At 49.9% G+C, this 121,896-nt stretch overlaps 1 protein-coding gene across 1 annotated transcript; it reads right to left on the reverse strand.

Moving 5' to 3' along the window:
- Positions 1-43,795: 43,795 nt before the first annotated feature.
- SNRNP48 (small nuclear ribonucleoprotein U11/U12 subunit 48) lies at positions 43,796-115,806 on the reverse strand. Its single transcript, XM_075314782.1, has 9 exons — positions 115,638-115,806; positions 114,014-114,121; positions 113,815-113,875; positions 112,699-112,779; positions 92,946-93,125; positions 90,952-91,073; positions 66,843-66,949; positions 52,743-52,886; positions 43,796-44,565 (listed from the first exon to the last, which is right to left on the reverse strand). The coding sequence occupies exons 1-9, from the start codon at positions 115,770-115,772 to the stop codon at positions 44,517-44,519; spliced, it is 987 nt and encodes a 328-aa protein (XP_075170897.1). The 5' UTR covers positions 115,773-115,806; the 3' UTR covers positions 43,796-44,516.
- Positions 115,807-121,896: the final 6,090 nt, after the last annotated feature.

Raw genomic sequence — 121,896 nt, forward strand, 5'->3', positions numbered from 1 at the left:
GCTTGCAGCACATGTGCTGCAAGCCACCCTCCCCCCCCCACATGTGCTGCAAGCCACCCTCCCCCCCCCACATGTGCTGCAAGCCAGCCACCCTCCCCCCACATGTGCTGCAAGCCAGCCACCCTCCCCCCACATGTGCTGCAAGCCACCCTCCCCCCACATGTGCTGCAAGCCACCCTCCCCCCACGTGGGGGGGAGGGTGGCTTGCAGCACATGGAGGGATAGGAGGTGTGGCGATGGAGAAGGGGCAGCCGATGAAGGAGGCGGCGGCGGTTGCCGATCGGGAACAGTGGGGGCCGATTCGGGGGCAGCAGCGGCTGAAAAAGGTGGGTGCGACGGCGGCGGGGACAGTGGCGAGCATGGCGGCGGGGACAGCGGTGGATCGGGAGCGGCGGCGGGGACAGCGGCGGGGACAGCGGCGGGGCGATCGGAGACAGCGGCGGGGACAGCGGTGGAGCGGGAGCATGGCGGGGCGATCGGAGACAGCGGCGGGGACAGCGGTGGAGCGGGAGCATGGCGCCGGGGCGATCGGAGACAGCGGCGGGGACAGCGGTGGAGCGGGAGCATGGCGGGGCGATCGGAGACAGCGGCGGGGACAGCGTTGGAGCGGGAGAATGCGCCGGGGCGATCGGAGACAGCGGCGGGGACAGCGGTGGAGCGGGAGCATGGCGCCGGGGCGATCGGAGACAGCGGCGGGGACAGCGGTGTAGCGGGAGCATGGCGGGGCGATCGGAGACAGTGGCGGGGACAGCGGTGGAGCGGGAGCATGGCGCCGGGGCGATTGGAGACATCGGCGGAGCGGGAGCATGGCGGGGCGATCGGAGACAGCGGCGGGGACAGCGGTGGAGCGGGAGCATGGCGCTGGGGCGATCGGAGACAGCGGCGGGACAGCGGTGAAGCGGGAGCATGGCGGGGCGATCGGAGACAGCGGCGGGGACAGCGGTGGAGCGGGAGCATGGCGGGGCGATCGGAGACAGCGGCGGGGACAGCGGTGGATCGGGAGCAGCGGCGGGGCGATCGGAGACAGCGGCGGGGACAGCGGTGGAGTGGGAGCATGGCGGGGCGATCGGAGACAGCGGCGGGGACAGCGGTGGAGCGGGAGCATGGCGCCGGGGCGATCGGAGACAGTGGCGGGGACAGCGGTGGAGCGGGAGCATGGCACCGGGGCGATCGGAGACAGCCGCGGGGACAGCGGTGGAGCGGGAGCATGGCGGGGCGATCGGAGACAGCGGCGGGGACAGCGGTGGATCGGGAGCAGCGGCGGGTCGATCGGGGACAGGGGCGGGCGGCGGGGACAGGGGCGGGCGGGCGGCGGGGACAGCAACTTACCGCTCTCCTCGGCTTCCAGGGACGGTCACAGGCCGCAGATCCACATTGATTGGAGAGAGCGGTCACAAGACCGGTCTCTCCAATCAGAGCTGGGGGCGGGTGAAGCATCGATCACCCAGCTCCAGCCAATGGCCAGTGCTACAGCAGCACTGATCAGGGCTGGATTTCAATGTTCCAGCCATTTTCAATGGCTGGAACATTACAGTGGCTGTAATTGGCTGAGCGGCGTTCGTCAGCCAATCACAGCCTCTGTAGGTTCGGGGAGGAGGCACCACCCCTCCTGAGGTCAGGCAGAGGTCCCAGCCTTCCCGAATCTACCGTTTAAGTAAACAAATTTCACTCCCCGGGGCTCCGGGACCGCGATTTCGCCATGACGTACTGAGTACGTCATGGGTCGTTTAGCACCATGTCACCATGACGTACTCAGTACGTCCAAGGTCGTTAAGGGGTTAAGCAAGAAGTTAGCGGGGTAGACATGAAGTGTGGACATGTAGATCAAGATCATCAGGCAATTAGCTGAGTTAATGTAATTAGAGGGAGTGGAAAGGGGTTTCAGAAACAGAAGGCTGCTCAAGTTTCTATACTTTAAAACAAAATTGCCAAAGTGGGTTATTACACAAGGGTATCGGTATCACAAATGGCAACCCTAATGGATACTGCTCTCCCCAACAGTCGCGAGAAAAGCCATGCTTATAGCTGGAAGATGGTTATACAGGCAGAGTTTTCTAGTTGGTGGTTATAAGGAATTCTATAACTAGCAAGATGGATAGAATAATTAGGTTGCCAAGTCCGCCTCCGCTGAATGGTTTGCACTCTCTCTAGTGCCAGGATTAGGCATGTTGTGGATTGGTTTAATAACTTATTGTGGGGTACTGATGATAATCCAGCTGTCGTGGTCTAGGTGGGAACCAATAGTAAGTGCTCAGGTCAGCTGATCATCCTGCTGATGTTACTCGTCAGTGCCCGGTGCCGCAGAGGTGCACACAAGGTTGGTGGTAAGTACACCAGTGGATCTGAAGATACTGAAGATTTATTGCAAAGGGGTGGGGGAAATTTGAGGACATAGATTGGGGAAGAAGAAGGAATTGGCGTGGACACAATATGGTGTGCCGGAAAAATTTGAGGACATAGTAGGAGCAAAGGGGAGTGTATGGGGAGCAAATAGGGGGGAGGAATTTGAGGACACTGTATAAGGAGATTGGGGTTGGGATAGGTGAGGACACATTATAGGTAGTGAGGAGGTGGAATGGATGAGGACACAGAATGAGGAGTGAGGGAGTGAGATGGGTGCAGATACCCATGGGAAGTGGGGAGTGAGGGGGACGTAATGGGTGTGGACTAAGTATGAGGTGTGAGGGGGATGGGTGTGGACACAGTATGGGAAGCAAAAGGGGAATGCATGAGGACACAGTATAAGGAGTTGAGAGTGGGTGAGTGAGGAGATAGTAAAGAGACAGTATGGAATGAGAAAAATGTGAGGGGGTGTGGGGAAGCGGTATAAAGAAGGGGCAGCATGGGGGGACAGTGTGAGACCACAGTAAGGAGGAAACAGTATGCTGAGGAAGGGTGAGCGTGATAAGTGGGTACAGTATAGAGGCTGGGGAGTATATGGGGGACAGAGTGTGACAGGACAGTGTGAAGATGAGGCACCGTATGGAAAGGAGAGGGTAGTGTAGAGGGCATGTACCATAATATGGACATTGCATGGTCATATTTTGTGCAGGGAATACAGAGGGTCAACTTTTTTAATCAGGGACACAACGTAGGGTAGATATTTTTATTTAGGAGCATTATAATCATTCTGCTATTTTTAAGGGCACAGTGTTGGGATGTGCTGCAGAAGACCAGAGAAGATGGAAGTCTGCCAAGACAAGCTGTGGATATGGAAAGTCATCATGGCTAGAGATGAGCGGACCCGAACTTTAACCACTTCATGACCAAGGACGGACTTGTATGTCCTTGGTCGTGACTCGTGAACCTGACTTTGATGCGAGCTCAGACACTGAGCTCACATCTTTCCCAGCACATTAGCTGATCTTATCAGCTGACAAATGCAGGTGAACTTTTTAGCTTGCACTGTCAAACTGTGATCTAACACGCATCAGCTGGGAGCGCACAAGTCCCCACTCCCATAGGCAGTCTTGTCTTGTGACGTGACCACAGGATGCCGATGGGTTATCATGACAGTCGAGGGTCTGCTGATGACCCCTGTCACTGTCATGATAAAGTTCCTGTGAACGCTGGCTGTGTGTCGGTATTCACATTAGATTAGCATTTCTGAGGCTCAGAGGGATGCTGAAGCATCGCTCTGAAAAGCAAAAGCCACCAGACAGTGCGAGCTTCAAGTCTCCTAAGGGGACTAGTAAATTTATTAAAAAAAGTTTTTTAAAATATATAACTATATGTATAAAAAAAAAAACATTTAATTGCCCCATTGAAAATAAAACAATAAAAAATATATATATTTGGTATTGTCACGTTCAGAAATATCTGCTCTATCAAAATCTAAAATAAATTAATCCAATCAGTATACTGCGTCTCGGGAAAAATTCAAAATTTTTGAATTTTGAATTTTTTTTCCCGTTACGCAGTATACTGATTGGATTAATTTATTATGTTTTTTTGGTCACCGCATCATTGCAATGAAATGCAATAACACGGAATCAAAACATCACATCTGCACAAAAATGGTATAATTAAAAATAAGCCCTTAGTCACAGATACCGAAAAATGAGAACGCTACAGGTCTCTGAAAATGGTGATAAAAACGCAATTCTTTTTTTTTTATTTTTTGCAAATTTCAGATTTTTTTTGACCACTTAAACAAGAATAAAAATATACATGTTTGGCATCTACGAACTCGTACTGACCAGGGGAATCATATTTCATATAGTGCACATGGCAAATAAAAAATCCAAAAAACAATTGTGGAATTGCACTTTTTTAGCAATTTCACCGCACTTGGATTTATTTTCCTGTTATTCAGTACCCTATATGATAAAATCAAAAAAGGCAATCGAAAGTGCACCTCATCCTGCAAAAAACAATCCCTCATATGGCTATATTGATATAAAAATAAAAATGTTATGGCTCTTGGAAGACGGGGAATAAAACAAAAACAGTAAATCGCCCGGAGGTGAAAGAGTTACAGTTCGGTGTTCGTACTGAACACAGCCTTTACAAAAAAAATCAATCAGTGTTCGAGTATGGAGGTTTATTTGTGTGACACTGAAAAATTCTCATCTGAACTGTGGTTTATTGTATAAGCTGGCAGTCTGATGATGACTGATAGCAACAACTGCCAGTATCGCCTTACCATTGTTAAGGATGTATTGGAAGTTGTAGGTTTATGCAGTACAAATGTATATGGGTCTGACCTGACAATTATATGGGTCTGACCTGACATTATAATTGAGGTACCATATACTGATAGTGAATCTGTTGAAGTATTCCTGCACTGATGAGGATATAGGGATGAATTTCTGTATTGTTGGTGATTCTGATGATGAATTTCTGCACTGCTACTGGTTCTAGTGATGTATTTCTGTACTGTTGGTGGTTCTGGTGATTATTCCTACTCTGTTAGGCTATGTGCGCACGTGTGCGCTCTGCACTGCACCTAAAAGGTGCGCTTCAGAGTGCAGCTGAAAAGCTCCGTTCTGAAGCGCATGGTGCCGGTGAGAACGTGCGCTCTGCCTGCAGCTCCTGCCATAGACAGAGCAGGGGCTGCCGGCAAAGCGCACGGAAGAAGTGACATGTCACTTCTTAAAACGCAGCGATCCGGGCAGCAGCCGAATTGCTGCGTTCTAATATGCCACGTGCACACGGCCCCTGCACAATCTCCATAGATTGTGCAGGGGACGCAGGACGCATGCAGTTACGCTGCGCTACAAAGCGCAGAGTAACTGCATGAATTACGCACACGTGCGCACATAGCCTTATTGATTCTGATTCTGTACACATGTAGCAATTTATCATAACTTGTAAGACTGCATTATACATGGCTATGTTAATAAAGTATTGTGCTGTCTGACAAGTTAAGGGTTAATATTAGAGATGAGCGAACCTGTGGAAGTTCGGTTTGGCAAATGCAGCTGAACCAAACCTCCACAGGTCCAAACTTGACATGAACCCCAATGGAAGTCACTGATTGGCAGTTCGGGTCTCTGCCCACATACAGCCATGCATAAGCAGAACACTTCCGATCACGCGGTTGTTACCCCAATGCGCTTCGCTCCAACACTGCATGCGGATTGCACTGAGCTGAGCACACGAGCGTACCTGAGCACAACGATGCTCACGTGAGTGGTCACCATACGTAAAGCACCCAAACTTTGAACCTGAACTCTTTTTTGTTTTTTTGTAAAGTCAGTGTTCGGCCTGCAAACCGAACATCGAATTTGCTCATCTCTCATTACTAGGATTTTATTTATATTAGAAGCATTAAATGGGTTGTCCAAGCTTGTGATGTCGGCAGTCAGTCTATGTGACTACAGACTTCTGCATTCTCACAGTGCACGCTCTGCACTCTGTCAGCATTCTCGTGTGCCAGCGATGAGAGTGGGAGGTCATGAGATCACAAGTATACCATTTACATACAATTAGGTCCAGAAATATTTGGACAGTGACACAATTTTCGCGAGTTGGGCTCTGCATGCCACCACATTGGATTTGAAATGAAACCTCTACAACAGAATTCAAGTGCAGATTGTAACGTTTAATTTGAAGGTTTGAACAAAAATATCTGATAGAAATTGTAGGAATTGTACACATTTCTTTACAAACACTCCACATTTTAGGAGGTCAAAAGTAATTGGACAAATAAACCAAACCCAAATAAAATATTTTTATTTTCAATATTTTGTTGCGAATCCTTGGGAGGCAATCACTGCCTTAAGTCTGGAACCCATGGACATCACCAAACGCTGGGTTTCCTCCTTCTTAATGCTTTTCCAGGCCTTTACAGCCGCAGCCTTCAGGTCTTGCTTGTTTGTGGGTCTTTCCGTCTTAAGTCTGGATTTGAGCAAGTGAAATGCATGCTCAATTGGGTTAAGATCTGGTGATTGACTTGGCCATTGCAGAATGTTCCACTTTTTTGCACTCATGAACTCCTGGGTAGCTTTGGCTGTATGCTTGGAGACATTGTCCATCTGTACTATGAAGCGCCGTCCGATCAACTTTGCGGCATTTGGCTGAATCTGGGCTGAAAGTATATCCCGGTACACTTCAGAATTCATCCGGCTACTCTTGTCTGCTGTTTTGTCATCAATAAACACAAGTGACCCAGTGCCATTGAAAGCCATGCATGCCCATGCCATCACGTTGCCTCCACCATGTTTTACAGAGGATGTGGTGTGCCTTGGATCATGTGCCATTCCCTTTCTTCTCCAAACTTTTTTCTTCCCATCATTCTGGTACAGGTTGATCTTTGTCTCATCTGTCCATAGAATACTTTTCCAGAACTGAGCTGGCTTCATGAGGTGTTTTTCAGCAAATTTAACTCTGGCCTGTCTATTTTTGGAATTGATGAATGATTTGCATCTAGATGTGAACCCTTTGTATTTACTTTCATGGAGTCTTCTCTTTACTGTTGACTTAGAGACAGATACACCTACTTCACTGAGAGTGTTCTGGACTTCAGTTGATGTTGTGAACGGGTTCTTCTTCCCCAAAGAAAGTATGCGGCGATCATCCACCACTGTTGTCATCCGTGGACGGCCAGGCCTTTTTGAGTTCCCAAGCTCACCAGTCAATTCCTTTTTTCTCAGAATGTACCCGACTGTTGATTTTGCAACTGCAAGCATGTCTGCTATCTCTCTGATGGATTTTTTCTTTTTTTTCAGCCTCAGGATGTTCTGCTTCACCTCAATTGAGAGTTCCTTAGACCGCATGTTGTCTGGTCACAGCAACAGCTTCCAAATGCAAAACCACACACCTGTAATCAACCCCAGACCTTTTAACTACTTCATTGATTACAGGTTTACGAGGGAGACGCCTTCAGAGTTAATTGCAGCCCTTAGAGTCCCTTGTCCAATTACTTTTGGTCCCTTGAAAAAGAGGAAGCTATGCATTACAGAGCTATGATTCCTAAACCCTTTCTCCGATTTGGATGTGAAAACTCTCATATTGCAGCTGGGAGTGTGCACTTTCAGCCCATATTATATATATATAATTGTATTTCTGAACATGTTTTTGTAAACAGCTAAAATAACAAAACTTGTGTCACTGTCCAAATATTTCTGGACCTAACTGTACATGCAGTCATGTGCTGATTCGACATGTACTGCCTCGCTCAAAATGAATTTAGCAAGCCTGGACACGTCTGGCCAGAAGATTACAAATCACATTCTTGCTCTCGTATGACCATCCACTCTTGCCACTGGCGTGGGAGAATCTGAAAAGTGTGTAGTGTGCGCTCTGTGAGAATTCAGAAGCCGCTGTCACCTAACCTGACTGCAGACTTTCATCTCAAACCTGGACAAGCCCTTTAATAATAGAATTAAGCCCTGTAGCCCATGTCCTAATGTAGCACCCACAGGGCAAGGGGTTATCTTTACTCATCACCACGCCGGTGATGTCGGGTCAGGGGGATTTTACAGGTGGCCCTTGCCGGCTTTGTGGCCCCGAGGTGTACAATAAAGAGGGGTAGGATGATGGTGGAAGGTTGTCTCGTAATGCCACCTGCAGTACGCGGCCAGGGATTAGCCGCCACTGCTGTCGCTGTCCTCCAAGGCGTATGATTGTAGCAGCTAAGATGTTTCTACACCTCACAGGTGGAGCGGGTGCCGGGGAGAATGATGAGGAGAGATGGCGCCGATGCGTGGGGCGCCGGCAAGGACAGGCGGACAGTCTCTATGGGTTTCAGGTTTCTTTACTCACAGTTCCAGTTGGCCCGGGAGATACCAGTCACCACCCTGATGGGCCCCAGTCGATCCCTCTTCCGTTGTAGATCAGACCCGGTACAGTGGATGGTGGGCCCTTCCTCCTTACGCCGTTAGAGATGGGTCCCCGTGGCCTGAAGCTACTTGGGGACCCCGGTTCTTGAAAAGTGAACTCTTGTCCCATATGCAGGTGCCACCGGTCCGTAATGAGGCCAGACTAAGATCATGACTCCGGACTTATGTAGCACTGTGCTCCGGGGAACTGTGGTGGCCAGAGGGACATACATTCCCCTGGCCTGCAGATTTTGGTGAAACAACTTGAAGTCTGTTCCACCCAGGATTCTGCACCCTGCACTGTGCCAGTCCTGAGGGAGCAATGAAGCTCTCTCCTCGGCGACCGTATTGACTCCTGCGTCCCACCAGAGCCACTGGTAAAACCAGTCTCCTCTCTTCCTCGCCTGCTGGAGAACCCTTCATTGTTGTGTTGCTCCTAACTCCCCCTGATGGCTGCTCCTCCCCCGGTTCCCTGTCACTAGTGGGTTGCAGCCCCCCATGTTTGGTGACTGCCCTAAGACCCAACCATAGCCGGTCCCAGGTGGGGAGGCCAACCTGGTTGTGTGTATGAGTTGGTGTGTTGCGGAACCGGTACTGACTTCCTCTGGATCCAGGATGAGTACCGCACCTTAAGTGAGGTGCAGTACCCTGTGGTGACTGACGCTTCAGGGGCGCCACACTAACATCATGTAATAGTCTCACTGTCAGGATTGAGCTCTGCATGCTGATTCTAGCAGTCATCAAATGAACATTCCACTCATCTGCAATTTTTCATACTTTGACATGCGACAACAAGCTTGTCTTCCTGTTTCTCTCAATTTTTCAAAGAACATTGAAGAAATTAGGAAGAGCAGCTTGGCGGTATGTGACTAAGTGTGCGAACTGCATATGAATGAGCAGTCACATGACAACTATTCAAAACCACTTTGGGTGGGACACCAAATTTAATTATTGCCCCAGGTGCTGGAAAGCCTAGATACATCTCTGCATAGTCTGACCTTGTAGCCATGTAGATCCTAAAGGCAGTGGTTCTGGTTTCAATTCAGCTTCATCTCATCTGCAGGTCCACTGTAACAACCACAAAATCTCCAGAATGTGGGCCACTTACTTCCTGCAGTTTTCAGGGTTAACTCTTCATTGAAATAAGAAGCACTCTGGAATAATAAGGTCTAATCTGATATATTTTGCGTAAATTATATTAATGGTGTGCTCTCCTTGATAGTTGTGTTGTACACAACATTCAAAATGTTTAAAACATCCATGGCTGTTGTAGATCCATGTGTGTACATGAGGTACAAAGAAAATCAGAAAGGAGGAAAAAGTGCACAGTCTGCGCTTCTGTGAAAAGATTTTGCCATGAAGGTCCAGGACACATCAGAGGGTGCAATGCGGTTTTATTTATTTATAACATGTTTCCAAGTTGCCTCTCTTCTTCATCAGAGTCTCTTTTCCTGATAAAGAAGTGAGGAAGTGTAGATACGCGTTGAATAAAATCGCATTGCACCTGCTGATGTGGCCTGGACCTTGCTGACACAACTTCACGGCAGCGCAGACTAAGCACTTTTTCCTCCTTCCTGATTTTCTTTGTACCTCATGTATACACAGAACAAAATGATCATGAAAAACATGTTTCCTCATATAGAACATCACCTTAAACAAGTCATCCATGAATAGAAAAAAATTAAAATAAAAGGAAATGTCATTCTAATTTCTTCAATACCTAAATAATATTTGATATTCAAAGACTGTGGAGGGAGGAAAGACAGGTGCATAGGGTCTTAACCGATAAAAACAATTTTGAAAATTACAAGGTGCACTAACCTATAGATGTTGTGAAATAGTCACAACACCTAATGACGTATAATCACTGGTGGAGACAGATGTGGACCCGCAATAGTGGAAATGGATCTTTAGAGGAAACCGGGGATCACCGCCGCGCTTGTCACCAATGACACTTAGTAATTATTGTTCCAAGTAATTTATTTAAAAGAGCATATACAAGTCTACACGTTTCACGGGTCTCTGCCCCCTTCCTCAGGACAGTATAGATCTTCCGTGTCATTAATATACTGTCCTGAGGAAGGGGGCAGAGACCCCTGAAACGCATAGACTTGTATATGCTCTTTGAATAAATGACTTGGAATAATAACTACTAAGTGTCATTGGTGACAAGCGCGGCGGTGATCCCCGGTTTCCTCTAAAGATCCATTTCTAAATAATATTTGGACAGTGACACAAGCTTTGGCATTTTAGCTGTTTATTAAAACATATTGAAGATACAGTTATATAATCAATATATTCTTAAAGTGTAAATGCTAAACTTTAATTTGAGGGTATTTACATCCTAATTGCAGAAGCGTTAAGGAATTACAACTTTTTAACATGTATCTGCCTCTTTTTCAATGGACCAAAAGTAATTTGACAAATATCTTAAAAACTCTTGATTGGGCTCCATCGGTAGTCCATCATCATTTAAACAGGTAAAAGGTCTGGAGCTGATTCTATGTGTGGCATTTACATTTGGAAGCTGTTGCTGTGAACCCACAACATGCGGTCAAAGGAGCTCTCAATCGAAGAGAAACAGACTGTCAATAGGCTGATGAAGAAATCCATTCAAGAAACAGCAGAAATACTAGGATTGGCCAAATCAACAGTTTGGTACATTCTGCAAAAAAACATAGCGTACTGTTGAGCTCAGAAACTCAAAGACCTGGATGTCCACGGAAGATAACAATGGTGATTAACCACAGAATCCTTTCCATTGTGAAGAAAACCCCTACAGAACATCCACCCAAGTGAAGAAAACTCTCCAGAAAGTAGGTGTTTCAGTATCCAAGTCTCCCATAAAGATAAAACTTGATGAGAGCAAATACAGAGGGGTCACCACAAGGTGCAAACCATTAAAGCAGCCTTAAAAATAGAAAGGTCAGTTTAGATATTGCTAAAAAAAATGTAAGAAAGCAGCTCAGTTCTGGAAAAGCATTCTTTGAAGAAATGAAAATAAGATTAACCTGTTCCAGTATGGTTCATAACACAAAGCACACCACATCCTCTGTAAAACATGGTGGAGGCAGTGTGATGGCATGGGCATGCATGGCTTTCAATGGTCCTCAGTCGCAAGTATTTATTGATGATGTGACTGAAGACCGAAGCAGCCGGATGAACTCTGAAGTGTACAGGGCTATACTATCTGCTCAGATGCAATCAAAAACGGCAAGGTTGATTGGATGACACTTCACAGTATGACTGAACAATGACTCTAAACATACTACAAAAGCAAGGCATAAGTCTTTTAAGGCAAAAAAGCAGAATATTCTGAATGGACAAGTCAATCACCAGATCTCAACCCAATCAAGCATGCATTTTCACATACTTAAGACAATACTTAAAACAGAAACACCCATAAACAAGCAACAACTGAAGTCAGCGGCAGTAAAGGTCTGGCAAAGCATCACAAAAGGAGGAAACCCAGCATTTGGTGACGTCAATGGCTTCCAGACTTCAGGCAGTCATTGCCTGCAAAGAATTATTTACAAAGTATTAAAAATGAGCAATTTAATTATGGTAAAGTTATTTTTTCAATTTACTTTTTTAGCCCCTGGAATGAGGAAGCTTTGTTAAAAAATAGTTGCAATTCCTAAACATTTCACAGGATATTTTTGTTCAACCCTTTAATTAAGCCTGATTAAACCTGAAAGTCTCCACTTTAATTCCACCTCAGTTGTTTTATTTTAGATAAAAAATAGTGGCATGCAGAGGCCAAATCACAAAGATTCAGTCACTGGCCAAATATTTCTGGACTTAACTATACTGGAGATACCGGTGGTGCTATGGTGAAAAGGGGTCATACAGAGTAATGGCTACCCTGGCTTTCTAAATTCTGAGAAGCCACTGTGATCTGGAGAGAACATATGCCACTTGTGGAGCCATCTTCAGGTCATAGCAGTGGAGCTTCCTACTGCGCACACTCGCAGTTACCTGTCCCGTTAACATCGAAGTCAAGTTTCCATCAGTATAACAATACTATGAACATTTTAATATGCCACAGTGACTACCTCTGTAGAGAAAACAAGCATAATTTGCTAATTAAATGGTTTTTAATTTAATTAATTTACAATTACATTTTATATAGATCTTTATTTTGTTGCTATTCTTGGATAACCCCTTTAAAAGAGTCTAATAGTTTGTCTGCCTGCCACACCATGTCGTTTGTTAGGACAAAGCGAAGACGAGGAGTAGGCAGAGTAGAAACTCGCCTAGGGCACTACCTCCTGCCTCCCCTATGAGGTGCACTTTGGGGGGCTATAGGGGTCATTATACTGGGAGCTGGAGAGACATCATACTGTAAAAAGGGCTGTGGTGACCATACGGAATAGGGGGCTGTGTTGGATATACTAGTTGGGCTATTATAATGTACAGTATATAGGGGGCTGTGGGGTCATAGTGCATCGGTGATTGGGGGCAAAAATACTGTATGGAATAATGTGGGGGCCATTATTCTGTATATGGGAAGCTGAGGTGGACATTATTCTATACATGAGGGGCTGTGGTGGTGACCATACTATATAATGGGGGCTGTGGAGACATCATACTGCATGGGTGTCGGTGATGGACCTGGTGTATATCAGGGGCTGTTGTCGATATACTGTATGAACAGCTGTGTTGAACATCAGAGTGTATATTGGGGGGCTGTTGTGGATATACTATATGGTCGGTTGTGGTGTCAATCATACTATGTAGGAGGACAGAGTGAAGAGGGGGTAGTTTTGAGAGGACAACATGGTGGACAGTATGAGGGTATAGCATGAAGCGGATGCATAGAATGGAGAGGGGGCAGCGTAAAATGGGGGCACAACATGGAGAGGTTAGCATAGCGGGGAGAAGCTGTGGAGATGGGACAGCCAGGGTATAGGCTGTGGTTCATAAGGATGGATGATGTGGTACTTATTAGAAAAAGAACCTGGCACTCGAATATACAGTTTATGTTCAATCTATTCCTTTTATTCAATTCCGAACATTTCAGCTCTACCATGAGCTTTCGACAGCAGCCAGTGTGGTGGTTATAGCTGATAATAGCAGACAGTGGAGTGGTTATAGCTCATTAAGGTGGACAGTGTGCAGGGTATATAACAGAAGAGGATTATTTAGGTCACGGTATAGACAGATATGTTTAAGTAGAGGGCATGTTAATACTCTTATTTTTAAGTAAACCGTGTTAAGATGTGCTGCAGAAGACTGGAGAAGAGGGAGATCTGCAGAGATGAGCTGTGGATGTGAAAAGTCCTCAAGGTGTCTGGACCAGATGGAGAAGAAAATAAAGAAATGACTTAGAGACGATGCTAACTATTGGTATCTGGATACAAATGTTTTCTTTTTGATACTTGAATCTCATCAGTATTGTGGTTCCTCTATGGCCCACAGTCTGATAATGACCGATTCTTTATCTTACTTTGAAAATGAACTCCTTGTTGAACCTCCGCCATAAAATATACCACTTTTATTTATTACTTTTCCCGGTATTTTCTTGTAAAAAGGATATCAATTCCAATGTTGTTACCTAACCCTTTGGAGGATGGAGGTACGTTGGGGATCCTGTACCGTGTGCGAGTATCTTTACAGTTCATAAAGGCTTTTTTTTTTTTTTTTTTACAAATATCCACAGGCTACAATTGATTTCATATTTTCTATGTGAATAATATACAGAAATGTGTGTCATGTATAAAATAGAACATTACCACCTTAAAGTCAGTTGTGCATGCGATACGTTGCATCTGAACTGCAAGAACAAGGTGTTTTTTTTATTTTTAACACATATACGGTAGATCAGGTGTGGGCAATTAATTTTCTCAAGTAAAACTTGTGAAGGTTATGGCCAAACCAATAGGCTGTACACAATTCTGCTCATTATAATTATTAATTAATTTGTATCATTTAATAACGAGCAGAATTAAAGTATGTTGATTTTCACAATGCAGTAGGACGTCCACAGAAATCCCTCAGCGCAGTAAGAGATCCCCACAAAGCCACCCCCCAAAGTATGATGTCCCCATACAGTAAAATATAGCCACACAGCCTCCAACGCAGTATGATGTGCCTAGAAATCTCTGAACGCAGTACGATATCCTCACAAAGCAACCCCACAAAGTATGATGTAGCCACACAGCCCCCCCACAGAGTATGATGTCCCCATGCAGTATGATGTAGCCACACAGCCCCCCCACAGAGTATGATGTCCCCAGAAATCTCTCAGGGCAGTACGAGATCACTACACAGCCACCCCCTAAAGTATGATGTCCCCATACAGTATGATATAGCCACACAGCCCCCACTGCAGTATGATGTGCCCAGAAATCTCTCAACACAGCACGAGATCACCACACAGCCACCCCCAAGGTATGAGGTCCTCATGCAGTGTGATGTAGCCACACAAACCACCACGCACTATAATATCCACACACATCGCTTCACTCAGTATGGTGATCTAAATTTCTCACAACTATTGAACATTTAAAAAATTAAATAAAAAGCAAAACTACTCAACTAACCCTGTCCCCCCCAATTCTCTGGTCTATGCAGTGTACTTAGCTGCACACAGCTGGTGCAATGGAGTGACGTTATGTCTATTACACTTTTAGACACAATGGTGTAAGAGGGAACTGATGGCTCCCTGTTCCATCACTGTATTGACCAATAGTTCAATCTCAAGGATACAGATACCAGTTAAATTTATACACGGGCAGGTAGCAACCATGTGGTATGGAGCCAGACAGGGTATGTGGCCACACTTTGCCCAGGTCAGCTATAGATTATGAAATTTAAATAGGTTCCTAATATGGCACTAATATAAAAAATTATCATCACAGGGGCATTTACTCTGGTGTATTGGGAACAGAAGTGGCATGTTTGTAACAGCATCAATGAATAAGCCAGTTTTGAGATGAAAACACTATATAAGTAGCTGCTTCTATTATATGGAATGCTAGGACCTTTGATTTCAATGTGATGTGATATGATTTCAGCATAATTATGATGTATCATGGATATTAGGTGATGGGTACGAGTGGAGATAGATATGACTGCAGCTGATTTTAATATTTGTTTGTGTCAGAACAGATTAGCTTTTTCCTGTTTGTGTAGAATTTTTCACTTTCAATTATTAATTTTAAAATGGGGAGAAATGAGCTTGCAGACTTACACATAAAGTGAAAGAATCCATTTGTCAATGGCGAAGGATGAAGATGTGGCCATATAAAGACTCCCAGGCTACATGTGATATACGTACAGTAGCTACAGAGACAGGCAGGTCAGTCATTTTACTATGGGTTATACAAACACTGGCAGCTCAATGAAGGCATTTCAGTCTGCTATTGAGGTAGTTTGCTCACCAGAAGATGTGAAATAGACGCCTAGGTGTAAAAGGTATCCCAAATATTTTATCTGCTAGCTACCCATTCATATTGTTCTCAAGCTTAAGAGACAAACCCTTAACAATTTTTTGCTCATATTACATAAAATGCTATAGCAATTTATTAATTTTAAAAAGTGCAAAATATAAAAGTAAAAAAAGACATCCGTTTGATGTTCTGTAGACGTGTAACATGGTCATATGAAATTGCTTTATTGAATGCAGATAATTTAAAAGTCCCTGATTTCTACTGACCACACGCCTTACATCACTTACACTACGTGCACACTTGCAGTTTCTAAAAATTGTTATTGTTGAACTTCGTGGTAAATTCATACTTGGATTCTATTCATTTAAATATCTATAGAACAAGAAAAGCTCAGAATAAAGCATCAATTACAACTTTGGTCACTTTGACGTGGCAAAACCAGAAGTGGGTCAAGGACACAGAAGAGGTACAGATACTGACCGAAGTACTGCTGTACAATGGAGGCCTAAAAACATTTCTTCAATCACACAAAATATTCTAGTGATGCCAGAGAGTGGATCTTCTCAAATTAAGAAAATTCTACCCAATTTGTGGATGGTTGAGGATGGTTTCCATATGACAAAACTCTACACCAGCTTTAGAAATCCTACATTATACATTTTTCAGTTGAAGCCCATATCGGAATATTAAGGATTTAAATTTTACATATAAAGTGGTTATTTAGTAAATACCTATATTTAATCTATTGGCTAAAAGGTATGTTAAATACATGAAGCATTCAAACACCATGCATACAATACTAGCACTGGCCACATATTATAGATAATGCTTATAGGTCTAGAATTAAATTTAATCAATAAATAAGATGAAATATCATAACTAAGACCAAGTTCCATGGGGCAAAAAAGTGTCAAATCACTTACCTTCAAATTGGAAGGGATCATGATACTTGAATAAATGACAACTTCACGTTAAGTCTGATTTTTATAAAACACTTATTTCTAGAATAGGTGCATCACTATTAATATACTGGATCCTCTATATCCGTAGAATTGATTGGGGACAACGTGTCAGAGCTTCAGAGAGTGAGGTCTTTACTGCAGCATGTCAAAGGCCTTCTGCATTTTACAGAGTGTCTCGTCAGCTCAGACCATCATAGGTACCCAATCTGGTGAGAAATACCTGACTTAGCAAATATCTCTACAAATGGTAAATTCTCAATGTTTGCCGTTCACCCATATTCACAGACAGTATGATTTACGAGATGGCTCACTCATGTGAAATATCATGCATTTCTAAAAGTGGCACCTATGTGAGAAGAGCGTCTCAAGTTACAGGGCATATATTTATAGTCTAATGGAGCAAGATGAGCATTCCCAACGGATTTCTATATTAATTCACCCTGGTAAATTAATAAATTTTGTCAGCAGCTTGGTGAACGGCTTCTGTACCTCATACAGAATGAAGAGTTGTCCGAGCTGCCCACAGAACGAGCACATCTCACGATTTGTTCTCTGCTTGGCTGCCTTGTCAGGTGAAAATGGAATATTGGTGAGGGTCCCTTAGGTGGCACCTGAATCCATTAGAAATTTAGGTGATAGTGTGGAAATACCATTTTACATATAACGTATGAGTATATATTTGACCAAAAGCTACATCAGAATTTCTTACAAATCCTAAAAGCAGATAAATAGAACCAAATAAAATAATTGAGTCAAAATATTAGATTTTTATCCCCTGAATAAAAAAATAAAAAACAAATATCACATGTCTGTCAGTGGTGAAATTATATGACCCTTTGAAATTAACTGGTAATTCTTGAGACTTGATTTTTCCTTGATGTCCTGATGAAGAAGACAGTGTTCTCTGAAATGCATTGACTTGAATGAAGAATAAAGAGATTAAATAATCAACATGGTTTATTTCTGGTGATAACGCGGCATACACCAGATCACTCCCCTGTTACGTCAGGAAGGGAGAAAGAGGGAAAGCCTTTACCCCACCTAGGGACAGAGGTCACTTGGGGGATTTGTTTTTTTATCCTGAGAAGGACCTTTGAACATAAAGCCAGTATTCCTTTTCTTTTCATCGCTCCCGATCACTAGAGGGTGTTCTCTGACCAGCTCTTCTCCTTCAAAAGAACCTTTTGTAAGACGGAAAGGACAGATTCAGAAAGCCCTTTTTGTCTCCTGCCTTCTCCAAGATAGCATCCAACACCAAGCTGAAATGGAATTCACCCTCACACGAATAGCACACAATTGCACCTTAGCTTGCATATCCCTCTGGCCAACATTTTAACCAGAGCTCAACGGCTGCTTTAGATAATGAAGCCGATCTAGACGCCAGTCTAGGTGAATCAGTTGAAGCTTCAGACATAAAAAAAAATAAAAAAAATAATAGCTGCTGCCCCATGCATTAAGGGAATAGGTACCAATATATTATCTCTAGCCACCTTGTTTATCATTTGATCCTCCAGATGATAGGCAGCGCATGTTGCAGAAATGACTAAAGCTGGGTTTACACACTGAGACTTTCTAGCGATCCAACCTGCGATCTCAACCTAGCCGGGATCGCTACAAAGTCTCTGGTGAGCTGTCAAACAGGCAGACCTGGCCAACGACCTAACAGCGATCCGGACCTGCAGAGCGTCTAGCTGGTCGTTGGGGACGTGTCAAAAAAGCAGGTGAACTTCACCCGACTTCATTTAATGCCGCGCGGCTCTGTGTGCCGTGTAAAAAAATAAATAAATAATTAAAAAATCCGGCGTGCGGTTCCCCCCTATTTTAATACCAGCCAGATAAAGCCATACGGCTGCAGGCTGGTATTCTCAGGATGGGGAGCCCCACGTTATGGGGAGCCCCCCAGCCTAACAATATCAGCCAGCAGACGCCCAGAATTGCCGCATACATTAGATGCGACAGTTCTGGGACTGTACCCGGCTCTTCCCAATTTGCCCTGGTGCGTTGGCAAATCGGGGTAATAAGGAGTTATTGGCAGCCCATAGCTGCCAATAAGTCCTAGATTAATCATGTCAGGCGTCACCCCAAGCTACCTTCCATGATTAATCTGTAAATTACAGTTAAAAAAACACACACCCGAAAAATCCTTTATTAGAAATAGAAAACATTAACAAATTCCCTCATTACCAATTTATTACCCACAACAAAGCCCTCCTTGTCCGGCGTAATCCATGGTCCTCCAGCGTCGCATCCAGCTCTGCTGCATGCAGGTGACAGGAGCAGCAGAAGACACAGCCGCTCCTGTCACCTGCACGCAGCTAATGAAGAGAGCCGTGTGATCGGCTGAGCTGTCACTGAGGTTACCTGGATCCAGCGGTGGATGCAGCGGTGGCAGCGGGTAACCTCAGTGACAGTTCAGCTGATCGCGTTACTCACCTCATTTGCTGGTGATTTCCCCCCCTCTCTCATACTCACCGATCCCCGGCGCTGCACGGCGTTCACACTGCTTCGGCGGCTTTTCCTTTTTTGAAAAAGCCAGCCGCTCATTAAACAATCTCGTATTCCCTGCTTTCCCCGCCCACCGGCAAATGTGATTGGTTGCAGTGAGACACGCCCACACGCTGAGTGACAGCTGTGTCACTGCACCCAATCACAGCAGCCGGTGGGCATGTCTATACTGTGCAGTAAAATAAATAAATAAATAATTAAAAAATCCGGCGTGCAGTTCCCCCTATTTTAATACCAGCCAGATAAAGCCATACGGCTGCAGGCTGGTATTCTCAGGATGGGGAGCCCCACGTTATGGGGAGCCCCCCAGCCTAACAATATCAGTCAGCAGCCGCCCAGAATTGCCACATACATTAGATGCGACAGTTCTGGGACTGTACCCGGCTCTTCCCGATTTGCCCTGGTGCGTTGGCAAATCGGGGTAATAAGGAGTTATTGGCAGCTATGGGCTGCCAATAATAAGGAGTTATTGGCAGCCCATAGCTGCCAATAAGTCCTAGATTAATCATGTCAGGCGTCTCCCCGAGATTCCTTCCATGATTAATCTGTAAGTGACAGTAAATAAACACACACACACCCGAAAAAATCCTTTATTAGAAATTAAAAACACAAACACATTCCCTCATTACCAATTTATTACCCACAACAAAGCCCTCCTTGTCCGGCGTAATCCACGGTCCTCCAGCGTCGCATCCAGCTCTGCTGCATGCAGGTGACAGGAGCAGCAGAAGACACAGCCGCTCCTGTCACCTGCACGCAGCTAATGAAGAGAGCCGTGTGATCGGCTGAGCTGTCACTGAGGTTACCTGGATCCAGCGGTGGATCCAGCGGTGGCCGCGATTAACCTCAATGACAGCTCAGCTGATCGCGCTACTCACCTCATTTTCTGCGTGGAGCTGACCGGAGCGGCGGTGAGTAGCGCGATCAGCTGAGCTGTCACTGAGGTTACCCGCGGCCACCGCTGCATCCACCGCTGGATCCAGGTAACCTCAGTGACAGCTCAGCCGATCACACGGCTCTCTTCATTAGCTGCGTGCAGGTGACAGGAGCGGCTGTGTCTTCTGCTGCTCCTGTCACCTGCATGCAGCAGAGCTGGATGCGACGCTGGAGGACCGTGGATTACGCCGGACAAGGAGGGCTTTGTTGTGGGTAATAAATTGGTAATGAGGGAATGTGTTTGTATTTTTAATTTCTAATAAAGGATTTTTCGGGTGTGTGTTTTTTAACTGTAATTTACAGATTAATCATGGAAGGTATCTCGGGGTGACGCCTGACATGATTAATCTAGGACTTATTGGCAGCTATGGGCTGCCAATAACTCCTTATTACCCCGATTTGCCAACGCACCAGGGCAAATCGGGAAGAGCCGGGTACAGTCCCAGAACTGTCGCATCTAATGTATGCGGCAATTCTGGGCGTCTGCTGGCTGATATTGTTAGGCTGGGGGGCTCCCCATAACGTGGGGCTCCCCATCCTGAGAATACCAGCCTGCAGTCGTATGGCTTTATCTGGCTGGTATTAAAATAGGGGGGGACCGCACGCCGGATTTTTTAATTATTTATTTATTTGTTTATTTATTTACACGGCACACAGAGCCGCGCGGCCTTAAATGAAGTCGGGTGAAGTTCACCTGCTTTTTTGACACGTCCCCAACGACCAGCTAGTCGCTCTGCAGGTCCGGATCGCTGTTAGGTCGTTGGCCAGGTCTGCCTGTTTGACAGCTCACCAGAGACTTTGTAGCGATCCCGGCTAGGTTGAGATCGCAGGTTGGATCGCTAGAAAGTCTGAGTGTGTAAACCCAGCTTTACACACTGAAACTTGCTAGCGATGCATGGTGCACAGCGGGAAACAAAGGACCTAGGAATGGTCCTGAACGATTTGTAGCGATCACAACTTCACAGCAGGGGCCAGGTCGCTGATAGGTTTCACACACTGCAATGTCGCTGGGGAGGTCGCTGTAACGTCACAAAACCGGTGACGTTACAGCGATGTCGTTTGCGATGTTGCAGTGTGTAAACCCAGCTTAACTTCAGGGCACCTGAAGACTCACAAGTATCCCTAAGAAAGCTATCAGTCTTCCTATCTAGGGGATCTTTAAGCACCCCCCCATATCCTCAAAAAGCAGGGCAAACCTTTTGGATACTTTCAACATGTACACAGCTAACTTTGCTGCTTTATCCCAGGATGATGATTATTATGTGGCTTAATTAAAAGTGTACTTCTTTTAAAGAACGATGGCAGTGACCCCTTTTTTTCAGGCTTCTTCCATTCCCTTTAATCAGGAGCTGGACCTTTTCACGAACCATAAAGGACCAATGTTTTTCTGATCAAAGCTCCCACATATAATATCCTGGACCATCTTGTGGGCTTTCTCCTCAACTAACCTCACAGTAGAGCTGACCACTCTAATCAATCTGTATCTTTACTAGAGACAATAGCAGCCTCCAATGTCACTATCTGAAGATTACCTGGAAGAGTCCCAGGATACAAATTCACACTCCTGGTCTTGCTGGGTGTTTTTTTGTTTTGTTTTTTTTTTTTTTTAAATATCTACTTCCTCCTTAGCCTGTGAGAGGGATTGCAAGGAGTTTTTGTCTTCCGCCATGAAAAGTGATCTCAGTTCTGTTCAAAATTGGGCATTTTTTCACTCACAGTCTGTTAAGGGGGCTTTACACGCAATGACATGGCTAACGAGATGTAGTTGGGGTCACGGAATTCGTAACGCACATCCGGCCTCGTTAGCGACGTCGTTGCGTGTGAAACAAACGACCGTCAACGATCAAAATTACTCACCTAATCGTTGACACGTCGATCTTATCCCAAATGACGTTACTGTTGCAGGTTGTTCGTCGTTCCTGCGGCAGCACACATCGCTATGTGTGACACCGCAGGAATGAGGAACCTCACCGTACCTGCGCCGCCGGCAATGAGGAAGGAAGGAGGTGGGCAGAATGTTCCGCCCGCTCATCTCCGCCCCTCCGTTTCTATTGGGCGGCCGCTTAGTGACGCCGCTGTGACACCGAACAAACCTCCCCCTTAGAAAGGAGGCGGTTCGCCGGCCACAGCGACGTCGCTAGGCAGGTAAGTATGTGTGACGGGTCCTAGCGATGTTCTGCGCCACAGGCAGCGATTTGCCCGTGACGCACAACCGATGGGGGTGGGTGCTTTCACCAGCGACATCGGTAGCATTGTCGCTGTGTGTAAAGTGGCCTTTAGTCTTTTAGGTCAGGAATTGTCCAATCTTATTTACATAGGACATCCCCGTTTTGTCTCTTTCCTAGCAAAAAAGAATAAAGTCCTATTACAAAAGTGAACTTTCCCAAATATCACACCCTCAGACAAACCAAGGCACCGGATGAGGAGGATGAACCAGATCGCTTGAAGCGTTTCCTCTTGAGGTCGCAGATCCTTCTCTATCAGGATCCACGTTTCTGGAGCTGTGGCTTCATTGGCTGTTTCTGCCGACACTCCGGGCAGATCCACTGGCGAGCGTCTAAGGCTATGTGCGCACGTTGTATATTTTCATGCGTTTACGCTGCACTTTGCACTGCAGCGTAAACGCATGCGTTCTGCGTCCCCAGCAAAGTCTATGTGACTTGTGCAAATTCCATCCGCACGTTGCGTTTTAAAACGCAGAGATTTGCATGCTGAAATTTGTTGCCGAATCGCTGCGTTCTAAGAAGTCACTTATTTTGTGCGCTTTGGATGCTGCTCTCACTGTCTATGGGAAAGCATCCAGAGCGCATGAATTCTACATCCATTCTGCAGTCACAATACATGCGTTTTGAAACGCACATGCACTGCCAAAATCGCTGCAGAATTTTCTGCATGACAATACGCACCGTATGCACATAGCTTTACTACGCTGCTGATGCGGCTGCTCCCAGATGAGGGAGAAAGCGGTATGGTGGCTCAGTGGTTAGCACTGCAGCCTTGCAGCGCTGGGGTCCTGGGTTCTAGTCCCACTAAGGACAACATCTGCAAGGAGTTTGTATGTTCTCCCAGTGTTTGCGTGCGTTTCCTCCGGGTTTTCCGGTTTCCTCCCACATTCCAAAAACATATTGGTAGGGCATTTAGATTGTGAGCCCCAATGGGGACAGTGTTGCCAATGTATGTAAAGCGCTGTGGAATTAACAGCGCTATATAAATGAATAAAATTATTATTATTATAATAAACCAGAGTGGAAAAACTGATCTGCTGGCAGTCAGATTGAATTTTAGATGTATAACCCAACAGGGATAGCCTCATCCCCCCCCTTGCCGCCTCCTTCGGTCCTAGCCTGGAAGAGTAATATATATTTCCATGTCAATATCGTTAGCGCACACATCATCAGTGCGCAGCCGGGAAGCAAGGGCGTTTGACACCACCAGGAATGGCGCCACTACACGCACCTGGTCACCATTCGTGCCCCCCTGGGCCCACCACAACACCTAAAAAGGACCCTGTACCAGCTGCAGAAATAACAGAGCCATGGCCTGCATTGGTCTGGCCATGACTGGGACTGCTTCATCTTCAAAGAGGTTCCCCCATCAAGGACAGGAAACCAACCTAGGCGTGGGAGAGGCACTGCCCTTTTATTCAGTAGGTTTCCTGTCCTTGAAGGGTGGGTCCCCTTTCTCCATGGTGCGGTCATGGGTGGTTGAAGAAAAAAAAAAGTAATTCACATTTCTCTGATGCCTCACTGGGGGACACAGGACCATGGGTGTTATGCTGCCTATCCATAGGAGGACACTAAGTAGATGAAAAAGCATAGCCCCTCCTCTGCAGTATACACCCCCTGGCCGGGCAACCTCAGTTTTAGCTTAGTGTCTATAGGAGGCACATCTCTGCAGACTACTGCAGCAAGAATGTTTTGTTTTTAGAGGGCGACGGTTCCTTCGGGGACCGATTTCCCAAAACCATCAACAGGCGGGAACGCGGAGTGTTGCCTCCCCGTACCCCTCCTGCGACGCTGGATCCTGGGCTGTTACTCACTGGACGACAGGTCTCATGGCACTGATTTTCCAGAGCCCAGAGCAGATGAAAACTTCCTCAGCCCCTCTTGCAGGCTCTGAGTTGATATTCGCTCCGCACCAGCGTGACTAGACTGCCATCTCCACAGGAGCTGAGGTTAGATAATTCCGATTTTTCCAGAGCCCCAGAGCATTCCTCAGTCCCTCTGGCAGGCTCTGAGTTGATACACGTTCTGTGACCGGGCACAGCAGGCGTCAGAATCTGCACACTGGCTCCCTGACAGGAAACAGGAGCAAAGGTCACACTGACTGGATGCACATGGGCTGTGATTTGGCTCCCTGACAGGAAACTGGAGCAAAGGTCACACTGACTGGATGCACATGGGCTGTGATTTGGCTTCCTGACAGGAAAGGTCACACTGACTGGATACACATGGGCTGCGATTGCAGACACCTGCAGAGCATTCCACCTGTGGCGGGGGGAGGGGACAACTCCCTGGACTAAGTGCACCCGCAGCTGCGGTACACTTAGAGGTTTTTCTGTCCACCATTCTTGTACAGGGCTGGAGGGGGGGGGGGGAAGGGGAGTCCCTTCCCACCATTTTTTTGTTTATTATATTTTCTCATGCCTTCTTGTCAGAGCTAAGCCCTGCCCCCTACGACACTCAATAAGCCACGCTCCCTCACGAAAGCGCGCGTAACCCTCCTCACACAGGATCTGCAGAGCATTGCTCCCTCTTGTGATCAGAGCCTGTGGGCGTCTCTCAGAGCTGGCTCCTCCTTCCCACAGGGACTGTGACGCAGGAGGGGGAAAGGGTCATCAGGGTTCTGGATGAGTTATAGCCTCACTTACATATTAACTCTGCAGAGCATTGCTCCCTCATTATAATCAGAGTTTGTGGCTCATCAGTCAGGGGCTGCAGTCACATGTTTTATGCCCTGCACAACTACACCAACAACTATAAGACTATTAATGTATCCTGCCACGCTGAGCTACTAGGGGATGATAGCACCTCTTCCTTCTGTGAGTCCGGTGCCTTTGTAGCCCCCGCCCCCCCGGCCGGCCCCTCCACCGCAGCAGATGCTGCCAGCCCAGAGCCTACGGCTCCCAGTCCCCCAGAATGTGCACAGTTCCCAGAACTTGGTGCTGGCTATGCAACATCGTCCTACACCCCTCGGGGCCCCTGGACAGAACGCAGCCTGATGACACCCCTATAGAGGGTCCTTCTGATAAGAATAAGCCCTCTACTTCACCGGTTGCAGATCAGAAAAAGGGCATGACCCCCATGGGTCTCCCTCTGGGGTTCTCCCACATGTTCCGCGGTCTCTCAGGAGCCGGAGGAAGGGGAATGATGTTTGTACCGGGATGATTCCTTGGTTTCAACCTCCCCGAGCGATCAAGCGGTGATGGACTCCCTTATTGCAGCAATCTACCAAAACTCTGCATGTGGAAGATCTCCCATCCACTACTACTGACCCTGCGGTCTCCTTTAAAAGGGTGAAGAAACTTATAAAAAAAAAAAAAAAAAAAAAGAGCTTTTGACGCCGCTTCGGTATCCGTAAACTCATGGAGTCCCGGTACCCCTTTGGCTTAGCTGTCTCTAAGGGCTGGGCCGATCCGGCCTCGGTGGACCCTCACCCGGCTTCTGCCTGCCTGAAGGACCCTCCTGTCTTTTACTTGATGGATCCTCATTCAAGGACCTGACAGACAAGTGGAGCAGCTCAATCGCTCTGCCTCGAGGCCGCGGGTCCCTCTCCCCTTCCGTGTGGGTCGCACAGGCACCAGGACTACCAGTTTTCCTCACACCCTCACAGATGTAACTGTTCACATTGCTGCGGCGGCGGCGTACCTCATGCAGGCCTCCCTCGGCGCTGCTACCTGCGCAGTTATTGCCGTCTCAAATACCATAGCCATCCGTAAGGCCCTCTGGTTCCGATAATGGAGAGTGGACTCTGTCTCTAAGAAGCCTCTCACAGTACTCCTTTCCAGACCGATGGTTTGCAGATCGTCTGGACAGGCTCTTTTTTTTTTTGTCTGACGCCACGGGAGGAAAAGAGTACCTCTCTCCCCCAACTCTAGCCCAGGATGTTTTTTACTAGACACGCAGGGCCCGACCTTCTCAGCCCTCCCCGAGTCCACCTCATCCTGGCAGTCTAGACAAAGACCGAGAAGTCTCGTCCTTCTCCATCTGGGCCGCCCCCTCAGACCACAAATGGGTGTGATACCTTGTGTCTTCCGGTTACCACATTGAATTCTGGACCCGATCCCCTGGTCAGTCTTTTCTCTCAAATCCCCCCAAACGCTCCAAAACACCACGAGGCCTTCTCCTCAGCAATCCACTCCCTCCAAACGGCGGGGGTGATGGTACCTGTTCCGGACGGCGAGAGGTTCAAGGCTATACCTATCGTGGTCGCCAAAGAAAGACGGGTCAGTTCGTCTCATCCTGGACCTCTAACACCTGAGCAAACATGTGCTCGTAAGGAGATTCAGAATGGACTTCCTAGGGTCCATTATTACCTTTATGGTCGAAGGAGAATTCCTTGCTTCCCTAGCTATCAGGGACGCCTACCTGCACATACCCATCGCTCCAGCTCACCAAAGTTTCTCCGCTTCGCGGTTCAGGACTTCTGGTTTTTATTTGTGGCCCTACCCTCGGCTCTGCCACAGCACCAAGGGTCTTAACTAAGGTCATGGCGGCCGCCATGAGTGCCCTTCACGCCAGGAGAGTGGCTGTTCTGCCTTGCTTGGATGACCTCCTCATCAAGGGCTCAACCAGCGTGCAGATCTCTGTGGGCACCCTATCCCGCTTAGGGCGGCTTCTGACTCCAGTCAAATCATCCCCGGTCGCGTCAAAATCCGTCACCTCCCTGGGCATGTCCCTGGACACTCTTCGGGGCTTGATATTTCTCCCTCAAGTCAAGGCTACCGCTCTACAAGCGGTACACTTCTACGTACTCCTGTCACTTCATACGATTCAGTATGAGAGTGCTAGGTACGATAGCGGCGGCTATAGAGGCAGTGCTGCTCGCTTAGCCACACCACCGCCCACTGCAGCTTGCGCTTCTAGCTGCCTGGGACAAGAGCCCCTTTTCCTTGGACGAACTTTTCACCTGACACCTTCAGTCAGGTATGCGCTTTACTGGTGGCTTCAGTCCTCTTCCATATCGAGAAGGAGTTTTTCTCCCCCAAGTGGACTGGCTACTCCTGACCACGGACGCCAGCCTCTTAGTCTGGGGAGCAGCGTACTGGCTCCACACTGCTTCGGGACCTTGGACACCCCAGGAGTCTTCCCTTCCCAGAAATCATCCTGAAAATCAGCGCGATCTTCTCGCGCTCAGGTCATTCCCCTTTTCTGCTAGCAGGTCATTTGATTCTGGTCCAATTGGACAATGCAACAGCTGTGGCCTATGTCAATCAGCAGGGAGGTACCAGCAGCACGACAGCTTATCTCGAGGCCCTCAGGATCCTCACCTGGACCGAATCGACGGGGGTCTGTGTTTTCAACGTTACACATACCGGGAGTAGAAAACTGGGTGGCGGACCTTCTAAGTCGCCAAGGCCTGGCCGCCGGAGAGTGGTTTCTCCACCCAGAAGTGTTCCCACACATCTGCACTCACTGGAGTACACCAGACGTGGAATTAATGGTGCTCTACAAATAAATAATAATAATCTAATGGCCTCAAGGTTGAACGCAAAGGTACCCGCGTTCTTAGCCAGGTCACGTGACCCACAGTCCATTGGCGTAGATGCTCTAGTCTCCTGAAGTCGTTTCCGTCCAACTTACATGTTTTTCGCCTCTGCCCCTGCTGCCGCAAGTAATCAGGAAGATCAAGGCAGAAGGAGTCCCGGTGATACTAATAGCACCGGACTAGCCCAGGTGCGCCTGGTATGCTGAATTAGTACAATTGCTCATGGCGCCTCGTAAGCATCCCAGACTTGCTGACTCAAGGGCCCATTTCCCATTAGAACTCCAGAGCCCTGAAGCTGACGGCCTGGCCATTGAGACCTGGACTTTAAAAAGAGGGAGATTCTCTCCTGCGGTCATCTCCACCTTGTACAGTGCCCGAAAGCCGGCCTTCATCCCATATTTACCACCGTACGTGGAAAACTTTCCTTTTCCAGTGCAGGGAATCTAATATCCAATCTATGCCTCTGGCGATCCCCAGAATTCTTGATTTTTTTTTTGCAGTCAGGTTGCAAAAGGGGTTGGCCCTAAGCTCCCTTAAGGGGCAGGTTTCATCTCTCTCAATATTCTATCAATACCGCCTAGCTTGCAATCCGCAAGTCAAGACATTCCGCAAGGGTGTTTCCCATCTAGTTTCCCTGTATAAACGGTCGCTGGACCCATGGGACCTCAATCTCGTTTTGGACGGTATCCAGAGGTCCCCTTTTGAACCTCTTAAGGAATCTTCTCTTGCTCTTCTCTCCTGGAAGGTAACATTCTTAGTGGCAATTACGTCCATCAGACAAGTTTCGGAACTGGCATCACTCTCTTGCCGCGAACCCTTTCTGATCTTTCATCAGGACAAGGTGGTTCTACGCCCCCTTCCGGATTTTCTTCCGATGGTTATTTCCCAGTTTCATGTGAACGAGGACATTGTTCTGACTTCCTTTTTGTCCACACCCAGTTCATAGGGTGGAAAGGTTTCTACATTCGCTAGATCTTGTGAGGGCTCTCAGATATTAAGTACCCAGGACAGCCCCATTAGGAACATAGGATTGACGAACAAGGAGTCTGAGAGGCCTAAGAAAGGACAGGCAGCTTCATAGGCAACGCTGGCTCGCTGGATTCGCTCTGCGATCCAGGAAGTCTACCGCTTGCAACTTAAGCCCATTCCTAGTGGGCTGCGGACTTATTCCACGCAAGCAGTTGGCGCCCCTTGGGCCATTAGGCATCAGCCTTCAGTGGAACAGAGGTGTAAGGCTGCGACCTGGTCTTGCCTACATACAGTTTCAAAGCATTACTGAATCCATACCCAGGCTTCGGCTAAGGCGAACCTAGGTAGGAAAATTCTGCAAACGATAGCCAGGAGCGCCTACTGAGATAGGTACTCCACTATCTGGGACTGGTTCCTAGTCCTTGGGTTGCGTTGTTTGTTTACCCACCCATGGACTGCTTTAGGACGTCCCATGGTCCTGTGTCCCCCAATGAGGCGTCAGAGAAAAGAAGGATTTTTGTGTACTCACCGTAAAATCTCTTTCTCTGAGTCTTCATTGGGGGACACAGGACCATAGGTGTATGCTGCTGTGACTAGGAGGCTGACACTAAGTGAACATAAAAAGAGTTAGCTCCTCCCTGGCAGTGTACACCCCGAGCTGGAGGCGGAACTATGCCAGTTTAGTGCAAAAGCAGTAGTAGGAGAGACCTGAACAACCATAACTAAACAATGCAATACACGAGAAAAATGTGTGGTGAAAACCACACTATATTATATATATATATATATATATATATACATATACACATATATATACACATACACATATATATACATATACACATATATATACATATACACATATATATACACATATACACATATATATATACACATATATATATATACACATATATACACATATATATTATATACACACATATATATATACACATATATACACATATATATTATATACATATATATTATATACATATATATATATATATATATATATACACATACACACATACATACATACATACATACATACATATATATATATGTATATGTATATATATATATATATATATATATATATATATATATATATATATATATATATATATATATATATATATATATATATATATATATATTATACATATACATATACATATATATATATATATATGCCGGATGGAAACAAAGTTGACCTGCAAACATCGGGAAATATCCAGTAAATGAAGACCTCACAATCCAAACAGGGTGGGTGCTGTGTCCCCCAGTGAAGACTCAGAGAAAGATTTTACGGTGAGTACACAAAAATCCTTCTCTCTCTATCGCTTTCATTGGGGGACACAGGACCATGGGACGTCCAAAAGCAGTCCCTGGGTGGGTACATAAGCCGTCCTACAGATCGAAAACAAAAACGCACAAATTCTGTAGGAACGCTCTGTACAAATTGTTTACTTCCTTTTTAGAGGTGTGCGACGGCCGTCTGCAACACCTTTCTCCCAAGGCAGGCATCTGCTGATGCCTGGGTGTGGACCTTGTAAAACCTGGTGATGGTATGAAGACTGGACCACGTTGCGGCTTTGCAGACTTGCTCGGCTTAAGCCTGGTGCCTGATTGCCCAAGAGGCCCCAACTGCACGGGTGGAATGGGCTCTTACTCCCCTCGGAGGGGACTTGTCCTTGATTCGGTAGGACTCCGAAATGGCTGACCTGATCCATCTGGCAATGGTAGCCTTGGACGCAGGCATGCCCTTCTTGGAACCAGAAGGCAGGACGAACAGGTTGTCTGATTTGTGGAAAGGCGCAGTTCTCGAGACGTAAGTCCTGAGCGCTCGTACTAAGTCCAGAGTGTGTAGTGACCTTTCCAAGGAGCGAGTGGGTGCCGGACAAAAAGATGGAAGCACGATATCCTCATTCAGGTGAAAAGGAGACACCACCTTCGGCAGGATCTCCGGAGACGGACGCAGGACAACGTTGTCCTGGTGAAAAACAAGAAAAGGTGAACGGCACGAAAGAGCTGCCAGTTCAGACGTTCTCCTGATTGAAGTGACCGCCACCAAAAAAAATCCACTTTCCAGGATAAGTATGAGAATGAAGATTCTTTGAGCGCTTCAAATGGAGCCAGTTGGAGGGATCCTAAAACCAGATTAAGATCCCATGGTTCTAGCGGAGCCCGATAGGGCGGATTCAGATGAGCAACACCTTGGATGAACGTCTTGGCCTGCGGACGTGATGCTAGATTTCTTTGGAAAAGAACAGACATGGCCGACACCTGCCCCTTGATAGTTGCCAGCGAGAGACCCGCTTGCAACCCTGCCTAAAGGAACGCTAGAAGCGTCGGTATTGACAGAACTAGCGGGGAGAGATTTCCGTTGACCTCGCACCACTGAAAAAAGGCCCTCCAGGTGCAGTAGTAGATCTTTGAAGATGAAGGCTTTCGAGCCCTAATCATAGTCTGAATCACTCCTGGAGCAAATCCTGACTGGGCTAACAGCCAGGATTCAAGAGCCATGCCGTCAAATTGAGAACCCCTGAATTTTGATGGAAGAGCGGACCTTGAGACAGCAGGTCCGGCCGATCCAGAAGCCGCCATGGGGTGTCTGCGACGAGCTGTGCGAGTTCTGCGAACCATGCTCGCCTGGGCCATTCTGGGTCGATGAGAATCACCGGAATGCCCTCTGCCTTGATTTTCTTGAGGACTCTTGGGATCAGTGGCAGCGGCGGGAAGATGAACGGTAGTCTGAACTGATTCCACGGAAGAATGAGGGCGTCGACTCCTAGCGCCTGCTTGTCGTGGGAGCGGGATATGAACTGTGGGACTTGATTGTTGAACCGCGAGGCCATCAGGTCTACATCTGGAGTCCCCCACCTGTGGCAGATCTGCTCGAACACCTCTCTGTTGAGAGACCATTCGTCCGACGCCCGACCCTGTCTGCTGAGGTAGTCGGCCGCCCAGTTTTCCACGCCGGGGATATGTACCGCGGAGATCCTGGCGTGGTGAGACTCTGTCCACTGTATGATCCTCTTCACCTCTCTCATCGCCATGACGCTCCTCGTGCCGCCCTGATGATTGATGTATGCCACCGCCGTGGCGTTGTCAGATTGTATCCTGATTGGAGACCCCTGGAGAAGGTGCTGAAAAGCTTGCAGGGCTCGTAGGACCGCTCTGATCTCCAACACATTGATCGGGAGCCGGCTTTCCTGGTAGGACCACTGACCGTGAGCCGTGTGTTGATGGAAGACCGCTCCCCAGCCGAGAAGGCTGGCATCGGTGGTGACTGTCTTCCAGTGCACCGGTACGAACGACGTTCCTTTGACGAGATTCTGGCTGTTGGTCCACCAGCGCAGCGAGTGGCGGACTTCCGGGGACAAAAGTATCTTGCGATCCAAGGTGAATAGAGACTTGTCCCAATTGTGCAGCAGAGAAAGCTGAAGGGGGCGAAGGTGGAAGCGGGCAAACGGAACCGCCTCAATTGCCGCCACCATTCGACCGAGGGCCCTCATACCGAAGCGTATAGACACCGCTCTGGAGAGGTAGAGGGTCTGGACGTCCTTCCGGAGGGAGACAATCTTTTCCTGTGGAAGGAACACACGTCCTTGGATGGTATCGAACTCCATGCCTAGGAAGGTAATCCGGCGCGCCGGGGTCAACGAGGACTTCTTCCGATTGATGAGCCAACCGAGACGGGATAGAGTGTCGATGGTGACCTGGACATTTAGACGAGTCGTTGAAAGAGGAGCCCTTGATCAGTAAGTCGTCCAGGTATGGAATTACGAAAACACCTCTGGACTGCAGGATAGACATGGCAGCAGCAGACGCAAGACCAAACAGTAGGGCAGTGAACTGATAATGATCGTGTGCCACTGCAAAGCGCAGGAATTTTTGGTGCTGGTGTGCAATCGGGATATGCAGATATGCGTCCTGTATGTCCAGAGAGGCGAGGAATTCGCCTACCTCCATGGAGGCAATCACCGACCGGAGGAACTCCATGCGAAATCTTCGGGTTCTGACGTACCTGTTGAGGATCTTGAGGTCGAGAACAGGGCGCACAGTGCCATCCTTCTTGGGGACAACGAAGAGGTTGGAGTAGACTCCCCTGAACCGTTCCGAATCTGGGACCGGAATCACGACCCCTGAGCGGTGCAGAGATTCGATGGCGTGCAAGAAAGGGCGAGCTCGCGTGTCTGACTCGGGAGGATGGGAAAGGAAAAAGCGACTTTGAGGAATTGACGTAAATTCTATCTTGTAACCCGAGACTAGGATTTCTCTGACCCAAGCGTCTGATCAAGGGGAGCCAGACATGTTGGAAGAGAGAAAGGCGCCCCCCCACCTGGTCTGTGCTGACGCGCGAAGACCACGAGTCATTTGGAGGAGTATCGCTGAGATCTAGATGCTGGTTTGGCAGGCTGGCGTAGTCTGGAACGCCAGGAGGGATTTGTTTTGAAAGACGGGTTCATCCTGCTTCTCTGCGGGGATCTGTTCCTCCTAGGCTGCGTCGGGGAATTGAAGCTGCGAAAAGGGCGAAAACCTGAGGTCGGCTGGCGGCGCGGGATACGCCTTGGTCTCAGTTGGGGAAGGGAGGTGCTCTTTCCTCCCGTAGCCTCGGAGATAATCTGGTCGAGCCTGTCCCCAAACAGTCGGCCTCCTGCAAACGGGAGGGCGGTAAGGAATTTCTTTGAAGCCGCGTCTGTATTCCAGGCTCTGAGCCAGACCGCTCGGCGGATAGCCACCGTGTTGCTGGCCGCTTGTGCTGCGCAATTGGCTGTAGACAGATGCGTTAATGATGTACTCACCCGCCAGGGCAATCTGTGCCGCCATATTGACGAGCTCGGGATCGCTAGACTGCGAGCGAAGGCCTCTGCGGAGGGTGTCGGCCCATGTCACCATGGCCTTAGCTACCCAGACGGCGGCGAAGGCCGGTGACAGGGCCGCGCCTGCCGCCTCAAAAGCCGAACGGGTCAATCTCTCGATGTTCCAGTCCGTGGCATCACGTAGCGATGTTCCCTGCGGCAGAGATAGAACTGCATGCGAGGCCAGGCGGGAGACCGGAGGGTCGACCACCGGTGAGCCCGCCCATTCCTTCCTGAGATCCTTGGGGAAGGGATAGTGTAGATCAATCGACTTACCATTGTTGAACGTCCTGTCCGGTTGCTGTCTGTGCTTGCGCAAGATCTCGGCGAACTCCGGATGATCGCAGAAATACCTGTGAACACGTTGAAGTCGTTTGAAAGATACCTGTGAGCTCTGGGCGGTTGCAGAGTCCGGCTGTAGCTTTAGCGTCGTATTCACCGTGTCGACCAGGCTGTCCACCATACGCCTGACATCGGCTGCCTGATCAGAGTCCAGCAGGGAGGCTGCATCCGACTCTTCCCCTGAATCATCAGACGGTCTCGGAGACGAGTGGCACTCGGGCCTTGGAGGGGAGAGGGACCTCTGGGAGGAATTGGAAGACGAGACCGTGCGGGTTCGCTTCCGCGCTCCAGTAGCCATGTCGGGGTCAGCATGACTGTCGTCCTGCGGCAGCTGGACCTGTGTGGCATGGCTGAGCGTAGGGAGCGACTGCAAAGCTTGCGCGATGGTTAGGGACGCTCTTGACAGAGAATCCACTGACTGGGAGAGAGAAGTCAGCCACTCCGGGGGAGGGAGCGCATTGGGGCCCGGGGCGTCCTGTACTGCTGCAGTAGTGGCGTGGACGGGGGGGCTGGTGGCGTCTGGGGCAATCTGCGTGGGCTGCGGATCGGGAGCGCAAGCTGCGCAGAGGGAGGTAGCCTGGCCTTGGGAGAATTTTTCGTTGCAGGACGAGCACGCAAAATGCATTATAAAGGGGGCCTGTTTGGATCGGGACGACTTAGAGTTCGGCATGGCTGCTCAGGAGACTCCTACTAGGGACACTAGGGAGGAGACAGGAGATAGTTGGAAGAAATACCAAAAAAAGTACAAAGTGTCGCTGGTCCCAATGACGAGCAGCACTCACCCTGGCCTGTGTCCTTCCCGGGTCAGCAGGGGCCTCAGAGTAGCTGGGACAGCTGCAGAGAAAAAATGCTGTTGCTCACCGGCCTGCCTGTGCTGAGGTGAGCTGTTGGAAAGAAAAACGCGGGCTTTTGACTTTTTTTTTTTTTTTTTTACTGCTGGAGGGGGGCGTGCTGGCAGATGAGGTGGCTGTCTCCGGGCAGAATATGCGGAGGGCGGGCGAGAGGCGGCACCGGGGACTAAATTAGTGAGCGGCGGCCACCGGGAGCGCAGCGCTGCGCGCGGAGCAGCTCTTACCTGCGTCCATGCGCGTCGCTCGGATCCATATGTCCTCTCTATGATGCTGCAGCCCCTGGTAAGTGTTGAGGGATGCTGAGGGGCCGTGATGGAGACTGTGGAGCGCTCCTGCGCTGCAGTGCCAGCTCCTAAGCCTGGGCCCATGGTATCATGTGAACGCTGGGGGAGGCCTGGTGACAGAGGACCCCTTGATGTGAGCGCTCCTGCGCTGTCACAGTCTGACATCCTCAGGGATTCCTCTTCACCTCCACCAGAAACACCCCCTGGGACGGTACCATGGGGGTCGACGGGGAGTGTGTGCCCTTAAAACAATTAATAATATCGGTCCCCAATCAGCCCCTGGGGTGGTACCATGTGGTAGGAGGGGGATAGGGCCTGGCGTCTCGAGCCCTCAGGCAACCCTGGGGCGAGAGTTCTCTCTGAAGCAGGGTCTTTAACCCTGCAGAAGAGACAAAAAAAAATGTAGAATGATGAGAATGCTGAGCGGCGCCGTATGCCGAAAAAAACGCAATAGCCTAGGCTGAGGTTGGCCCACAGAGATATGGGCCCACTTCAGCCTTCTACGACACTAAGCAAAAAACTGGCATAGTTCCGCCTCCGGCTCGGGGTGTACACTGCCAGGGAGGAGCTAACTCTTTTTATGTTCACTTAGTGTCAGCCTCCTAGTCACAGCAGCATACACCCATGGTCCTGTGTCCCCCAATGAAAGCGATAGAGAAAACGGATTTTTGTGTACTCACCGTAAAATCGTTTTCTCTTAGCCATCATTGGGGGACACAGCACCCACCCTGTTGCCCTGTTGGGCCTTGGTTCTCTCAGTACCTTATTTGGCTATGACTCTTTTTTCTCATGTTCCTCTGTTGAGAAGTTTTTACTGGTTTTTTTCTCCTACTGCTTGTGTACTAAAACTAAGGTTGCCTGGCCCAGCCAGGGGGTGTATACTGCAGAGGAGGAGCTATGCTTTTGCATCTACTTAGTGTCCTCCTATGGATAGGCAGTATAACACCCATGGTCCTGTGTCCCCCAATGATGGCTAAGAGAAAACGATTTTACGGTGTGTACACAAAAATCCGTTTTTTTTTTGTTAAGTTGTTTAATTGATTGGACATTTTGGAAAGCAGCAATACCAAATATATGTATTTTTATTTCTTTTTTAATGGTTTTATTTTCAATGGAGCGAAAGTGGGGTGATTTTTTTATATTTTTAAAATGTTTAACTTTTTATTGTATTTACTAATCTTAGTGGACTTGAAGCTGTGATTGTCTGATTGCTGGATGCAGGAGATCGTTATTTCTGCTGTACAGAGCAAAAGCAATCACAGGAAGGTTGTCATGATGGTCCTAGGGGTCATCAACTGACTCCTAACTGTCATGACAACCTACTGGCACGCCGTGATAACATCACAGGCACAGTGATGGGATCAAGGAATAATGCACTCCCCAGCTGGCATGTGTTAAATCCCGCTGTAAATCTCTGACAGCAGAATGTAACTGGTTAAAAGCTGTGGGCAAATCTCTGATCAACCCGCAGTGGTTAGGCTACTTTCACACATCCGGTTTGAGCACTGCGGCTCAATCCGGCTGTGAAAACTATGCAACGGATGCGGCGAAAACACCGCATCCTTTGCATAAGTTTTTACATGCGGCCCGTCCGTTTTTTTCCCGGTTGCGGCATGCTACTGAGCATGCGCAGTGGAAAAAAAACACATGCGGCGAGCGGATGCGGTTTTTTTCCGCATCGCGCCGCATCCGGCCTCCATAGGTATGCATTGAAAAATGCGCCGCAGCAGCCGGATGCGGCGCGATGCGGTGTTTTTTGCCGGAGCAAAAAGCGTTGCAGGGAACGTTCGATCCGGCCGCGGCATCTGCTAAATCTGCCGCATGCGGCAAAAACCGGACCGAACGCAAGCCCCTGCGGCACAATACGGCACTAATGTAAGTCTATGCAAATAAAAAACGCAACCGGCGTTACAAAAGCCGGTTGCGGTTTTTCTGCAGAACGCCGTATTGTGCCGCAGAGCAAAAATCCGGATGTGTGAAAGTAGCCTTAGAGGCACATAGTGGCTGATCAGATCCGCCAGCATGTGTGGGGAAAGATGACCTATGATATGCCAGTACGTTGTATGTCGTGAAGGGGGTTAAAAAACAGGAATCTATCAGAATCTGATCTTCACAAAAAATTTATGGCAGTGTATCATGGCGTTAAACTAGATTTATAAGGACTTCAGAAGAAAGGTTGTTAATGTTTTTCAGGCTGTAAAAGTTACAAAACGATCTTTAAAAAAAAAAAAATAAATAAATAAAAAAAATAAAAAAAGTACATAGTTCACCAATCCACAGACAGATCATGTGTAAACGGAGGAAAGTCAAGGCCATTATTACTCTGCCCGTGAGTGGTCCACCAACAAAGTTCATTCCAAAAGCAAGGCATGTAATGGTCTGCGAGGCCACAGAAGGAACTCAAGTTATGCGCTAAGCAACAAAGAAGGGAATTTTGTTTACTTACCGTAAATTCCTTTTCTTCTAGCTCCTATTGGGAGACCCAGACAATTGGGGTGTATAGCTACTGCCTCCGGAGGCCACACAAAGTATTACACTTTAAAAAGCCCTCCCCTCTGCCTATACACCCTCCCGTGCATCACGGGCCCATCAGTTTTGGTGCCAAGCAGGAAGGAGGAACTTATAAATTGGTCTAAGGTAAAATCAATCCGAAGGATGTTCGGAGAACTGAAACCATGAACCAACAGAACAATTCAACATGAACAACATGTGTACACAAAAGAACAAACAGCCCGAAGGGAACAGGGGCGGGTGCTGGGTCTCCCAATAGGAGCTAGAAGAAAAGGAATTTACGGTAAGTAAACAAAATTCCCTTCTTCTTTGTCGCAACATTGGGAGACCCAGACAATTGGGACGTCCAAAAGCAGTCCCTGGGTGGGTAAAAGAATACCTCGATAAAAAGAGCCTAAACAACGGCCCCCTCTTACAGGTGGGCAACCGCCGCCTGAAGGACTCGCCTACCTAGGCTGGCATCTGCCGAAGCATAGGCATGCACCTGATAGCGTTTCGTGAAAGTGTGCAGACTCGACCAGGTAGCCGCCTGACACACCTGCTGAGCCGTAGCCTGGTGTCGCAATGCCCAGGACGCACCCACGGCTCTGGTAGAATGGGCTTTCAGCCCTGAAGGAATCGGAAGCCCAGAAGAACGGTAGGCTTCAAAAATCGGTTCCTTGATCCACCGAGCCAAGGTTGACTTGGAAGCCTGCGAACCCTTACGCTGGCCAGCGACAAGGACAAAGAGCGCATCAGAGCGGCGCAGTGGCGCCGTGCGAGACACGTAGATCCGGAGTGCTCTCACTAGATCTAACAAATGCAAATCCTTTTCACATTGGTGAATTGGATGAGGGCAAAATGAAGGTAAGGAGATATCCTGATTGAGATGAAAAGGGGACACCACCTTAGGGAGAAAGTCCGAGACCGGACGTAGAACCACCTTATCCTGGTGAAATACCAGGAAGGGGGCTTTGCATGACAGTGCTGCCAGCTCTGACACTCTACGGAGTGAAGTAACCGCCACTAGAAATGCCACCTTCTGCGAAAGACGTGATAGAGAGACATCCCGCAGCGGCTCAAAAGGTGGTTTTTGAAGAGCCCGTAGAACCATGTTGAGATCCCAGGGTTCCAGCGGACGCTTGTAAGGTGGGACTATGTGGCAAACTCCCTGCAGGAACGTGCGGACCTGCGGAAGCCTGGCTAGACGCTTTTGAAAAAATACGGAGAGCGCCGATACTTGGCCCTTGAGAGAGCCGAGAGACAAACCCTTGTCCAATCCAGCTTGAAGGAAGGAAAGAAACCTGGGTAAGGCAAACGGCCAGGGGATAAACCCCTTCTCAGAGCACCAGGCTAAGAAGATCCTCCAAGTTCTGTGATAGATCTTGGCTGACGTTGGTTTCCTGGCCTGTCTCATAGTGGCAATGACATCTTGAGATAACCCTGAGGACGCTAAGAGCCAGGACTCAATGGCCACACAGTCAGGTTGAGGGCCGCAGAATTCAGATGGAAAAATGGCCCTTGAGATAGCAAGTCTGGTCGGTCTGGGAGCGCCCACGGTTGCCCCACCGTGAGATGCCACAGATCCGGGTACCACGACCGCCTCGGCCAATCTGGAGCGACGAGGATGGCGCGGCGGCAGTCGGACCTGATCTTGCGCAACACTCTGGGCAGCATTGCCAGAGGAGGGAATACCTAAGGCAGTTGAAACTGCGACCAATCTTGAACTAAGGTGTCCGCCGCCAGAGCTCTGTGGTCCTGAGACCATGCCATGAATGCCGGGACCTTGTTGTTGTGCCGAGATGCCATGAGATAGACGTCCGGCGTTCCCCAGCGGCAACAGATCTCTTGAAACACGTCCGGGTGGAGAGACCATTCCCCCGCGTCCATGCCCTGGCGACTGAGGAAGTCTGCTTCCCAGTTTTCTACGCCCGGAATGTGAACCGCGGAGATGGTGGAGGCTGTGGCCTGCGCCCACAGGAGAATCCGCCGGACTTCTTGGAAGGCTTGACGACTGCGAGTGCCGCCCTGGTGGTTGATGTACGCAACCGCCGTGGCATTGTCCGACTGTATGCGGATCTGCCTGCCCTCGAGCCACCGATGGAACGCCTTGAGGGCTAGATACACTGCCCTTATCTCCAGAACATTGATCTGAAGGGAGGACTCTGTCGGAGTCCAGGTTCCCTGAGCCTTGTGGTGGAGAAAAACTGCTCCCCATCCTGACAGGCTCGCGTCCGTCGTGACCACAGCCCAGGATGGGGGCAGGAAGGATTTTCCCTTCGACAGAGAAGTGGGGAGAAGCCACCACTGAAGAGAGGTCTTGGCTTCCAGAGACCGAGAGACGTTCCTGTCTAAAGACGTCGGCCTCTTGTCCCATTTGCGGAGAATGTCCCATTGGAGTGGACGCAGATGAAATTGCGCAAAAGGAACTGCCTCCATTGCTGCCACAATCTTCCCCAAGAAGTGCATGAGGCGCCTCAAGGGGTGCGACTGGACCTGAAGAAGGGATTGCACCCCTGTCTGCAGCGACCGCTGTTTGTCCAGCGGCAGCTTGACCATCGCTGAGAGAGTATGAAACTCCATCCCGAGGTACGTCAGTGACTGGGTCGGAGACAATTTTGACTTTGGAAAATTGATGATCCACCCGAACCTCTGGAGAGTCTCCAGAGCAACGGTCAGACTGTGTTGACAAGCCACCCGTGAGGGCGCCTTGACTAGGAGATCGTCTAGGTAAGGGATCACCGAGTGGCCCTGAGAGTGTAGGATCGCTACGACGGATGTCATGACCTTGGTGAAGACCCGAGGGGCTGTCGCCAGGTCGAAAGGCAGTGCCACAAACTGAAGGTGTTCGTCCCCAATGGCGAAACGCAGGAAGCATTGATGCTCTGGAGCGATCGACACATGGAGATAGGCATCTTTGATGTCGATTGATGCTAGGAAGTCTCCTTGGGACATCGAAGCGATGACAGATCGGAGGGATTCCATGCGAAACCGCCTGGTTTTCACATGTCTGTTGAGCAATTTGAGGTCCAAAACGGGACGGAATGAGCCGTCCTTTTTTGGCACCACGAACAGATTGGAGTAAAAACCGCGACCGCGTTCCTGAAGGGGAACAGGGATCACCACTCCTTCTGTTTTCAGAGTGTCCACCGCCTGAAAAAGCGCTACGGTCCGCTCGGGGGGCGGAGATGTTCTGAAAAAACGAGTCGGAGGACGAGAGCTGAACTCTATCCTGTAACCGTGAGACAGAATGTCTCTCACCCATCGGTCTTGGACATGTGGCCACCAGGCGTCGCAAAAGCGGGAGAGCCTGCCACCGACCGAGGATGCGGTTTGGGGCGGCCGAAAGTCATGAGGAGGCCGCCTTGGAGACGGTGCCTCCGGCGGTCTTTGGGGGACGTGACTTAGACCGCCATGCTGAAGAGTTCCTCTGGCTCTTCTGTGGCCTGTTGGACGACGAGGATTGGGATCTGGCTGAGGGCCGAAAGGACCGAAACCTCGCTTGAACTTTCCGTTGCTGAGGTCTATTTGGTTTGGGTTGGAGTAAGGACGAGTCCTTTCCCTTGGATTGCTTAATAATTTCATCCAATCGCTCGCCAAACAGACGGTCGCCAGAAAAAGGCAAACCGGTCAAGAACTTTTTGGAAGCAGCGTCTGCCTTCCATTCACGTAGCCACATGGCCCTGCGGACTGCCACAGAATTGGCGGATGCTACCCCTGTACGGCTAGCCGAGTCCAGGACAGCATTCATGGCGTAGGATGCAAATACTGACGCCTGAGAAGTCAAAGATGTTACTTGTGGCGCAGCGGTACGGGTGACCGCATTAATCTCAGACAGACAAGCTGAGATAGCCTGGAGTGCCCACACTGCTGCAAAGGCTGGGGCAAAAGACGCGCCTATGGCTTCATAGATGGATTTCAGTAGCAGCTCTATCTGCCTGTCCGTGGCATCCTTGAGCGATGCACCGTCAGCCACTGCTACTACGGATCTAGCCGCCAGTCTAGAGACTGGAGGGTCCACCTTGGGACACTGAGCCCAACCCTTAACCACGTCAGTGGGGAAGGGGTAACGTGTGTCATTAAGGCGTTTAGTAAAGCGCTTGTCCGGGAAAGCCCTGTGCTTCAGGACAGCATCTCTAAAGTTAGAGTGATCGAAGAAAGCACTCCGGGTACGTTTAGGAAACCTAAACTGGTGTTTCTCCTGTTGTGAAGCCGAATCCTCTGTAGGCGGAGTTGGGGGAGAAAGATCTAGCACCTGGTTGATGGACGCTATAAGGTCATTTACTATGGCGTCCCCTTCAGGTGTATCAAGATTGAGAGCAACGTCAGGGTCAGAGTCCTGAGCTGCGACCTCCGCCTCCTCCTCTAGAGAATCCTCAAGCTGAGACCCCGAACTGCGTGATGAAGTCGGGCAAGATTCTAAGCGAGCCCGCTTAGCTGGTCTGGGACTGCGGTCCGTGCCGGAGTCCTGCATGTAAAAACTAGGGGCCACACCCGGAGCACGCTTAGTCGCAGACCGAGAGGGGCCTGGGGGTGATCCCGCAGTGCCCGGGGCCTGTGTAAGGGCCGGTCTGGACTGCAAAACCTCTAGAAACTTAGCAGACCATTTATCCATAGACTGAGCCATGGAATGTGAAAGCGACTCAGAGTTTGTCAGCTAAAACAGCAAACTCTGTCCCTGCCATCTGGACAGGGGGGGCCGGCGGTTCTACCTGTGCCGAGGGACCCCCTAGTGCCTCAGGCTCCGGCTGAGTGAGTGTCACAGGGGCCGAGCATTGCACACAATGAGGGTAGGTGGAACCTGCAGGTAGCATAGCCGCACAAGAGGTACAGGTAGCAAAATAACCCTGTGCCTTGGCCCCCTTGCTCCTTGTGAACGACATGCTGTTGTCCCCCAGGAGCGTGAACACTGAGGGTATATAGCCACAAGAGATACACTGCCCTTAACAGTACAGCTGAACCGGAAAAGTATACAAATATAATATATCTATATACAGGTCAGAGCCCTAGGGGGACCAGCACCGGTAACCGGTGTGGCTTACCAACCGCTCCAGCGGTGTGTGGCCACCAGATTCCCTGCCTCGGGTCTCCCAGAGCTGAGTCAGACGTCCTCCACCGGCAGAATGTGCAAAAACATGGCTGTCGGCGTTCACAGGGGAGGAGGGAGCCGGGGGCATACTTACAAAAAGTGCGGGAATCTGGTGCCCCATAGGGATTAGTGAGGGGGGAGGAGAACAGCTATGTGTGCTCCAGCCCTCACTGTCGGCGTCAGACCGACCATCCCGCCCTTGCCCCTGACTGGCAGGCCCGGGGGCGGGAGTTCAATGTACTAGGCCGCAAAAGCCGGGGACTAAAGTAAAAACTGCGGCCGGCAAGCAGGCACTGTCGGCGCGGTAGTCCCGGACAAAAATCAACACTGCAGGCGCTGCAGCGTCTGAGGCCCAGGTGCTCCATGCACCGTGCCAAAGGGGACACAGAGTACCTGTAGTTGCAGGGCCTTGTCCCTGACGATACTCAGTCTCCTGTCCAGCAGATACCACCAGGGGCTGCGGAGGGAGCCCGGTCCCAGTGCCTGGATGACCGGTTAGGATCCCACTTCACCCAGAGCCCCTAAGGGATGGGGAAGGAAAACGGCATGTGGCTCCTGCCTATGTACCTGCAATGGGTACCTCAACCTTAACAGCACCGCCGACTCAGTGGGGTGAGAAGGGAGCATGCCGGGAGCCCTGTTAGGGGCCCTCTTTTCTTCCATCCGAAATAGTCAGCAGCTGCTGCTGACTAAATGTGGAGCATTGTGTGAATGTCAGCCTCCTTCAACACAAAGCATAAAACTGATGGGCCCGTGATGCACGGGAGGGTGTATAGGCAGAGGGGAGGGGTTACACTTTTTAAAGTGTAATACTTTGTGTGGCCTCCGGAGGCAGTAGCTATACACCCCAATTGTCTGGGTCTCCCAATGGAGCGACAAAGAAATACCACTAATTAATATTAGCTAGCAGCGGATTTTATCACACACTTCACAGCTCTCCTGTTCTCCAAATGGCTCCTGATGTAGGATGAAGTGATCAGGCCTTGTCCATCAGCCTCCTCCAAATGAGGACAGGAGAGCGGTGCAGTCTGATTAAGGCTGCAGTAGCAGGTGTAAGGAAAAAAAAAAAAAAAATGTCATACTTGCATATTAAGTAACAAAACCATGTCCAGCATATTTGTTGAAATTATCAGTTTAATGCAAATAAGTGTTTTTTTAAAGAAATGTATTTAGCAATAAGCACAGATACATGAATATCTGATTGTTTCTTAGTACATAACAACTCTCTGCAAATGGTGTCAATATAAAATGTATTAAATGGGTTGTCCGGTCTAAAAACGGCCGGGAGTACGCATATTGTATACTCACTGCCACGTGACCACCATTTCCAACTCTGAAACCGACGAATCCTCACAGTGCGTGCAATGAAAGGATTCATAAGTCTGCAGGCACATGGAGTGACAGAGTGACTGCAGACTTGTGGATTTAGACTGGACAACCTCTTTAAAGGGAATCTGTCACCAACTTCTTGCCCCCTAATCTGAGAACAGCATAATGTAGGGTCAGAGATCCCAATTACACAAAAGCCGCCCAGTAAGTGACACCGCTGGAATTTTCATGAAATCAGTAGATAATCAGAGGACTACTTGGTATGCTGCCAGGTAGTCCAGCATATTCATGAGCTCTGTATAACTGCTAGATTTGCAGCAGAGAAAACATTGATTTTATCAAAATAACAGCAAACTGCATAATAAGTGACACATCACTGGAATCAGGATCTCTGCCCCTACATTATGCTGCTCTCAGATGGAGGCGCAAAAACCTGGTGACAGATTCCCTTTAAGCAACACCATTTAATCAGGAATAATTTCCAATGAACCACAGCAGAAATCTCCCAGACTAATGTTCACAGTGGTTACTCCTTTTCCCTTCTTCTCTTGTAGCTATGGTGTTTATCTTCATCCCTGAAGCAAACAAAAAAAAAACAAAACAAAAAACATTCAATAACAGGTTCCCTTCAATCCTTGACCAGTCATATAAAAAAAAAAAAACCAAAAAAAAAACAAAACGTCTTATACTACAGATACAGGATTAATCTGGTGGGAAATGGCATTAAAATCATTTTGCTCTTATTTTATTTCCACTGCTCCCCTGAGTATTCAGTTAGTGTCCCCCCCAATACACAATTTACATTAGTTATACATTCATAAAGGGGACTTAGCCTAAGTATAATAAAAAAAACCAAAAAAAAAAAAACACGTATGGTACAGATTTTACTTATTTTGTTCTATGCAAAAATAGATTTATTACATATGTAATTAAGAGGGCTTTAGTGCACCCCTGGCATAGAAATCAGGTGGGGAGAGGAGACTACAAAAAAAAAAAAAAAAAAAAAAGTTTGCCAGTACTCTCCCCACCCGATTTTTATTGCTTGCTATGAAATAGTAAAAGTGCGTGCCCATGATCAGTGTTTAGGATGTAGCATGCTTCAGCTGCGTCCAAAACGCAGCGTTGTACAGTTACAAGCACAGTGGATGGATTTCTAGAAATCTCGTGCCCACTGTGCTTGTTTTTTCCGCAGCAAATACTGACCTGTGCTGCGTCTTTTCAGACCGCAGCATGTCAATTGTTTGCTGCGGATTCACGTGTCCTCCATAGGGAGAACACAAGCGAAAGACCGCAGCGCACTGAACCCTGATTGTGGAGGAGGAAACCGCAGGATCATAACCTAAAGAAGGGAATTTTGTTACTTACCGTAAATTCCTTTTCTTCTAGCTCTTATTGGGAGACCCAGACGATTGGGGTATAGCTACTGCCCTCCGGAGGCCACACAAAGCACTACACTAAAAAGTGCAAGGCCCCTCCCCTTCTGGCTATACCCCCCCGTGACATCACGGGTTCTCCAGTTTTAGTGCCAAAGCAAGAAGGGGGAAAGCCAATAACTGGTTTAAACAAATTAACTCCGAGTAACATCGGAGAACTGAAAAACCGTTCAACATGAACAACATGTGTACCCGCAAACAACAAAAAAATCCCGAAGGACAACAGGGCGGGTGCTGGGTCTCCCAATAAGAGCTAGAAGAAAAGGAATTTACGGTAAGTAACAAAATTCCCTTCTTCAGCGCTCTATTGGGAGACCCAGACGATTGGGACGTCCAAAAGCTGTCCCTGGGTGGGTAAAGAAATACCTCATGTTAGAGCTGCAAGACAGCCCTCCCCTATGGGGAAGCCACTGCCGCCTGCAGGGCTCCTCTACCTAGGCTGGCGTCCGCCGAAGCATAGGTATGCACCTGATAATGTTTGGTGAAAGTGTGCAGACTCGACCAGGTAGCTGCCTGGCACACCTGTTGAGCCGTAGCCTGGTGTCGTAATGCCCAGGACGCACCTACGGCTCTGGTTGAGTGGGCTTTTAGCCCTGAAGGAACCGGAAGCCCCGCAGAGCGGTAGGCCTCTAGAATTGGTTCTTTGATCCATCGAGCCATGGTGGCTTTAGAAACCTGCAACCCCTTGCGCGTACCAGCGACAAGGACAAAAAATGCATCAGAGCGGCGCATGGGCGCCGTGCGGGAAATGTAGATTCTGAGTGCTCTCCCCAGAACTAACAACTGTAAATCCTTTTCATACCGGAGAACCGGATGAGAACAAAAGGAAGGTAAGGATATATCCTGATTAAGAAGAAACGCGGATACAACCTTAGGGAGAAACTCCTGAATAGGGCGCAGCACCACCTTGTCCTGGTGGAATACTAGGAAGGGAGCCTTGAATGACAGAGCCGCCAGCTCAGACACTCGCCGAAGCGACGTGATCGCAACCAGAAAGGCCACTTTCTGTGACAGGCGCGAAAGGGAAACTTCCCTCAGAGGCTCGAAAGGCGGCTTCTGGAGAGCAACTAGTACCCTGTTCAGATCCCATGGATCTAACGGCCGCTTGTACGGGGGCACAATATGACAAACCCCCTGTAGTAACGTGCGCACCTTAGGAAGACGTGCTAGACGCTTCTGAAAAGAACACGGATAGTGCCGAGACTTGCCCTTAAAGGGAGCCGAGCGACCAACCTCTTTCCCAACCAGATTGCAGGAGGGAAGGCAAAGTAGGCAATGCCGATGGCCAGGGAGACACTCCCTGAGCAGAACACTAAGATAAGAATATCTTCCACGAGTTGTGGTAGATCTTGGCAGACCGCGGCTGGCTAGCCCGTCTCATGGTGGCAATGACGTCGTGCTCACGGTCGACCGACGGTGAGGTGCCACAGATCTCGGTACCACGACCTCCCCGGCCAGTTTGGGGCGACGAGGATGGTGTGGCAGCAATCGGTAGCTGGAACTGTGACCAATCCTGAGCCAAGGCGCCTGTCGCCAGAGCTCTTTGATCGTAAGACCGCGTCATGAAAATCGGGACCTTGTTGTTGCCGAGAAGCCATGACGTCGACGTCCGTCTTCATCCTGCGGCTACAGATTTCTTGAAAACAAACGGGTGCAGAGCCCATTCCCCTGCGTCCACGCCCTGGCGACTGAGGAAGTCTGCTTCCTAGTGTTGTACGCCCGGGATATGAACAGCTGATATGGTGTATGCTCTGTCTTCTACCCATAGCAGAATCCGCCGGACCTCTTGGGAGGCTTGTCGACTGCGTAGTCCGCCTTGGTGGTTGGTGTATGCCACCGCTGTGGATAGTCCGACTGAATTCGGATCCATTTGCATTCCAGCCACTGCAGGAAGGCTTGCAGTGCAAGATACACTGCCCAGAGCTCCAGACCACTGAGTTGAAGAGTGGACTCCTCTGAAGACGGTCTTTGACCGTCTGGAAAAGTGACACGTTCCTGTGTAGGGACATCGACTTCCCTCCCATAAGCGAAGAATGTGCTATTGAGGCGGACGCAGATGAAACTGCGTGAAAAAAGCTCGCCTCTGGATGAGGCGCCTCCTTGAAGGAGAGACTGCCCCCTCGTCTGTAGTGAACGCTGTTTGTCCAGCGGAAGCTTCACTATCGCTGAGAGAGTGTGAAAACTCTCCAGGAGATGCCAGCGATTGGGTTCAACCTTGAAAAGTTGAAGACCCACCCGAAACTCTGGGAAGGGTCCAGCGCCATGTTCAGGTTGTGTTGGCATGCTTCTAAAGGAGAGTGCCTTGACCAGTAGATTGCCCAAGTAAAGGATCACAGAGTGACCGTGAGAGCGCGGGACTGCTCCCTCTGCTGCCACGAACTTGGTGAACACCCGTGGGGCTGTCGCCAGCCAAAGGGTATGGCTACGAAACGAAATATTCTCGTCTTTAATAACGAATCGTAGCCAACGCCGGTGCCTCGGAGCAATCGGCACGTGTAGATAAGCACCCTGATGTCTATTGATGTTAGGAAAACTCCTTGAGACAGAGAGGCAATGACGGAGCGGAGTGATGCCATCCGGAACCGCCTGGTTTTCACGTGCTTGTTAAGCAGTATAAATGCCAGAACGGGACGGAAGAAGCCGTCGTATTTTGGCACCACGACCAGGTCGGAGCAAAATGCGTATCTGGTTCCTGAAGAGGAACAGGGATTACCGCTCTTTCCGCCTGCAGAAGAGCCTCGGCTCGGTCGGTGCGGTAGTTTGAAAACAAACTGACTCTCACTCACAGGCCCTTGACCTGCGGTAGGTAAATGCCGCTAAAGCGGGGGAGTCTGCCCCCCCGCGGTTGCGGAGTGAGAGGGCTGAAAATTATGAGGAAAAAACACTTTGGTAGCGGGTCCTCCGGCTGCCTTCCCCGGGCGTGATTGAGCCCGCTAGGAATCTATGCCCTTCTGGGCTTTTTGAGTCGTCTTGGATAGTTGAATGATTTCATTCAACCCTTACCAACAGACTATCACTAGATAAAGGCAACCTGGTTAAGCACTTCGTTGGAAGCAGCCTCTGTTCCAATCTCTCAACTACTAGCCTCTGCGTAAAAACACGGAGTTGGCGGATGCCACTGACGTCCGGCTCGTAGAGTCTCGGACAGCAATAACAGCATGATTCGCCATGCCGACATTGCGAGTTAAAGACGCTGCTGGGACCGAGAGTACCTGTGACAGCGACCCCCTGCGCAATACTAGCTGAAATAGCTTGGAGTGCCTTCACGGCTGCGACTGCCGGAGCAACCGACCTGCCGATAGCTTCATAGACAGATTGCAACCAGAGGCCAATCTGCCTGTCAATGGCATTTTGAAGTGAAGTCCTATCCACCACTACAACTATATCTAGATCTAGCTGCAAGCATGGAGATTGGGGATCCACATTTGGATACTGGGTCTAGCGCTTGACCACGTCAGGGGGGAGCGACACGTGATTCATTAATACGGTCGGAGAAACGCTTATCGTGATAAGCGTGTCGTTTCTGGACTGCTTCTCTGGAGTCAGAGTGCTAAACAAGTACTCAATATACGCTTGAGATACTGAAATAGAGATTTCTCTTGCTGTGAAGCTGACCCCTCCACTGGAGGAGTTGAGGGAGAAATACCCAACCTTTCGTTGATGGACGCAATAAGATTATTCACTATAGCGTCACCATCCGGTGTATCCGGATTGAGAGCGGTCTCAGGATCAGAGTCCTGAACAGCTACGTCTGCCTCAACGTACAGAGAGTACTCCAGCTGGGACCTTGACCAGTGATGGAGTCGAGGGCTAATCCCAGCGAGCCCGCTTAGGCCATCTGGGACTGTCGACCGTGTCGGATGCCTGCTCTCTGGGATGCCTGGAATCACTCTGGCGCCTTGAGATGCTCCAAATCAGGGCGGCCAGGGTCATTGCAACCATATTGCCCACGGTCTGCTTGGGGTGCAAAGTCTGTAAGATGTCAGTCATAGTCACAGACAATATATCAGCGGAAAAACTGCAACTTCGTCCCTGTCTCTGGACAGAGATCACAGGTGGTTCTTTTGGCCACATATAGCAGAGACCCCGGTTGAGCAATTGCACGCACTGGGGGTCCTGGAACCGTATGACATGCAGTACAAGCAGCATAGAAAGCCCGTGCATTGGCAACTTGTCTTTTTCTGCTGTTGTTGTCTAGCTATCTAAGAGCCTAGCCGAGGATAGCGACCGTACAGTGAATAGTCATACAAGCATGAAGTACAAATAAACACTTCAGTACATGTAGTACACGCAGCATTGAAAACTTGTGGCTTGGCACATTTGCTCTTCTGCTGCTGTTGTCTATTTATCTAGGAGCATGAGACAAGGATAGCGACATACAGTGAATGTATAGCATACAAGCCTGACAGTAAACACTGCAGCCCATGCAATCCAAGCAGCATTGAAAGCTTGCGCGTTAGCACCCTAGCCTTTCTGCTGCTGTTGTCTATTTATCCAGGAACATTAGCCAAGGATAGCGACATACAGTGAATGTATAGCATACAAGCATGACAGTAAACACTGCAGCCCGTGCAAGTCAAGCAGCATTGAAAACTTGTGCCGTAGCACCATTGCTCTACTGCTGCTTTTGTCTGTTTATCTGGGCGCATTAGCCAAGAATAGCGACATACAGTGAATGTATAGCATAACAATAAACCGTGCAGCACATGCAAGCGAAGCAGCATTGAAAGCTTGTGCCTTAGCACAAATTGCTCTACTGCTGCTGTTGCCCAATCTGACAGTAAACACTGCAGCACATGCAAACGACGAAGCATTGAAAGCTTGTGCCTCAGCAGCATTGCTTATTTGCTGCTGTTGCCCAGAATAGCGACAGTACAGTACAGTGCATAGCATATCAGCACACAGTCCAAAAGCCCACTTCAGCATTAGTGGTGTCAGTACTGCTTACCGCCCGCACAAGAGCGGGTGTGAGGTCGCCCAAAAACCTGTGACTGGTTCCGTTCTCCCAGAGTGGAAAACATAATGGCTGCCGGCTTCTCTTCCCCGTCCTGTGCAGAGGGGCGGGCCGTGGGCGAGCCCCAGCCAAGAGCGGGAACCCGGCGTCTCACTGTGTTCAGTGAGAGGGGGCTGGAGAATGCAAAGCAGACTCCAGCTCCCTGCGCTGAGCTTCTGTACAGCGTCCCGCCCCTCCTCTGACTGGCAGGGCTGGGGCGGGAACGAAACGAAAGCTAGGCCGCAAAGCCGGGGACTCGAGTAATAAGCGCGGCCGTCCTATGTGCACGGCCGACGCCGAAGTCCCCCGGCGCACCACAAGTCCCAGCCGCGCCACAATGTAAAAAACAATCAGCAGCGGCCGGCGCGGCCGTTTTCAATACATAAATTCACTCAGCAAAGCTGCAGTGAATAATAGCACCAGCGCTCCGCGCTGTTGTCCCCGGCGCACTAACACTCCCAGCAATGCTGGTGTGTGTGCGCGCTTGCCCGGGGACACAGAGTACCTTGATGTAGCAGGGCCCTGTCCCTGACGATACTCAGCTCCATATCCAGCAGGTTCTTTTGGGTCTGTGGATGGAGCTCGGTCTCTGTGCCTGGAGACCGGTAAGATCCCACTTCACCCAGAGCCCCTCATGGGGATGGGGAAGGAAAACAGCATGTGGGCTCCGGCCTCTGTACTAGCAATAAGTACCTCAACCTTACAACACCATCCACGGGTGAGAAGGGAGCATGCTGGGGGCCTATGGGCCTATGGAGCTATGCGTGCGTGTCTGACCTCCTTCGCACAAAGCTAAAACTGAGGAATCCGTACTCCTACGGGAGGGTGTATAGCCAGAAGGGGAGGGGCCTTACACTTTTAAGTGTAGTTCTTTGTGCGGCCTCCAGAGGCAGTAGCTATACACCCACTGTCTGGGTCTCCCAATTAGGAGCGAAAAAGAAAGTGGGGTGAGAAGGGAGCATGCTGGGGGCCCCATATGGGCCCTCTTTTCTTCCATCCGACATAGTCAGCAGCTACTGCTGACTAAAATCTGTGGAGCTATGCATGGATGTCTGACCTCCTTCGCACACAAAGCTAAAACTGGAGAACCCGTGATGTCACGGGGGGGTATAGCCAGAAGGGGAGGGGCCTTGCACTTTTTAGTGTAGTGCTTTGTGTGGCCTCCGGAGGGCAGTAGCTATACCCCAATCGTCTGGGTCTCCCAATAGAGCGCTGAAGAAATAGCTTTTTCCATGATGTGGCGAGTGCCGTAATGACACACCACCACGGACTATCACGACAGCTAGCTACTTGTATATATCATTAGTCATTGATGGGAGGCAGAAAAAACAAAAAGCCAGCACCAAATGTGCACTTCAGCACTAAAAATTCCAAACTGTACTTATTATAAAAATTGAGATTTTTGGCAAAAAAATTGCAATTTCTTGAGCTGCCTCGCCACGTCACGGCAAATCTCATTTGGGCCAGTCCTACGCTAAAATATTTTTATAAAATGTGCCATACGGCCTCACATATGAATACTAGAACTGCTCTTAGCAGCACTCACTTGGTCTATTTAAATGCCGTACCCATGACTGAATCTTGGCTGTGGGCGGGACAGGTCCAAGCAAATGCTGCATGAAGTAAATAGCCTGTGGACAAGGCCTGATGACTGAATGTGAGCAGTCACCAACCGCCAAAATCTAGACAGGTGGAATACATCCCAAATTGGGGTGCATAGCAAGGTGGGGGTCAGCCACCGACCAATTCAATGAAGAAAAAACAAAAAGCTAGCACTAAATGTGCACTTCAGCAGATTCATGAGATTTGCCGTGACGTGGCGAGGTAGCTCAAGAAATTGCAATTTTTTGCCAAAAATCTCAACATTTTTATAATAAGTACAGTTTGGAATTTTTAGTGCTGAAGTGCACATTTAGTGCTGGCTTTTTGTTTTTTCCTCATTGATGGGAGGAAGACTGTGGTGTCAAGAAGTTTCCTTTCCGCCTCTTAATGCAGAGTAGCCTTAAGGACATGCCCCAGAGAACCTGGTGAGCTATACCCACTTTGTAAATACTAAAATTAGCACGGAGTAAAAAAAGGCCCACTTATGGAAGGGGAAGGAGGGGGGGGGGGGGAAAGGCCATTACTCAGTGGAGCAGTGGGAATAAAATATATACTTTGCATTCGACTGCATCACAGTTCCTCTAAAAGAAATTCTAATCATTTCTACACTAACTGCACAAGCAAAGGTCTAACGGGACTTAAACAGTGCATCAGATTCTGGCCTTGTAATACGGAAGAGAAAAAAAAAAACAAAAAAAAAAAACAACAAAAAACCAAAGCTTGCCTGTCTCTCTTGTGTCTAGAATCCTTGCCCCTACTTCGCTGTCTCCGTGGACTTCTGCTACGCTCTCTTTTATGTCCAGATCGATGACTGTCTCTGTGACTTCCGCCAGATTGTCTGGATTCCGTAGATCGAGATCGATCTCTCCTGAAGAAGGAACAGAATTAGACATTTCTAGCAATGGTTATAATCACAAAGTATACAAGGAATCACTTGACCATGTTGGATTGATGGTGGAGCTATTGTCAGGTCTATAGCTTGTACACAACTGGGGGATTTCTGCATATCGGACTACATCCACTAATAAGGCTCTCCTTTTCTAAAGGCCCTGTCACACACAGATAAATCTTTGGCAGATCTGTGGTTGCAGTGAAATCATGGACATATTGTTCCATTTGTACACAGCCACAAACCTGACACTGATTGTCCACAATTTCACTGCAACCACAGATCTGCCGCAGATTTATCTCTGTGTGTGACAGGGCCTTTAACCTTAGCAAAGATTAACTTTTGGAAAATAGGCTTTTTTTTTTTTTAATTACAATCCCAAACAGTGTAACAAGAATCGTCAAGAGCTTAATTTACAAATGTCGCACAGTAAATAAACATGTGGCCATTGTTTTTCTGACAAATTAGTGCCCACTCTTAAAATAGTGTTAATCATCTTCTCCATGATGTGGTGCAAGTTTGATTCAAAAGACTAAAGGGGGCTTTACACGCAGCAATATCGCTGGTGAAAGCAACGGCCCCTGTCGGTTGTGCGTCACGGGCAAATCACTGCCTGTGGCGCACAAATTCGTTAGGAGCCGTCACACGGACTTACCTGCCTAGCGATGTTGCTGTTGCTGGCGAACCACCTCCTTTCTAAAGGGCGCGGTTCGTGCGGCGTCACTAATCGGCTGCCCAATAGAAGCGGAGGGGAGGAGATGAGCAGCCGTAACATCCCACCCACCTCCTTCCTTCCTCATTGCCGGCGGCCGCAGGTAAGCTGTAGTTAGTCATTGCCGGGGTGTCACACGTAGCGATGTGTGCTGCCTCGGGAACGACGAACAACCTGCGTCCTGAACAATCAACGATTTTTTGAAAATGAACGACATGTCATCGAGCAACGATAAGGTGAGTATTTTTGATAGCCAACGGCCGTTCATTGGGGGTCACACGCAACGACGTCGCTAACTATGCCGGATGTGCGTCACGGAATCAGTGACCCCGGCGATATATATCGTTAGATACAACATTGCGTGTAACGGGGCCTTAAGGCCCAAATTCATGAAGAAGGGAATTTTGTTACTTACCGTAAATTCCTTTTCTTCTAGCTCCAATTGGGAGACCCAGACGATTGGGTGTATAGCTACTGCCTCCGGAGGCCACACAAAGTATTACACTAAAAAGTGTAAGGCCCCTCCCCTTCTGCATATACACCCCCCGTGGGATCACGGGCTGCTTCAGTTTTAGTGCAAAAGCAAGAAGGAGGAAAGCCAATAACTGGTTAAACAATTCAATCCGAAGGAACATCGGAGAACTGAAACCATTCAACATGAACAACATGTGTACCCGAACAACCAAAAATCCCGAAGGAACAGGGGCGGGTGCTGGGTCTCCCAATTGGAGCTAGAAGAAAAGGAATTTACGGTAAGTAACAAAATTCCCTTCTTCTTCGGCGCTCCATTGGGAGACCCAGACGATTGGGACGTCCAAAAGCAGTCCCTGGGTGGGTAAATTAATACCTCAAGTTTGGACTGTAAAAACAGCCCTTCCCTACATGGAGGCAACCGCCGCCTGCAGGACTCTTCTACTTAGGCTGGCATCCGCCTAAGCGTAGGCATGCACCTGATAACGCTTGGTGAAGGTGTGCAGACTCGCCCAGGTAGCCGCCTGGCACACCTGCTGAGCCGTAGCCTGGTGCCGTAATGCCCAGGACGCACCCACGGCTCTGGTAGAATGGGCCTTCAGCCCTGATGGAACCGGAAGCCCAGCAGAACGGTAGGCTTCAAGAATTGGTTCCTTGATCCATCGAGCCAGGGTGGATTTGGAAGCCTGCGACCCTTTGCGCTGACCAGCGACAAGTACAAAGAGTGCATCCGAGCGGCGCAGGGGCGCCGTGCGGGAAATGTAGATTCTGAGCGCTCTCATCAGATCCAACAAATGCAAATCCAATTCATATCGATGAACTGGATGAGGACAAAAGGAAGGTAAGGAGATATCCTGACTGAGATGAAAAGGGGGATACCACCTTAGGGAGAAACCCCGGAATCAGGCGCAGCACTACCTTGTCTTGGTGAAACACCAGGAAGGGAGCTTTGGATGACCGCGCTGCTAGCTCGGACACTCTCTGAAGAGACGTGACCGCTACCAAAAAAGGCCACTTTCTGTGAAAGTCGAGAAAGTGAAACATCCCTCAGAGGCTCAAAGGGCGGCTCCTGGAGAGCAATTAGTACCCTGTTCAGATCCCATGGGTCTAACGGCCTCTTGTACGGAGGGACAATGTGACAAACCCCCTGCAGGAACGTGCGTACCTGAGGAAGTCGTACTATGCGCTTCTGAAAGAATACAGACAGCGCTGGGACTCGTCCGTTAAGGGAGCCGAGCGACAAACCTTTTCCCAAACCAGATTGCAGGAAGGAAGGAAAAGTAGGCAATGCAAATGTCCAGGGAGACACTCCCTGAGCAGAGCACTAAGATAAGAATATCTTCCAAGTCTTGTGGTAGATCTTTGGCAGACGTCGGCTTCCTAGCCCGTCTCATGGTGACAATGACGTCTTGAGATAATCCTGAAGACGCTAGGATCCAGGACTCAATGGCCACACAGTCAGGTTCAGGGCTGTAGAATTCAGATGGAAAAAAACGGCCCTTGGGACAGTAAGTCTGGCCGGTCTGGTAGTGCCCACGGTTGGCCGACCGTGAGATGCCACAGATGCAGGTACCACGACCTCCTCGGCCAGTCTGGGGCGCCGAGGATGGCGCGGCGGCAATCGGAGCTGATCTTGCGTAGCCCTCTGGGCAACAGTGCCAGAGGGGGAAACACATAGGGTAGCTGGAACCGCGACCAATCCTGAACTAAGGCGCCTGCCGCCAGAGCTCTTTGATCGTGAGACCGCGCCATGAAAATCGGGCCCTTGTTGTTGTGCCGAGACACCATTAGGTCGACGTCCGGCCTCCCCCAGCGGCTACAGATTTCTTGAAACCCGTCCGGGTGCAGAGACCATTCCCCTGCGTCCATGCCCTGGCGACTGAGGAAGTCTGCTTCCCAGTTTTCTACGCCCGGGATGTGAACTGCGGATATGGTGTATGCTCTGTCTTCCACCCACATCAGAATCCGCCGGACTTCCTGGGAGGCTTGCCGACTGCGTGTTCCGCCTTGGTGGTTGATGTATGCCACCGCTGCGAAGTTGTCCGACTGAATTCGGATCTGTTTGTCTTCCAGCCTCTGCTGGAAGGTTTGCAGGGCAAGATACCCTGCCCAGATTTCCAGAACATTGGTCTGAAGGGTGGACTCCTCTGAAGAGAGTCCTTGCCCGTCTGAGAAAAGGGGTACGTTCCTGTCTAGGGACGTCGACTTCCCATCCCATTGGCGAAGAATGTCCTATGGAAGTGGACGCAGATGAAACTGCGCGAAAGGGACTGCCTCTGCATGAGGCGTCTTAAGGGGTGCGACTGGCCTTGAAGGAGAGACTGCACCCCCGTCTGTAGTGAACGCTGTATGTCCAGCGGGAGCTGCACTATCGCTGAGAGAGTGTGAAGCTCCATGCCAAGATATGTCAGCGATTGGGTCGGTGTCAGATTTAACTTTGAAAAGTTTATGATCCACTCGAAACTCTGGAGAGTCTCCAGCGCCACGTTCAGGCTGTGTTGGCATGCCTCTTGAGAGGCTGCCTTGACAAGTAGATCGTCCAAGTAAGGGATCACAGAGTGACCCTGAGAGTGCAGGACTGGTCCCACTGCTGCCATGAACTTGGTGAAAAGCCGTGGGGCTGTCGCCAGACCGAAGGGCAGGGCTACGAACTGAAGATGCTCGTCTTCAATAACGAATCGTAGCCAACACTGGTGCTCTGGAGCAATCGGTACGTGGAGATAAGCATCCTGATGTCTATTGACGCTAGGAAATCTCCTTGAGACATTGAGGCAATGACGGAGCGGAGGGATTCCATCCGGAACCGCCTGGTTTTCACGTGCTTGTTGAGCAGGTTTAGGTCCAAAACGGAACGGAAAGAGCCGTCGTTTTTTGGTACCGCAACCAGATTGGAGTAAAAACCGTATCTTGTTCCTGAGGAGGAACAGGGATTACCACTCCTTCTGCCTGCAGAAGAGCATCGGCTCGGTCGGGAGGTGAGGAAGTTCTGAAGATCTAGTCGGAGGACGAGAACAGAACTCTATCCTGTACACGTGAGACAAAATGTCTCTCACCCACCGGTCTTTGACCTGTGGCAGCTAAATGTCGCCAAAGCGGGAGAGTCTGCCACCGACCGCGGATGCGGAGAGAGAGGGCTGAACGTCATGAGGAAACCGCCTTGGTAGCGGTTCCTCCGGCTGCCTTCCTTGGGCGTGATTGAGCCTGCCAGGAATCTGCGCCTCTCTGAGCCTTTTGAGTCCTTTTGGACGAGGACAATTGGGACCTGCCCGAGCCTGGGAAGGACCGAAACCTCGACTGTCCCTTCTTCTGTTGGGTGTTGTTTGATCTGGGCTGGTGTAAGGAAGAGTCCTTACCCTTGGACTGTTTAATGATTTCATCCAATCGCTCACCAAACAGTCTGTCACCAGATAATGGCAAACTGGTTAAGCACTTTTTTGGAAGCAGAATCTGCTTTCCATTCCCTCAACCACAAGGCTCTGCGTAAAACCACGGAGTCGGCGGACGCCACTGACGTACGGCTCGTAGAGTGCAGGACAGCATTAATAGCGTAAGTCGCAATGCAGACATTGCGAGGTTAAGGACGCCATCTGCGGCACAGATGTACATGTGACATTGTCCACGTGCGCAAGACCAGCTGAAATAGCTTGGAATGCCCATACGGCTGCGAATGCCGGAGCAACCGACACGCCGATAGCTTCATAGACAGAATTCAACCAGAGGACCATCTGTCTGTCAATGGCATCTTTAAGTGAAGTCCCATCTTCCACTGCAACTATGGATCTAGCCGCAAGCCTGGAGATTGGGGGATCCACCTTTGGACACTGGGTCCAGCGCTTGACCACGTCAGGGAGAAAAAAGGATAACGTGTATCCTTAATACGATTGGAGAACGCTTATCTGGATAAGTGTGGTGTTTCCGGATTGCTTCTCTGAAGTCAGAGTGGCCAGAAAAGTACTCAATATACGCTTGAGATACTGAAAAGGGATTTCTCCTGCTGTGAAGCTGACTCCTCCACCGGAGGAGCTGAGGGAGAAATATCCAACATTCCCTTGATGGACGCTAGAAGATCATTCACTATGGCGTCACCATCCGGAGTATCCGGATTGAGAGCGGTCTCAGGATCAGAGTCCTGATCAGCTACGTCTGCCTCATCATACAGAAAGTCCTGCTGGGACCCTAACCAGTGGTGAAGCCGAGTGCCGCTCCCAGCGAGCTCGCTCAGACTGTCTGGGACTGTCGTCCGTGTCAGAGCCTGCGCCCTGGGATGTATGGGACCCCCCCGGAGCACTGATTTGTTCCAAATGAGGGCGGCCAGGGAGCATTGTATCAACATTGCCCATGGTCCGTCTGGACTGCAAAGTCTCTAAGATGTTAGTCACGGTCACAGACAATCTATCAGCCGAAACTGCAACTCCGTCCCTGTCCCTGGACAGGGTTCACAGGTGGTTCCTTTGGCCACCTCTAGCAGAGACCCCGGCTGACCAAGTGGTACAGGGGAGCATTGCACACAATGGGGACAGTGGAACCTGCCGTGTGGAACAGTATCACGTGCAGTACAAGCAGCATAGAAAGCCTGTGCCTTGGCACCCTTTCTTTTTTGCTGCTGTTGTCTAGCCATCTAGAAGCATATAGCCAAGAATAGCGACCGTACAGTGCAATGTATAGCATACAAGCAGAAAGTACAAATGAACACTTCAGCACATGCAGTACAAGCAGCATAGAACGCCTGTGCCTTAGCACCCTTGCTTTTTTGCTGCTGTTGTCCAGCCATCTAGGAGTATATAGCCAAGAATAGCGACCGTACAGTGCAGTGTATAGCATACCAGCATAAAGTACAAATGAACACTTCAGCACATGCAATACAAGCAGCCTAGAAAGCCTGTGCCTTAGCACCCTTGCTTTTTGCTGCTGTAGTCTAGCCATCTAGGCATAAAGTACAAATGGCATTAGTGGGGTCAGCACTTCAGGTGCTGCTTACCGCCCGCACAAAGGCGGGTGTGTGGTCGCCCGAATCCTGTGACTGGTTGCCCAGAGCTTGTCTCCCTTCTCCAGCCCAGACTGCGTGCAGGAATGGCTGCCGGCGTCTTGTGAAGAGGGGCGGGCCGTGGGCGTGCCCCAGACAAGAGCGGGAAACTGGCGTCCCACTGTGTCCAGTGAAGGGGGCTGGAGAATGCAAAGCAGACTCCAGCTCTCGGCGCTGACTTTCTGTACAGCGTCCCGCCCCTCCCCTGACTGGCAGGGCTGGGGGCGGGAACGAAGCGAAAACTAGGCCGCCAAGCCGGGGACTCGAGTAATAAGCGCGGCCGTCCTATGTGCACGGCCAGCGCGGAAGTCCCCGGCGCACCACAAGTCCCAGCCGCGCCACAGTGTAAAATACCCCGCAGCGGCCGGCGCGGCAGTTTCTAACACATAAATTCACTCAGCTAAGCTGCAGTGAATAATAGCACAAGCGCTCCGCGCTGTTGTCCCCGGCGCACTAACACTCCCAGCAATGCTGGTGTGTGTGTGCGCGATGTGTACAGGGACACAGAGTACCTTAATGTAGCAGGGCCCTGTCCCTGACGATACCCAGCTCCATATCCAGCAGGTTCTCCGGGTCTGTGGATGGAGCCCGGTCTCAGTGCCTGGAGACCGGTAAGATCCCACTTCACCCAGAGCCCCGAGGGGGGATGGGGAAGGAAAACAGCATGTGGGCTCCAGCCTCCGTACCCGCAATGGGTACCTCAACCTTAACAAACACCGCCGACAAAGAAGGGAATTTTGTTTACTTACCGTAAATTCCTTTTCTTCTAGCTCCAATTGGGAGACCCAGACAGTGGGTGTATAGCTACTGCCTCTGGAGGCCGCACAAAGAACTACACTTAAAAGTGTAAGGCCCCTCCCCTTCTGGCTATACACCCTCCCGTAGGAGTACGGATTCCTCAGTTTTAGTACCAAAGCAAGAAGGAGGAAAGCCAATAACAGTTTCAAAAACAAATTCAATCCGATAACAAGATCGGAGAACTTAAGAAACAACATGAACAACATGTGCACCCGAAAAACGAAACCCTAAGAACAAATAGGGCGGGTGCTGGGTCTCCCAATTGGAGCTAGAAGAAAAGGAATTTACGGTAAGTAAACAAAATTCCCTTCTTCTTTTTCGCTCCTAATTGGGAGACCCAGACAGTGGGACGTCCAAAAGCAGTCCCTGGGTGGGTAAAAAGATACCACATGAACGGGCTGTCAGACAGCCCTTTCCTACAGGTGGGCCACCGCCGCCTGAAGGACCTGTCTACCTAGGCTGGCATCTGCCGAAGCGTAGGTATGCACTTGATAGTGTTTGGTAAACGTGTGCAGACTCGACCAGGTAGCCGCCTGGCACACCTGCTGAGCCGTAGCCTGATGCCGCAATGCCCAGGACGCACCCACGGCTCTGGTAGAATGGGCCATCAGTTCAGATGGAATCGGAAGCCCAGCAGAACGGTATGTGTGAAGAATTGGTTCCTTGATCCACCGCGCCAAGGTGGATTTGGAAGCTTGCGATCCCTTATGCTGACCAGCGACTAGGACAAAGAGCGCATCAGAACGGCGTAGAGACGCCGTGCGAGAACTGTAAATCCTGAGTGCTCTCACCAGGTCCAACAGATGTAAACCTTTTTCAAATTGGTGAACTGGATGCGGACACAAAGATGGCAAAGTGATATCCTGATTGAGATGAAAGGAAGAAACCACCTTGGGAGAAAACTCTGGAATTGGACGCAGTACTACCTTGTCTTGGTGAAACACCAGGAAGGGAGATTTGCAAGATAACGCCGCTAGCTCGGACACTCTTCGAAGAGACGTGATCGCCACAAGAAAAACTACTTTTTGTGAACGCCGAGAAAGGGAAACCTCTTTCAAAGGCTCGAAAGGCGGCTTCTGGAGAGCAATGAGAACCTTGTTTAGATCCCAGGGTTCCAATGGCCGTCTGTAAGGAGGAACGATATGACAAACTCCTTGGAGAAACGTGCGTACTTTAGAAAGCCGTGCCAAGCGCTTCTGAAAGAATACGGATAGCGCGGAGACTTGACCCTTAAGAGAGCTAAGCGACAAACCTTTTTCCAACCCAGACTGCAGGAAGGAAAGAAAAATTGGCAATGCAAATGGCCAGGGAGAAAACCCCTGAGCCAAGCACCAAGCTAAGAATATCTTCCACGTCCTGTAATAGATCTTAGCTGAGGATGGTTTTCTAGCCTGTCTCATTGTGGCAACAACTTCATGAGATAAACCTGAGGCCGCTAGGATCCAGGACTCAATGGCCACACAGTCAGGTTCAGGGCCGCAGAATTCAGATGGAAAAACGGCCCTTGAGACAGCAAATCTGGACGGTCTGGTAGTGCCCACGGTTGGCCTACCGTGAGATGCCACAGATCCGGGTACCACGACCTTCTTGGCCAGTCTGGAGCGACGAGAATGGCTCGATGGCAGTCGGACCTGATTTTCCGGAGAACTCTGGGTAACAATGCTAGAGGTGGGAACACATAGGGGAGTCGGAATTGCGACCAATCCTGAACCAAGGCGTCTGCCGCCAGCGCTCGGTGATCGTGAGACCGTGCCATGAAAACTGGGACCTTGTTGTTGTGCCGTGACGCCATCAGATCGACGTCCGGCGTCCCCCAGCGGCAACAGATCTGCTGAAACACGTCCGGGTGAAGGGACCATTCTCCTGCGTCCATGCCCTGGCGACTGAGAAAGTCTGCGTCCCAGTTTTCCACGCCTGGGATGTGAACTGCGGATATGGTGGACGCTTTGCTTTCCACCCACGTCAAAATCCGCCGGACTTCCTGAAAGGCTTGGCGACTGCGTGTTCCCCCTTGGTGGTTGATGTACGCCACCGCCGTGGAATTGTCCGACTGAATCCGAATCTGCTTGCCTTCCAGCCATTGTTGGAAGGCTCGCAGAGCAAGATAGACTGCTCTGATTTCCAGAACATTGATCTGCAGGGTGGACTCTTCCTGAGTCCACGTCCCCTGAGCCCTGTGGTGGAGAAACACCGCTCCCCACCCTGATAGGCTCGCATCCGTCGTGACCACTGCCCAGGATGGGGGTAGGAACGACTTTCCCTGTGACAATGAGGTGGGGAGAAGCCACCAACGCAGAGAGTCCTTGGCAGTCTGAGAGAGGGAGACAGTCCTGTCGAGGGACGTCGATTTCCCATCCCATTGGCGTAGAATGTCCCATTGTAGAGGGCGCAGATGAAACTGCGCGAACGGGACCGCCTCCATTGCTGCTACCATCTTTCCTAGGAAATGCATGAGGCGCCTCAGTGAGTGCGACTGGCTCTGAAGGAGAGATTGCACTCCTGTCCGTAGCGAACACTGCTTGTCCAGTGGAAGCTTCACTATCGCTGAGAGAGTATGAAACTCCATGCCAAGATAAGTCAGAGATTGGGTCGGGGTTAGATGAGACTTTGGAAAGTTGATAATCCACCCGAAACTCTGGAGAGTGTCTAGTGCCACCTTCAGACTGTGTTGGCATGCCTCTTGAGAGGGTGCCTTTATAAGCAGGTCGTCTAGATACGGGATGACCGAGTGACCTTGCGAGTGCAGAACAGCTACTACTGCTGCCATGACCTTGGTGAAGACCCGGGGGGCTGTTGCCAGACCGAAAGGTAACGCTACGAACTGCAGGTGTTCGTCGTGTATGACGAAGCGCAGGAAACGCTGATGCTCTGGCGCAATCGGCACGTGGAGATACGCATCTTTGATATCTATTGATGCTAGAAAATCTCCTTGAGACATTGAGGCTATGACGGAGCGTAGGGATTCCATCCGGAACCTCCTGACTTTTACGTGTCTGTTGAGCAACTTTAGATCCAGGACGGGTCGATACGATCCGTCCTTTTTTGGGACCACAAACAGATTGGAGTAAAAACCGTGACCTTGTTCCTGAAGAGGGACGGAGGTCACCACTCCTTCCGCTTTTAGAGCGGCCACCGCCTGCAACAGAGCATCGGCTCGGTCTGGTGGTGGAGAAGTTCTGAAGAAACGAGTTGGCGGACGAGAACTGAACTCTATCCTGTACCCGTGAGACAGAATATCCCTCAACCAACGGTCTTTGACGCGTGACAGCCAAATGTCGCCAAAGTGGGAAAGCCTCCCACCGACCGAGGGTGTGGGAATCGGAGACTGCAAGTCAGGAGGACGCCGTCTTGGCAACGGTTCCTCCGGCTGTCCTTTTTGGGCGTGACTGAGACCTCCAAGAATCTGAGCGTCTCTGGTCTTTTTGAGTCTTTTTTGACGAGGCGAATTGGGACCTGCCCGGTCCTCGAAAGGACCGATAACCAGACTGACCCTTCCTCTGTTGGGGTTTGTTTTGTCTGTGTTGCGGTAAGGATGAGTCCTTACCCTTGGAGTGTTTGATGATTTCATCCAAACGCTCTCCAAACAATCGGTCACGAGAAAAAGGCAAATTGGTTAAGCACTTCTTGGAATGAGAATCTGCCTTCCAATGTCTCAACCACAGGGCCCTACGCAAAACAACGGAGTTGGCTGACGCCACTGCCGTGCGGCTTGTAGCGTCAAGAACAGCATTAATCGCGTACGACGCGAATGCCGCCATTTGCGAGGTCAATGGTGCTACCTGCGGGGCAAATGCACGTGTGACTGAGTCGACTTGCACAAGCCCGGCTGAGATAGCTTGGAGTGCCCATACGGCAGCAAAAGATGGCGCTAACGACGCTCCAATCGCTTCATAGATGGATTTCAGCCAGAGCTCCATCTGCCTGTCAGTGGCATCTTTAAGTGCCGCTCCATCTTCAACTGCAACCAAGGATCTAGCTGCAAGCCTGGAAATTGGAGGATCCACTTTTGGACACTGGGTCCAACCCTTGACCACCTCAGGGGGAAAAGGATAGCGTGTATCTTTAAGCCGTTTAGAAAAACGCCTTTCCGGATAAGCGTGGGGTTTCTGGATTGCGTCTCTAAAGTCAGCGTGGTCCAGAAAAGTGCTTAATGTACGCTTAGGATATCTGAAATGGATTCTCTCGTGCTGCGAAGCTGACTCCTCTACAAGAGGAGCTGGTGGGGAAATATTTAACATCTTATTGATGGACGCTATAAGATCATTAACTATGGCGTCACCATCTGGTGTATCTAGATTGAGAGCGGTCCCAGGATCAGAATCCTGATCAGTTACGTCCGCCTCATCTCCCATAGATTCATCTCGCTGGGATCCTGACCATTGAGATGAATGTGAAGGCCCCTCATAGCGAGCCCGCTTAGGTTGCCTGGGGCCATCGTCCGAGTCAGAGTCTTCACCCTGAGATGTATGTGCCCGTCCCGGAGCTTGGAGGTAATTCAGCTGAGGGGGACCAGGGGGCAATGATTGCACAGTGTCCGTGGCCTGAAGTACAGGCCTAGCTCGCAATGTGTCAAGAATTTGTGACATAGTGAGAGACATTCTGTCAGCAAAAGCTGTAAACTCAGTTCCTGTCACCTGGACAGCATTCACAGGTGGTACACCCTGGGTCACGTCCAGCAGAGGTCCCGACTGTGCAAGTGCCGCAGGGGCCGAGCACTGCACACAATGGGGGTCAGTGGAGCCTGCCGGTAGAAAAGTCCCACATGCGGTACAGGAAGCATATAATGTCTGTGCCTTGGCACCCTTGCGTTTTGTGGACGACATGCTGTTGGCTCTCTGCAATGTGAGAGAGTCTATAGCCAAAGGGCGACCAGCGCTATGCAGTACAAAGTATTTGCAGGAACAAAATACTAAGATTACTACTGGCACAAGAGGGGGTGAGCCCTGAGGGCTGCTTACCGCCCGCTGAATAGCGGGTAAGAGGCGCAGAATTCCTTGTCTGGGTCTCCCCGGCTCCCCTCTGCAGCTCAGCGTGTCAGCAGGAATGGCTGCCGGCGTCTGTGGAGAGGGGCGGTCCGTGGGAGTTCCCAAACAAAAGTGCGGGAAACAGTGTCCCCTCTGTGCCTATTGTGAGGGCTGGAGTATGTAAAAACGACTCCAGCCCTCAGCGCTGATGCACTGACCAGCGTCCCGCCCCTCTCCTGACTGGCAGGTCTGGGGGCGGGAACGAACGGAACCAGGCCGCAAAAGCCGGGGACTCGAGTTATCAGCGCGGCCGCCGTAAAAGCGCGGCCCGCGCTGAAGTCCCCGGCGCACCACAAGTGCCAGCCGCGCCGCAGTCCCAGCGGCCGGCGCGACCGTTTCCCAAAAGTGTGCCTGCTTCAGCGAAGCTGAATGAGGCCATGGCACAAGCGCCGCAGCGCTGATGTCCCCGGCGCACTACAACACCCAGCATGCTGCGGTGTGAGCGCCAAATGCACGGGGACACAGAGTACCTTGAGGAAGCAGGGCCATGTCCCTGATGTACTCCGCTCCATCCAGCATCTTCTCCAGGGGCTGTAGATGGAGCACGGTCTCAGTGCCTGGAGACCAGTAAATCCCACTTCACCCAGAGCCCTGTAAAAAGGGATGGGGAAGGAATCAGCATGTGGGCTCCAGCCGCCGTACCCGCAATGGGTACCTCAACCTTACAAACACCTCCGACATACAGTGGGGTGAGAAGGGAGCATGCTGGGAGCCCTGTATGGGCCCTCTTTTCTTCCATCCGACATAGTCAGCAGCTGCTGCTGACTAAAAACAATGGAGCTATGCGTGCGTGTCTGACCTCCTTCGCACAAAGCTAAAACTGAGGAATCCGTACTCCTACGGGAGGGTGTATAGCCAGAAGGGGAGGGGCCTTACACTTTTAAGTGTAGTTCTTTGTGCGGCCTCCAGAGGCAGTAGCTATACACCCACTGTCTGGGTCTCCCAATTAGGAGCGAAAAAGAAAGTGGGGTGAGAAGGGAGCATGCTGGGGGCCCCATATGGGCCCACTTTTCTTCCAACCGACATAGTCAGCAGCTGCTGCTGACTAAAAACAGTGGAGCTATGCGTGGATATCTGACCTCCTTCGCACAAAGCATGAAAACTGAAGCAGCCCGTGATCCCACGGGGGGTGTATATGCAGAAGGGGAGGGGCCTTACACTTTTTAGTGTAATACTTTGTGTGGCCTCCGGAGGCAGTAGCTATACACCCAATCGTCTGGGTCTCCCAATGGAGCGCCGAAGAAATCAATTTTTACAGAAATTGCTTTGAAAAGTCGCAACACTTCATAGACTAAGCTGCACAACAATTGTGTGATACTTACATGTTCACATCAGTTATCCTCAAGGTCATGAAAATGTGTGAGCTGGGACGCGATACGTGATACCAAAAGCTCGTCTAATTCATGGCAAGGTGTGGCATACCTTAAACTAGAAATCTTTCTCCAGGCAAGGACTGTAGGAAAATTTCCGGCGTGGCACATGGAGGTGCACACCACTTAGCTAAAGCTCCAGCTTCATCAAGACATGTGCATCACTTAATGACTAAAGGAATGACCGACTAACACACACACACACACACAAACACAAACACACACACACACACACACACACACACAGATTTGATGAACATGAGGTTGCTACATCCCAGCACATCCTACTTTGTAGGAGCTGGGCAAATATAGAATCAACACGCCAAGTTCAAGTTACAAAATTTGTGTGTAGCCTTGCACTGCACAAACATTTTGCCACTTTTTAAAGTTTTATTTATGCCAGTTTTCGACGTAAAAACTGATGAATCGGGGGGTCTATATTCCAATTATATCAAACGTTTTCAGCTGTTGCCAAAAGGCAGCAATGCCAACATCTACTCCTACACACTACTCCCTGGTTTTGAATCTTGTCATCACCTTTTCATTGAGGAAGAAGAAACTGAGGAGCTGGCTTCATCATGGATTTCATCATGCCATTTGCTGCTTAGCTCTTCCATATGCACATTTATGACATCTCGCATGATCTAAAAGCAAAAAGAGGTGAAATTGTGTCTACATTTTTAAAATGACTTTTTAAAGCGATTGTACTGTTTGTCCAACTGTCACTTAATGAATAAGACCGCTACTAGATACACACTTTTACAGTCGTGGCCGAAAGTGTTGACACCTTTGAAACTGTTCCAGAAAATTAAGTATTGCTCCAAGAAAATGTTTGTAATTACACATTGTAAGGGAAATGTATATCATAAAAGTTTGCCCTCATCCACATCACTATCTCTGCACAGAGAACATACCCCCAAGTTACTCTTATGATTAGATATAAAAAACCTGGTGACAGATTCCCTTTAAAATGCAAGATGCTTGCCCCTAAATTAGCCCACGGGCCAGTCACAGCCCAGCAATAGTAATATAATCTAAGCGTCCTGGAAACACGAGTCCAGACTTCTAAAAAGCTGGGTTGCACAAAATATTTTTTTTTTTCACATGTTGGGGTTCCATAATTCATTTCTCCTCCCTTCTAGGAAGCAGAAGGTAACTTTAGACTGGAACCTTTAGGTATTTGTTATTTCTCCCCATTTATTTTATAACTGTTCTACATATTTGTGCATCGTTTTATCAACATCTTGTATACTTTTTTGTTCTAAGCACTCCATTTTGTATATTAAAGCTTAAAACTTGAAGTTCAACCATTGTGTGCTCTAAAAGAATCAACAGCCTAAGGGTTCGCTCACACGAGCATTGAAATCGGACGAGTGCAATGCAAGAAAATTTTGCATTGCACTCTGATCAATGTTAGTCAATGAGGGAGAGCAGTTGGTCAGCTTTTCTGATGCGAGAAAAGTAGCAGCATGCAGCGATTTTCTGCAAGAGCCGTATCTCTCGCACCCATTCAAGCGAATGGGTGCGAGAGATACATCAGACTGCACTCGGATGTTATCCCAGTGCAGTGTGATATACACACAGTTTACAATGGAGGGGGGGGGATTAACCCTTCCCTCTCCTCTGCAGCCCCCTGCCCTCAGCTTCACAGCTGTGACCTGATTGCAGGATTGGGTCACAGTCGCATGACACTCAGTTCATGCTCGCAGCAGAGCCTGAGCCGGGGGTCATTAGCACATGGCATCAGATGCCATACGCTCGGGTGAGTCCAGCCTTAGCAAGAATATGTGACCCTTTTGATTGTTGGACAGTAGTATATTTGGGGGACTCACCACCCCATGTATTTGATGAGTGACGGCAGCATCTTGTGATTTATGCTCATTTTATAGCTTATAACAGAGGTTTACTGTTGGATTGAGTGGGAAGAGATAAACTAAAAAATAAACACTTGCAGGCGCACACCAGGTCACATGCTGAAAAGTGTGCACTTGACACAAATGCTTTGTTATGCACATTTGTGGGTATTGAAAACCGCACACAAAAAAAAAAAAGGCAAAATTGGACATAATTTCACACAACACCCTTAAAAAAAAAAAAAAAAAAAAAAAATATCGACAGGACAAAATTGTTGGCACCTTTTCAAAATTTTGAGTAAACAACTTTGTTTCAAACATGCGATGCTTGCTCAAATTCACCTGTGTCAAGTGACAGGTGTGAGCAACATGAAAATCACACCTGAAACCACATACAAAGGGGACAAGTTGACTTAATCTTTGCATTGTGTGTGTCACACTAAGCATGGCGAACAGAGGAGAGAAGAGAACCAAAACTGATGACATATCAACAATCTCAAGAGACCTTGATGTTCTTTTGTCCACAGCATGCATCATGATCACAAAGTTTTCAACCCATGGCACTTTAGCTAATCTACCTGGACGTACATGGCAGAGAAAAAAAAAAAAAAAAAACTTAATGAAAATTTAGAATGCAGGATAGTACGGATGGTGGATAATCAGCCCCAGTCAAGTTCCAAAGAAATTCAAGGGTACATCACTGTCAACGCAAACTATCCATCGACACTATGGTAGGAGACCCAGAAGGACCCCCACTGCTGACACAGACATAAAAACTGCAGTTTGTCAAAATGTACAGGATTACACCAAAATCCTTCTGGAAAAAAGTCTTGTGGACAGATGAAACAAATATTTTTGGTAAAGCACATCATTCTGCTGTTTATCAAAAACAGAATGAGGCCTACAGAAAAAAAGAACACAGTACCTACAGTCAAATATGGTGGAGGTTCAAAGATGTTTTGCTCCCTTGACACTGGGTGGCCTGACTGTGTACAGAATCATGAAATCTGAAGATTACCAAAGGATTTTGGGTCGCAGTGTAGCGCCCAGTGTCAAAAATCTGGATTTGCATCCTAGGTCATGGGTCTTCCAGCAGAAGACGAAATGGATGTAGACAAAGCGCTGCAGAGTTCTGAAGTAGCCAGCAATGAGTCAGGATCTAAATCCTATTGAACACCTGTGGAAAGATCTTAAAATTGTTGTTGGGGGGGACTTCCGGGAGGCGGAGCTACGAGGTAGCTGCTTTTATCATGAGCTCCTGCAGCAGCCTAGGCCAAAAACGTTATCCAGGCCCATCCTAACATCTCAAGGCTGCAGGGATAAGGACAGGACAAGGGGCGCACATCAGGCCCGGCTCTCCTGATACTCCGGAGGTGAAAGGTGTATGCTGCACCACAAAGAAAGGAGTGCTCTGACACAAAGCACCAGGCTGCAGGCTGTGCTGCACAGAGGAACGCTGCCCATCCTCCCTGCTCCCCCTGCAGCTGTGCCACTGCAAACGGAAAGCACCCGGGACCTGGTAAGAGAGGGGTTAAATATCGGGCACTAACATCCAGAAGGAGACAGGGAAGGGGACTGAAGTGCTTCGAGCGGCAGCCATAGTTTTCAGTGAACTCTCACACACTCCCCTCCCTGCCACAGAAGAAATAGTGAAACACCGAGCAGCAGCAAGCTCAGCAAACAGGACTGCACGCTGTGTTTACCTGTCACACAGAGCTCCGTGGACAGGCCCACCGCCTGAGATACTGTGAGTGAGGAGGGAACCTGAGAGCCCCTGGAGACATTCGGCTGTGAGAGCAGGTCAGGAGATAAACAGCGGGCTGTGGAGGAGGCAGATACATCCCTGCAGGTCTCATCTTAAATAGCTGCTGCACAAGGCCTGTAATCTGCAACAGTAAACAGAGGCAGATAAGCCTGAAGTGCATCACAGCTCAACTTGATTAACCCCTACTTCACCACTTCACCAGCACTGACAGTATAGAAGAGGGTGAAAAACAAAAAAGAAGTGGGATCAGTCATCTGGCCTGCCTCCTGCCCTTCTGACTGGTATTTTTCAAGTAACATCTATACACTCTCATACACAGCGTGGAAATAATTGTGAAACAGCCAAGTTTACCACACAGATGTAATTAAGCTTATGTTATTGTGACGTCACCAGTCTCTAAAGAAGCTCCATATTTACAGTTCTTACTATGGATAAATTTGTGGGTAAGAGCAATGCCACACAACCAAGTAAAGGAATTAGACCGCAAAGACGAAACCAAAATGCACCCCCATCACCAGGGGCTTCCCCTGAGGCAACTACAGACCCCACCCCAGGCCACTGCTAAGGCCATCACAGATCTCTTGATGCCGGTGATTGATGGGCGGCTGGCAGCCTTCCAGTCTTCATTAGACGTTATAGTCACCCAAGTTAATGCCCAGGGTTCAAGGCTAACAGATGTGGAGCAGAGGGTCTCTGACATGGAGGACTTTGTAAAGGAAATTTCAGAGATGCTGGAGAGCAGGAATAAGGACATTGCTGTATTGCTGGACAAGGTAGATGATCTTGAGAACAGGTCCAGACGCAATAATTTAAGGTTGGTGGGCGTCCCTGAATCGGTTCGGCAAGCTGATCTACTGAAACTCACTTCAGAATGGCTACCAGGAGTTTTGAAATTGGATCTAAAGTCGGGGCCAATTGCTATTGAAAGGGCCCACAGAGACCCTATGGGGAGATTATTATTGGTGAAAGTGAAGATAGAGGGCACTATCTATAACTTAGCAAACATATATGCACCAAATATTCCTGATCCACAGTTCAGAGCCAGATTGATCGAAAGTATCACAGGTTGGGATATGACTAATGTAATTGTAGGCGGAGATTTCAATGAGGCTCATGATGGAATTTTAGACAGGTCAAGTCCCCAGCCATCTCCTCTATTGTCGCTCCATAGTGGTTTGGAATATCTCGTCAATCAATTGGGACTAATAGACACATGGCGCATGCAGCACCCAATAGATAAAGATTATACATTTTATTCACATGTCCATGACTTACATACACGGATTGACTATTGGCTACTAAGCCCAGCACTGATGCCACATTTACTTTCCTCCAACATCCTAGACATCTGTATTTCGGATCATGCACCGGTTACTTTTAATTTGTTATTATCTACCACAATACTACGGGAAAGAAGGTGGAGGTTTCCTTCATATTAATATCAATCTGAGGATTTCAAAGCTTCTCTACAAAACTACTAGAGCTTTTATGAGAAGGATAATCACAAGCATAGTGGGGACGCTGGTTTGTATTGGGCTGCCTCCAAGGCAGTAGTAAGAGGTCAGATAATATCATATGTCAGCCATAAGAGAAAAAAGCTCCTGGAACAAACTATGAGCACAAAGAAGGGAATTTTGTTTACTTACCGTAAATTCCTTTTCTTCTAGCTCCTATTGGGAGACCCAGACAATTGGGGTGTATAGCTTCTGCCTCCGGAGGCCACACAAAGTATTACACTTTAAAAAGTGTAACCCCTCCCCTCTGCCTATACACCCTCCCGTGCATCACGGGCCCATCAGTTTTGGTGCCAAAGCAGGAAGGAGGAAACTTATAAATTGGTCTAAGGTAAATTCAATCCGAAGGATGTTCGGAGAACTGAAACCATGAACCAAAAGAACAATTCAACATGAACAACATGTGTACACAAAAGAACAAACAGCCCGAAGGGAACAGGGGCGGGTGCTGGGTCTCCCAATAGGAGCTAGAAGAAAAGGAATTTACGGTAAGTAAACAAAATTCCCTTCTTTGTCGCTCCATTGGGAGACCCAGACAATTGGGACGTCCAAAAGCAGTCCCTGGGTGGGTAAAAGAATACCTCGATAAAAAAAGAGCCGAAACAACGGCCCCCTCTTACAGGTGGGCAACCGCCGCCTGAAGGACTCGCCTACCTAGGCTGGCATCTGCCGAAGCATAGGCATGCACCTGATAGTGTTTTGTGAAAGTGTGCAGACTCAACCAGGTAGCCGCCTGACACACCTGCTGAGCCGTAGCCTGGTGCCGCAATGCCCAGGATGCACCCACGGCTCTGGTAGAATGGGCTTTTAGCCCTGAAGGAATCGGAAGCCCAGAAGAACGGTAGGCTTCAAAAATAGGTTCCTTGATCCACCGAGCCAAGGTTGACTTGATAGCCTGCGACCCCTTACGCTGGCCAGCGACAAGGACAAAAAGCGCATCAGAACGGCGCAGTGGCGCCGTACGCGATACGTAGATCCGGAGAGCTCTCACTAGATCTAACAAATGCAAATCCTTTTCACATTGGTGAACTGGATGAGGGCAAAATGAAGGTAAGGAGATATCCTGATTGAGATGAAAAGTGGACACCACCTTAGGGAGAAAGTCCGGGACCGGACGCAGAACCACCTTATCCTGGTGAAATACCAGGAAAGGAGCTTTGCATGACAGCGCTGCAAGCTCTGATACTCTACGGAGTGAAGTAACCGCCACTAGAAATGCCACCTTCTGCGAAAGACGTGATAGAGAGACATCCCGCAGCGGCTCAAAAGGTGGTTTTTGAAGAGCCCGTAGAACCGTGTTGAGATCCCAGGGTTCCAGCGGACGCTTGTAAGGTGGGACTATGTGGCAAACTCCCTGCAGGAACGTGCGGACCTGCGGAAGTCTGGCTAGACTCTTTTGAAAAAATACGGATAGCGCCGAAACTTGTCCCTTGAGAGATCCGAGAGACAAACCCTTGTCCAATCCAGCTTGAAGGAAGGAAAGAAACCTGGGTAAGGCAAACGGCCAGGGGGTAAACCCCTTCTCAGAGCACCAGGCTAAGAAGATCCTCCAAGTTCTGTGATAGATCTTGGCTGACGTTGGTTTCCTGGCCTGTCTCATAGTGGCAATGACATCTTGAGATAACCCTGAGGACGCTAGGAGCCAGGACTCAATGGCCACACAGTCAGGTTGAGGGCCGCAGAATTCAGGTGGAAAAATGGCCCTTGAGACAGCAAGTCTGGTCGGTCTGGGAGCGCCCACAGTTGACCCACCGTGAGGTGCCACAGATCCGGGTACCACGATCGCCTCGGCCAATCTGGAGCGACGAGGATGGCGCGGCGGCAGTCGGACCTGATCTTGCGCAACACTCTGGGCAGCATTGCCAGAGGAGGGAATACATAAGGCAGTTGAAACTGCGACCAATCCTGAACTAAGGCGTCCGCCGCCAGAGCTCTGTGGTCCTGAGACCGTGCCATGAAGGCCGGGACCTTGTTGTTGTGCCGAGACGCCATGAGATCGACGTCCGGCGTTCCCCAGCGGCAACAGATCTCTTGAAACACGTCCGGGTGGAGAGACCATTCCCCCGCGTCCATGCCCTGGCGACTGAGAAAGTCTGTCTAAGGACGTCGACTTCTTGTCCCATTTGCGGAGAATGTCCCATTGGAGTGGACGCAGATGAAATTGCGCAAATGGAACTGCCTCCATTGCTGCCACCATCTTCCCCAGGAAGTGCATGAGGCGCCTCAAGGGGTGTGACTGGGTCCGAAGAAGGGATTGCACCCCTGTTTGCAGCGACCGCTGTTTGTCCAGCGGCAGCTTGACTATCGCTGAGAGAGTATGAAACTCCATCCCGAGGTACGTCAGTGACTGGGTCGGAGTCAATTTTGACTTTGGAAAATTGATGATCCACCCGAACTTCTGGAGAGTCTCCAGAGCAACGGTCAGACTGTGCTGACAAGCCACCCGGGAGGGTGCCTTGACTAGGAGATCGTCTAGGTAAGGGATCACCGAGTGGCCCTGAGAATGTAGGACCGCTACAACGGATGCCATGACCTTGGTGAAGACCCGTGGGGCTGTCGCCAGGCCGAAAGGCAGTGCCACAAACTGAAGGTGTTCGTCCCCAATGGCGAAACGCAGGAAGCGTTGATGCTCTGGAGCGATCGGCACATGGAGATAGACATCAAAGATGCCGATTGATGCTAGGAAGTCTCCTTGGGACATCGAAGCGATGACAGATCGGAGGGATTCCATGCGAAACCGCCTGGTTCTCACATGTCTGTTGAGCAATTTGAGGTCCAAAACGGGACGGAATGAGCCGTCCTTTTTTGGCACCACGAACAGGTTGGAGTAAAAACCGCGACCGCGTTCCTGAAGGGGAAAGGGGATCACCACTCCCTCTGTCTTCAGAGTGTCCACCGCCTGAAAAAGCGCAACGGTTCGCTCGGGGGGCGGAGATGTTCTGAAAAAACGAGTCGGAGGACGAGAGCTGAACTCTATCCTGTAACCGTGAGACAGAATGTCTCTCACCCATCGGTCTTGGACATGTGGCCACCAGGCGTCGCAAAAGCGGGAGAGCCTGCCACCGACCGAGGATGCGGTTTGGGGCAGCCGAAAGTCATGAGGAGGCCGCCTTGGAGACGGTGCCTCCGGCGGTCTTTGGAGGACCGGCTGAGCGAGTGCCCCAGTGCCCGAGCATTGCTCACAGTGAGGGTAGGTGGAACCTGCAGGTAGCATAGCCGCACAAGAGGTACAGGTAGCAAAATAACCCTGTGTCTTGGCACCCTTGCTCCTTGTGAACGACATGCTGTTGTCTCCCAGGAGCGTGATCACTGAGGGTATATAGCCACAAGCTAATGGTACAGCTGAACCGGAAAATGTATACACATATAATGCATCTATATACAGTTCAGCACCCTAGGGGGACCAGCAGCGGGTAACCGGTGTGGCTTACCGACCGCTGCAGCGGTGTGTGGCCACCAGATTCCCTGCCTCGGGTCTCCCAGAGCTGTTGCCAGAAGTCCTCCACCGGCAGAATGTGTTAAAACATGGCTGTCGGCGTTCACAGGGGAGGAGGGAGCCGTGGGCGTAACTTAAAAAAGTGCGGGAATCTGGTGCCCCATAGGGATTAGTGAGGGGGGCGGAGGACAGCTATGTGTGCTCCAGCCCTCACTGTCGGCGTCAGACCGACCGTCCCGCCCTTGCCCCCGACTGGCAGGCCCGGGAGTTTAATGCACTAGGCCGCAAAAGCCGGGGACTAAAGTAAAAACCGCGGCCGGCAAGCAGGCACGGTCGGCGCGGTAGTCCCGGTGAAAAATCAACACCGCAGTCGCTGCAGCGTCTGATGGCCCAGGTGCTCCATGCACCGTCCCAAAGGGGACACAGAGTACCTGTAGTTGCAGGGCCTTGTCCCTGACGATACTCAGTCTCCTGTCCAGCAGATTCCCCCAGGGGCTGCGGAGGGAGCCCGGTCCCAGTGCCTGGATGACCGGTTAGGATCCCACTTCACCCAGAGCCCCTAAGGGATGGGGAAGGAAAACGGCATGTGGCTCCTGCCTGTGTACCCGCAATGGGTACCTCAACAACACCGCCGACTCAGTGGGGTGAGAAGGGAGCATGCCGGGGGCCCTGTTAGAGGCCCTCTTTTCTTCCATCCGATATAATCAGCAGCTGCTGCTGACTAAAATGTGGAGCATTGTGTGAATGTGTGCCTCCTTCAACACAAAGCATAAAACTGATGGGCCCGTGATGCACGGGAGGGTGTATAGGCAGAGGGGAGGGGTTACACTTTTTAAAGTGTAATACTTTGTGTGGCCTCCGGAGGCAGAAGCTATACACCCCAATTGGCTGGGTCTCCCAATGGAGCGACAAAGAAAAAGAGAATTTTGTTTACTTACCGTAAAAATTCTTTTTTCTTATAGTTCCGTATTGGGAGACCCAGACATTGGGTGTATAGCTTCTGCCTCCGGAGGACACACAAAGTACTACACTAAAAAGTGTAGCTCCTCCCTCTGAGCCTATACACCCCCTGGAGAACCAGATCTAGCCAGTTTAGTGCAAAAGCTGAAGGAGAATAACCACCCCAAGTAAAACAGAGCAAGAACCGGAACAACTGGAGACTGTCAACGACAACAGCCGGTGATAACACGCGGAACAAGAAACTGCCAACAGGCAACAGGGAGGGTGCTGGGTCTCCCAATACGGAACTAATTTAAAGAATTTACGGTAAGTAAACAAAATTCTCTTTTTCTTTATTGTTCCTATGGGAGACCCAGACATTGGGACGTCTCAAAGCAGTCCATGGGTGGGAATAAACAGAAAAACTGAGAAGTAGGCAGAGCCTAACTTCACAAATGGACGACAGCCGCCTGAAGGATGCGTCTGCCCAAGCTCGCATCTGCCGAACATGAGCATGCACTTGGTAGTGCTTTGAAAAGGTATGCAGGCTAGTCCAAGTGGCAGCCTGACAGACTTGTTGAGCCGTAGCCTGGTGCCTGGTCGACCTAATCCAACGGGCTAAGGTCGGCTTAGAAGCAGAGAGGCCCTTGCGCCGACCTGTGCTTAGCACAAAAAGAGACACATAGATCCGGAGAGCATGCACCAGATCCAGAGTATGCAACGCTTTTTCAAAGCGATGAACAGGAGCCAGACAAAAGGAAGGCAGGGAAATGTCCTGGTTAAGGTGGAAAGGAGAAACCACCTTGGGGAGAAAGTCCGGAGTCGGACGGAGAACCACCTTGTCTTGATGAAAAACCAAAAAAGGTGACTCCGAAGAGAGCGCAGCCAAATCAGAGACTCTCCTGAGGGAAGTTATGGCCACTAGAAAGACCACTTTCTGTGAAAGACGAAACAAAGAAACCTCCCTAAGAGGCTCAAAGGGGAGTTTCTGCAAAGCCGTGAGAACCAAATTGAGGTCCCAGGGATCCAAGGGCCGCCGGTAAGGCGGAATGATGTGAGACGCGCCCTGCATGACGGTGCGCACTTGAGCCAGCCTGGCGATACGCCGCTGAAACAGTACTGACAGAGCCGAGACTTGTCCCTTGAGGGAATTGAGGGATAGTCCTAGCTGCAGACCGGACTGTAGAAAGGACAGAAGGGTCGGCAAGGAAAAAGGCCAAGGAGCATGGCCGGAAGAGCGACACCAGGACAGGAAAATTCTCCAAGTCCTGTGATAGATTTTGGCCGAGGAAGACTTCCGAGCCCGAGTCATAGTGGAGATTACCTCAGGGGGAATACCAGAAGCCGTCAAGATCCAGGACTCAAGAGCCACGCCGTCAATCTGAGAGCCGCAGAATTCTGGCGGAAAAACGGACCTTGTGAGAGAAGGTCTGGACGGTCCGGAAGATGCCACGGCACCTCTATGGACAGATTGAGCAGGTCTGGGTACAAAGCTCGCCTGAGCCAGTCCGGAGCAATGAGGATGACCCGACGGCCCTCCATTCTGATCTTGCGCAGAACTCTGGGCAAGAGAGCTAGAGGGGGAAACACGTAGGACAGACTAAACTGGGACCAGTCTTGAACCAGAGCGTCCGCTGCAAAGGCCTGAGGATCGTGGGAGCGAGCCACGTAAACCGGAACCTTGTTGTTGTGACGGGATGCCATTAGGTCCACTTCCGGAGTGCCCCACTTGCGGCAGATTGACTGAAACACTGCCGGATGCAGGGACCACTCGCCACTGTCCACGGTTTGACGGCTGAGATAATCTGCTTCCCAGTTTTCTATGCCTGGGATGTGGACTGCGGATATGGTGGACTTGGAGTCCTCCGTCCATTGAAGGATGCGTTGAACCTCCAACATTGCCAGGCGGCTGCGTGTCCCGCCTTGGTGATTGATGTAGGCAACCGCTGTCGCGTTGTCTGACTGGACTCGAATGTGCTTGCCCGCCAACAGGTGGTGAAAGGCTAGGAGAGCTAGAAGCACAGCTCTGGTTTCCAGCACATTGATCGAGAGGGCTGATTCGGACGGAGTCCAAGTGCCCTGCGCTCGGTGGTGGAGACATACCGCTCCCCAGCCGGATAGACCGGCATCCGTGGTGAGGGTCACCCAGGACGGGGCCAGGAAGGAGCGCCCCTGAGACAGAGAGAGGGGCCGAAGCCACCACTGAAGAGAGCTCCTGGTCTGTGGCGACAGAGCCACTAGCCTGTGCAAGGAGGAAGTCCGCTTGTCCCAACAGCGGAGTATGTCCAGCTGCAGAGGACGCAGATTGAACTGGGCAAAGGGAACAGCCTCCATTGACCCCACCATCTGACCCAGCACCTGCATTAGGTGCCTGATGCAATGACGGCGGGGCCTCAGCAGAGAGCGCACCGCCAGTTGGAGGGACTGCTGTTTGACTAAGGGCAGCTTCACAAGTGCCGGCAGAGTCTCGATCTGCATCCCTAGGTACGTGAGCCTCTGGGTCGGAGTCAGAGTGGATTTGGGCAGATTGACAAGCCACCCGAATTGGGCTAGAGTGGCAAGAGTGAGCGAGACACTCCGCTGACAGTCTACGCTGGATGGAGCCTTGACTAGAAGGTCGTCCAGGTAAGGAATCACTGCCAACCCCTGGAGGTGCAGAACCGCAACCACTGCTGCCATGACCTTGGTGAATACCCGAGGGGCCGTGGCTAACCCGAAGGGGAGAGCCACGAATTGGAAATGTTCCTCTCCGATTGTAAAACGTAGCCAACGCTGGTGTGAAACTGCAATTGGCACATGCAGATAGGCATCTCTGATGTCGATGGATGCCAGGAAATCCCCTTGGGTCATTGAGGCAATGACTGATCGCAGAGACTCCATGCGAAAATGCCGCACCTGAACATGCTTGTTGAGAAGCTTGAGATCCAGGATGGGCCGGAAGGAACCGTCCTTTTTGGGGACTAGGAAGAGATTTGAGTAGAAACCTCTGAACCGTTCCCGGGCGGGAACCGGTACAATTACTCCGTTGGCCTGCAAGGATGCCGCGGCCTGAGAGAAGGCGGCGGCCTTGGAGCAGGGGGGGAGTTGACAGAAAAAATCTATTTGGCGGGCTGGAAGAGAATTCTATCCTGTAGCCATGGGAGATGATATCCCGCACCCACTGATCGGAGAAGTGTTGAAACCACACGTCGCCAAAGTGGGAGAGCCTGCCACCGACTAAGGACGTTGCTGGCGCGGACAGATAGTCAAGAGGAGGCTGCCTTAGTGGCAGCAGCTCCTGCGGTCTTCTGTGGACGCGCTTTTGGGCGCCAGTTGGATTTCTGGTCTTTGGCTGAGTTAGTGGACGAGGCCGAGGGCTTAGAGGACGACCAGTTGGAGGAACGAAAGGAACGAAACCTCGACTGGTTCCTACCCTGGACAGGTTTCCTGGTTTTGGTTTGTGGCATGGAAGTACTCTTTCCGCCAGTAGCTTCCTTAATAATTTCATCCAGTTGTTCATAGAATAGCCTGGACCCAGCAAAAGGGAGTCCAGCAAGGTATTTCTTTGAAGAAGCATCTGCCTTCCACTCTCGAAGCCACAAGATCCTGCGGATAGTGAGGGAATTAGCCGAAGCCACCGCAGTGCGGTGAGAAGCCTCCAGCATGGCAGTCATGGCATAGGATGAAAAAGCTGAAGCTTGGGAAGTTAAGGCAACCATTTCGGGCATAGATTCCCTGGTGAGGGAATGCATCTCCTCTAGAGAAGCAGAGATGGCTTTGAGAGCCCACACTGCTGCAAAAGATGGGGAGAACGAGGCCCCTGCCGCCTCATATACAGATTTGGCCAGAAGGTCAACCTGGCGGTCAGTGGAATCCTTAAGAGAGGTGCCATCAGCCACTGATACAAACGGTCCGGGCTGAGAGTCTAGACACCGGGGGGTCTACCTTTGGTGAATGAGCCCACTCCTTGACCACCTCAGGTGGAAAGGGAAAACGGTCATCAGAACCACGCTTTGGGAAGCGTTTGTCAGGACAGGCCCTAGGCTTGGTCACAGTGGTCTGAAAACTGGAGTGGTTAAAGAACACACTCCTTGTACTCTTAGGCGAGGTAAACTGGTGCTTTTCTACCAGAGAGGGTTGCTCCTCTGATACTGGCGGATTGAGGTCCAGTACAGAATTAATGGACGCAATCAAATCACTAACATCTGCGTCACTTTCGGACAGATCAATGGGGCACATGGAGGTAGCCTCCGAGCCCCCAGTAAAGGCATCCTCCTCGTCCGTCGAGTCAGCTTCTGAAACAGAGCCGCGGGACGAGGAAGGAGAGGGAGCCCTGCATCTCCTTTTAGGAGGACGGGGTCTGGGACCAGATGATGAATCCTCTGTGAGCTCCGCTGAGAGAGCCCTAGCAGCAGAGGCACCCTGTGAAGGGGGCCGATGCATGTTCAGCAAAGTCCGGGACAGCTGTCCCATGGAGTCGGCAAAAGACTGGGAGATTGACCTAGAGAAGGATTCTACCCAAGCCGGGGGTTCAGCCACAGGAGCCGGAGCAGCCGGAGAGACCACTGGGGGGGGGCGATTCCAGGCTGAGGCATTGTCAGGTTAGAGCAGGAATCACAATGCGGATATGTGCTCGGTTCAGGCAGCACGAGCTTACATGCAGTGCATACTGAATATAGCTTTGGAGCCTTGCTCCTCGTGTGAGACATGCTGCTGGAGTGGGGGCTCTGCCAGAGTGACCCCCAGAGAGTACATACAGAGGCCCACAACCAGAGGTTGTGGCTTACCAGACCGCTGGAGCGGTGTTGTGTGCCCTCCAGATCCCGAAGCCCGGACCCCCAAGCACCTCAGCAGGGATGCTGCAGCCAGTGCTGATTGCAGAGAAAACGATGATAAAATGGCGCCGGAGCGAGGAGAGGGGGCGGGGCCAACCCTGAGAGCGGGATCTGGAGGGCCAAAGAGACTTACAGGGGAGGAGACATGTACTCAGTGAGGAGTGTCTCTCCCCTGTGCAGAACGGCCGCTGGGTGGAGCTACACTGTCCCTCTGCATGAATGACATGCGAGGGCAGTGAAACCGAAAGTAGGCCTCCGGCGAAGCCGGGGCCTAAATTTGAGCGGTGTGGCCGGCGCGCAGGCACCCTCGGCGCGGTTCTCAGGCGACAGCCAGAGAACCGGCCGGAAATGTCAGAAAACTCACTCAGCACACTCTCCCCACATAATAAAGTACAGGGACCCCCAGAATATAAACGTCTCAGGTACTTAGCTTGCTGAGACGCAGGGCCATGTCCCTGGGGATGAGTGCTCCGTCCAGCAGGATCCTGAAGGGCTGCGGATGGAGACCGGTCTCCTGCAAAGCATGGAGAACCGTGCTGGCTCCCACTTCAAGCCAGAGCCCGAGGGATGGTGAAGGAGCGCGGCATGTAAGGCTCCAGCCTTGGAATCAACCTTAACAGCATCAACACAGTGGGGTGAGAAGGGACATGCCGGGGGTCCAGACTTGGACCCGCTTTTCTTCAAAATCTTTCCAAAAATGAAAAATCAGATGAGAATGCATGTGTGGATGTATGCCTCCTGAAACAAAGCAATGAACTGGCTAGATCTGGTTCTCCAGGGGGTGTATAGGCTCAGAGGGAGGAGCTACACTTTTTAGTGTAGTACTTTGTGTGTCCTCCGGAGGCAGAAGCTATACACCCAATGTCTGGGTCTCCCATAGGAACAATAAAGAAAACTTCTCACGCAGGCATAAAAAGATTTTAAAAATAACAACACGGATGCGACAAAACAACATTTCTTAGAGGCCAAGGAGGCAGCGGACAGCTTGGCCCATGAGATGGCACTTAGTAACCTGGACTACCAGAAACATAAATACTTTAAATGGGGCAACAAACCTGGGAAATTACTAGCTTCTTTAACCAAACCCTTTAGAACCACCACTAGAATCCACAAAATTAAAAAGAAAGATGGTACCATGGTAACAAAAGATGAGGAAATAGTGGAGGAGTTCAGGGCATTCTTTGGCTCGCTGTATGAGGCGGAACCGAGGGAGGTTGACGGGGAAGCTGATTTTATCCATGGTACCGTAGCGCCCATCTTGACAGAGGAACGAAGGGAATTTTGTTTACTTACCGTAAATTCCTTTTCTTCTAGCTCTAATTGGGAGACCCAGACAATTGGGGTGTATAGGCTATGCCTCCGGAGGCCGCACAAAGTACTACACTTAAAAGTGTTAGGCCCCTCCCCTTCTGCCTATACACCCCCCGTGCTCCCACGGGCTCCTCAGTTTTGGTGCAAAAGCAAGAAGGAGGGAAAATAATTAGAAACTGGTTTAAAGTAACTTCAATCCGAAGGAAACTCGGAGAACTGAAACCATTCAACATGAACAACATGTGTACACAAAAAAACAGGGGCGGGTGCTGGGTCTCCCAATTAGAGCTAGAAGAAAAGGAATTTACGGTAAGTAAACAAAATTCCCTTCTTCTTTTTCGCTCTATTGGGAGACCCAGACAATTGGGACGTCCAAAAGCAGTCCCTGGGTGGGTAAAATAATACCTCGTAAGAGAGCCGTAAAACGGCCCTTTCCTACAGGTGGGCAACCGCCGCCTGAAGGACTCGTCTACCTAGGCTGGCATCCGCCGCAGCATAGGTATGCACCTGATAGTGCTTCGTGAAAGTGTGCAGGCTCGACCAGGTAGCCGCCTGACACACCTGTTGAGCCGTAGCCTGGTGCCTCAAAGCCCAGGACGCTCCCACGGCTCTGGTAGAATGGGCCTTCAGCCCTGAGGGAACCGGAAGCCCAGCCGAACGGTAAGCTTCGATAATTGGCTCCTTGATCCACCGAGCCAGGGTTGATTTGGAAGCCTGTGATCCTTTACGCTGGCCAGCGACAAGGACAAAGAGTGCATCCGAGCGGCGCAGGGGCGCCGTACGAGAAATGTAGAGTCTGAGTGCTCTCACCAGATCTAACAAGTGCAAATCCTTTTCACATTGGTGAACTGGATGAGGATAAAAAGAGGGTAAGGAAATATCCTGATTGAGATGAAAAGGTGGATACCACCTTAGGGAGAAATTCCGGAACCGGACGTAGAACCACCTTGTCCTGGTGAAAAACCAGAAAAGGGGCTTTGCACGACAACGCTGCTAGCTCAGACACTCTCCGAAGAGAAGTGACTGCTACTAGAAAAAAACACTTTCTGCGAAAGTCGGGAGAGGGAGATATCTCTCATTGGCTCGAATGGTGGTTTCTGAAGAACCATCAGCACCCTGTTTAGATCCCAGGGTTCTAACGGCTGCCTGTAAGGTGGAACGATGTGACAAACTCCCTGCAGGAACGTGCGTACCTGTGGAAGTCTAGCTAGGCGCTTCTGGAAAAACACAGAGAGCGCTGAAACTTGTCCCTTAAGGGAACCGAGCGACAAACCCTTTTCCAGTCCAGATTGAAGGAAGGACAGAAAAGTAGGTAATGCAAATGGCCAGGGAGAAAAACCCTGAGCAGAGCACCACGACAGGAAAATTTTCCACGTCCTGTGATAAATCTTGGCGGACGTTGGTTTCCTAGCCTGTCTCATAGTGGCAATGACTTCTTGAGATAACCCTGAAGACGCTAGGATCCAGGACTCAATGGCCACACAGTCAGGTTGAGGGCCGCAGAATTCAGATGGAAAAACGGCCCTTGAGACAGCAAGTCTGGTCGGTCTGGTAGTGCCCACGGTTGGCCGACCGTGAGATGCCACAGATCCGGGTACCACGACCTCCTCGGCCAGTCTGGAGCGACGAGGATGGCGCGGCGGCAGTCGGCCCTGATCTTGCGTAACACTCTGGGCAACAGTGCCAGCGGAGGAAACACATAAGGGAGCTGAAACTGCGACCAATCCTGAACTAAGGCGTCTGCCGCCAGAGCTCTGGGATCTTGAGACCGTGCCATGAACGTTGGTACCTTGTTGTTGTGCCGGGACGCCATGAGGTCGACGTCCGGCACCCCCCAGCGGCAACAGATCTCCTGAAACACGTCCGGGTGAAGGGACCATTCCCCTGCGTCCATGCCCTGGCGACTGAGATAATCTGCTTCCCAGTTTTCCACGCCTGGGATGTGAACTGCGGATATGGTGGAGGCCGTGGCTTCCACCCACATCAAAATCCACCGGACTTCCTGGAAGGCTTGTCGACTGCGTGTGCCGCCTTGGTGGTTGATGTATGCCACCGCTGTGGAATTGTCCGACTGAATTCGGATCTGCTTGCCTTCCAGCCACTGCTGGAACGCTTTCCGGGCAAGATACACTGCCCGAATTTCCAGAACATTGATCTGAAGCGAGGACTCTTGCCGGGACCACGTACCCCGAGTCCTGTGGTGGAGAAAAACCGCTCCCCACCCTGACAGACTTGCGTCCGTCGTGACTACTTCCCAGGATAGAGGACGCAGGTGAAACTGCGCGAAAGGGACTGCTTCCATTGGTGCCACCATCTTCCCCAGGAAGTGCATGAGGCGCCTCAAGGGGTGTGACTGGCCTTGAAGGAGAGATTGTACCCCTGTCTGTAGTGACCGCTGCTTGATCCGCGGAAGCTTCACTATCGCTGAGAGGGTATGAAACTCCATGCCAATGTATGTGAGCGATTGGGTCGGTGTCAGATTTGACTTTGGAAAATTGATGATCCACCCGAAACTCTGGAGAGTCTCCAGGGTAGCGTCGAGGCTGTGTTGGCATGCCTCTTGAGAGGGTGCCTTGATCAACAGATCGTCCAAGTACGGGATCACCGAGTGACCCTGAGAATGGAGGACAGCTACTACAGTAGCCATAACCTTGGTGAAAACCCGTGGGGCTGTTGCCAGGCCGAATGGCAGTGCCACGAACTGCAGGTGTTCGTTTCCTATGGCGAAGCGCAAGAAGCGCTGGTGCTCTGGGGCAATCGGAACGTGGAGATAAGCATCTTTGATATCGATCGATGCAAGGAAATCTCCCTGGGACATTGAGGCGATGACGGAACGGAGGGATTCCATCCGGAACCGCCTGGTCTTTACATGTTTGTTGAGAAGTTTCAGGTCTAGGACAGGACGGAAGGACCCGTCCTTCTTTGGGACCACAAACAAGTTGGAGTAAAAACCGTGGGCCTGTTGCTGAAGAGGAACAGGGACCACCACTCCTTCTGCCTTCAGGGTGCCCAGCGCCTGCCGAAGAGCCTCGGCTCGCTCGGGAGGCGGAGAGGACCGGAAGAATCGAGTCGGGGGACGAGAGATGAACTCTATCTTGTAACCGTGAGAGAGAATGTCTCTCACCCAGCGGTCTTTTATTTGTGGCAGCAAGGTGTCGCAAAAGCGGGAGAGCCTGCCACCGACCGAGGATGCTACTAGAGGAGGTAGAAAGTCATGAGGCAGCCGCTTTGTTAGCGGTGCTCCCAATGGCCTTTTTAGGACGTGACTTAGACCGCCATGCATCAGAGTTCCTTTGTTCTTTCTGAGACCTTTTGGACGAGGAGAATTGGGACCTGCCCGCGCCCCGAAAGGACCGAAACCTCGACTGCCCTCTCCTCTGTTGGGAGAGGTTCTGCTTGGGCTGGGGTAAGGATGTATCCTTTCCCTTGGATTGTTTGATGATTTCATCCAGGCGCTCGCCAAAGAGCCTGTCGCCAGAAATTGGCAAACCGGTTAAACGCTTTTTGGAAGCGGAATCTGCCTTCCACTCCCGTAGCCACAAGGCCCTGCGGACTACTACCGAATTGGCGGTCGCAACTGCCGTACGGCTGACAGAGTCCAGGACAGCATTCATAGCGTAAGACGCAATTGCCGAGGTCTGGGAGGAAATGGAAGCCACTTGTGGCGCGGCCGCTTCAATTTTCGCTTGACCTGCTGATATAGCTTGTAGCGCCCATACGTCTGCGAATGCTGGGGCAAAAGAAGCTCCGATAGCTTCATAGATGGATTTCATCCAGAGCTCCATCTGCCTGTCAGTGGCATCTTTAAGCGAGGCCCCATCTTCCACTGCAAGTATGGATCTAGCCGCCAGTCTGGAGATTGGAGGATCCACTTTGGGACATTGAATCCAACCTTAAACCACTTCCGGGGGAAAAGGATAACGTGTATCCTTAAGGCGCTTAGAGAAACGCTTATCCGGAAAAGCATGGTGATTCTGGATTGCCTCTCTGAAATCAGAGTGGTCTAGAAACATACTCTGTGTACGCTTGGGGAACCTGAAGCGAAATTTCTCCTGCTGAGAAACAGACTCCTCCGCCGGAGGGGCTGAGGGAAGAATATCCAGCAACTGATGAATGGATGCAATAAGATCATTCACTATGGCGTCCTCGTCTGGAGAATTAAGATTGAGAGCGCTCCCAGGATCAGAATCCTGATCAGCTGTTTCCGCATCATCAACCAGAGAATCCCCCCGCTGAGACCCTAAACAATATGATGTCGAGGGAAATTCTAAGCGGGCCCGCTTAGACGATCTGGGGCTAGGTTCTAAGTCCGAACCCTCCGTCTGGGATGTATGAGATACCCCGTGAGGACATTGTTGGTCCAACTGAGGGGGGTCAGGGAACAATGATTCAACAGAGTCCCTTTGCTGAGATACCGGTCTGGACTGCAAGGCTTCTAGTATCTTAGCCATAGTCTCAGAGAGTTGATCCTTAAAGGCTGCAAACTCAGTCCCCGTCACCTGGACAGTGTCAACAGGTGGCTCCCCCTGGGCCCCTCTTAGCAGAGGATCCGGCTGAGGAAGTGTCACAGGGGTCGAACACTGTACACAATGAGGGTCAGTGGAACCTGCCGGTAGCTGGGTCTTACATGCGGCGCAGGCAACATAATAAGCCTGTGTTTTTGCACCCCTGCCGTTTATGGGCGCCATGCTATAGTTTTCCCTGAGAAACACAATAGGGTATATAGCCAGAAAGAACTGTGCTCATACAGTGTAAATTATATACAGTACACAAATAATGTACCAATACAATACAGCACCATGGGGCTAGCACCACATGTGCTGCTTACCAGCCGCCTAAGCGGTTGTGAGGCCACCAGAGACCGTGTCTGGGTCTCCCATGAATATGTCCCTCTCTGCAGCGTCGGTGGAGCTGACAGGAATGGCTGCGGCGTCCTGACGAGCTGAGGAAGCTGTGGGCGTGGCCTAGAAAGAGCGCGAAACGGGCGCTCATACTGTGCACAGTGAGGGGAGTGGAGCATGTAAATCATACTCCAGCCCTCATTGCTGCTCGCTCCGTGCAGCGTCCCGCCCTTCCCCTGCCTGTCAGGGCTGAGGGCGGGAGAAAAAAAGGGAAACTAGGCCGCAATGAAGCCGGGGACTGTAGTAATAAACGCGGCCGCCGTAAAAGCGCGGTCGCGTGAAAGTCCCCGGCGAACTACAAGTCCCAGCCGCGCCGCAGTGTCCCGTGGCAACGGCGGTCAGTGCGGTAGCCCTTACATATAAACACACTCAGCGACGCTGAGTGTGTAATGGCACATATAGACCCGGTCAGCGCCGCGGTCCCCGGTGCACTAGCACACCCAGCAAAGCTGAGGTGATGCCGTGCGCGGTCCCCATAGGGATACAGAGTACCTTTAAGATGCAGGGCCATGTCCCTGAACGGTATCGGCTCCTATCCATCAGGCTCCACAGGAGTTGTGGATGAAGCCCGGTCTCAGTGCCTGGAGACCGATAAGATCCCACTTCACCCAGAGCCCTAAGGGGGATGGGGAAGGAAAAACAGCATGTGGGCTCCAGCCTCCGTACCCGCAATGGATACCTCAACCTTAACAACACCGCCGACAAAAGTGGGGTGAGAAGGGAGCATGCTGGGGGCCCTATATGGGCCCACTTTTCTTCCATCCGACCTAGTCAGCAGCTGCTGCTGACTAATCTGTGGAGCTGTGCTGTGCGTGTCTGACCTCCTTCGCACAAAGCAAAAACTGAGGAGCCCGTGGGAGCACGGGGGGTGTATAGGCAGAAGGGGAGGGGCCTAACACTTTTAAGTGTAGTACTTTGTGCGGCCTCCGGAGGCATAGCCTATACACCCCAATTGTCTGGGTCTCCCAATAGAGCGAAAAAGAAAAAGAGTAGTACTAAACGCCCCTATAAATATTTCAGAAATAGTAAAAACTATTGGCACTCTTAAACTAGCCAAAAGCCCAGGGCCCGACGGATTTAGTAACGAATATTATAAGATCTTGGGAGCCTCTATCGGTCCTCATCTATGTGCAGTGTATAATAAGATAGTCACAGATAGAATAATTCCCGACAAGTTCAATGAGGCAAACATTATAGTATTACCTAAGCCAGGAAAAGACCCACTACAGGTGGAGGGATACAGACCCATCTCATTACTCAACTCTGATTTTAAAATCTTTACTAAAATACTAGCTGGTAGATTACAACAAGTGATTCCAGATCTTATTCTGCCCTTCCAAACGGGATTCGTGCACGGGAAATCCATCACCTATAACATCAGGACGGCTATTGGGGCTATCTCTTATAGCAGGAAGCATAGATGTACCAAACATATAGTAGTTAGCCTTGATGCGGACAAGGCCTTTGACAGGGTCTCTTGGGCCTATTTACATAATCTTTTGGCATGTCGCCAGGTGGGATCCTGGTTTTGCGAAGCAGTCAAGATGATATACACAGACCCCAAATCCAGACTATCTATAAATAATACATTCTCTGAGCCATTTGAGGTACAGAGGGGAACGAGGCAGGGGTGTCCCTTGTCACCTTTATTGTTTAATTTGGCTCTGGACCCAATGTTGAGGACCCTACATAATTTAGCAATATTTCAGGGCATGAGAGTCGGTGGGACAACAATTAAACTTTTGGCTTTTGCCGATGATATTTTTTTGTTTATTGCCAATCCCTCTCAAGCGATTCCAGAGATAATGAACACATTGAATAATTTTGGAAAGGCCTCAGGCTTCAGGGTAAATTACAAAAAAACTGAGGCATTGGCAATGTACAAATCGGGTAAAATTGATAACTTATTTCCCTTCCAGTGGTGTACCAGTTCCATTAAATATTTGGGGATTCAGCTGCCAGGAAACCCCTTGTTACTATATCAAATTAATTATAAGCCTCTTATAAATTCATTAATACATCTACTCCAATCTTGGAAACATCTGAAAATATCCTTTTCGGGCCGATGTCACTTAATTAAAATGGTAGCATTCCCCAAAATAATGTTCTTATTTCAGACTCTCCCGTTGCTTCTACGCAAATCAGATATTAAGCTACTAAATTCATCCTTTGGAAAATTCATTTGGGGGCACAAGGGGCGTACTAGGATCAGCTTAATCAAGCTTCAATTACCAAAAGGGGCAGGGGGCATAAATCTTCCAGATCTAGGCAGATATAATCTAGCAGCAAATTTTAGATATATGTGGTGGACTGGGTGCGAGGAGTATCTCACTTTGCCAATGTACAATTGGAACAACAGGTATGTTCACAAGTCTCGTTAACAGCATTGCTGCATTTAGGGAACGAGGAAATACCGAGTGAGGTTAGGGATCATCCAACACTATGGCATACTATACAAACGTGGAGGAAGGTGAGGAAACTTGGTAAAATTAACACTTCAAGTTCCCCATTTCAACCCTTTATTGGAAATCCGAGATTCCTCCAGGGTCGCCCTCCGAGGATTTATGAAACATTGTCAATGCAGGGTTGTGCTTATGCTGCAGATCTAATGGAGCCTGATTGGTCATTGCTTTCTTACGAGAAGGCGGCACACCGATTTCCAGCTTTTGTGGTTCAGCCTTTTCTTTTTCTTCAGGCACGTAGCTTGGCACAAAAATATCTTGTTGACAAGCCAAAGGGAGATCTTGGAGGAAGTGTGGATAACTTTCTTAGGAGGGCAAGAAGCCAGGCGTCCTCGACTAGTCAGGTTTATTCAATGTTGCGTACAGTTTGGACATGGGAGGGGAAAACAACAGGTCCAGCAAAATGGAAGGTAGACATGCCAGAGTTCGAGGTAAAGGATTTTTTACAAGCCACGCTGTTGCAACGTAAATTTCTGTCGTCCAGTAGCTACACAGATATGGCCTTGATGATTCTACATAGAGCATATATTACTCCAAAAATTCAATCAAAAATGGACACAAATGCCTTATACTCTTGTTCTAAATGTGGCATAAGAGACACTGACCTGTTTCACCACATATGAGACTGTGTTCAGATACAGGGAGTATGGAGAAGCGTTCAATCAGTCTTACAAAACACATACAATATTCAGTTTGCTCTGACACCACAGTGGGCGATTTTTAACATGTTGGAGGAGGCTCAACAAAAGTCTTCCGAGAGGTACCAGGGCAATGTTAACTATTTGGGCCTCGGCCACTAGGAAAAGTATCCTACATCTCTGGGTAAATCCTGAAGCACCCTCTCTAGCGTTTATCCAAACAAAACTAATGTTCATATTCAAAATGGACTGGCTGGATGCACTGTCGAATAAGGAGAAGTTGACTAAGCGTTTCTTTGAAACATGGTCTTTATTTATACCTAACTTGGCTACAGTGCTTAAGGATAGACTTAAATCTCAGTTTGGACAGACCTCTTGGTACCTTCTTGAACTGCTCAATGGACACATACCAATTACATAAGTTACCATTTTAAGTTGCTTCTGGTCGCACGCAGAGCGGGGGGAGGGGTGGGCGGGACTGTTTGATTATAATGTCATCAATGAAATGCTCTTTGTATAAGAGCAGATTGTAAAAGAAATTCGGTTAAAATTCAATAAAAAGATGTTTAAAAAAAAAATGTTGTTGGGAGAAGGCACCTTCAAGGAGACCTGGTGCAGTTTGCAAAAGAAGAGTGGTCCAAAATTCCAATTGAGAAGTGTAAGAAGCTTGTTGGTTATAAGAAGTGATTGATTGCAGTTATTTATTCTAAAGGGTGGGTAAAGAAATACTAAGTTAAAAATGCCAACGATTTTGTGAGGCTCATATTTGGAGTCGTGTGAAATTATGTCCAATTTCCCTTTTCTTTCCCCCCTCTGTTTTGTGTTGTTCTAATATACAGAAGTGTAATTTGTGTGTGTAACAAAATATGTCTAATTGCAATCATTTTCAGGGAGAAATACTTTTCTGAAACAATTTCAAAAGGTGCCAACACTTTAATCCATAATAATATATAGAATGTTCTTGTAATATACCAAAAAATAAAAAATATAAAAGGATACTCCCAACGTATTACCTCTGTGTATGACTTCTTCGTGATATGGACATTCTTGGCCCTGTAAGACTGGCGCCTCCTTTTGTAGTCTCTCATTTCAGCTATGATTTCCAGGTGGGACTTCGGACACTTGTGTTCATCGCCTTCAAAAGAAATATATAATAAAAAAGGAATATTGTAAAGTTTGATCATAAAGAAACCATAAAATATATGTTAAAATATTGATATATCAATACACTTTGTCAATTCCCCCAATACATCACCTAGGTTAAAAAAAAACCCAAAGCACTCCAAAAAGAATAGTGCCAAGCTTGGAAGTTCTCCTCTCCATTACTGGACCACTGGGAGTCTGACTGCTGGGTCTCCCACCGAACCTCTGAAGAGCCACGTGTGAACGAAGCTTTGGTCAATCATGGACACTGCATCTACATTCATTCTTAGGCCACTGTTACATGAAGCTACACCCCAATTTTACACAATCACAAATTTTCATATAATATACCTAGAATAGTTAAGAGCTTGACCAAGGAACAACATTTATAATGTCTCCATAGGGTACGAGCTATATGATTGATCACTAGGTGTCCTGTATTCTTTTTGAAAGGATGGACACGTATGCGTCCTACCACTTCATGGTCCATGGAACTGACTGAAGGCCCTCTTTCATATGATCGGCGCGAATATACATTTATCACAATCTTTGTACTGGTTTACGATCCACCTTTTCAGTCCGGTAACTAGTTTCAGTATTTTTTAGAACCCCCCCCCACTTAGATACTACTAAGCTTTAGCACCATCATACTAGCCATCGTGTTTAACCCTTCCCCTTGTAATTTTCATTCCCACACCCTCTCTCTTTTCATAAATAGCAATCATTTTTTTTTATTATTGCACTGACATAGCCACATCAGGTCTTGGTTTTTAGAGGATGGATTGTAGTTTTGAATGACATCAATCATTTTACCATATCAATGAAGTGAAAAATGTCAGAAAAAAATTTCAAGTGGAATGACATGGTGTAAAAATTCTGCAATTATTTTTTTGTTTTATTAACTGTTTTAATTGTGCAGTAAAAAACGTGGAAACATGATTCATCAGGTCAGTGCTATTATTGAAACACCATACAAGATTAGGTTGTTTTTTTTTTGTGGCTTTATAAAAATCTGATTAAAAAAAAATAAATAATTAAAAAAATATAATATATATAGGTTTAAAGGGAATTTGTCAGGTGAGTTGGTGGTACAATACTAAAATCTTTAAATGGGGCTTAAGGAGACCTTTCAGGATCAGTAAGTTTTATTGCTTTACCTTATCCTGTTATCTTGTTGTAAGCTCTGTAGAATTCAGTGTGAAGTAGTAACTAGTCAAGTATCTGTAAATACAAACTGCATGTGCACTGCTCTCCTCTCCCATGTCCCATCATTGAAAGTAAATCTGAACTGAATTTGCACTGCTGCCCCCACCTTTCCGCAGTGATAGTGAATGTACTGGGAGGAGGAAATAGTATATATGCAGTTTGTATTCAAATTTTAAACACTTTTTTTCTGCTTTTTACATGATTAGTCCTCTTACGGAGCGTTTGATTGTACTAGATGCAGCAACACAGTATTGCTGTACATAGTAAAAATGTCAGAATCCCATGATCCCATGGACAGCTGAAATCACAGACAGGCAGAGGGGCCTTCCACTGGCCGGCTAGCTTCACAGGAGTACAGTCATGACAAGCACACGAGTCTTCAGCAGATCCCCAGCTGTCATTGCAACCCATCAGTGACCTATAATCATGTCCGCTGATGTAGAGGGGGGGAGTAGAATAGCAAATCCACTGACCCTAGAGATGAATGCTGCAAATACCTCTGTCACAGATTAATAACAGCATTTGACAGGTCAATTATACAGCCAATGTTTGCTGGCAATGGTCAGTTCCTGAGCCCGCATCAAAGTCAGGAACCCAGCAAGAGACGCACCGGTACGTCATATGTCGTTACGGATTTATAAAGGAAATATTTAGTGACCTTGATTGATCTTGGCAGTTAAATCCTCAAATAAATCAGAAGCACTTTTCTCTTCCAATGTCTGCTTCTTAGTCTCCAGAAGGACATGGTCATATATAGCAAGACGATCGGCGGCAGTAAGATCACAGACGGCACGTTTGTGGTTCAGAGGAACTTCAACAGCTGAAGTGGAGTAGGCACCTGGAGCACAGAAGAGGAACAGCCATGAAGAAATGACACAAACAACGCCAATAACTAGGCATAAAGATGTAACATCCTCTGTACACGGACTCCAAAGAAAAGGAACATTTAATAGGTCAGAGAAATTATTATTTACACTAGGGCTTTTCCCCCCCGATGCTTCATTAAACAAGATCACATCACAAAAGAAAAAAAAAAAAAAAAATACCCACATACACACATGAAAAATAAAAAAAATCATGTCCTCTATTAGGACGTCGTGAGGAGCAAACGTCTGTTTAGCTGGTGGATAAACCACACACCACCATTGAGGACTCTACACAGAATAGTTGTGGCAGTATGGTTTATTGATCCACAACCATTGTATTGCACGTCTAATACCATGCAACATAGCCACAGGGCGGGAGACATAGCTAATTACAGCTATTAGAAATAGATTGACGCACGGGTCCTTACATCGGAAATGGACAGGAATGGCTGCGCAACCAATCACTGGCCGATTGTTGTAACTGATGTGGCCGGCAATTGGCTGAGCGGGCATATCTGATAGGACGAGATTGGACTAAGAAGCAGAGCGCAGCAGGGGCCCAATGAGGGACAGTATTACTTTTATTAAGCAATCTGAACCCCCATATTATATATATTACATTAGACCTATCGTATATTATTACTATAAACACAAATTATGTATTCTCTTGATAAAAAGGATATAACTCAAAAAGGATACTGCACATAAGCACAGTGGTTGTCAGGACGCTATTCCCGCTCTATACTCACCCATGCTGTGGAAAGAGAAAGAATCAAACAGATTACGCTCTGATATATACAAAATTACTTAGCAAGCAAAATTCACTAACATGATGGCAAAACCGTTATTAGACTATGGAGACCTTGAATTACACATTACATTCTATCGAGTCCTAGAGAAATCCAACTAGTGCCTTGCCCTAGGTGCAGATAGACGATAAAGAGGCTCCTTCTAGTGGCTACACTTGTGTACTGCATGCTGAAGTGTGAACATTAAAAGCCCCAAAAAAAATATTCAAAGGAAACAATTGTAACAAGCATATCAAATTTTTTATTCAGGAAAAAGGATTAAAATTGCATAAACACAGATATTTAAATGAAAACGAGAAATGATCTCTGTGTGTAGGGGGCACAAACATCAGATCGGCAGTACAATGTCAAAATATTATTCTAAAGATCTGCAATACTTTTCACTCACAAAAAGATATCTGAGGAAATAAGACAAATGGTCTGAACTTACTGAATACACCTCGCTCTAACAATGTAAATAATACCTCATAGAAAGGTCAGATCTCACCAGTAAATCTGAGCGGTACACTTGCAGCAATGTCTCAAATTTTATATACACATCAGTGGCGTAACTACCGCAGTCGCAGCGATCGCGACCGGGCCCGGGAGGTTAGGGGCCCGGCGGCCGCCAGGCAGATCAACAGCCAGCTCCTGTCAGTGTGAGAGGAGCTGCGCTGATCTCTCACAGACCTCGCGGCCGCTATTTGACCCGCTGCCGCCGCCGACACCGGGCACCCCTGCCTGATGTCAGCAGCGCACCGGGGCCCCCTGCCTGGTGGCAGCGGCTGCAGAGTCTCCCAGTCACAGTAATGATGAAGCATAGCGCGGCCGGTGCCGCGCTATGCATCACCATTCTCCCCCTGTGTGATGAACGTCACACCCGAGCGACTGCTGTGCTGAGTGCACAGAGTGCAGGACAGGAGGACGCTGACCGCAGCACCGGAGAACGAGCAGCGGGGAAGACAGCAGCGATGAAGGAAGAGAGAAGGTGAGTACTTGGGTTTTTTTTAATATAAGTGAGTAAACGGTGGTCCAGAGGCTTGGGAAGGCAGTTCTGGGGAAGCTGCATTATTGTATATGGAAGCCTGGAGAGGCTGCTTTATACATGGAGGTCTGAGGAGGCTGCATTATATGTGGAGGTCTGGGGTAGCTGCATTATTATACATGGAGGCCTGGAGACGCTGCTTTATACATGGAGGTCTGAGGAGGCTGCATTATATATGGAGGCCTGGAGAGGCTGCTTTATACATGGAGGTCTGGGAGGCTGCATTATATATGGAGGTCTGGGGAAGCTGCATTATACATGGAGGCCTAGAGATACTGCATTATACATGGAGGCCTGAGGTGGCTGGGTCATTGTTATACATGGAGGCCTGGAGAGGCTGGCTGCTATATTATACATGGAGGCCTGAGGAGGCTGGGTGCAATGTTATACATGGAGGTGGTCTGTAGAGGCTGGCTGCTATATTATACATGGAGGCCTGAGGAGGCTGGGTGCATTGTTATACATGGAGGCCTGGAGAAGCTGGCTGCTACATTATACATGGAGGCCTGAGGAGGCTGGCTGCATTATTAAACATGGAGGCCTGGAGAGGCTGGCTGCATTATTATACATGGAGGTCTGGGGGGGCTGTATAATACAAAATGAAGGACACCTTATGCATGGAATATAGGGGTGCCCTTATGCATGGAGGAGGGAGGAGTATGGGGCTGCATAATGCAATATGAAGTTTTATGGGGTTGCGTTATAATACATATAGGACTATGGGGGGCTACATTATAATATATGGAGGACTATGGAGGCTACCTTATACATGGACTATGGGGGTGCATTATAAAACATTGGGGACTATGTGGTGCAGTATAATATATGGAGAACTATGGGGTGAAATATAATATATGGAGAACTATGAGAAATTCATTATAATAATTGGAGGGCTACTTTATACAAGGAGTACTATAGGGCTGCATTATAATATATGGAGGCCTATGTGGTGCAGTATAATACATGGAGAACTATGGGGTGAAATATAATGCATAGAGAACTATGAGAAAAAGAATTTTGTTTACTTACTGTAAATTCCTTTTTCTTATAGTTCCGTATTGGGAGACCCAGACCATGGGTGTTTAGCTTCTGCCTCCGGAGGACACACAAAGTATTACACTTAAAAGTGTAGCTCCTCCCTCTGAGCTTATACACCCCCCTGGAGAACCAGATCTAGCCAGTTTAGTGCAAAAGCTGAAGGAGAATAGCCACCCACAAGTAAAACAGAGCAAGAACCGGAACAACCGGAGACTCTGTCCACGACAACAGCCGGTGATAACACGCGGAACAAGAAATTGCCAACAGGCAACAGGGAGGGAGCTGGGTCTCCCAATACGGAACTATAAGAAAAAGAATTTACGGTAAGTAAACAAAATTCTCTTTTTCTTTATCGTTCCTATGGGAGACCCAGACCATGGGACGTCTCAAAGCAGTCCATGGGTGGGAATAAACAGAAAAACTAAGAAGTAGGCAGAGCCTAACTTCACAAATGGGCGACAGCCGCCTGAAGGATGCGTCTGCCCAAGCTCGCATCTGCCGAAGCATGAGCATGCACTTGGTAGTGCTTTGAAAAGGTATGCAGGCTAGTCCAAGTGGCAGCCTGACAGACTTGTTGAGCCGTAGCCTGGTGCCTGAAAGCCCAAAAGGCACCGACAGCTCTGGTCGAGTGTGCCTTGATCCCCGGCGGGGGAGGCACCTGAGAACACTGGTAGGCGTCCGAAATGGTCGACCTAATCCAACGGGCTAAGGTCGGCTTAGAAGCAGAGAGGCCCTTGCGCCGACCTGTGGTTAGCACAAAAAGAGAAGTGCACTGCCTAAGAGCAGCGGTGCGAGACACATAGATCCGGAGAGCACGCACCAGATCCAGAGTATGCAACGCTTTTTCAAAGCGATGAACAGGAGCCGGACAAAAGGAAGGTAGGGTAATGTCCTGGTTAAGGTGGAAAAGAGAGACCACCTTAGGAAGAAAGTCCGGAGTCAGACGGAGAACCACCTTGTCTTGATGAAAAACCAAAAAAGGTGACTCCGAAGAGAGCGCGGCCAAATCAGAGACTCTCCTGAGGGAAGTTATGGCCACTAGAAAGACCACTTTCTGTGAAAGACGAAACAAAGAAACCTCCCCAAGAGGCTCAAAGAGGGGTTTCTGCAAAACCGTGAGAACCAAATTGAGGTCCCAGGGATCCAAGGGCCGCCGGTAAGGCGGAATGATGTGAGACGCGCCCTGCATGAAGGTGCGGACCCGAGCCAGCCGGGCGAGACGCCGCTGGAACAGCACTGACAGAGCTGAGACTTGTCCCTTGAGAGAGTTGAGGGACAGTCCCAGCTGCAGACCGGACTGTAGGAAGGACAGAAGGGTTGGCAAGGAAAATGGCCAAGGAGGATGGCCGGAAGAGTGACACCAGGACAGGAAAATCTTCCAAGTCCTGTGATAGATCTTGGCGGAGGAAGACTTACGGGCCCGAGTCATAGTGGAGATGACTTCAGGAGGAATACCAGAAGCCGTCAAGATCCAGGACTCAAGAGCCACGCCGTCAATCTGAGAGCCGCAGAATTCTGGCGGAAAAACGGACCTTGTGAGAGAAGGTCTGGACGGTCCGGAAGATGCCACGGCACCTCTACGGACAGATGGAGCAGGTCTAGGTACCAAGCTCGCCTGGGCCAGTCCGGAGCAATGAGGATGACTCGACGGCCCTCCATTCTGATCTTGCGCAGGACTCTGGGCAAGAGAGCTAGAGGGGGAAACACGTAGGACAGACGAAACTGGGACCAGTCTTGAACCAGAGCGTCCGCGGCGAATGCCTGAGGATCGTGGGAGCGAGCCACGTAAACGGGAACTTTGTTGTTGTGACGGGATGCCATTAGGTCCACGTCCGAAGTGCCCCATTTGCGGCAGATTGACTGAAAAACTGCCGGGTGCAGGGACCACTCGCCACTGTCCACGGTTTGACGGCTGAGAATCTGCCTCCCAGTTTTCCCACGCCTGGAACGTGGACTGCGGATATGGTGGACTTGGAGTCCTCCGCCCATTGAAGGATGCGTTGTACCTCCAACATTGCCAGGCGGCTGCGTGTCCCGCCTTGGTAATTGATGTAGGGCAACCGCTGTCGCGTTGTCTGACTGGACTCGGATGTGCCTGCCCACCAGCAGATGGTGAAAAGCTAGGAGAGCCAGAAGCACGGCTCTGGTTTCCAGCACATTGATCGAGAAGGCTGACTCGGACGGAGTCCAAGTGCCCTGCGCTCGGTGGTGGAGACATACCACTCCCCAGCCGGATAGACTGGCATCCGTGGTGAGGATCAGCCAGGACGGGGCCAGGAAGGAGCGCCCCTGAGACAGAGAGAGGGGCCGAAGCCACCACTGAAGAGAGCTCCTGGTCTGTGGCGACAGAGCCACTAGCCTGTGCAAGGAGGAAGTCCGCTTGTCCCAACAGCGGAGAATGTCCAGCTGTAGGGACTGCTGTTTTACTAAGGGCAACTTCACCAGTGCCGGCAGTGTCTCGAACTGCATCCCTAGGTACGTGAGACTCTGGGTCGGAGTCAAAGTGGATTTGGGCAGATTGACAAGCCACCCGAATTGGGCTAGAGTGGCGAGAGTGAGCGAGACACTCCGCTGACAGTCTACGCTGGATGAAGCCTTGACTAGAAGGTCGTCCAGGTAAGGGATCACTGCCAACCCCTGTAGGTGCAGGACCGCAATCACTGCTGCCATGACCTTGGTGAATACCCGAGGAGCTGTGGCCAACCCGAAGGGGAGAGCCATGAATTGGAAATGTTCCTTTCCGATTGCAAAACGTAGCCAACGCTGGTGTGAAACTGCAATTGGCACATGCAGATAGGCATCTCTGATGTCGATGGATGCCAGGAAATCCCCTTGGGTCATTGAGGCAATGACTGATCGCAGAGACTCCATGCGAAAATGCCGCACCTGAACATGCTTGTTGAGAAGCTTGAGATCCAGGATGGGCCGGAAGGAACCGTCCTTTTTGGGGACTAGGAAGAGATTTGAGTAGAAACCTCTGAACCGTTCCCGGGCGGGAACCGGTACAATTACTCCGTTGGCCTGCAAGGATGCCATGGCCTGAGAGAAGGCGGCGGCCTTGGAGCAGGGGGGAGTTGACAGAAAAAAATCTGTTTGGCGGGCTGGAAGAGAATTCTATCCTGTAGCCATGGGAGATGATATCCCTCACCCACTGATCGGAGACGTGTTGAAACCACGCGTCGCCAAAGTGGGAGAGCCTGCCACCGACTAAGGACGTTGCTGGCACGGACAGATAGTCACGAGGAGGCTGCCTTGGCGGCAGCACCTCCTGCGGTCTTTTGTGGACACGCTTTTGGGCGCCAGTTGGATTTCTGGTCCTTGGCTAAGTTAGTGGACGAGGCCGAAGGCTTAGAGGACGACCAGTTGGAGGAACGAAAGGAACGAAACCTCGACTGGTTCCTACCCTGGACAGGTTTCCTGGTTTTGGTTTGTGGCATGGAAGTACTCTTCCCGCCGGTAGCTTCCTTAATAATTTCATCCAGCTGTTCACCGAACAGCCTGGACCCAGCAAAAGGGAGCCCAGCAAGGTACTTCTTTGAAGAAGCATCTGCCTTCCACTCTCGAAGCCACAAGATCCTGCGGATAGTGAGGGAATTAGCCGAAGCCACCGCAGTGCGGTGAGAAGCCTCCAGCATGGCAGACATGGCATAGGATGAAAAAGCTGAAGCTTGGGAAGTTAAGGTAACCATTTCGGGCATAGATTCCCTGGCGAGGGAATGCATCCCCTCTAGAGAAGCAGAGATGGCCTTGAGAGCCCACACTGCTGCAAAAGTCGGGGAGAACGAGGCCCCTGCCGCTTCATATACAGATTTGGCCAGAAGGTCAACCTGGCGGTCAGTGGAATCCTTAAGAGAGGTGCAATCAGCCACCGATACAACGGTCCGGGCTGAGAGTCTAGACACCGGGGGGGTCTACCTTTGGGGAATGAGCCCACTCCTTGACCACCTCAGGTGGAAAGGGAAAACGGTCATCAGAACCACGCTTTGGGAAGCGTTTGTCAGGACAGGCCCTGGGCTTTGTCACAGCGGCCTGAAAACTGGAGTGGTTAAAGAACACACCCTTTACTCTCTTAGGCGAGGTAAACTGGTGCTTTTCTGCCAGAGAGGGTTGTTCCTCTGATACTGGCGGATTGAGATCCAGTACAGAATTAATGGATCAATGGGGTACATGGAGTTAACCTCCGAGCCCCCCGTAAAGGCATCTTCCTCGTCCTGCGAGTCAGCTCCTGAATCAGAGCCGCGGGACGAGGAAGGAGAGGGAACCCTGCGTCTCTTCTTAGAAGGACGGGGTCTGGGACCAGATGATGAATCCTCTGAGTTCCGGTCCTGAGAGACCCCTAGCAGCCGAGGCACCCTGTTAAGGGGGCTGATGCATGTTCAGCAAAGTCCTGGACAGAAGTCCCATGGAGTCGGCAAAAGACTGGGAGATAGCCCTAGAAAAGGATTCTACCCAAGCCGGGGGTTCAGCCACAGGATCAGGAGCAGCCTGAGAGACCACTGGGGGGTGAGACTCCAGGCTGAGGCACTGCCAGGTTAGAGCAGGCATTACAATGTGCATAGATGCTCGGTTCAGGCAGTAGGAGCTTACATGCAGTGCATACTGAATACAGCTTTGGAGCCTTGCTCCTCGTGTGAGACATGCTGCTGGAGTGGGGGCTGTGCCAGAGAATGAACCCCAGAGAGTATAATCAGAGGTCCACAACCGGAGACCGGTTGTGGCTTACCAGACCGCCGGAGCGGTGTTGTGTGCCCTCCAGATCCCGAAGCCCAGACCCCCAAGCACAGCAACTCAGCAGAGATGCTGCAGACCAGCGCTGCAATGCAGAGAGAACGCTGAGAAAACGGCCGCCGGAGCGAAGAGAGGGGGCGGGACTTGCTTAGGAGCGGGATCTGGAGGGCCATAGAGACCTACAGGGGAGGGGACATACACTGCAGTGAGGAGTGTCCCTCCCCTGTGCAGAACGGCCGCCGGGCGGAGCCGAGCCTGTCCCTCTGCATGAGAGACATGCGAGGGCAGTGAAACCGAAACTAGGCCTCCGGCGAAGCCGGGGCCTAAATTTGAGCGGCGCGGCCGGCGCGCAGGCACCATCGGCGCGGTTCTCAGACGACAGCCAGAGAACCCGCCGGAAATGTCATAAAACACAATCAGCACACTCTCCCACAACAATAAAGTACAGGGACCCCCAATATATAAACGTCTCAGGTACTTAGCTTGCTGAGACGCAGGGTTCCAAGTCCCTGGGGATGAGTGCTCCGGTCCAGCAGGATCCTGAAGGGCTGCGGATGGAGACCGGTCTCCTGCCAAGCATGGAGAACCATGCTGGCTCCCACTTCAAGCCAGAGCCCAGGAGGGATGGTGAAGGAGCGCGGCATGTAAGGCTCCAGCCTTGGAATCAACCTTAACAACACCGCCGACACAGTGGGGTGAGAAGGGACATGCCGGGAGTCCAGACCTGGACCCGCTTTTCTTCAAACTTTTTCCAAAAATCAAAAATCAGATGAGAATGCATGTGTGGATGTATGCCTCCTGAACACAAAGCGATAAACTGGCTAGATCTGGTTCTCCAGGGGTTGTATAAGCTCAGAGGGAGGAGCTACACTTTTAAGTGTAGTACTTTGTGTGTCCTCCGGAGGCAGAAGCTAAACACCCATGGTCTGGGTCTCCCATAGGAATGATAAGGAAATTCAAGATAATAATTGAAGGGCTACATTATACATGGAGGATTATGGGGGTGCATTATAATATATGGAGAACTATGTGGTGCAGTATTATATATTGAGTACTATGGGGTGAATTATAATGCATGGAGAACTATGGAAGTGTATTCTAATATATGAAGGGTTATGTGGGACCCTTTATACTATTTGGAAGACTATGTGGGTGCCATTATTGTATTTGGAGAACTATATACAAGGGGGGACAAAGATACAAGCAGGGGATGGGAACGTTTTGTGCTGAGAGAAAAAGGCTCTTTTCCCTCAGCACCCAGCTTTCCCATGCTCTGATATGGGAAAGCTGGGTGCTGAGGGAAAGATGTATAGCAGAGCATGGGGAAGCAGTGTGCCGAGGACAAGATGGATATCAGAAAATAGGAAAGCTGGGTGCTGTGGGTAAGAGCCAAGTGTCAGCATCATTATCCTGTACCCTAAATGTCGATGTATGTGGAAGGGGGGCCCAGGTCTGAACTTTGCACCGGGGCCCATCAAACGCTAGTTACGCCCCTGATACACATACACACATATATTATATATATTATATATATATATATATTATATATATATATATATATATATGACACATTATATATATATATAAAATTTGATTGAGACATTGCTGCAAGTGTACCGCTCAGATTTACTGGTGAGATCTGACCTTTCTATGAGGTATTATTTACACTGTTAGGCCCTGTGCGCACTGGAAAATGGAATTTTCTCAAGAAAGAAGGGAATTTTGTTTACTTACCGTAAATTCCTTTTCTTCTAGCTCCTATTGGGAGACCCAGACAATTGGGGTGTATAGCTTCTGCCTCCGGAGGCCACAAAAAAAAAGTGTAACCCCTCCCCTCTGCCTATACACCCTCCCGTGCATCACGGGCCCATCAGTTTTGGTGCCAAAGCAGGAAGGAGGAAACTTATAAATTGGTCTAAGGTAAATTCAATCCGAAGGATGTTCGGAGAACTGAAACCATGAACCAAAAGAACAATTCAACATGAACAACATGTGTACACAAAAGAACAAACAGCCCGAAGGGAACAGGGGCGGGTGCTGGGTCTCCCAATAGGAGCTAGAAGAAAAGGAATTTACGGTAAGTAAACAAAATTCCCTTCTTTGTCGCTCCATTGGGAGACCCAGACAATTGGGACGTCCAAAAGCAGTCCCTGGGTGGGTAAAAGAATACCTCGATAAAAAGAGCCGAAACAACGGCCCCCTCTTACAGGTGGGCAACCGCCGCCTGAAGGACTCGCCTACCTAGGCTGGCATCTGCCGAAGCATAGGCATGCACCTGATAGTGTTTTGTGAAAGTGTGCAGACTCGACCAGGTAGCCGCCTGACACACCTGCTGAGCCGTAGCCTGGTGCCGCAATGCCCAGGATGCACCCACGGCTCTGGTAGAATGGGCTTTTAGCCCTGAAGGAATCGGAAGCCCAGAAGAACGGTAGGCTTCAAAAATCGGTTCCTTGATCCACCGAGCCAAGGTTGACTTGGAAGCCTGCGACCCCTTACGCTGGCCAGCGACAAGGACAAAAAGCGCATCAGAACGGCGCAGTGGCGCCGTGCGAGACACGTAGATCCGGAGTGCTCTCACTAGATCTAACAAATGCAAATCCTTTTCACATTGGTGAATTGGATGAGGGCAAAATGAAGGTAAGGAGATATCCTGATTGAGATGAAAAGGGGACACCACATTAGGGAGAAAGTCCGTAACCGGACGCAGAACCACCTTATCCTGGTGAAATACCAGGAAAGGGGCTTTGCATGACAGTGCTGCCAGCTCTGACACTCTTCGGAGTGATGTAAACGCCACTAGAAATGCCACCTTCTGCGAAAGACGTGATAGAGAGACATCCCGCAGCGGCTCAAAAGGTGGTTTTTGAAGAGCCCGTAGAACAGTGTTGAGATCCCAGGGTTCCAGCGGACGCTTGTAAGGTGGGACTATGTGGCAAACTCCCTGCAGGAATGTGCGGACCTGCGGAAGCCTGGCTAGACGCTTTTGAAAAAACACGGAAAGCGCCGATACTTGTCCCTTGAGAGAGCCGAGAGACAAACCCTTGTCCAATCCAGATTGAAGGAAGGAAAGAAACGTGGGTAAGGCAAACGGCCAGGGGGTAAACCCCTTCTCAGAGCACCAGGCTAAGAAGATCCTCCAAGTCCTGTGATAGATCTTGGCTGACGTTGGTTTCCTGGCCTGTCTCATAGTGGCAATGACATCTTGAGATAACCCTGAGGACGCTAGGAGCCAGGACTCAATGGCCACACAGTCAGGTTGAGGGCCGCAGAATTCAGATGGAAAAAATGGCCCTTGAGACAGCAAGTCTGGTCGGTCTGGGAGCGCCCACGGTTGACCCACCGTGAGGTGCCACAGATCCGGGTACCACGACCGCCTCGGCCAATCTGGAGCGACGAGGATGACGCGGCGGCAGTCGGACCTGATCTTGCGCAACACTCTGGGCAGCATTGCCAGAGGAGGGAATACATAAGGCAGTTGAAACTGCGACCAATCCTGAACTAAGGCGTCCGCCGCCAGAGCTCTGTGATCCTGAGACCGTGCCATGAATGCCGGGACTTTGTTGTTGTGCAGAGACGCCATGAGATCGACGTCCGGCGTTCCCCAGCAGCAACAGATCTCTTGAAACACGTCCGGGTGGAGAGACCATTCCCCCGCGTCCATGCCCTGGCGACTGAGAAAGTCTGCTTCCCAGTTTTCTACGCCAAGGATGTGAACCGCGGAGATGGTGGAGGCTGTGGCCTCCGCCCACAGCAGAATCCGCCGGACTTCTTGGAAGGCTTGACGACTGCGAGTGCCGCCCTGGTGGTTGATGTACGCGACCGCCGTGGCGTTGTCCGACTGTACGCGGATCTGCCTGCCCTCCAGCCACCGATGGAACGCCTTGAGGGCTAGATACACTGCCCTTATCTCCAGAACATTGATCTGAAGGGAGGACTCTGTCGGAGTCCAGGTTCCCTGAGCCTTGTGGTGGAGAAAAACCGCTCCCCATCCTGACAGGCTCGCGTCCGTCGTGACCACAGCCCAGGATGGGGGCAGGAAGGATTTTCCTTTCGACAGAGAAGTGGGGAGAAGCCACCACTGAAGAGAGGTCTTGGCTGCCAGAGAAAGAGAGACGTTCCTGTCTAAGGACATCGACCTCTTGTCCCATTTGCGGAGAATGTCCCATTGGAGTGGACGCAGATGAAATTGCGCAAAGGGAACTGCCTCCATTGCTGCCACCATCTTCCCCAGGAAGTGCATGAGGCGCCTCAAGGGGTGCGACTGGGCCCGAAGAACGGATTGCACCCCTGTTTGCAGCGACCGCTGTTTGTCCAGCGGTAGCTTGACTATTGCTGAGAGAGTATGAAACTCCATCCCGAGGTACGTCAGTGACTGGGTCGGAGTCAATTTTGACTTTGGGAAATTGATGATCCACCCGAACCTCTGGAGAGTCTCCAGAGCAACGGTCAGACTGTGTTGACAAGCCACCCGGGAGGGTGCCTTGACTAGGAGATCGTCTAGGTACGGGATCACCGAGTGGCCCTGAGAGTGTAGGACTGCCACAACGGATGCCATGACCTTGGTGAAGACCCGTGGGGCTGTCGCCAGGCCGAAAGGCAGTGCCACAAACTGAAGGTGTTCGTCCCCAATGGCGAAACGCAGGAAGCGTTGATGCTCTGGAGCGATCGGCACATGGAGATAGACATCAAAGATGCCTATTGATGCTAGGAAGTCTCCTTGGGACATCGAAGCGATGACAGATCGGAGGGATTCCATGCGAAACCGCCTGGTTCTCACATGTCTGTTGAGCAATTTGAGGTCCAAAACGGGACGGAATGAGCCGTCCTTTTTTGGCACCACGAACAGGTTGGAGTAAAAACCGCGACCGCGTTCCTGAAGGGGGACGGGGATCACCACTCCCTCTGTCTTCAGAGTGTCCACCGCCTGAAAAAGCGCAACGGTTCGCTCGGGGGGCGGAGATGTTCTGAAAAAACGAGTCGGAGGACGAGAGTGAACTCTATCCTGTAACCGTGAGACAGAATGTCTCTCACCCATCGGTCTTGGACATGTGGCCACCAGGCGTCGCAAAAGCGGGAGAGCCTGCCACCGACCGAGGATGCGGTTTGGGGAGGCCGAAAGTCATGAGGAGGCCGCCTTGGAGACGGTGCCTCCGGCGGTCTTTGGAGGACGTGACTTAGACCGCCATGCTGAAGAGTTCCTCTGGCTCTTCTGTGGCCTGTTGGACGAGGAGGATTGGGATCTGGCTGAGGGCCGAAAGGACCGAAACCTCGCTTGAACTTTCCGTTGCTGTGGTCTGTTTGGTTTGGGCTGGGGTAAGAACGAGTCCTTTCCCTTGGATTGCTTAATAATTTCATCCAATCGCTCGCCAAACAATCGGTCGCCAGAAAAAGGCAAACCGGTCAAGAACTTTTTGGAAGCAGAGTCTGCCTTCCATTCGCGTAGCCACATGGCCCTGCGGACTGCCACCGAATTGGCGGATGCTACCCCTGTACGGCTAGCCGAGTCCAGGACAGCATTCATGGCGTAGGATGCAAATACCGACGCCTGAGAAGTCAAAGATGCTACTTGTGGCGCAGCGGTACGTGTGACCGCATTAATCTCAGACAGACAAGCTGAGATAGCCTGGAGTGCCCACACTGCTGCAAAGGCTGGGGCAAAAGACGCGCCTATGGCTTCATAGATGGATTTCAGTAGGAGCTCTATCTGCCTGTCCGTGGCATCCTTGAGCGATGCACCGTCAGCCACTGCTACTACGGATCTAGCCGCCAGTCTAGAGACTGGAGGATCCACCTTGGGACATTGAGCCCAACCCTTAACTACGTCAGAGGGGAAGGGGTAACGTGTGTCATTAAGGCGTTTAGTAAAGCGCTTGTCCGGGAAAGCCCTGTGCTTCTGGACAGCATCTCTTAAGTTAGTGTGATCGAAGAAAGCACTCCGAGTACGTTTAGGAAACCTAAACTGGTGTTTCTCCTGTTGTGAAGCCGCATCCTCTACAAGTGGAGTTGGAGGAGAAAGATCTAGCACCTGGTTGATGGACGCTATAAGGTCATTTACTATGGCGTCCCCTTCAGGTGTATCAAGATTGAGAGCAAGGTCAGGGTCAGAGTCCTGGGCTGCGACCTCCGCCTCATCCTCTAGAGAGTCCTCAAGCTGAGACCCCGAACAGCGTGATGAAGTCGGGGAAGATTCTAAGCGAGCTCGCTTAGCTGGTCTGGGACTGCGGTCCGTGCCGGAGTCCTCCACGTAATAACTAGAGGCCACACCAGGAGCACGCTTCGTCGCAGACCGAGAGGGGCCTGGGGGTGATCCCGCATTGTAGCATAGCCGCACAAGAGGTACAGGTAGCAAAATAACCCTGTGTCTTGGCACCCTTGCTCCTTGTGAACGACATGCTGTTGTCTCCCAGGAGCGTGATCACTGAGGGTATATAGCCACAAGCTAACAGCCGAACCGAGAAAATGTATACAAATATAATTATATATATATATATATATATATATATATATATATATATATATATATATATATATATATATATATATATATATATATATATATATATATATATATATATATATATATATATATTATATACACATATACATACACATATACATACATATACATATATATACATATATATATACATACATACATATATATATATATATATATATATATATATATATATATATATATATATATATATATATATATATACATATATATACATATATATATATATATATATATATACACAGTTCAGCACCCAAGGGGGACCAGCACCGGGTAGCCGGTGTGGCTTACCGACCGCTCAAGCGGTGTGTGGCCACCAGATTCCCTGCCTCAAGTCTCCCAGAGCTGCAGCCAGAAGTCCTCCACCGGCAGAATGTGCTTAAAACATGGCTGTCGGCGTTCACAGGGGAGGAGGGAGCCGTGGGCGTAACTAAAAAAGTGCGGGAATCTGGTGCCCCAGAGTGATTAGTGAGGGGGGAGGAGGACAGCTAAGTGTGCTCCAGCCCTCACTGTCGGCGTCAGACCGACCGTCCCGCCCTTACCCCTGACTGGCAGGCCCAGGGGCGGGAGTTTAATGCACTAGGCCGCAAAAGCCAGTGACTAAAGTGAAAACCGCGGCCGGCAAGCAGGCACGGTCGGCGCGGTAGTCCCGGTCTAAAACCAACACCGCAGTCGCTGCAGCGTCTGAGGCCAAGGTGCTCCATGCACCGTCCCAAAGGGGACACAGAGTACCTGTAGATGCAGGGTCCTGTCCCTGACGATACTCAGTCTCCTGTCCGGCAGATTCCCCCAGGGGCTGCGGAGGGAGCCCGGTCTCAGTGCCTGGATGACCGGTTAGGATCCCACTTCACCCAGAGCCCCTAAGGCAGGGGTGGGGAACCTCTGGCCCGCGGGCCGTATACGGCCCGTGACGACTTTTTATGCGGCCCCCGGGCACATTCCCGGGGACCATTGTGCTTTGGTGGCAGCCGCGCTTTTCCCGGCTGCCGGCCCTTTAAATCCCACAGCCTGATGCCCTGTGGGTAGATGCTAGAATGTACGGGCTCTCTCCAGATCCTGACTTCCAGGACCTGACTGCAGCCCATACATTCTAGGCTTATCCCCGGCATGTGTGCTCTGGTGGGCGGGTAAGCAGCACGCTGCGATAAAGTCACACAGAAGAGCTGCAGCAGGTTTACCAGCCTCCCGGACCTGCTGTGTGTGTGTGTGAGACTCTCCCTCCCCCTCACTGCGAGTACTCAACCCATCGCTGCCCCCCCCCCCCCCGCTCAGTGCTGTGTACACCCTCGTACTGTGTGTACCCCCCAATGCTGTATGTACCCCCCAATGCTGTGTGTACCCCCTCGTGCTGTATGTACCCCCCAATGCTGTGTACCCCCTTGTGCTGTATGTACCCCCTAGTGCAGTGTGTACCCCCTAGTACAGTGTGTACCCCCTAGTACAGTGAGTACCCCCTAATGCTGTGTGTACCCCCTAATGCTGTGTGTACCCCCTAATGCTGTGTGTACCCCTTAATGCTGTGTGTACCCCCTCGTGCTGTGTACCCCCTCGTGCTGTGTACCCCCTCGTGCTGTGTACCCCCTCGTGCTGTGTGTACCCCCTCATGCTGTGTGTACCCCCTCATGCTGTGTACCTCCTAGTACAGTGTGTACCCCCCAGGTGCTGTGTGTACCCCCAGGTGCTGTGTGTACCCCCTAGTGCTGTGTGTACCCCCTAGTGCTGTGTACACCCCAGTGCTGTGTGTACCCCCTCGTGCTATGTGCCCCCTAGTGCAGTGTGTACCACCTAGTGCAGCGAGTACCCCCTAGTACAGTGAGTACCCCTTAATGCTGTGTGTACCCCTTAATGCTGTGTGTACCCCCTAATGCTGTGTACCCCTTAATGCTGTGTGTACCCCTTAATGCTGTGTGTACCCCCTCGTGCTGTGTACCCCCTCGTGCTGTGTACCCCCTCGTGCTGTGTGTACCCCCTCATGCTGTGTACCTCCTAGTACAGTGTGTACCCCCCAGTGCTGTGTACCCCCAGGTGCTGTGTGTACCCCCTAGTGCTGTGTGTACCCCCTAATGCTGTGTACACCCCAGTGCTGTGTACCCCCTCAGCGCGGTGTAACCCCTCACTGCTGTCCGTGCCCCCCCTAGTGCTGTCTGTACCCCCTGGGTGATGTCTATGCCCCCACACCAGTGCTGTCCGCACCACCTAATGCTGTCCATGCTGCCACCAGTGCTGTCCATGCCACGGTGAGTGCTGCCTGTGTCCCCCTTATGCTGTCCATGCTCCCCAGTGCTGTGTGCCACCCCTCAGTGCTCTTAACTCGCTACTGCTGTCTGTACCCTCCCACTGCTTTCTATGCTCCCCAGTCCGTGCTCTCCTATTGATGTCTATGTTCCCCCAGACCTGTCTGTCTCCCTAATGCTGCCACCCAGTGCAGTGCGTGCTGCCACCCAGTGCAGTGCGTGCTGCCACCCAGTGCAGTGCGTGCTGCCACCCAGTGCAGTGCGTGCTGCCACCCAGTGCAGTGCGTGCTGCCACCCAGTGCTGTGCGTGTCCCCAGTCATGTCTGTGCCACCGCCAGGGCTGTCCATGCCCCCTACTGATGTATATGCCCCAGCCCCTCCTGTGATGTATATGCCCCAGCTCCTCCTGTGATGTATATGCCCCAGCCCCTCCTGTGATGTATATGCCCCAGCCCCTCCTGTGATGTATATGCCCCAGCCCCTTCTGTGATGTATATGCCTCAGCCCCTCCTGTGATGTATATGCCCCAGCCCCTCCTGTGATGTATATGCCCCAGCCCCTCCTGTGATGTATATGCCCCAGCCCCTCCTGTGATGTATATGCCCCAGCCCCTCCTGTGATGTATATGCCCCAGCCCCTCCTGTGATGTATATGCCCCAGCCCCTCCTGTGATGTATATGCCCCAGCCCCTCCTGTGATGTATATGCCCCAGCCCCTCCTGTGATGTATATGCCCCAGCCCCTCCTGTGATGTATATGCCCCAGCCCCTTCTGTGATGTATATGCCCCAGCCCCTCCTGTGATGTATATGCCCCAGCCCCTCCTGTGATGTATATGCCCCAGCCCCTCCTGTGATGTATATGCCCCAGCCCCTCCTGTGATGTGTACTCCCAGTGTCTCCTGTAATTTATGCGCCCTGGCCCCTCCTGTGATGTGTATGCCCCCAGCATCTCCAGACAGAGACAAACCTGGAAAAGCAGCTGTGAGAAACAAGATGATCAATATCACCGAACATTACAATCGCACCAAAGAGAAGCAGCTCCGGCCACCACAATAGGGGTGAGTTAATCGTTTGACCAAATATAGCAGGGTTATTTTTCAGGTTGATAATGTTGTGCGGCCCCCAAAGGTTAGTAGGAAATTCCAAATGGCCCCCGGCAGTAAAAAGGTTCCCCACCCCTGCCCTAAGGGATGGGGAAGGAAAACAGCATGTGGCTCCTGCCTTTGTACCCGCAATGGGTACCTCAACCTTAACAACACCGCCGACTCAGTGGGGTGAGAAGGGAGCATGCCGGGGGCCCTCTTTTCTTCCATCCGATATAATCAGCAGCTGCTGCTGACTAAAATGTGGAGCATTGTGTGAATGTGTGCCTCCTTCAACACAAAGCATAAAACTGATGGGCCCGTGATGCACGGGAGGGTGTATAGGCAGAGGGGAGGGGTTACACTTTTTAAAGTGTAATACTTTGTGTGGCCTCCGGAGGCAGAAGCTATACACCCAATTGTCTGGGTCTCCCAATGGAGCGACAAAGAAATTCCGCAGGCACTGAAATATTACCGCACCCGCGGTAAAAAAACGCGGCAAACCGCACCCGAAAACCGCATGTGGTTTGCTGCGGTATTGCCGCGGTTTTGCCGCGTGCGGGTTGGTATGTGCTTTATTGCATTCAATGCAATAAAGCACATTGAAAAGAAAAAAAAAAATTTCCTTCTTAGATAGTAGATAGATAAAGAGACAGAAGAATAGATAGAGGGATAGATAGACAGAGGACAGATCGCTGCATTTCACATGGTCGGCAGTGAGTTCACATTACCGGCCGTGGGAAATGACCGGTAATTACCTCTGCTGTCTGCTGTATTCATTCAGCGCTGTGTCTATGTCAGTCGCGGCTGGATGTAAGCAGTGCAGGACCTGTGGATTACGTCGGAGCTTTGTTTCGGGAGGGGTTAATAAAATGGTGAACAAGGCTTGTTTGTGTTTTATTTAAAATAAAGGATTTTTCTGTGTGTTTTATTCACTTTACTTACGGGTTGATCATGTCAGCTGTCACATAGACGCTGCCATTATCAAGCCTGGAGTTAATGGCGGTGATCTGCCACCATTAAGTCCTTGTATTACCCTGACTGCCACTGCTACACGGCGGCAGGAAGAGCCGGGGACACGCCGGTACTGCCGCATAATGCATGCGACAGTCCCGGGGCAGCTGCGGCTGATATTCTTGGCTGCAGGAGGGGGAGTGAGGCGGGGGACATTAACCCTGCCCCTCTCCCTCCCCAGCCTGAGAATACCGGGCCGCCGCTGTGTGCTTACCTCAACTGGACGGTAAATATACAGCGGAGCCCACGTGTTTTTTTTTCTATATTTCCGTTTGCTTTCTATGTGTGTTCTATGTGTCTGTGTTCTATGTCTGTGATGTGTGTGTGTTTACTCTCTGCTTTGCTTCCTCTTCCTGTAATGACATCACTTCCTTGCAAAACCGCAGGCAGGCGATGTACATTACCGGAGGTAAACCGCGAAATACCGCAGGGAATAACGCAGGAAAACGCAGTGAACTGCACAGAATTTGCTGCCTGCGTTATTCCCTGCGGGATTTCACGATTACATTGGAGTCAATGGAGTGAAATCCCGCAGCGACGTGCGGAAAAGAAGTGACATGCAATTGTTTTTGCTGCAGGAATCCCGCAGCAAAACATGCAGCTGTCAAAATCCGCCTAGTGCGCACAGGATTTTTTTTTCCCATAGGTTTTGCTGGTGATTCACTGCAGAGATACATGCAGCAAATCCACAGAAAATCCGCGGTAAAATCCGGTAAGTGCGCACATAGCCTTAGAGCAAGGTGTATTCAGTAAGTTCAGACCATTGTCTATTTCCTCAGATATCTTTTTGTGAGTGAAAAGTATTGCAGATCTTTAGAATATTTTGACATTGTGCTGCCGATCTGATGTTTGTGCCCCCTACACACAGAGATCATTTCTCATTTTCATTTAAATATCTGTGTTTATGCAATTTTAATCCTTTTTCCTGAATAAAAATTTTATATGCTTGTTACAATGGTTTCCTTTGGATATTTTTTGGGGCTTTCTGACTTTTTATACTCAGAGGTATCACATATCCTTCAATGATGTTATGTCCTTTTTGAGAGGAGTGTGAACATTGCTGGGAGATATGGTATAGCCACAGCATAAAGCCACTTACTTTTGTCCCACGACTTAGCGTCACTTATGGAAGGAGCATTATTCCGGGCATCTTTTATTATCTGACACTGCTTAGACTTATCTGTAAGGATGAAAACATTATCAGAATTACCATGCAATACGATTTATTTCTAATATACAATTTAGATGCTATGATGACATGCGCTTTTCTGATATCAGCTGGAAGTGCAAAGGGTTTTCCACAGGATCCAAGAGCTGCTTCATCCGTAATAAGAGAACTCTACTGGTAGCTGGATTTCACAATGTATCTCTAAGGGTACGGTTCTACTAGCATATAGCTTCCGATGTGAGAGCATCAGAAGCGATATGATAATGACCCTCTGCTGCATGCGTCAGCTGAGGGTCATGCGATGCGATCTTGAGATCGGATCACAGCTGTGGAGAAGAGGGAGGGAGCACTTTCTCCCCATCTCCTCCGCTGCCTGCCTCTGCGTACATTGCACTGCACTTGGATTACATGAGAGTGCAGTGCGATGTTTCACACGCTCCCATAGACTTGTATGGGGGTGCGTGAGCCGAGACTCGCTGCCAAGCACAGCATGCTGCAATTCATTCCGCATGCCGCTATGGCATGAGAAATCAATCACGGATGGACACTGCCCCATAGTTTGCACTAGAGGGAGAGCAATCTGATGTTTCATCAGATCGCACTCCTCTGTGCAAAACAGAACCAAGGCCTAACAGCAAGAATTCAATTTAAACACTTAAGGCTGGGATCCAGTAGCCACAGGTCTACTGACCAGAACTTAGCCTCATAGGCACATGCCAGACTATCCGTGTTTTATGCCATGAATGATGACAGATGGGGCCTAATGTTCCTTTCTTCGAGATCTGGTGGCCATTCAGCATTATGCCCTATGTGAACTCTCCCATAGACAGGACCGCATGCACACCACTTCTCTGCACACACGGACACTATTTTGAGCCTTGTCTTATAGATCCAGAATAAACGTTGGTAAAAGGAATATTTCTTTAAAATGAGTCAGGAACTTTCTTAGTGCTACATTGCCAAATATGATTCTTATTAGCAGTCCCAAGTAATGAGGGAAGTCATACAATTCCCAGTCCTGCACAGAGAAGACAAATTCATACATACCCATAGCAATGGAGGTCACCTTGGCTTTTTCATAGAAAAACTGTGGCTCATATACAACTGCCTGTGTATAAAAAGAACAGGAATAGACAATGCTGTTCAATCCTTATGGACAATCAAATTAAAATTTTACAAAGATTAAAAAAATAAATAAAATAAAAAAAAGCATAATTGGTGTCCAACCCGGGAGAGGGACCCTTACCTCCTCCTTGCTGTACCCCATCTGACGACGCCTGCATAGGACCAGATGCTTCTCCAGAGACGCCTCCGGCATCCTGTGATTAGAGTCGTATGGACACACTGCCGGCTCCTAATGGGAGGAAACAGTTCATATGACCCCTCCGATTCACCGTATTCTGGCCGCGTTCACATGCAGAGGATGTGCCCATAGGGCTCTACATGTGTCATGCAGTGGAGCTAATTCAGAGATTTCTGTGCAGAATTTGCCCATTATTCTCACAGATGAAGGAGCAATCATAAATCTGTGCGGATTATTCCCCCATAAGTGGAGTATAAGATACACAGATGCAGAATTAAGCAGATCACCAGAAATAACTACTTCTCCAGTTACTGGCTGCCCACAATCGCTCAATATAGGAGCAAAACACTGGGTAGGCGGGTGATTTGGATCATTCATGCCAGCATTAGGATCTACATTCTCAACAGCTCTGTGTAAGCGAGAGATGTGCTGCCGATAACATGATATTCTATGTGCACAGAACCATCATTCTGTGCACGGAAGAGAGATCATCGCAGAACAGGTAGGTAGCAACTATAGAACAAAAGTCCCAGCTAACCCCCCTGAAATACAGAGCTCCCAGGCTGGGCACAGTAGCAATGCCCGCATATAAGCATCCGTTAGAAATATACAGAGCAGGGTACATGATGTTACAGTGCCAGTGTGGCTGGCAAAGTATCATAGGTACAATGGGATGGGCAATTGTATTACATTACTGAGGACACAACAGGGTGGCATGCTGGAATCAGCACCCTGGCATCAGGGCACCCTGGTATAAGGGCACCTTGGCACAAGGCACGCTGGTATATGGGCACCAGGGCACGGTGGTATAAGGGCACCAGGGTACGCTTGTATACGGGCACGCTCGTATACGGGCACCAGGGCACGCTCGTATACGGGCACCAGGGCACGCTCGTATACGGGCACGCTCGTATAAGGGCACCAGGGCACGCTCGTATACGGGCACGCTCGTATAAGGGCACCAGGGCACGCTCGTATACGGGCACCAGGGCACGCTCGTATACGGGCACGCTCGTATACGGGCAGGGCACGCTCGTATAAGGGCACGCTCGTATAAGGGCACGCTCGTATAAGGGCACCAGGGCACGCTCGTATACGGGCACCAGGGCACGCTCGTATACGGGCACGCTCGTATAAGGGCACCAGGGCACGCTCGTATACGGGCACGCTCGTATAAGGGCACCAGGGCACGCTCGTATACGGGCACGCTCGTATAAGGGCACCAGGGCACGCTCGTATAAGGGCACCAGGGCACGCTCGTATAAGGGCACGCTCGTATAAGGGCACCAGGGCACGCTCGTATAAGGGCACGCTCGTATAAGGGCACGCTCGTATAAGGGCACGCTCGTATAAGGGCACGCTCGTATAAGGGCACGCTCGTATAAGGGCACGCTGGTATATGGGCACAGCGGCATCACTGTGTATATGCCTTGTGCTGTGGGGAAGGTCACTGGCTCCGAGCACTCAGCATAGAGGAAAGTATTCTCTCCAGTTGTGCCCCGGACACCCCCGGCCACCAGGCGGCGCAGTACAGCTCAGCTGTGGCTCCTGCACTGGCGATACAGACCTGCTCTCCGGCCGCAGCCTCCTGCTCCCAGCCCAGCTCCTGCAGCAGCTGTGACAGGCGGCCCCGACATCCCTCCGTAAAGTCCTTCAGGTCCTGCACTAGACTGTGCAGACTCCAGTACGCTGAACGCTCCATCACCACAAACGAACATTCACCGGAAACACACCGGAAGAGGCGGGGCGTATTGCGTGTCACACCTCGCTTTCGTTGATTGGTAATAGTTGCTCTCTAGTGGTCGGATTTGTTTATAACAGGGGCGTGTATAAGGCTTTGTGCACACAGCGCCATCTGCTGTTCCGTTTGTATACAAGATCCTATACAATATATGACGAAGGAATATTTTTTTTTCTAAATTCTTTATATTTAATATTTCGAATATAGGTAGGAAAACAGAAGTATCGGAAAAAAGTGGGGTCTATGTAGGGGGAGAGGATTATTGGAGATAAGAGCGTTTATGAAGTTATTTTTATACATATGTTGATGTCATCATTTCATCGGTGGTTGGTGATGAGTGAACACTACCATGCTCGTGCGCTCGGAACTTGTACCAATCAGCGGGACGCTCGGAGGCGCGCGACTCAAGTGCTCCAGTATAATGGAAGTCAATGGGGGAACTAGAGCAATTTTCTTTCCCAGAAAAATGCCCGAGTCCCCCATTGACTTCCATTATACTCATCTACTCAAGTTGAGCCCATCCAAGAATCCAACTGCTCCTAATGAGTACCAAGCATCCAAACATGGTAGTGCTCACTCATCACTAGTGGTCCTTCCACTGGGACCCCACCATTGCCTAGAATGAATGGGATTGTAGCGCTCAGCAAAAATGTTTACATTGGGGGTCCAAATGGTTAGTCCAGCACAAATCTAACATCACACCTGTCTTGTTTTACAAGATTGCCCCCCTTGAAATCAAAGATCGCATCCCAAAATCAAGAACCTGGAAGAAAGCAGCAATAAGAGTGGTAGACAAGGCCCCCAAAATACTGACCACCATGGTGCTTCTTCTCCTACCTGGGTTGATTCTACCATTGTTGATTCAGGGATGGGAACAATGACCTACTTTTGGACACAGTAGCAGAAGTGTAACTGATACTTGCTTGTGGGCCTGCCAGAGGTTGGGAGCACAAATTTTAGGGGGCACAAATGGGGGAGATTACAATGTGGGGGCACGAAAGAGCACAATTATCATGTTACTGTTATGACACATCCGGGGCCTGGGGGTTACTCGTTACCGGGTCGCAGATCCATTTCTGGCATGCTGCGGTGTCGGCAAGGCCCGGTTCCGTGACCCCGGCGGTGTCAGTTAAAGTAAAGAGAGGGATGGTAGTTCATGACGCCACCTGTGGTATGCGGCAAGTTAGGTGCCGCCACTGCGAGATGGGAACCCCCGGGGAAGATAGTGACGCAGCTTGGTTGGTATAGCTCTCCACAGGCAGAGCTGGGCCCCAGGGCTAATGAGGGGGGAAGTAGTAGGTGATGGCGGGGGTGCAGGGCCGGAGGCGTAGGTGAATAACGGAGCGACACAGGGATGCAGTCTCAAGGTTTCTACTCACTATAGCAGGTTCCAAGGTAACATAACTAGTCAGTGACCGCCTTTGGAGTGCTGGGTTCTACTATCAAAGGCTCCAGTCGATCCCGGGGAGTTCAGCGGTCACGTCCGGTGCACCTTTCTTATGCACCTTCCCTGGTTGTCTTCCTGTGCTAACTTCTCTCCTGCCTGTCCCGCGCCTACGCACACAGTGCCCTGAGCCAGTGTCCATGGGCCCTGTCAGGTGGCTTGAAGCTCTATTCCTTCGACCTATGTGGTCAACTTCCAGCGGATTTGTGTGCGGAGTTGGCTTTGGTACTAGATGTGTCCTCAGCCTCTGGTTTTGCTAGCAGAGCACGTTGGTTCTTCTCCTCTAGCCTAGGGACCAGTCCCCATTCTGCGGCCAAGTCCTTCCACTCCGATGCTGTATATGGAACAAGGCCATGGGAGTATGGCGCACTTCCCGTGGTCCCTAGGACCCCTTCTGTCTTACACATGGGTCGAGCTGCACCAGCTCCAGACCACAGGTCTTTACTCCTCCACTGCTGCTTCCAACTTTCTGACACTACAGTGTCCCCAACTCACTAGACTCCACCACCAGGCCCTGTTGGATTAGGGGGTGGGAGGAATCATCACCAGTGGTGGCTATACATAGGCATTAATGGAATCAAGCCCTAACCCTGACCCAGTGGAGAGCTGCTAACTGTGGTGTTGTGTGTTTTGTGCGTAAATCGGTGGATGACCTCTTCCGTTCTCGGGATGGAATACCACACCTCTGGCTGAGATGCAGTACCTCTCTGGCGACTGAAGCCTCAGGGGCGCCACAGTTACATTATGGGACCACAGAGCAGGTACTACTTCTGTGCCGCGCCAGCAGCCAGGCTGCTCAGATCCGGATCCGCGGTGGCTCGAGAGGGCTCCGGACCCGGAGGTCATGCGGCTCCTCAAACGAAGGGGGGCTATTTACAGGGGATGTTGTATAAAGTTCGTGACGCCTCCCGTGGTGTGTGGTAAGGTGGAGTACCACCGCTGCGACTGGGAGTACTCGGTGGCGATGGTGTGGGCAACCAGGTGGGTAGGGGGAAGGCCCCGGGACCCGGTGATGGCGACGGAGAGGTGCCGTTGAGGAGGTAAGGGTCACTTGCGTACTCACTCAGTCCAATAACGCTGACACCGATAACTGTAGTAAACCAAAGTTCTGGACACCGCTGCCACTGAGGGGGAGCACGCCTGGGTCCCGTTTCCGTTGGTGTTGCCTGTTAATCTGTGACCTTTCCCTTGGCACCTTGTTTCTTCTAGTTGGCCCCTTTAGCTTGAAACTAATCGGGTCCCGCTCCCCAGTGTGGCTAACTGAGGGAGCTTGCTCTCAGGGTTCACGCTTGAGATTTCCTGGACCGTGTAGTGGAAAGTCCTATCCCCCTCGTTGTGCTAGTACCCCAATTTTGGACCGGGTGGAGAATGGATCTTGAAGGCTCAGTCCTCATCGGGTAAATTGTCAGGACGCCTGAAGCTACTCCCTGACCTAGGGTCCACGTACCCCGTCGTGCCCTGGCTCCTGCCTGGTGATGGTAAAAGGCCGCCGGCTGTCCTCCTCGACAGTCCGTGGCCCCTTGTCACGATCCCCTGTGACCGGGGTTCCAGCTACTACCAGGCCCAGACCAATGTCTGCTACCTAATAACTCCAAGGAGCCCAGCTCCTGACCTCCTCTCTCTCTGAGAGCTACTTCTCACTAACTGTCTCTGTTCTGCTCCGGACACTCCTGACCCCCCCCTTAACCAACCCCCCAAGTGGGCAACCCTATTCCACTCAGGCCGTCCACTGGTGTGTCTGGTGGGTGTGATGCACAGTGTTCCTAGGATTTGATTAGCTGGTCTAGGCAACATCAATTGTTAGGGACCCGTAACCAAGGAGGAGGTGGATATTGCACAGAAGGGCAGATTGCACAATACGCTGTGACGACCTGATAGGACCGGGCGTCACACTTCCATGTGGGGGCACTATTACTGTGTGAAAGTATAGCATACATGAAGCAGTATTACCATGTAGTGGAACAGAGAGCGTGCTTTTACCATGTGGAGGCACAAGAGAGGACATTTACCATTTCCAGGACACTAACCATTTGCACAGAGGGGGCACCTAATTTTTTGAAGACAAAACATGAATTGTTACTAATGGAGATGTCTAATAGTGTTGGAAGCGCAAAATGAGGGTACTGTTTGTGTACAGAGCAATGGAGTGGCATTATTACAGCCTGTGGAGCTCTGGAGCTAGATCATTATATGCATAGCTCCCAACCATCCTGGAATTAGCGGGATTGTCCTAATTTGGTGGAGCTGTCCCAGGTGGTCAGGGCTTTGTCCCGACATTCACTCTTTTAATCTTTGATGTCTCCTACAGTGAGGTCTTCACTCATGGCTTCCCTACATTGTTCTGTAGCTCCTCTTCCTCAAAGGGCAGGCTCAGCATCTCTGCTCAGTTTACACTAATCAGTGAACGCACGCCAGCATTTTTTTTTTTTGCACTGCTGGAGTGGTGCTTTAAAAGACATCCGACCCCTGTCTTATACTCACCTTCTGAGGGCTTCATCGTCTATCGCCACAGCTTTGTTCGGTATCCAGCAGCTTGTGACCTGCCAGCACGCTCCGGTGTTTCATGGAGTATGCTGACTTCATAACTCAATACATCTCTATGAAACTGTCATTCTGGCTTCGTTCTAGCTCATAGAGATGCATTAAGGCTTTGAGACGTAACCTCAGGCTTCTGGCCAGTCAGAAGTTACTGGCACAAGATGGTATCCTGGGACCAGAGCTGTGTTGGTAAAAAGTAAAGACTCTGGAAAATCAATATATGACAGGGGACTTACATTAAATGTGCCACTCCAGTGCTATAAAAAAAACAAACCCCCAGAGTGGTGCTTTAAATTACTTATATTTGGAGTAGGGCTTGGAAATGGAGGAGTGAGGATGTTCACCGGTCTTCTCCTGCCTCAGGGATGACTTTAGACCCAGCCTGAGTCTTCATAGCTGGCTGGCCTGATAAATTCCAATGACGGCAAAAATGCATAGGAGCATCTCTCTGACAAGTGAATGCCCTTCTGTAGTCTCTCCAACTGGAATTACACGTTACCTTAAAAGCTCTGTGCCTGACTTTGCCTGTGGTTTCCAATGTGGCGACTGTCCACACTGTTTGGCACTTATTCTCCCGGCGCCTGAGTAGGAGAGTCTTGGGGAAATACATTCCTCTCCCCTGCCGCTCACAAAAACACCACAATGAGCAAGGGCAGAAGACCCTTTTAGAGTGTAGAGCACTGATAGTCACGGATACCTCCTTATGCACAAGAGACAGGATCCCACTTCATGAAATGGCGGACAGGAAACGCACACTTACAACAACAAGGTGCATACCTATTGACATAAATAGGTCCTGGACTCCTGCTATTGCATAGATGCTCAGTACCCCTGCTCAAAGTCAAGGCAACATGAAACATAATCCTGCAACTAGCATCATCAGCTCCTCTATAGGTAGCCCATTCCCTGCTTTGCTTTGCTCTTCTCCTTCATCCCCTGGACAGTCAGAGGGATTCCTGTAAGGGAATTCATCTCAGTTGGAAACAGTGTGGGAAAAGCTCAGAGCTCGTATTTGTGCCATACCAACAAAAGAGTACATGGAGAACTATATTTCCAGGCTTGAATGTTCATATAGTGCCGAGGCTACAGCTATGAGAGGAGAGTTGCAGCAGTTATCAAAGAGGGTTTCTGACGCAAAAGAGCACACAGAATCTATTACAAAAAGTAAATGTTCAAGAACTGGCCATTTCATCTCTTTCATATCACTTAAGGGCCATTTACACGCTGCGACATCGCTAACGATATATTGTCGGGGTCACGGTGTTTGTGACGCACATCCGGCGTCGTTAACAACATCGCAGCATGTAACACCTATGAGTGACCTTAAACGATCGCAAAAGAGGCAAAAATCGTTGGTCTGTGGCACGCCATTCATTTACCAAAAATCATTCTCTGGTCAGTAGCGAGGTTGTTTGTCGTTCCTGCGGCAGCACACATCGCTATGTGTGACACCGCAGGAGCGACAAACATCTCCTTACCTGCGTCCACCGGCAATGAGGAAGGAAGGAGGTGGGCAGCATGTTTCGGCTGCTCATCTCCGCCCCCCCTCTTCTATTGGACCGCCGTTTTGTGACGTCGCAGTGACGCCGAACGCACGTCCCCCTTGAAGAAGGGATTGTTCAGCGGTCACAGCGACATCGCTGAAAAGGTATGTGCGTGTGACGCTGCCGTAGCGATAATGTTCGCTACGGCAGCGATCACCAAATGTCGCACGAACGATGGGGGCGGGTGCTATCGCTAGCGATGTCGCAGCGTGTAAAGAGTACCTAGTAGATCTTCTAGATAACATTGAGAATAGGAGAAGATGCAATATCAGGATCAGGGGTCTTCCAGAAATGTTAGAACAACATAAACTGGAGGAGTCCTTTGCGTTATCTATCTAACTCCATTTTTATTGTTTCCCGACCTATGGAGTTGGAATTGAACAGAACTCACAGGTCCCTGGGTCCAAGAGCCAGTGACGTAGATAAACCAAGAAATGTGATATGCTAAGTCCATAGATATAAGGGGAAGGAGAGTATTCTATCTAAACGCCGCAATATGGATTCTATCATTTATTAAGAGCAAAACGTTCAGCATATGCCCAATCTGTATGTCACACTC

The sequence above is a fragment of the Anomaloglossus baeobatrachus genome, chromosome 6, assembly GCF_048569485.1.
Source record: "Anomaloglossus baeobatrachus isolate aAnoBae1 chromosome 6, aAnoBae1.hap1, whole genome shotgun sequence".
Lineage (NCBI taxonomy): Eukaryota > Metazoa > Chordata > Amphibia > Anura > Aromobatidae > Anomaloglossus > Anomaloglossus baeobatrachus.

Excerpts from the sequence above, each read along its gene's own strand:
- SNRNP48 (XM_075314782.1), bottom strand. The coding sequence starts at position 115,772 with ATGGAGCGTTCAGCGTACTGGAGTCTGCACAGTCTAGTGCAGGACCTG. Across the intron at positions 112,780-113,814 it reads GGTGACCTCCATTGCTATGG|ATAAGTCTAAGCAGTGTCAG; the intron begins GTATGTATGAAT and ends TCATCCTTACAG. Across the intron at positions 93,126-112,698 it reads CGCTAAGTCGTGGGACAAAA|GTGCCTACTCCACTTCAGCT; the intron begins GTAAGTGGCTTT and ends TCTGTGCTCCAG.